Source organism: Balaenoptera physalus (assembly GCF_965194825.1).
Source record: "Balaenoptera physalus genome assembly, chromosome: 6".
In the NCBI taxonomy this organism is placed as follows: Eukaryota; Metazoa; Chordata; class Mammalia; order Artiodactyla; family Balaenopteridae; genus Balaenoptera; species Balaenoptera physalus.
The window spans coordinates 135410392-135545270 of NC_138885.1; the positions used below are offsets into that span (position 1 = coordinate 135410392).

Consider the following 134879-nt stretch of genomic DNA (forward strand, 5'->3'; position numbering starts at 1 on the left):
CAAGAAAAATCTCAAATAAACAACCTAACCTTACACCTAAAGCAATTAGAGAAAGAAGAACAAAAGAACCCGAAAGTCAGCAGAAGGAAAGAAATCATAAACATCAGAGCAGAAATAAATGAAAAAGAAATGAAGGAAGCAATAACAAACATCAATAAAACTAAAAGCTTGTTCTTTGAGAAGGTAAACAAAATTGATAAACCATTAGCCAGACTCATCAAGAAAAAAAGGGAGAAGACTCAAATCAATAGAATTGAAATTCATTTCTAATAGAAATGAAAAAGGAGAAGTAACAACTGACACAGCAGAAATACAAAGGATCATGAGAGATTACTACAAGCAACTAAATGCCAATAAGATGGACAACCTGGAAGAAATGGACAAATTCTTAGAAAAGCACAACGTTCTGAGACTGAACTAGGAAGAAATAGAAAATATAAACAGACCAATCACAAGCACTGAAATTGAAACTGTGATTTAAAATCTTCCAACAAACAAAAACCCAGGACCAGATGGCTTCACAGGCAAATTCTATCAAACATTTAGAGAAGAGCTAACACCTATCCTTCTCAAACTCTTCCAAAATATAGCAGAGGGAGGAACACACCCAAACTCATTCTACGAAGCCACCATCACCCTGATACCAGACAAAGATGTCTCAAAAAAAGTAAACTACTGGCCAATATCGCTGATGAACATAGATGAAAACTCGTCAACAAAATACTAACAAACAGAATCCAACAGCACATTAAAAGGATCATACACCATGATCAAGTGGGGTTTATCCCAGGAATGCAAGAATTCTTCAATATATGCAAATCAATCAATGTGATAAACCATATTAACAAACTGAAGGAGAAAAACCATATGATCATCTCAATAGATGCAGAAAAAGATTTCAACAAAATTCAACACCCATTTATGAAAAAACCCTCCAGAAAGTAGGCATAGAGGGAACTTACCTCAGCATAATAAAGGCCTTATATGACAAACCCACAGCCAACATTTTTCTCAGTGGTGAAAAACTGAAACCATTTCCTCTATGATCAGGAATGAGACAAGGTTGTCCACTCTCACCACTATTATTCAACATAGTTTTGGAAGTTTTAGCCACAGCAATCAGATAAGAAAAAGAAATAAAAGGAATCCAAATTGGAAAAGAAGAAATAAAGCTGTCACTGTTTGCAGATGATATGCTACTATACATAGAGAATCCTAAAGATGCTACCAGAAAATGACTAGAACTAATCAATGAATTTGGTAAAGTAGCAGGATATAAAATTAATGCACAGAAATCTCTCACATTCCTATACACTAATGATGAAAAATCTGAAAGAGAAATTAAGGAAACACTCCCATTTACCACTGCAACAAAAAGAATAAAATACCTAGGAATAAACCTACCTAAGGAGAAAAAAGACCTGTATGCAGAAAACTATAAGACACTGATGAAACAAATTAAAGACGATACAAACAGATGGAGAGATATACCATGTTCTTGGATTGGAAGAATCAGCATTGTGAAAATGACTATACTACCCAAAGCAATCTACAGATTCAATGCAATCCCTATCAAACTACCAGTGGCATTTTTCACAGAACTAGAACAAAAAATTTCACAATTTGTATTGAAACACAAAAGATCCTGAATAGCCAAAGCAATCTTGAGAAAGAAAAACAGAGCTGGAGGAATCAGGCTCCCTGACTTCAGACTATACTACAAAGCTACAGTAATCAAGACAGTATGGTATGGTATGGTACTGGCACAAAAACAGAAATATAGATCAATGGAACAGGATAGAAAGCCCAGAGATAAACCCACACACATATGGTCACCTTATCTTTGATAAAGGAGGCAAGAACATACAATGGAGAAAAGACAACCTCTTCAGTAAGTGGTGCTGGGAAAACTGGACAGCTACATGTAAAAGAATGAAATTAGAACACTCCCTAACACCATACCCAAACATAAACTCAAAATGGATTAAAGACCTAAATGTAAGACCAGACACTATCAAACCCTTAGAGGAAAACATAGGCAGAACACCCTTTGACATAAATCACAGCAAGATCCTTTTTGACCCACCTCCTAGAGAAATGGAAATAAAAACAAAAATAAACAAATGGGACCTAATGAAACTTAAAAGCTTTTGCACAGCAAAGGAAACCATAAACAAGACGAAAAGACAACCCTCAGAATGGGAGAAAATATTTGTAAATGAAGTAACTGACAAAGGGTTAATCTCCAAAATGTATAAGCACCTCATGCAGCTCAATATCAAAAAAACAAACAATCGAATCCAAAAATGGGCAGAAGACCTAAATAGACATTTCTCCAAAGAAGATATACAGATGGCCAACAGACACATGAAAGGATGCTCAGCATCACTAATCATTAGAGAAATGCAAATCAAAACTACAATGAGATAACACCTCACACTGGTCAGAATGGCCATCATCAAAAAATCTACAAACAATAAATCCTGGAGAGGGTGTGGAGAAAAGGGAACCCTCTTGCACTCTTGGTGGGAATTTAAATTGATACAGCCACTATGGAGAACAGTATGAAGGTTCCTTAAAAAACTAAAAATAGAACTACCACACTGCCCAGCAATCCCACTACTGGGCATACACCTTGAGAAAACCTTAATTCAAAAAGAGTCATGTACCACAGTGTTCACTGCAGTACTATTTACAATAGCCAGGACATGGAAGCAACCTAAGTGTCCATCAACAGATGAATGGATAAAGAAGATGTGGCGCATATATACAATGTAATATTACTCAGCCATAAAAAGAAACGAAATTGAGTTATTTGTAATGAGGTGGATGGACCTAGAGTCTGTCATACAGAGTGAAGTTAAGTCAGAAAGAGAAAAACAAATACCGTACGCTAACACATATATATGGAATCTAAAGAAAAAAAAATGATTCTGAAGAACCTAGGGGCAGGACAGGAATAAAGACATAGACGTAGAGAATGGACTTGAGGACATGGGGAGGGGGAAGGGTAAGCTGGGACGAAGTGAGAGAGTGGCATGGACATATATACACTACCAAATGTAAAATAGATAGCTAGTGGGAAGCAGCCGCATAGCACAGGGAGATCAGCTTGGTGCTTTGTGACCACCTAGAGGGGTGGGATAGGGAGGGTGGGAGGGAGACGCAAGAGGGAGGGGATATGGGGATATATGTATATGTATAGCTGATTCACTTTGTTAAAAAGCAGAAACTAACACACCATTGTAAAGCAATTATACTCCAATAAAGATGTTTAAAAAATAACTTGTTTGAACTAATAACTAAATAAATAAATAGACTTTTTTTTCCCCTCGAATATATAGAGGCTCCACCCGTTTTTTCGTATTGTCTCACTATTTCTTTGTCTAACCTCTCCTGGAAAATTTGTGCAGATACTGGAACTTCGGCATTCCTCTTGAATTCAAACATGCTTGGCTGGTTCTCTCTGCAGCTCCCCGAATCCCTTCCACTAGATGACTTTTTGTACCAGTAGCCTGAAGGTTTTCATAGACACCTCTGATTTAAGGCAGGAAAATCCTATGTACTTTCCAGGTTGAGTCTTACTTGGAAACTGTCACCCTTATGCACAGAGACCCTTCCTTCTTTGTTTCCCATTACCCTCTACCAGGTGTCTTTGGGCTGAAACAACTGGATTTTTAAACACTCCTTCTTCAGTGTTTCACTCTCGGGAAATTTTATGCCCGCCACGTGAGTCGCAGAATCAGGAATAGTGTGAAAAGGGATCTCTGAACTGGTTCATGCTGGGCCTCAGGACCTCTGGAGGACTGTCCAGCTCTGAAGTCCTGACTCCAAACAAACAGGAAGACCCCCTGGGAATCCGATGGCACTAAGAATAGCACTTCAGCACCAGGGAGAGACAGGAGGCACACGCAGCATCAAGGGTCAGAACCCTGAACTAAAATCGGAGAAGGAGCAGACCCCTGGGCAGCCCCTGGACCGGGGCCTAGCAGCTCAGCACCATCAGCAGACCCCAATTTCTCTGGAAGCCACACCCAGAAGGCTGGACTCCGAGAACCTGACCAACAGCCAGGTCCAGCTGGAAATCTGACAGTGAGGGAAATTTGGCAGCGAAATCTGAACCATTCCCTAAAAATGAATCACCGTGGGGGAGAAATATCAAACTGATCTTGAGGGTTCAGGATATTGGCTTCCTATAGAAAGACTGGTGCCCATTCACGCTCCTTATGATTTTTTTTTAATTATGTAGAAAGTTGTAAAGGGGGTGGGGGCGGGGGGGAGGAGTAGAAAGCACTTATATTCACAAATCCAGCAAAGCTGATGAAAGGATCGAAATGTGCTAATAGTACAGTCCAAACAGATGTCTCAATGACCTGGCCTCGGAGAACCAGGCACAAGCCCAGAATGGCTAGTTTTTCTAAGTCCTCCCCTGAGCAGCTCCGGATAATGAAAAAGAGATGGGAAAACTGTCGTTAAAGGAAAAGGAAAGGAGAGAGGGACTTTCTGCCCGCTGAGAGTTTCAGAAGGTCTTAGAAATGGGCTGGGTAGGGCATGCTTTGTGCTGCAAGAAGATACGGAGCTTGAGATTAGATCCAACTTCCAGGGAAACAGCCCCTGGGGAACGACAGTGAGGGTCCCGCAGGAACCAGTACACATTTGGGAGCTCAGGGAGAGCTTCTGGGTCATGGTGACTTTCTCAGACACAGCCTCCATTAGGTTGTAACTGGGTGAACTGGACCACTCTGACCCTCTGTTTCATCATCTAAAGAACTAGTATAGTGACCGCTACCAGACAGCACTGCCTGAGATAATGTGGGTGAAGCAGCTAGTACAGTGCCTGACACACAACTGCTACTGGGTAGAGGTAAATTGTGTTAAGACTCCACCATCTTCTAGAACAGCCCAAAACCTCAGTGCATTACCCCAGTGGAAGTTTAGTTCTTGCTCACAAAATTCAAAACAGGTGTTCTTTTCTGGCAAGCTACTTCCATGCACACAGCCAGGCTGGAAGCTGTCCAAGGTTGCCCCATAAAGCACCGGGTGGACCCTCGGGTCAGGGGCATGCCACAGCACAGGCAAGGACGTGGAGACAGTGGCATCGTCTGACAAAGAACAGGTCTCAGAAAGAGGTCCACAGCTGTCTCAGGTCAGGAATGCAGCTCAGACCACGCTTTGCTGAACACAAAGTCAGGACAGATGACCTAACATCTGTTTGGTTCTAGTTCCTTTGTGGAAATAATGTGTAAAAAACTGTACACAGACGTTACATCAATTCTTGCACATTTTAGACCAAAAGGTACCCAGAGTCCACACTTCATTTCCTCTGCTGTTGCTCTGGTCTTGGTCACCATCGCCTGAATTTCTTCCATGGCCTCACCACCGATGTCACCACCCCATCACTGGTGTCACCGCCTCATTGCTCTGAGATCTTGTCCACACAGAGCAGCTAGTGGATCCTGTAGAGTTCAAGGACGTTCCTGTCGGTCCCTTGATGGAGCTGCTGAACGATGGCTCCATGTCACTGAGTAAAAGCCGGTAGATCGACCCGGGCCACCAATGGCCCCTGGGTCCCCGCTCTCACTTGACAGAACCCAGCCCATGGCCTTCTTCTCCATCTGATGAACACTCTTTGCTGTAGGGGTCCCATCTGCCCCGAGCTCTCTCCTCAGTTACCCCCTTGGCTCCTCCCTCACCATCTTCAGGTGTTTTTCAAAGTCTCCTTCTCAGCGAGGCCCACGGTGATCGTGCTACTGAAACATGGTCGCTGCCCCAGCACAGCACTGCCTGCCCCCTACCCCGCCTCCCCTGCCCCACCTTCCCTACCCCACCTTCCCTGCCCCAGAGCCTCGCTGCCTCCTGCAAAAGCACGTCCACCATTTGCTGCTTCTTCACGGTCCTTGCATTCTCTCTGTCTCCCACCAGCAGAATGTAAGCCCCTCGGGGGTAGGGATCCTGTATGGTTTGTTCAACACTTTATCCTAAAGGCCCAGAGGAACACATACAATGTGTTCAGGTGTCAAATGAATTAGTGTAACCAATTGTGTCCACTGAACAAGGCAGAATTATGTGGAAATGGGATCTTAGTGTGAGATGCAAAATCAGCCTGATTTTCCAGGGGTGGAATGAACCCATTAATGACTCCTCCACTCTAGTTTATAACTAACATTGGGGTAAAATGCAACTTCAAGATTAGGGTCTAGACACTGGCAAGGGAAAGTGCTGTAGCTGGGTAGGGGACATGTCTGGTGGCCAAATGGGGTTTCTAGGACCACAGCCCTCCCTCCAGTGGTGTTTGATTCAGCACACCTGAGCATCCCTGGGTGTGGATGTAAGCTGTGGCCACAGGTGACGTGTGTGCCCTCAAGCTCTCCTAAAGTCCACGTTTTCTCTTCCTGGGGACCAGCACATGCTAACTGCACAAGGGCAGGGTAAGAAACCGAGGGAATTGGAAAGGCGGCTGCGGTTATTTTTCTCCTCAGCTCTCCCCACGTTTTCATGCTTTATAGATGCTTTTGTGTTGTCTGGTTCCCCCAGTAGGTCAGTTCCAGCAGAACTGCATTTCCGGAGCCCAGACCTGGATCTAGCACATGACACATGTTCAGTAAACACTTTTGTGGAACAAAGGAAGGAAGGAAGGAAGGATGAGTGGTTAAGTGCATCCACACGACACAGATTATAAAACAATTAAAATTTATGAATAGTGCAATTCGTATATAAAAATATCTTCAAGTTGAAAATAACTGTTTGATAAGGGTAACACACGGGTTTATTTTAGAAAACAAATTTAAGTGTAGGAACATTTAAAGAACGTTTAAATCACCACGCCAGAAACAACCACTGCTTAAATTTTGTTGTATTTGCTTTTGTTATTTTCCTTCACAAAAGGGAAATATATGTGTGTGCATGTGCACATATACATGAAACTATCATATTAAATATACAGATTTGTGTCTTTTTAACATCATATCATATATATCAACTGATTAATGGCATCGACCATTTACCAGCATTATGATGTATTTTTTAATTAAATTTTATTAGAGTATAATTGCTTTACAATTTTGTGTTAGTTTCTGCTGTACAATAAAGTGAATCAGCTATCTGTATACATATATCCCCTCTTTTTTAGTTTTCCTTCCCATTTAGGTCACCACAGAGCACTGAGCAGAGTTCCCTGTGCTATACAGTAGGTTCTCATTAGTTATCTATTTTATACATAGTAGTGTATATATATATCAATCACATTAGTGGCTATGTTTTTCTTTTGTTGGTGAAGCAGGATATATGTAAGCATCCTTTTCTTGTTGGCCATTCTGATGATCTCGAATTCATTTTTGTCATTGCAAATAAAGCCATATCCTTAAACATAAATTTTTGTGCATCTCCGATTGTTTCCTTAGGATACATTTACTGGGAGAAAAGTCATGATAACTTTAAATGTTGTTCATTTGCACACACTGCTGGTTGGGGTTATGGGAATGATGACCATCATGAGTGTGGTGAGGGTTCTGTGCGTGTATTCATTTGTCAAAACTCATCAAGCAGCACACAGAAGTGGATGCATTTTATTGTACGTAAAGTTTAAATGTGATGGGGTGAACCGACCCCACGTGAACAGTGCAGGAAGCAAGATGCCCACCATTCCGCCCTCTCTCGGGCTTTGGTATTCCCAGTCGAAGTGCCCCCACCGAGGGGAAGACCTGAAAACTGCTGCAAGGATGGAGGGAATTTTAAGCAGCAGGGAGAAGGAAGAGGAGGGGAGACTTGAGGTTGCTGTTGGGGGAGAGGAACTTTGGGGCTGAGACAGCTTGTTAAAGGGTGTGTGTATGAAGTCAAACCATGGACATGTGATGAGCCTTCTCCCCCATCCCCTCAAGGAGCCTTCAGTCACTAACGTGTGGTGAGGCAGACTCACACACACTAGTGGGGTGCCTTGGGGTGCCGAGGCTCACTTCTAGGAAATCGAGGGGCAGGAGGAAAAGCAGTGTTCAGCCTGCACTAGAGATCTGGGGCTCAGAGCTGTCACTCATCAAGTTCCTACACGAGGCTGGTGGCGGGTGCCTGGTGGGTCCTGTTTTCCCAGAGTTGACGGCCAAGGGCCCCAGCTTAGAGCACAGTAACCAGCCACTAATGAGGTAGAACAGGGCCAAGGGAGAGGTTGCCGGGGCCTTTTGAGAGCAACGAAGTGCTTATGAAGAGACCACGCTCTTCCCTCACCTCCTGGCGGGAGTGGGGAGGAAGGGATTCACTCCCTGCGGCGTCAGGAAGGGGCGTCCACTGGACCCTGTCCCTGAAGACAAAGAAACACTCAAGAGTTGGAGATGATGGTCTGAATCATTCCTTCCCACCACCACCAAGTCAGGGGCTGGAGACCAGCTCTCAGCTGACCATGTTCCTGACACCTGAACCCGCAGGACCCCTGACCCCTGGTTGAGTGGAAAGAGGGATGTGACAGTTGATGTGGCAAGGTCATGAGCGTTTCCTATGGATTAAGTGACCCGAGAAGGTGGCTGGACTTAGCCAACTGGCTTACACTGCTCTCCAAGAGGATGCTCTCCTGCGCAAAGACACCAGCCCCGAGGGTCTGCGAGGAGGACGACCCCCAGTAGGGGACTGTGAGGGGAGGAAGAGGTGCACAGAACTGCCAGGCTCGGGCCCCCCAGGTTCCGCCAGAGAACCGACATACACCCCGAGAGAGTCAGCATGGGACCCTGCCACGGAAAGGAGTCAAGGAGAGAACAGAAGCCAACAGAAAGTCAGCTCCAAGTTCACCTCTGGAGCCTGGAAAGAAGCTCCAGCCCAGAACTCCACAGGCTTGGGGAGTAAAAAGGAAGGTGGGAGGGAACAAGCCATGGGTTTCTCCACTCTAATCATCCAGTACCTGTGCTGGTCTCCAGGGAAAAGGCTCTGCACAGCATCTGGGATTTAAGTTTTGAAATGAATAGGACCCAGCCTGAAGATCCAGTAGTGATGGTTTCAATAACCAATGCCGACGAGGAAGTGACAACATTCAGTTGAAATCTCTTAACTACAGCTGCTACCTTGCTGTTAACAGTGGATCGACAGATCAGAGTTTGGAACTGGTATTGGAAACCCTAAGACTGTGTTATGGGTTGAATTGTGTCCCCCCCAAAAAGATATGCTGAAGTCTTCACCTCCAGGACCTCAGGATGTGACCTTATTTGGAAATAGGGTCATTGCAGATATAGTTAGATAACATGAGGTTATACCAGAGCAGGGTGGGTCCCTAATCCAGTTTGACTGGTGTCCTTATAAGAAGATGACCATGTGAAGACAGGCAGAGATTGGACTCACTTGCCTACAAGTCAAGGAATCACGAGAAAGTAGGAAGAAGCAAGGAAGGATTGCCCTACGGGTTTCCGAGGCAGCATGGCACTGCCAACACCTTGATTTTGGACTTCCAGCCTCCTGAGCTGTGAGAGAATAAATTTCTATTGTTTTAAGCCACCTGGATTGTGGCACTTGGTTATGGCAGCCCCAGGACAAATGCACACAGACTGTCCCATCCACTACACCAGTGAAGCCGCCTTTCCTAATCCCCCTGCAAATGTTTCTCTGCTCCAGTGGGATGGGATGCACTTGGCTTGACCACCCACAGCCTGAGGGGAGGCACACGGGCCTGTTTCTGTGGAAGGGGGCTGTTCCTGTGGGGCTGGAGGGAAAAATTTCTAAGAAAGTCACAGAAGGCACATTTCCCGCCCAGGCTGAGCACCTGTTTGAAAGGAATTCATGGCCATCACGGGGCTCGTGGTAGTTCCATTGGCTTGGCCTCATGCTAAAAAGGGGGCCTTTCAAAGGTGGGGAGGCAGTCAGCATGACCTAGAGGGCAGACGTGGTCCAGGAGCCCCCTGACTGTGAGAGCTTCTCAGGAGTCCCCAAAGCCATGCAATCTACCCCGGGCTGCCCTGATATTCAACCAGGCTCTCTCCATCCCGACAAGGTGCTGGTAAACTCAAATCCCCAACGTCTTGGATTGTGAAGTGCTGAGTCTTCCCCCAGATTCCTGCAGATTCCAGCAGAGGGGTCCTCTGCCCACAGCATCTTCCTTCCATCTCTGTCTTTGGCTACATTCTCTGACACACCGACTCAGGGACAAAGCTCAGTTCTTCCTCCAATTGCTATGCAGATGTGCTCGCTTTGAGCGCATTTGTGAATTTAGAAATTGCACCCAAAGATCTGGGTGGAAATCACAAGGAGTGGTCTCTGTGACTACCCAGCCTCTCCCCACCCATCTCCATGGCTCTACACACCCTCTCCCTCCTCCTCCCTCCCTTGATCAATAGATTAACTGACAGATCCTTCCCCATCTTACATAAAACAGTTCTGTCCATGCCCAAGGTCCCTAGAGCTCGGCCAGAAGCACTTGTCAGAGTAGATGTGTTTTATCAAACAAATTCAGTTTCCTTCCCAAGTGGAATTCAGGTACCACCTAAATATGTATTTATTTGTTTCTTGTGTTATTTCTGAAGACAGGAGCAAAAGGGTCTTTAAAGAAAAAAGAAACTTTATGCTTCATCTTTGAGACTCCAGAAAGGGGACTGGGGAGTCCTGGGCCAATGACATCCCACCTCTCAGCCACTGTGGGCAGGAGCAAAGGGAACCCCCAGGAAACAATTATCTTAAAGAGGCAGGGAAGGAGGCCACATCTCTGGGACACAGCTAGAAGTTAAAGGAGAGCATGAAAGCCAGCCTGGTTCTTAAGACTAGGAAGACTCCAGGGGCCCTAAGCAAGGCACGTGACCCACCCGGCCATGGAGAGCTGGATCCACCGGGTTTCCCACTGTCGATAGAGCGCCCTTGCCCCTTCACTGGAAATCAAAGGGTGGTACCCAAGACTGTGGGCCTGAACGACTCCAATTCCCCTCTCCTGGGGTGATTCTGACAACAGGTGCTAGGGAAACAACACAGCCAAGAACACCAAACCCACAACACTTTCAATATACTTTATTAAAAAGTTTCTTTGTATAAATTTCCTAAAAATTTTAAAATTAAAATTAACCCCCCCCCAAAAAAAACAACACAGACACAACATTAGAGGAATGCCAAAAAAATCTTCTCTATTGTGACTTTCTTTTCATTCTTTAATTAAGGCATTGGTCCCACAACAGTGCACAAAGATTAGGGGATTTTGCTTCCTTCTAACTAGATTGTTTGTTAGAAGCTCTAGAAAAAGGAAATTAGCTCAAAATCTAATCCAGGAAATTGGGGGGGGAATGGAAAAGTTAGACTCTTGTTTTTTCTCCATACATAGGCTTTCCATCTAAAGTCATGCTTAATTAAGAGGGGAAAAAAATGAACCAAGCAGAAGTATATAGAGTAGCTGTGAAATCGGGGGTTATTTTCTAGATCTTACACTTGCCTGTAACAGGCATAACATGAAACTCCAGAGGGAATTTGAATTTATAGGAATGTTCACATAAACACCAGCAGTGGATAACTATTACACAACGTTCAAAGTATACGATGTAATTGCCCGGAGACAGAGGGTTGACTCCACAGACACATTTAGCACCATATTGATAGGTCATGCAGCAGACGTTTCCTCCCAAGTTCGAGTGTAAATCAAAGCATGAAATGGTACAGTGCAAGGGAATCTATACCCAGAGCTTCTACAAAGATGACTGGCGATGGCTGACTCCTTCTTCTTCAAGAGGTATGTGTCACTGGTCGGCCACGCTTAGGTCCCAATCGCAGCAATGACTCCGGGCTTGATAAGCACTGGGAGGCGGGTGAGGGTGGAAAGGAAGAGGAGGGGGAAAGTCACATTACTGACCCAAAAGGACACTGTATTTCTCATGAAAATACCCATGGCCTCTGGCTTCCATCACCAATCTCACTTTTCAGTTCATTTCCTTCAATGGCTCCCCTGGAGCTTCTTGGCCTGGGGTTTGGGGCTCTCTGTGCCATCTGAGCCCTTTCTCTCCCCTGGCATCACCTGCCTGGCCTTTAAGCAAACCCAGGGCTCCCATTCTGCACTGGCCCCAGACTCTCTGTATAGCTGTTCTGATTTTATTACCAATCATGTTGCCCAGCATAATGGAGTTATCGCATGGCCTGGCGGTCAACATTATTATTTAGAGGAAGCAAGATTATTTAAAGATGAATAGACCATATAGCAGTTATTATTAATTGTTCATTATATTATTTTCCTAATAACCATGTCTGTTACAATATTTTATGAATAACAGAAACTTAGTAATATTTCCGAAGGGTGAGGAGTGGTCCACCATATGTTTCCTCATTGGCAAAAATACAAGTATACAAGTATGTTTTTAGGAAACCATAATAACTCAGAAAATTAACCCCACGTGTTTTATTTATACACCTTCCTCATCTGAAAATCCAATTTATCTTCTTTTTCAAATCTATCATCATCATTATCATTCAAATATCTTTAAAAGGTGAATTATTGGCCTGGATCCCTTACCTGCAAAAACCACCAACACAAAAGAAGAATCACTTACCAGGAGGGCAAACCTTTTCACATTCATCCTGCGAATCAAATCTGTTTTCATTTCCACCACAACCTCCGTACCAGAATCTGGCGCAGCTTTCAGTAACGGAATCATAGTACCATTTTAATATAAAGTCCCTGCAAGTTCCTTCTTCTTTTGGCAACTTACATATATCTTGAAAAACAAGATGGGGAAAGAGGGTTAATGAGAACGTGTAAGTTACTGTGCTCCCAGCGTGAGGGGCTGAAGGTCTCATCACAGTGCTGTCAGAGAGAGAAAACAGAAGAGTTTCCAGGAGGAAAACTTCCTTTACCTCCCCAAGCTTCAGTTTCCTTACTGTCAAATGGACATAATAATCACCTACAGATCTGAGAGCAATAAATACAATCTGATCGATGAAAGGACTTCATAAACTACACTTGGAATCCCAAATGTTGGCAATTATTATTGGATGATTTCAGATTAAATGAACTGTGTTTTCCCCTTTCCAATCACTGGGTCACTTAGTCTCCAGTTCTTTCAATGCTCAACCCCCGGAGAAGAAACCTAATTTTAAAACCTTGGAGTTTTCTACTCCTTGGCAAAATAGCAATTAAGTTCTGTCAGAATGTCATTCAAAAACAAGACTCTCCATTTCACTACAAGCCAGGTAGATTAAAAACAAAAGTCAAAGTGCAAAAAGAAAATCCTTTATGAATATGTGTGTAGGGACTTCCCTGGAGGCACAGTGGTCAAGAATCCACCTGCCAATGCAGGAGACACGGGTTCGAGCCCTGGTCTGGGAAGATCCCACATGCTGTGAAGCAACTAAGCCCGTGCGCCACAACTACTGAGCCTGCGCTCTAGAGCCCGCGAGCCACAACTACTGAGCCCACGTGCCACAACTACTGAAGCCCGAGTGCCTAGAGCCCGCGCACCACAGTGAAGAGTAGCCCCCGCTTGTCACAACTAGAGAAAGCCCGCACACAGCAACGAAGACCCAATGCAGCCAAAAATAAATAAATAAATAAATTTTTTAAAATGTGTGTATATGCACACATGTGTTGTGTCTGTGTGTGTGTAGCTACTACCTTTGTGGCCAGTCAAATTTAACAAGCCAAAAGAAATGCTAACACTGATGCAAAATTCACAGAAGCAAAAATGTCACATAGCAAAGCTATTTTGAAGACAGAGAAGCATTATTTTTCCAGTTAAGGAAGTTTATGTTTTAAATGCATGCTTCTGATGCAGCCCAGCTGCAGAGGAAAAACTACGTTCTCCACCACGCCTGGAAAGAAAGAAAAGTTTACAGTTCACACACAGTAAAACTTCTGTTTACAGTGTTTTCTGGCAAACTTTAGATCTGGCTGGAAAAGAGAAACATTAATATCAACTGTTATCTGAAAGTTTGAAAAACGTAAAACAAACCCCTGGAGTGGACAATGTTACATGTCTACGTGCGTAACTAACACCCGTGAATCACCGGCCCTCCCCACACAGGGCTGACATTTCCTGGGGCCTTTCCCCCAGCTCCATGGATGGCAGGGGTGGTAGGCATCTTCAGGGATGGTTGGTACCAAGAAGTAAAAGGAAAATCTAGGTCTTCAGGTCGAAAACCAAAGCTCAGGTCAACCATAATGGACCAGACTTCCAGGCACAGGACTGAGGTTCAGAATTTGTCTAAGACGCTACCTGGTGGCTCTGGGGAGGCTGTCACCCCCGCCTCCAGGAGGAAGGTGACCCCACACCTACAGCATCTCCGAGTTGCAGACACTTTCAGAGGCCCAGAAGGCCAGCAGTGCTACCAAGAGCTTTTGAAGACCCAAATGAGGCCAGGATAAAATGATGACAACTTACAAAAACAACTTTCTTCCTCTCAGATGTGCCAACGCTAGAGGAGAAGGCCTGGTTTGAAGGAATGAGGGGACTGAGCAAGGCAAGATCATTCAGGCACCAACACACATCCCTTGTTTACCGGTGGGTCCCCTGTTAGCACGGGAACTTGGCCAAATGGTCGCCTCATCCCCTCCCCTTTCTTCCCCAGAGCATCCCACAGTGGCCCAGGTTGCTTCCACTTTGTTCCAAGTGCACCCAGTCCTGGCCATCTGTGTTTAGCACTTTGGGTCCTACTCCCCTGTGCTCTTCTGAAGCAACAGAAGTCTCCCCAGACCCAAGGGCACCCAGCCTGGAGGCAGCCCAGCAGCAGGACACTGCTCCCTGACCAACTGGCTTTTCCAACTTCCCTTGACTTTCACCTTCAGCCTCCGGCACCAAACTACAGCTCTTGCATTCTACCTCCTTTATTCCAGCAGGAGTCACTGCCAAGACCTTTAAGGTTTACTAATGCAATATAAGGACGCTACTACTCTGGACACGTAAATTCTTGGAGAACCAAGAGAAATATGTTAATGTGGGCCTCAACTTTATGCAAAGACAAAAGCCTGGGGGTCTCCATTTTTTTTTATTTTATTTTATTTATTTATTTATTTATTTATTTATTTACGGCTGTATTGGGTCTTCGTTTCTGTGCAAGGGCTTTCTCCAGTTGCGGCAAGCGGGAGCCACTCTTCATCGCGGTGCGCGGGCCTCTCACTATCGCGGCCTCTCTTGTTGCGGAGCACAGGCTCCAGACGCGCAGGCTCAGTAGTTGTGGCTCACGGGCCCAGTTGCTCCGTGGCATGTGGGATCCTCCCAGACCAGGGCTCGAACCTGCGTCGCCTGCATTGGCAGGCAGACTCTCAACCACTGCGCCACCAGGGAAGCCCCTCCATTTTTAAAGCATCAAAATGGGAGGTTTTATGTTCTTAAGAAGAGAAAGTTTTAAACTCCCATCGTTTGATTTCTGAGACCCATGCAGGCTGGGCTCACCCAAGCTATGTCTACATATGCTAAAACAACGGTTTCAAAGTCTACGCAATTAAAATGTTCTATAGTCCGAAGAAGGATGGTTGGATCTCATTGAGTTTTTCCCTAGAACAAGTCTTTGGACATGACAGCTATTTATGTTTCCCTCCAGAAAGAGTTTTCCCCTTGGGGCCCAGCCCTGGGGGAGCCTGGGGTCCTTGATCCAAGAGAAGTGTCTAGCTACACATTCATTGATTTTCTCCTCCTCATACTGAGAACCCAACCAGAGCCTAAGAGACCATGGGGAGTGAAAATTATCACCAACCTTTCCTGGTTCACTTTTGCCTAGAATAACAATGTAAATAAGTTTCATTTTATTTATTTTTTATTTTTTTATTTTTTAAATAAGTTTCAGTTTAGGGCTTCCCTGGTGGCACAGTGGTTAAGAACCTGCCTGCCAACGCAGGGGACACTGGTTCGAGCCCTGGTCCAGGGAGATCCCATATGCCGCGGAGCAACTAAGCCGGTGCGCCACAACTACTGAGCCTGCGCCCTAGAGCCCGCGAGCCACAACTACTGAAGCCCGCGTTCCTAGAGCCAGTGCTCCAAAACAACAGAAGCCACTGCAATGAGAAGCCCGCACACTGCAACAAAGAGTAGCCCCCGCTCGCTGCAACTAGAGAAAGCCCGCGTGCAGCAACGAAGACCCAACGCAGCCAAAAATAAATAAATAAATTTATAAAAAATAATAATAATAATAAGTTTCATTTTAAAAGAGAGACTTGAAAGGCTGCCTGATTCAGATCCCCATCTGGTGAAACTTCCTGGTGAAATAGTCAACGGTTACTGGTCTTCAGTGAGCTTCCAAATATGAGAGGAAACTGATGTAAGCGTGATGTCTGGAAAAGCCCTGTCCAAGGAATCCCATGTTCACAGAAACCACAGGAGCCAACCTACATTCTGGAACAACAGCCATGGGGTGGAAGGCACCCAAAGAAACACAGCCTACTTTTGTAATAAAGACGTGTGTGTGTGCACATGTAATATTCATGGGAAAAAAAACAGGAAAGATATGCATTGGATCATTAATGGCGGTCATAAATGGCCATCAATACTTTGATTATGGGAATCATATTTTTCTTACATTTTTCTGTATGTTCTGAATTCTTCACAATGAATATCTATGATTTTATTACTAGAAAAAGTGTTTGAAACCAAAAACATGTTGAATTGGAAAATCTTGCCTTTTTTATCAGTTGAGATTTGTATAGTGTCTAAAAGCAGCATATTTTTTTTTAGTTCTGTGATTCTAAAATTATCATTCATTATTTATTTCTTTAAACTTCTTTTTTTAATTGGGGTATAGTAGTTTTACAATGTTGTGTTAGTTTCTACTGTACAGCGAAGTGAAGTAGAGTTCCCTGTGCTATGTAGTAGTTTCTCATTGTTATCTATTTTACACATATTAGTTAGTGTATATATGCCAATCCCAATCTCCCAGTTCATCCCACCCCCCCCCGCTTTCCCCCCTTGGTGTCCATACGTTTATTCTCTATGTCTGTGTCTCTATTTCAAAGCAGCATTTTTAAAGGCATCAATTTGACATTTTCCAAACCAGCAAGTTATCAGTATTTAAGTTCTTTCTTAAGCAAAATCGTGGGAGCTGAGAGGAGGGGAAAGGGTTTAGGCTGCAGTTGTGAATATGTGTAAATATGTTCCTCATTAGTTTAATGGTTTCAAAACAAGAAGAAGGTTTAATTGCCTTAGGATCAGACATTGTTGACATGATATAAAGTGCTTCCAAACCTCTGAAGCAGATACAATTGGCAGGAATGAATAAAACTTTCCTGTGTCTACATTTTGCATGTGGATTGGCTCAAAAGGTACCAAAGAAACTTTTTTTGTACTTTTAACTTTATTTTAAATGTAGCTGTAGTTGCATTTTAAATGTAGTTTCAGGTCTTGACCAATAGAGTTTTATTTCATAAGACTTTTATACTTCACAATAAAAAAATACCAAATGCCCTTGGAGACCCGTCATAACCCAAACATGGTAGCTGACTTAGCTACATTCTCATGCAGCAATAAACACACAGCCTTGAAGATGGCTATGTCTCTTCAAAGTAGAGAAAATATTTGTAGCCATTTAATGTACCTCAACTTGTGGGGTTAAGTTAGTTCTTTAAATTATTATCAACATAAAGTCATATATTTGCCCCATCACATCATTTTGTGGCAGCCAATGCTGTATATTCATGGTGGAACACAGCCAAGCAAATACTGGATTTCATCAAATCTAAGATATCTTAATTTTATAGTGTACTATTGTTTTATAATCCACTAAGTAAGAGAAAATGCTGCCAATAAGCCATGACATGTCATCAACTTCAAGTCACATTTCAATTTCAGAGGTACTACAATGGGGAAAATTGTACATCTTAGAATCGATAAAGTAAGTAAAACATTGGTGAACTTATTTCCTTCCGAGCTGTGTAACTGACCCAGGAATGCCTGATCAGACAAAATATGGTCATTTCTACAGATTGCTAATTTCTAGGGTAAGTAAAAAAGAATGTTACATGTTGTGTTAGTTATTTTCATTCTCTTCTGCACTGAAACATTTCTTCACACATGGGTGGGCCAATAATTTAGGATTCATTCTTTAATATTGTAAAAAGTAAATTTTCTGAGTTAGATTTTTTTTTTTTTTTTTTTTTTGCTGTTTAGAAACTTCAGAGTCTTAGCTTTACTAATCATATGCATGTAAAATATTCATTCAAGTCTTCTTTGGCCAAAAATGAGAAGGAGGACGAGAGAGATGGTAACAAAAACCTAAAACCAACATTAGCAACAACACAGCATCCTCAAAACTAGCAGTCACAAAACATACTGCAAAAATGCCTAGCACAGTCAATGCTTTTTTAAGACTGTGATAAGCACTGAAAGATTTGTTTAATTGCTGCTAACTGCCATTTTCAGGCAGCAAATGTATCTCAGAAAAGTGGGTGTGACTCCCTTAGGTGCTGAGGAAAGCAAAAAGTGGGGTGGGATTTTTCTTTTTGCAGGGCTTGTTTTGTTGAGGAAAATACAAGTATTAACCATTTAAAATGGAATCATGTAGTATTTCAAAGTCTGGAATCCTGAATGGTTAGTAATGATGCTATTGGTTTGCTGTTGTAATCAACCTTCATCTCAAGCTGAGGCCTTACTGCCACACCTCACACTCCGTGTGACACAGGGCCAGGCCTCAGCTGGGGGACAAAGAATCCCCTCACTAGGCTATCCTCCCATTACATGCCTGTGTCAAGTTTCTGGTAAAGAAGTACCTATTAAATGTGAATTTCAAAAGGGGCAAATATTAACATATGAAAACTCAAATATTAGTACTGCTCAATCTTCTCCCCCCTCATTGGATGCCATGAACCAAAGACCTTTTCATTTCACAGGACTTTTGCCCACAAATTCCTGCATAGATTCAAACACTGGTCACCATGTTTCCTAAACCCCAAGTGGTAAACTATGACAAAATTCAGTTCCTAAAGACAGAATCAAAACCCAGTAAATCTTTTATTCATAGAGGTAAAAAAGCAAAGAGAAGTGTCTAGGGAATTCCCTGGTGGTCCAGTGGTTAGGACTCGGCACTTTCACTGCTGTGGGCCCAGGTTCAATCCCTGGTTGGGGAACTAAGATCCCACAAGCCGCGTGCCGAGGCCAAAAAGCAAAAATAGTATCTAGCATTTAAAACTAAGAAAGGAACACATCTCTGTAAGCACAAACCGTGTAATGAACTGGTGCTGGAATTAAACTGCATTCACGTCCACATATAAAAGCTAGTTTTAAAACTTATTTTTGCCTGAATTGTCTAGAAAATACATCTTTGGAGAAATAATGCATATTGTGGCAATTGATATTTAGATGTGAAATATACATGAAACGACTGAGGAATAATATAGTTAGTATATTTTTTAAAGTTTCATATAAACAATGATTTGTTGTTACTCCTTTTTCTATCTGCAAAAATATGACTATATTAAAATGTTTCACCCCCTGGAAAAAATTTCTAAGATGCCTTGATTATATGGGGGAGGGGTTGGGTGGGAGGAGGGGAAACAAGCTTCCATCTCCTAATTCTGTTTACCCATTTTCAATTTATACATTTTAAAGTAAATATCCAATTAATTTCATTCAAGAAGAGCTTGCAAAATGGTGTGTGTGTGTACACCTACATATGTTCATTTAGCAAATGTTTATAAAGTGACTTCTCTAGGCAAAGTGCTGGGTTTCTCTTTTTTTCAAAGCGCTGTTTTGTTATTTGAAGGCTAGAGATGAATTATGCAGAAACTTGTTCTTAAGAAGAGCAAGTAAGGGACTTCCCTGGTGGTCCAGTGGTTAAGAATCCACCTTCCACAGGTTTGATCCCTGGTCGGGGAACTAAGATCCCACATGCCGCCACAATTACTGAGCCCACACGCCTCAACTAGAGAGAAGCCCGCGTGCCACAACTAAGACCCAACGCAGCCAAAAATAAAAATAAATTAAATAAACAAAAATTTTAAAAAAAAGAAGAGCAAGTAATTTATATTTTCAGGCTGACTTGAATCACTAGGGGGGAAATACACACACGTGTGTGCACACACACAGGTGAAAGGGTGAAAGAACATTCAAGTCCTGGGTTTGAGGGCTCTGTACTGATCAGAAGGAAGGAGAAAGGTTTTGGACTCATTTGTATCTAACTACCACCCATCGCCTTGAAGGACACAAAAACCCCAGTCTCAAAATCTCTTTTCTGTCTGTCACATGAAGAGAGGAGACCTAAGTGTTGAAGGTCTAGATTGAAAACACCTTCATACGTCTGAATCTGTGACTCAGTCTTAAAAAACAAGACAGCCCAGCCAGATTCTTGTTTAAAGATTGTGTTGTTTATATTAACTCAACACTGTTTATATATTCTTATCCCCTCTGGACCATACATAAGAGAACCAAAAACATCCCCAAATCTCACTGTGTAATTTATTCCTAATCATTTTCTCTCAGTGAAGCACTGAATTTGCTAGAAGTTTTACTTTTCCCACACTCTGTGAGGGGTGAAGTTACCAACAAGTGGCAAATAATATGCACAGATTTCAGGGACTTCGAAGTCAGAATGTCATCTGTCCTGACCCATATCTTTGGTGGACCTAGTAGGTCCATTGTGGCTTCTCTGAGCTCAAGCATCATGTTGGGAGGTGACTCAGGAAGGTAGCTGGGGTGTGCTAGGGCCTGCAGGGAACCCCCAGTGCAGGGGACAAAGGCTTATCCATTGCCCCTTGATTATGAGCAGAAATCAAAGGAGTTGAGAAAACTCTAATTAGAAAAGATACATGCACCCATGTTCATAGCAGCACTATTTACAATAGCCAAGACATGGAAGCAACCTAAGTGTCCATCAACAGATGAATAGATAAGGAAGACGTGGTACATATATATAATGGAATACTACTCAGCCATAAAAAAGAATGAAATAATGCCATGTGCAGCAACATGGATGGACCTGGAGATTATCGTACTAAGTGAAGTAAGTCAGAGAAATACAAATACCCTATGATATCACTTATATGTGGAATCTAAAATATGACACAAATGAACTTATTTACAAAACAGAAACAGACTCACTGACAGACATAGAAAACAAACCTACGGGTACCAAAGGGGAAAACGGGCAGGGGAGGGATAAATTAGGATTTGGGGATTAGCAGATACAAACTACTATATACAAAATAGATAAACAGCAAAGTCCTTCTGTATAGCACAGGGAACTATATTCAATATCCTGTAATAACCCATAATGGAAAAGAATATGAAAATATATATATATATATGTATAACTGAGTCACTTTGCTGTACACCAGAAACTAACACAACATTGTAAATTGACTATACTTCAATTAAAATAAAAAGAAATCAAAGGGGTTGAGACTTGTTTTCTTCTCCATCCCAAACCACCATGCCACATCCTTACTGCCATTTTTTTAGCTTGAGTTAAAAATCATAGCATTAAAAGTTTTTATAAAATCTTTTTATACAACTCTTAACTTAAAACTTAATTACCCAATCTACCACGAATTCTTGAATTGTTCCCATAAATTTATGTCAAGAGGAGAGAATTTCTTGTTTTTCTGTCAATCTTTCCATTGGAAAGGCAAAAGGAGTCTGAAAAACACATGGCTGTCTCTAACAAAGACCAATTCCTAAACTTGTTTCTAAAAGTAAACTATTTTAAAACATTTTGCAGCTCTATAGGTAGTTGGTTTTCTGACCCTTATCACACATCTGTGTACGTAATAGTTTCATAATTCCTGCACTGACTCATCATCTTCTTTCTAGTAACTCCTGGTGCCACATGTCAGTATGGGTTGTGGATGAATTAAGAGATGATAGATAGATAGATAGATAAATGTAGATGTACAGATATAGATATACCATGTATACATGGACACAGGGAAAGTCCATCAATGGAACAAAATACTATTCCAGACACTATGGAGAACAGTATGGAGGTTCCTTAAAAAACTAAAAATAGAACTACCAGATGACCCAGCAATCCCACTACTGGGCATATACCCTGAGAAAACCATAATTCAAAAAGAGTCATGTACCACAATGTTCATTGCAACACTATTCACAATAGCCAGGACATGGAAGCAACCTAAGTGTCCATCAACAGATGAATGGATAAGGAAGATGTGGCACATATAATACAATGGAATATTACTCAGCCATAAAAAGAAACGAAATTGAGTTATTTGTAGTGAGGTGGATGGACCTAGAGACTGTCATATAGAGTGAAGTAAGTCAGAAAGAGAAAAACAAATATCATATGCTAACACATATATATGGAATCTAAAAAAAAAAATTGTCCTGATGAACCTAGGGGCTGGACAGGAATACAGACGCAGATATAGGGAATGGACTTGAGGACATGGGGAGGGGGAAGGGTAAGCTGGAACGAAGTGAGAGAGTGCCACTGACACATACACACTACCAAATGTAAAATAGCTAGCTAGTTGGAAGCAGCAGCATAGCACAGGGAGATCAGCTTGGTGCTTTGTGACCACCTAGAGGGATGGGATAAGGAGGGTGGGAGGGAGACGCAAGAGGGAGGGGATATGGGGATATATGTATATGTATAGTTGATTCACTTTGCTACACAGCAGCAACTAACACAACATTGTAAAGCAATTATACTCCAATAAAGATGTTTAAAAAAAAATACTATTCTAGTAATAGAGAAGATTCCCTCTAGAAACAACTAAAAGAATCAAGAGCCCTGTATTTCCAAGTGGCCCCAAAGAGATGGGTGTGTGGAGTCGGAAACCACCCAATTTCATTTAAACACAGGTGAGATACGATGCAAACTCTACAAAAAGGATGAGGTGGAGAAACAAGGGTCACTTTAAAACTTAAACTGGAAAGAGTAAAACAGGGAATCCTTGCCAACAGCTCAAAAAATAACTTGTTGCTGCTTCTGACGATGCAGGGCATATTGAGAAAGCACAGCTGCTTTTAAATCTAGCACTGTAGGAAAGCAGCTGGGCACTCGATATATGGCTTTCATCATAATCCGTTACAGAAATTAGCAACGTAAAGAGATACGCCTTCCTTCTCCTGACTGTGGCCAATATATCAAAAACTAATGAACTGTCCCTATAATTAGTGGAAACCCTTTGCTTTGGGGTCTGTGAACCAATAAGACATCTAAATACCCTTGACTGTGGAATTAGTACCAATATCTTTTGCAGAATTCCTCTTAAGCAAAGCATATCGGCTATTTCAATAACCAGTTTCCCACAGATGAACAATCATAGCACATGTTCCCCTGAAGGAGAGGTTACGGGTCCCCCAGAGTTCCACCGTCCAGGACAAAAGCAAGTCACAGCTGTCACTTCCAGAAACACGTCTAACTCATCCTGGATTTCACATAAAATGTGCACATGCTTGGGCTCAGACACATAGAGAATGGCAGGCTAGACTAAGCCAGGGTGTGTGCTTAGGAAATTGGGACCAGAACATTGATCCCATGGGTCACTTCCAAACCCATTTATTTCATGGATTCCAGTCTGAATTGTCTTGTATTCTTCTAAGCAGTTTTTTTATTAGATTAAATCACCAAGTGGATGAAATCCTATGCTTCGTTGCATCACAGACCACAAATCAACTCGAGTCCCAAGATGAGGCACCAGGGAAATGACTAAGGGACACATGAGTTCCTGGCTACGGCCCCCAAAGCAGCCCTCATTCAACTTTTTCTAAGATCCTGGGGACAGGAAACTTGGAATGTGCAGAATAAGCCCAGGAGGGGCCACACAGAGCCACTTTGAAACTTTCTGCATACAAGTCACTCCTGGTCTGAGAATTAGAACCCCAGCAGATTAAACTGTTCGGAAGAATGCTTTCTTAGTGCTGCAGTGGACCTGATAGTTTCACAGCTCACCTGTTTTACTCCCAGCCAGCCGTTCTGCGCTCACCACTAGATTGATGGTTGAACTAGAAGCTGACCTCGCCGTTTGTGGAAGTGGAGGCTGAATTTTCTCTGTAAAAGAAAAAGATACACCACTAATAGGTAACTCAGAAAATGAAAGGCTTAGGAACCCTATGGGACTGAGGCAGGCTTGCCGTTCTGGGTCATGTCTTATGTAAGGAGGGGCCACTGAAACGTAGAGACCCAAGAGGTCTCTACACACACTGCTTATGTCTGTTGTCTGCACGTTTGATTCATCTCAACAAGCACACAGAGGAAATTTCTGAACCTGGAAGAGATCCCCTCATTTTTCCACGTAACATCTTCTGCTTCCTTCCAAGGAAGTAGAGCCCTGGGGTTGAAGGGTCTTTGGACTCAAATCTTCATGGGTTGTATGGTAACTGATGGGAATTGCCTTTCCTCAATCATAGTTCCTGGATGTGAATAACTCTGGCCCAAGAGAAAAGAATAGGAGCCTCCCCTCCATGTCCCAGGAACAGCAGGGGTCGAGAAGAGTCAGGGGTGGGGGTGAGGGTCCAGGAGAACTTGGGGAGGGGGCTGGGAAATCATGCAGGCCAGGCCTTGGGACAGCAAAGGAGCCACAGGGCCGACACAGCAGAGTGCAGAGCCTGAGCACGGTGAGACCAGGGGAGGGAAACGCTGGTGTCCTTTCTACAGCGCCTGTGGACATCCCGTGGCCCCTGGGATGAGACTCCCTAAGGAGCCATGATTCAGTGGTGTTTTCTGTTCACTGAGCATGGAAACATGCTTCCGACACGGGACATGGTGGGCAGCCGAGACCCCGCCAGCTTCCGTGGCCATATTTCTTCCTCCCTGGGAAGGGGCTGCACTCAGGCCACATGGGTCTGGTTTCCTGAATCAAGTAGCCCAGGACCCCCAAGGCAGGACAACAGTTCGCAAGGAACCCATTTTCCATTGTGTTAAGTTATCAAGTTGGGTGCAACCAAAACACACAGGATTTCGTTTTAACCTCGTTGCTGTTTCAGAAAAAGGTCAGTGAATAAGCATGGTTCCCTTCATGGCCCCGTTGGATATCCCACGCAGAGATAGGTACCAACTTTTCTTAAACCAAAAGTGCACTTACTTGTGCTGAAACTGCCTTGGTAGATGGCTCTGACCTGAGACCTTAGGTAACAGATCACCGTGACATGGTACGTCTGCCCAGGAAGCAGGCCCCCGATGACGTGCTCCGTGACCGTGAGGTTCTGCTTCAGAACCAGGGACTGATCGTGGGCCGAGGTGATGGTGAGGTTGTATAAATAAGGGCTGGGGGGCTCGGGCCTCTCCCAGTAGAGTTTGGCGCTGTTCCCTGTGATTTCAGATGCGTGGACCTCTCGGGCTGCCTTAACTGCAAGATAGAGTGCTGAGAGCATGAGACAAAAAATAAAACCCTAAATGACTGTAACACACAGGCCAGAGATGAACTCTAAAAGAGATGTACCAGTAGACGGTCGATCTGAAATTTAGGTGAGGCAGACAACTAGTTTCTCTTTCAAGCTCCTGAGAAATATTGATCTTGTAACCTACCAGCATATGTGAAACGTGAAATTCACAGTAATCAAAAATCTCATTGTTCATCGGCCAGGTACACAACTACCTTTTTTTTCTGTTGAAAATCTCTCTTATTAAGGAAATACTTTGAAAACGTGTGGTCCAGCGTGCTTAATTTGAAGCGTTCAAGACAGAATGAGGCCCCTAATTTAAAATATATTAAATATACATCATGGAACTTTAGGGTATGACATGAAATTCTTTCAAGGAATCCCTGCTTCTCTCTCTTCATAAAATGAAGACAATCTCTATTTTTTCAGGAGCACATACATCCTGCCTTCACTTTTCTATACAGTTTGTGACTCTATAGGAACTTCTAGCATCTTCTTTGCAGGAAAAATAAAATAACACAGTCTGAGTCCCATTAAGCCCACCAACCCCCCACCCGTATCTAATCCAGCCTGGAATGCATTCTTCCCAGGGGCAGTACCAGCACGTAGTTCAGTCTGTGGGGACAGAACAATCGTCTGGGCTCTAACTTTTCAATTTGCTAAACGAAACGCTCCAGGGTTGCCACAGCACGAGGCTTGGGCCTCTCCTCTATGGGTACATGCTTCACAGCGGGGACAAGACTTGCAATTACAAAGCTCCATCCAGATCTTCGGGAGTCATATTCTAAGGGAGGCAGGTCTGGCTCCAGAACTAAAGCACAGAAATATAAGCTTCACCATTTAAGAGCTGACAACAGGCTTTTTCTCTCTCTCTCTCACTCCCTCGATGGGGTCTAAAACCCTACGTCTACTTAGAACTCATCCCTTTAACTGAAGGCAACTGCATTTCCAGGAGAGCTGGGTGGTGGCCGCCCATGGACATCCCTGAGAGAATGTGCCGCTCCCATGCTCGCCCCAATGGGGGTTCGGGGCTGGAGCGGGGAGTGGGAAAACGGGCAGCAGAGGCGGCGGAGGGGTGGGTATTTCACCTGCTCTTTGCTTGGAACTCACCAGCCTCACGGGGGGGAAGAGAAAGATTGCTTTCTAATATAGAAAAAAAGGGATGTTTTGGTAAGTCCATGCTCAAACCAGCACCTTTCAAAATACATCGTCTAGATGTCAGATTGCAGATCAAGGACCGTGTCTGGATTGCTTTGTAAACAGGCTTCAAGGGACAGGACCTGGACACAGTAAATGAGACATCCCAGGTAGATGGCTTTCTTACCCATGGGCTTAGCAGTGGCTGGCCTGGTGGCGGCCAGTTTGGCTGCCTGGGGCCTGGGGGCCTCGGGCTTTGCGGCCATGGGTTTGGCAGCAGCAGGGGGTCTGGCAGGGGCCGGCTTTGCTGCTGCGGGCCTCGCAGCCACTGCGGGTCTAACTGTGGCCGTCTTCGAAACCTCAGGCTTGGTGGCGTCAGGCTTGGTGGCCATGGGCTTCACAACTTCAGGTTTGGTGGCCTCGGGCTTGGTGGGCACGAGCTTGGTGGTCACAGGCTTGACAACCTCGGGCTTGGTGGCCACAGGCTTGGCCAAGGGCTTGGCGGCCTTGGGCTTGGTGGCCTCAGGCTTGGTGGCCATGGACTTGGCAGCCTCAGGCTTGGTGGCCATGGACTTGGCAGCCTCAGGCTTGGTGGCCATGGGTCTCCCAGCCACGGGTGTCTCGGCCACAGGTCTCATGGCAGCTGGCTTTGAGGCCGGCAGGTTTACCACTGTTATTGGTTTGGTGGTGTTGGTCACTGGCTTTGCTGTGGTCACTGGCTTTGCTGTGGTCACTGGTTTAGATGTAGGACTTGAAGTAACATTATTCGGAACATTTCTGTTAAAACATATTAAATATTATTTCAACTCATACGTATTTTCTCCTGCTATCTAAAATAGACAAAGACATAACTCCATGCTCTATGCAAAATTTGCTATCTCACCAAAATGCACGCAGTAGCTTTTATATATTACATATAGCATTGCATATACTAAATTCCTTCCTTTTAGGATCTGTGCCACAGAAAAGACATTGAGCAGCATATAAAAAACAGAATTATTAAAAAGGAAGCCTCTATTGTACTGTAAATACACCTGAAATCTTATTTTCAATTTATAAAAGCTGGAAGAGGGTAAAGAAACAGAAATAAATATTGTCATAATAATAATACTTATTGTTAATAATAAATAGTAAAAATAAAATATTTACATAATGCTCTAATTATAAAAATTGACCAACTGAAACACATACACCAAAAACTAAGATCAGTTAATAGCTACGCTCGTTATAAGAAAGTAGCCACTCAACAAGATGCTGTGTTAAATGAAGCTATCTACGAAATAGACAGACACAGAGAACAGACTTGTGGTTGCCCCCGGGGTGGGGGCGGGGGGCGGTTGGGGGAGGGATGGAGTGGGAGGTTGGGGGTTATCAGATGTAAGCTGTCATATACAGGATGGATACATAACAAGGTCCTACTGTATAGCACAGAGAACCATATTCAATAACCTGTGATAAACCATAATGGAAAAGAATATTAAAAAAAGAATGTATATATGTATAACTGAATCACTTTACTGTACAGCAGAAATTAACACAACATTGTAAATTAACTATACTTCCATTAAAAAGTTTAAATAAAAAAATAAGCAAGATGTTGTGTTGAGCTGGAAGATGATCAAGTCGGCATATGCTTTCATTCCTAGGGCATACTGTGTATTTTTGTTTGTATTAATTTTTGTGTATGTGGTTGTTTTTCTCACAATTTCTTGATTTATTATGAATCTCTAAAGAGAACAGCAACATAACCATCAGACATGGTAGCACAGACCCAATTTTGTTCATTACTTGCCCTGAGATGAACATTCATTATTTTATAGAAATGTCATGCTATATGGCATAGGCAGTATATTTTCAAGTTGCTATCATAAAACTTCAGATACTAGGTTGCTTTGTTCATTCTGTTTTCCTAAAGATAAAGTTGAGCCAACTTGACGGAATGTTAGAGGGAAATTATACAGATAATACAAGGCTAGAAAAACAGAACCTGTGAACCTAGATCAAGCAGAATGAGCATGATAGCACTGGAGAAGGGTCACCGCTGCCTCGGGAATGATTTTCAACTTACTAGGCTGAAATGTTAAGCGTTTCCTCTGAGGACAAAGGCAAAAGCTGAAGGAGTTAAGGGGTATAGGGAGAAGTATGGGCAGTTGGAAGAGGTCACCCTGGGGCTCAGCCAAGAGTAAGGCAGGTAGTCACTTTACAAGGATAATTCGAATCTGCATCTCGTCTGGATGCAACAGACAAAACCTCCCCTTCTCCCAAAGCATGATCCTCTGTGGCCTTCTCTTGAGGGGCACAAATTGCTGGTACAGTGCCTGACCTCAGTTCCTGCCACCATGTCCCCCTTGCCCAGCCCTCTGTCACACAGCCACAGTGCCCTCCTCTCTACTCCTGCAGTTGGCACCAACGATGGCGCTGGACATAAGGCCATGGAGCATGTGCCGAGCAGCCAGCATTACCATGGGCACTGCAGCCCCACCCACCTCCCAACCATCTCATCGGTCTTCCTAGGAGACCTTGCGTGTCACCTCCCTTTGCTGACACCACCACCTGTGTCATTAGAGCATTAATCATTTTGAGAGACGGGGAGTCCATTTTTTGCTTAATGTATCCAATCTTTCTGTATGAAATCATTGCACACCAGTTATAGTAGACTGTTGGGACATATGGCCCCAGTGGCCCATTTTCTCTGTACCCATGCCCTTTGCAATGTGATGTGGCAGGTCCCCCCCAACAAGCCCAGCTCCTCACTCTTGAATCTAGAGAGGCCAGCTTTGGACACGCTTTGGCCAGTAGGATAGGGCACAGGTAACAGTGTGCCAGCTCTAGCCTAGACCTCAGGAGGCCTTGCTCACCTCCACCTTCTCTCACGGAACCCTCCCAGTCTCCTTGTGCACAAACCCAGGCTTGCCACATGGAGCCCAGATGAGCCACCCACATGAGACCACCCTAGACCACCAGTCCACAGCTGACCAGCAGCTGACCACAAACATGAAAATGAGCTCCGTAGAGGCCAGAAGAACTGCCCAGCTGAGCCCAAGCAAAACCCACCAGCCCACAGAATCTCAAACTACATAAACAGTTGTTACTGTAAGCCACTAAGTTTCAGGTAATTTGTTACACAGCAAAAGCTAACGGGTACAACAGACTCTTCCCCTGAAAGACATTTGGGAAGTCACGTTTTCTGGATTTCAACATCCTCACCCCATAAAGTTAGGTGTTGGCTGAAGGACCTCTGCATTCCCTCTAGCGCTCTAATTTCTGAGGCAGTTATTATAATCACTTACATTTGTTTGTAACCAAACTGCACAAGATTCTTTGCTGGTTGGTCCCCTTGGAACCAATCACACTGTTTCCTGATATCCGGGGACAGGTAAAAAGCATTTTTACCTAGAGAAAAAGAGAGAAAGAAATATTTAAGGGCATGTGAACCACATGCAAATTAAAATCAATCTGCTAAGGAGTTAAATGGATCACGTATAGGTAGTCCGTGAATATTTGTTGAATTAATTCATTCTTCCAGACAATCTAAGTCCAGTGATTTGAAACATGAAGCATAATGGTACTTGATCCATAAAACATCTTAAGCCTGTATCTCCTATTTGGCAATATTTGGGTGATTAGGTTAAAGGTAACATTTACTCAATGTGAGGGAAGACAGGAATAGAAGAAAAATCAAGTGCAGAATTTACCAAGTTCCAAGCTCTTGAACATCACATTATAATAGAATTACTTTGAGCATTTTCTCAATGCTGTTTAACAAAACTTCTGTTTTAATTTTCTGAAGACGGTAGTAGTGGCTCCTGGGTGAACTTGCTGGCCTACCCTTGCTTCACATTTTTCCCTAAAACTTTAGGGGGACAGGTCATACTTTATAAATCTCCCTCATTTGTTAGATGCTTTCCTGCGCCTGACTCCATCAAGGCAGTGATGGATGATACGCCTCCTCCAGGATGTGCATTCTACTGGGACCACATACCCATAAATGAATGACCAACGGGCCAGGTAATAGATGCGGTAAGTACAACATCCAGATTAACAATGCCCAAGCCTTGGGAGTGGGGACCATCGCAGTGAGCAGGGTGTCTGGAGATAATTTTTGAAGACGAATGCAGGTTTGTTGCTGAAGCAAGGGTGGAGATCATTTAGCGGAGGGAGAGCCATATCGGGTAAAGGCTCAGAGGTATCCAAGTGTAGAGTTGGGGGCTAAGCCCAGATCAATGCTGCTCCTTCTATAGAAGCTTCCCTGATCCCCATCAGGGCACACTCAATGTGACATAACAGCGTATTATGTCATGCTTAATAAATGTGCACTTGACCCTTTAACCAACCTAGACTATAAACTCCCAGGGACACAGTCCATGGCTGGGAGGGGTCTAGTCAAGTCTGGTTGAATAAACGAGTGAACAAGGGCAGGATTCCCATCTGTGTCAACTGCCAACCCCAGCTCCTAACAGTGTGTCTGGGATGTGGTAGGTGCCAGTATATACTTGTTGAATGAATGGACGGGTCAACACGGGCACACTAGCTATCATTCCCATGCCCACGGCCCCATCCCTGGGAGCCAAGCGTGCACAGGACTTACTGCTGATGAAGGATGGCAACAGCCTCCCAAAGCGCATCAGAGGCTCTTCGTTGAGCTCAGTAGACTTGTCCATGAGTTTGAAGAAGACGTCGTTTGGTTCACTGGCAAAGCTGTACAGCTCCCTGACGTTCACCTTCCTACCAATGCCCAGGATCACGAAGAAGTAACCCTTGCATTTGGCCTGCAGGATGGCTCTCTGGGCCTCCTCCAGCTGCTGGTTCTGCACCTCTCCCGTCAGCATCAGGACCACGAGCTTCAGGTCCCGTGGGTTGGGTGCACTTTCAAAGATGTTCTCGATGGTATAGTCGATGGCACTGCCCAAAGCCCTGGTCCCCTGGAGCTGTGTCATCCTGCTGCCGAGGAAGGCCAGGAGCTTCTCCTTGGAGCCGTAGTCAGTCAGGGAGAATTCCACCTTCACGGGCGGCACGCTGGCGTTGCCCACGTACTCATAGGGTGCGTGCTGCATGACCGCCACTCTGGCGAAGTGCTGGGAGGCCTTGGGGTCCGGGCTCACGTCCAGCTGTTGGACCAGGTACTCTATGTACTTCCTCATCTCGTTGAACTGGAACAGAGTGGTGGACTCGGAGCTATCTAAGATGAAAGCCATGTCGATATCCACGTCACTGCCCGCTGCTCTCCGGTCCCTGAAGGAAGGCCTCCAGCTGCCGAATCCACAGGATGGGTCGATGTTGCAGATGTCTAGAAAGAAGCATGGCAGCACGTTTACTCTGTGACTCTCCTGGCGAGATACTGCACATCAGTCTGCAGGGAGTCTGGGGTCATTAGAATTGTCACATAATGTAGAAACCTATGTATACCTTGCTGACAATATCGTGGCCAGATTTCAGTTTTCATCACCTAGCACTTACTAGAGGAAACAAATCAAGCTGAAATCCTTGTTAATAGACTATGGCATTGGCATAATGAAAGAAAAGAAAAGAAAAGAAAACTACCTTACTTCTTTGCCACTCCTTGAAGAAATGTGTTCCAGAAACACATTACCAGAAAATAAAACAAAACCAGGTAATAAAATTCTGGACTCCAAGGTCAAAATATAAGCAGAGCCCACTTCCTCCTTTGTTACCTACAGAACTAATCATTCTCTTACCAAAGAGAGGCTCTGTTTGGGGGCAGTCAGCTTTAAGCATGGAAACTACTTATGCAGCATACACACTGGTAAATACAAGGCTATGTGAATCTTCATTTAACTCAAGTTCTCTGTACAGATGATGATTATTCACTCAAATGTCCCTCTGTGGATAGTATGTTTCGCAATTGCAGCCGGACAGATTTTTTCTCTTAGAGAAGCACCTTACCCAAGCAAACGTGACAAGTCAGGACGTTCTTCAAGAAGTCCGTGAGGTCTCCGCTAGCTGGTAGGACAAGGGCATGACCCACCGCTGTGTTATTGATCTGGTTTAAACAAAAGGAAATCCTTAGTAGGAGTACACAGGATAAGTTCCCATTTGAAAATGTAGCCGAAGAATACATTAGAGTCACATCAATTAAATAAACCCCCCAATAGATCAATATCTTCTCTTTCTTGGGAAGTGGGGTTAGGAAGGAAGGCACTGATTATGACAGGAAAACATAGGTTTTCTTCCAATGAGATGAACCGGAGCTCAGATCCCACTCCTGCACTTTCTGCTGGACCTGAAGCACAATTATTTAACTTCTCTGGAATTCAGTTTCCTTAGCTGCAAAGTGGAGATTATGGTAAATTCCCATGAAGTTATTTGGAAGATTAAATTGGATAATGTATGTAAAGTACCTGGTATAGCCTCTACCAGACAGCAGGGACCTAAATGTCATTGTTATCTAGCAATAATAATAGCAACTAACAAATATTCACTCCGTCCCTCTCCCATGGGCCCAGGTCTAGAAAGGGATTTAACAACAAAGCAAGTTATGAAATCACTTCCAGAAGACTCAGAATGTCCTGCCCATCACAGCCCCTGGCACATCATCATTAAATTGAATAAATGAATGAATATTTGACTTTTTGAACTTGCTGAAACTATGCTTTTTAGGAAACGTGCGTGGTTCTGGATCACTCAGCCCTCACAAGGGGAGATGTATACATGATCCCCTAATAGGAACGTAAGGCTGGTAGCCCAAGCTGGAGTTGAAAGCCCAATACTGTGTTCTCAAATTGGCCTGGAGTTTGGCAGAATAAACCCTAAGAGATGGTGCCAGTGACCCAATTGTCTCTTGCTGACGTGGCAGTGATAAAACCATAGAATATCCAGATTGGAAAGGAAGACGTTAGGGACCATCTCATCCACCAGCCTCTGTTACAGGTGAGAAATCTGAGACACAGAGAGGGTAAGTGACAGAGCCATGTTACTTTCGGTGACTTAAAGCTAGAAGGTGATCGTACTAACACTAGAGGCAAGGCCTCCTCACTCCTGGTCCCGCTGTGGCCCTTCCTGCCCATCATCCACCCATCCTGGACTGCAAAACCAGAATCAGCATTGAGTAAATATTAATTGACTAATTAACCTTTTTATATATATATACATTATTAGTATGACAATTATACAAGTCATTCAAGCAAAGAATAAGGAAACACTTAGCTGCTTCATAGGCTAAAGCTAATGCTTCCTTGTCCTATGCTTAAACGACTTGTTTAATTGTTAGATGCCAGCCTGGCTGAGAAATGTTTGAACAGGGATGCAGCTTGGGTGTTGGGCTCGCTGATGGCTGGAGAACCTCGCTAGGAGACTGTAGGCCTCCAGGATCAGCCTGGGAGAGTCTCCTCCAAGAAGCGAAGAGGGACCTGGTGGGAATAAGTCATGGGCATTTGGATGTCCATCTAGTGCCAGAGCCATCAGGCTGTTCTGGAAGTCTCACAAGTGAGACCAGCCTCATCTAGAAGCTATGGGGTGCAAACCCATCAGGGAGGGTACAGTTGCACCCGAGCACCTTCTCAGAGTCAGAGATGCCCAGAGCACAGACCTGCAGGGCGTTGACCAGCTGCCGGTCCTCCTGGCTCGTGAGGAACAACGGTGTGATCCCAGCATCCGAGAGCTTGAGCACGGCCTCCCTGAGCTGCGGGGACTCCCTCGTGGGTTTATTGCTGAAGAAAACAGCTACCTTCCTCATCAGGAATCCATTCCGCACCCGCTTAAACGTGTTTCTGGCCACGAAGGACATGGCAGTTTCCAGGCTCTGTTGCTTGGACGTCAGAGCCACCTGGAGGTTCTTGATCTTGTCCTGGAGAACGGACTTCTTCTTGGAGTCAGCAAAGCGGATCTCCGTGGTGACCTCATTGTTGTAGGTGACCACGGCCACGCGGGCCCCCCGCGGGCAGTTGCTCTCGGCGATGGTCAGGTCGTGCACAACCTTCAGGACCACATCCCTCATCCGGCTGAAGGTGTCCTGGGTGACCCCCTCGGAGGTGTCCAAGGCGAAAGCCAGCTCCGTCGGGAAGACGGGGCATTCCAGGGGCCCTGTGGGAAGGGGGAGGGTTTTCACAGACAAACTACTTCCTGGAAAAGGGGTCTTCTGCTTTCCTCGGAAGGAAGTCCAATTACTGAAATGACTTACCGTAGCAGCAAGCTAGAAGAGAACAGAGAGGAGAGTGAAAGCCTGGTCCACCGGGTGCAAATTTCACACATAAGGATAAAAATGAGGCACAGACGGCAGAAAATCGTGTACTTACGACATTTATCTTTGATGCTCTGGACCAGGGCACATTGCTGGAAAAGGAAAGAAGATGTAAGAGAAGAGACAGAGAAAGCTCACAGGGCAAGGGCTCGCGAGGCACACATGCAACTTACGTCCATCGAGTCACCTCTGCTGCCTTTGTAACCCTGCAAAACAAAGACGGGGGCTAAGACCTCGCAGACGTGAGGGCTGTGGAGCTTCCCGCCAAGGAACAGCCTGGGGCCCACAGACGCATGACAGAGGGAACAAGGTGGGCCCTGGCTGACCTTGATCATTTACAGGCTCTCCTTATAAATTTGATTTAACTGCTCGAAGAGCAAAGGAGAGACTTTGAGGACAGAAGTGTTTCCCCTGTAAGATAAATAGCTCCATGCCCTGGAATCCAGGATCCTCATTGCAAATCAACGTAAATCACACATTTGAACTTGAGTCTAAATGCTGCTTCTCCCGAGAGAAGAGCTGCCTTTCCCTTGCTGGCTTCCTACATCCTGTCGCAGGAGGGACACCCAGAAGTCACTTAGCTACCCTGAGGCTCCAGGTCTAAGCATCCCGGGATTCCACCCCAGGGATACGTTCATGGCTGCCCTTGGCATCTCATCCCAGTGTGTGGCCACCGAGGGTCAAGCTGTCACCTCGTGGGCTAGCCAACGTCTTTCCATCCAGCTGCTTCTGTTCGTCCGTCCCCCGCTGCAACTGGACTAACCATCTCCTGTTAAAAGCTCCTCTCCAGATTAAACACCTGACTCTACCATCTTCTCCTGGGTTCAACCAATCCAACCATCTAACCTTTCTTTCTAAGGATGGTTTTTCCAATTCCTGAGTTATCTTTTCCATTCTTCTGTGAACCTCATCTATTTCAATGTCAGGAGACAGTACAGGAAGAAATTCAAGCAAGGAAACAAAGACATTCATGATGAAGGATATGGAAGGGCTGGAGAAAGGTGCCCTCCTGGCTCTAGGTCACTAGTGGGGTTTCAACCACTAATCAATAGCTCCCTTGGGGATTTTATAGACCAAAGAGAATCTTCCCCAAACCAAGGTCTATACTATACTCCTTCCACAAGATGCAATCAAGAGGTATTCAAATGTGTTCTCTTTAGTTTGTCCTCAACACAAACCTCAAACAAACCTACACCAGGAAATTGTAAAGGCAAATCACGATACACCCTAGATTATAGAGTTCCACTTGCTTTAAAATTTTCTTGGTACTCTAAAACTCAAAAGCTCTTTTCTCCACTGTGGTATCAGAAGGGAAGTGGTTAAAAAACAAACAAACAAACCACAACAACAAAAATTCAGACAGGTCTTTTGTGAGGAAAAGAGATAGTGGAAAGTTTTCAAGGAGGACCATGTGTAAGGCATCCAGTCCTCGGGCAGCTTGATTGGAAATGGGTAGGTACTTACAGATGGTCCTGGGTAACCAGGGTCTCCCTTCTGGCCAGCTATCCCTGGAGGTCCTGAATTTCCCTAGAAGCAGAACAAACATTGCTCAATTGTGGCAGAAGATGGAGCATTCTCAGCTTCTGCAGCTGGAAGGGGTGGTGGAGGTGATCTCGTCTAATGTCCCCCATCACCACAAGGAATCTCTCACTTTAAGAGACCTTAAGTGTCTCCAAAATTCAGGTATAGGGACAAGTGGCCCTAACAAAACTGATGTGCATCTCCCACAACTCTGTTCTCTGGCAGGTCAAGGTGAGAGAGATGCTTGCCTGAGAACCTTTAATAAGACCACTATGGATGCATAAGAAAGCAGTAACTGACAATTAATTAGCTCACTTTTCGATGCAGATAACCAATCCAATGTTTTAAAACTCTACCGTGAGTAATAAATGATCTAGTTTGAATGTCCTCACTGAGAGAATTAACAGGATAATTACAATGAATTTCACTATATTTTAAGCTAAAAATAACTGTTAGAAGCCTTTACCCAATTCTAGGGCACAAGTTGCTAATTCAAGACTCAGGGTAATCTTAAAAAGATAAGTAAACATCCACTACGGAGGATAATCCAGAATGAAAAGTAGCTTAAGAAAGAGGAGTCTTTTCATGGTGGGGAGGCGAGAGAATACATGGTCTCAGCCTGGCTCGCCCCTGAACTTGGAACCCTGGTAAGCACTTCGTGCAGCTCATGAAATCCTGTCTCCGCACCATCTGGTGGGCATGGCCAAATATGTCTGCGCAGACTTCTGATGTCATTCATTGTGAGACTTGAGTCCCCCGGCACCAGGAGAGGAGTGGACCATAGGCTAGTGACCTTTGAGACGTATTAGACGAGGGGGCCCTCCAGACCTCCCTATAAAGGGAGCGTGACCAAAGGAAGACAGCACAGACACAACTGCAGGGTGTCTTGAGTACATCCGTCTAAGGCTTAGGATTCCTGTACTCCCACCCCGTATGATCTCTGGCCAGGTTGCAAGTGAAGAAGGGTAACTTTCAAAGAAGCAGTGGAGTCTTCAGTGTTCAGACCCGCTACCAGGAAGGTGCAGGCAAACTTACCCTTCGGCCTCTGATGCCTTTGGGTCCCAGTGCTCCGTCTGTCCCCGGCTCACCAGGATTGCCCTGGGAAGAGAGCCAGGAAGCAGCACATTAAGCTCGGAGAGGCAGGTCTAGCTGAGGGTCCCTGGGGGCCTCTGGACCACACTTCCCAGAGCAGCCAAATGGCTAATTTTGACGGATTTTCCACCAAGTTACCGGCACGGCTGTGGCATTTGCAGACTCAGTCTAAGCTTACTGAACTTGGACTTAGAACTTACACTGATGATAACATCATACAGATTATACTGGCATCTTAAGGTTTATAAAGTATTTTATTGCAGTGCCACTTCATTTAATTCTCACGAGCACCATGACAAAGGCATATTGTCATCTCCATGTGACTGATGAGGGAGTGTCTTGGAGAGGGTGGGCCTTTCCCAAGGTCACTTGATTAGTAAGTGTCTGACTGAAGACTAGACCCAAGATATGGCGACCTTCAGTCCATGGTCACATCAGACTCACCCTAAAACAATGCTGCTGTTTACCCCCTAGGGGAATATTTACCTTTGGTCCTGGGTATCCGGGGAATCCTCTTTCTCCCTATAAAAAATAAATGACTCAATGTTTGGTCCCAACTTAAAGTCATCTAACATAAATTATTTTCGAGCAGAAAAAATATATCCGTAGTGTCACCAAGAGAAAAAATTCACTACATTACAATTCAATTTTGAGAGATAATTCTTTAAAAATACAGCATGTCAGAAGTTCAAGAATCCTTGGCAGACACATACTTTTTTGCCTCTGCGTCCTTCACTGCCAACTCCATCTCGTCCGTCATCTCCCTAAGAGTGGAAAGACAGCGTTACTGCAGGTGCCCCTGTCAGGCACACCATGACCTTCTTTTTCTAAAGCCCTGAGCAGTGGGTCTTTGCATCCCTGGAATGTTCCCAGATCAAGGTACAGCTCAAGGAAGAGTCCCTAGTCCTATCCCACCTTACAGTGCAAACAAGACCGTGTCTGTACTAAAGAACTACTACGAGCTATTGGTAGAGATGCTGTTTGGATGTAGAATCAAAGACGCATGGAACCAGGGAATCGTAGAGTTGATAGGACTCTTGAAGGCCACCGTGGTCTATGCATATATGAGTCTTTGATTCTACTTCAAAGCAAGAATGCAGGACTCAGTCTTACACCCTCCTGAGTCTTCTGTGCTCAGCCCTTACTCCCCTCTCCCCGGTGCCCCTTCCCTTCCTTCCAGGTCATGCCTCTAGACTGCCTTCCTTCCCCAAACCCACTTCCCTGTACTTGGAGATCTGTCCCTACCACTCTCTCCTGGGGGCTTTCCGAACTGGACACTGTTGATTATTTCAAAAGAATCAAAAGAATTTTCATGAAATATACATTAATATCTCTAAAACATGCACAGAACATGCTCCTTAGTTAATTTACAGTTTTAAACAGCTAAAGAGCTGTGGCCCCAAATTTATTGAAACAGAATCAGGAAGAGATTTCATTCAATGGTTTGAGTAGATTTTAAAGTCTGATTTTTTTTCCCCTCTGCTTCTGAGACAGTAATAGCAATGGATTTTTAAATTTCAGTTAGCTGTAGAGAAATTACAAACACAAGAAAAGTATTTTCAAGCTTTGGGATTGTGAATCAGATCCACCTGGTCCACATATGTAGTTTTTAGGTGTAATGACTCATTTTACAGAAAAATTCCCAATGTACTGGAGATTTCCTTTTCCTGGATAGAAACGTATGTTACAACATTATTGCAAGAGAGCAGTTAGGGTATTTTTAAATAACTTTTTTTAAATGAATTCTCAAAGTTAGAATTTCCGTTGCTGGGATGTCTCATTCAAAACAAACCGTTTCAATCAGAATTGAGATCTTATCAAAGCCCATTCCATTTTAAACCAAGGACATTTATTTCTTTGCAGAAAAACTCCATCTAGTTGAGCTCCAAAAGCATTTGCAAGACCTGAAATGAAGGTGGTTCAAGGGTCAGTAAACCCCCACATTCACTTCTCAGAAAGAAATCAAGAAAAAATGTCTCTATTCACTCCCCCTCCAGTGAAATAAAAATTATTTTGAAACTTATAAGCAGCAGGTTTCACTATGTTCAATCACATCCCCAGTAATATAAGAAGCAGCTATCAAGCTGTCTCTTTGTGGAACCAACCCAAGTTGCAATGACAAAGGCCAGCCCAGCACAGGCCACATCTCCCTGCTTCCTGAGCACCTCAGCGGAGTCAGCGGCAGCCTGGGCCCCGTGCACGTGTTGATCTTACCGTCTCCCCACGAGGGCCCCGGTTCCCGATGCTTCCCTTGGGTCCTGGATCTCCGGGCTCGCCCTAGACATAAGAAACAGGGCTGAGACACCTGTGGGTCTGGGACGATTTAAAATGCGATTCCAAGCCCTGCCCTTGTTCTGGGTGACATCATCGGTAGGGTTGCCACAAGCTGCTAACTTCACCTTTTAGATGTTGATGTTAATGATTTTTTAAATTGCAACGTCCACGTGCGGACTCCTGGAAGAGAATCCAGGAAGGCTTGTGTTTGTTCTTTTCATCATCATGGCACGGGGACGTGCCGACGGGGAGGAGAGAGAGACGGGAAAGAGGAAGGCGTGGAGTCAGCAGTGAAAGCCAGTGGCCCCACGAGGGGCAGAGAGGCAAGGCTGGAGTCACATGAACACACGGCTTTCCCCGAGAAAATGCTGCCTCTCAGACCGGTTATGACGAATAGTCGCTGTTCTCAAGGCTCATAGAAAGGCAGCCTGCACAGAGCAAGCTGCTGTTATCCAAAGCAGCCGGGCTCTGGGACCCTTGGATTAGCTGCACGTGGCCAGCGGGGCTGCTGTGCACAGTCAATATCCGGAGAATATTCAGCGCAATACGGAAGTGGTCCTAGTGCCGCTCGTGTGTTCCAAGGGCCCTGAGGATGCTGAACTGTCCTCACAAGCCTGGGAGCGAAAAGATACGGCAGTTCAGCAGCAGCTGGCAGTGCTGGTTATGAGAACGCAGCCAACCCACTGCACACAGCCCATGGGTGCCCTCAAGGCGGGGAGAGTGATCCCACTGGCCCAGCCACTGTCAACGGGGGAGGCCTGGTGGAAAAGACCAGAGGGGAGGAGAAGGGATGTGCAAACCAAGCAGCTGGACAGACTGACAAACGAGGGAGCGGTGACATGGTGTCTGGCCAGGCCCCGGCCTGGGGAAACACGAGCTCCAGACAAACCTTTCTTCCCAGGGGCCCGGTTCTGCCACGTTCTCCAGGAGCACCTGCGGTCCCCCCGCTTCCCTGGAGCACGAGGAGAGGAGAGAGTCAGTGAAACATTCGCCCTCCAACCCAAGGCATCCGAAGCCCGCCTCCCACAAGCCCCACCCCACCCCCTGCTGCCCCTGTGTGGAGGTCAGATCCTGCAGCTCTCTGCCACTCTCAGCCCTGGAGACCCCAGTGCAAACGTACATGGAGATGGCTTGTGCTAACCTAAAATATGAGTGTGACCAGTTTTCACAGGTGTGCACACATCTCAGTAATTAACGTTCACCTCCTAAGTTACCGACTAGGGGACAAACACCTGGATGTATATGGCTTTACCTCCTCTCCCATTCCACACCTCCACAACGAGCACCTGACTTTACAGGTGTGGAAACCTATACACACTTTCTCATCGAGTGAGTGAATAAGTCAACAAAGGAACATAGCTCTTAAAATGCAGTGCAGCCTACAGAGCCCAGAAATGACCCTGACAGATGCGGCAAATCCAGATGGTGGCAGCTGTTTGTACTGTTAACTATTTGAAGAGCTTCAACTCACCCCTGCACCATCTTAAATTCTTGACTAATCAGAGCTTAAATAAATATTTAAAACAAAATAGGTATTTATCAGATTTCAAACTTGGGAAGGACTTTCCAAGCAAATAGGGGCTCTCACAAAGTTCCTACTTCCCCTATAAAACATTTTTGTGCATTTATGTAGCCTCAGGCCAGTTCATTGCCAGTTTATTAGTCATTACTAATTTCTGTAACAAGTTATAAGATCGCTCCCTGTCCCTGGCAGACCCAAGGGACACCAGAGTATGGGCACCCGGTCCTAGCTCAGCTACACCATGTTTCTGCTCATCATCGATAACAGCCAAGATAGATGTTGATGTTTGCAGTGACAGCGAGTTTAAGGAACATCTTCCATGTCGAACTTGAGGATGGGGAACTCCTTACACAAATACCAAACCACAGGGGCAATTTCCAGGGGCCAAATATGAAATAATACAGAGTAATCTGAGAATATTGGTCGATTCATCTGATTTCCTGCAGACCCACCCTAAGATTTCTGCAATGAGGCCCCTCCTTCCTTTGCTCACCTCCCAGGTGGCCTATGTTTGGAAGGGGCAGCATTGGGACTTAGCCCCTGGAGCATCAAGAAAAACGCCCTCTAACTTCCTCAGGGTGAACGAGCCAGTTGCTCTGAGGACTGAGGTTGGCCCCAGGTCTGTGCTGCCAAAGAGTCGGGCTGAGGGGTCCGTCTCCTGTCACCCTTCACGAAACATGGAACTCTCAGCCTGCTAGGGCAACATGCTATCCATTTAGCTAAAGAGAGGGGTGGGATCAAGACAGACTTACCCGAGGTCCAGGAATGCCTTGTTCACCGATCAGGCCTGGAGGACCGGTGAGACCAGGAGGACCCTGAAAAAGTCAAATGCCAACGTAAGTGCTGTGTGGAGGTGACACACCATGACCGCCATAATATCCACACAACGGAATATTATTCCACCATGGAAAGGAACAAAACACTGACACCGGCTACAGCATAGATAAACCTCAGAAACATGGTGCTAAGTGAAAAAGCCAGACACAAAACCTATTAAATGATTCCATTCATATGAAAGGTCCAGAATATGCAAATCCACAAAGACAGAAAGGAAATTAGTTGGTTGTCAGGAGCTGGGGGGAGGGGGCATGACTGCTTAATGGGTACAGGGTCTCCTTTGGGGGACGATGAAAATGTTTTGAAACTAGATAGAGATGATAGTCGTGCAACATTGGGGATGTACTAAACGCCACCTTAAAAGATTAATTTTGTGTTCAATTTTGTAAAAGCAATGGTCACCTCAATTTTTAAAAAATGGTAGGGCATCTGGGAACATGTCACAAGGCACGCAACCACACTGGGGATACTGACCTGTGCACCTCTGGTCCCCTGCTCTCCCACAGAGCCCTGCTGGCCGGGACCGCCCTTGTTGCCCTTTGAAACAAGAGAAGATGTAGGGAAGGGTCAGCCCTCTGTTCTACAGTCACATCTGCACAAGGGTGCAGGGAGACAGCCACAGCTGTACCAGGGGTCAGAAGTGAGAGCACCATAACTCCAGGGAGAGACATTCAATACTTGGAGCCACTTTTCACTCTTAGGATCGATTCTCACTCTTCCCTCACCTTTTCCTCACGATGACTTCATGACATGAAGCTATCTTGGACCCAAACCTGTCTTGCACAGGTGAGAGGACAGAGCCACCAAGACACGTGATTTGCTGATGACCAGGTAAGTGGGCATGTCACGGGCAAGAGGTCCCCAGGACGCTGCCTCCCCAGTCATCTCCCTTCCCTTCTCCCCTCCCCACTGTCACTTTCATTTTGATAATCGTTTCCACCGCCATCATCGTTTTTGCAAGTCTTATAGAAGAGGCTAAATTTAAGGAGATGGTAGAAAAGATGGGAGCTACAAGTTTTGATGGCGAAGGAGAGAGTAATTTTTAATTTGTGGGTGGGGTGGGGACCATCTCCCGAGAGCACACAGTGACTGACATTGTGATGACAGCAAAGAGATGGTGACTTTGAGGCTTACCTTAGCTCCTGCCGGTCCCCTTCGGCCAAAACCCCCCTGAGGAAGAAATCACACAAACGGTGAAAGGGAGGCGGGGAGGCTGGGGGAGGCCAGGCTCCCTGGGACTTAACACCCACCTTCACGACACCCACTGGGCCCCAGACACTGTGCCTACCCAGCCCAGAGGAAACTCTCATGAAGGGACACCTTTTCTCCTGCCCTCCCCTCGCCAAAATTTTTCTTCCATGTTGCCCTTGTCAGTCATCCACATGGAAGTTTTGAGGATGACTTCAGACCTGCCAACCAAAATAAGGACCCCTCGGGCTGCACGGCCCCAGACAGTTCCAAGTAAGGAATGTGAAACAGGAATGTCGATCTGTCTATTTTTCTTCCATTTTCCTAACTGGAGGGAGAGGTAAGACGTGAATTATAATGGAAGGGAGTCCCAGACTCTCCACACTGTCCCGGCCAAATATAACACACACTTGATTAAGTAAAGTATTCAGCGTGGGCGTACGTGAACCTAAAAGCCCGGCTGTACTTGGTTTGGGCTCATGACTTGGCAACGTCTTCCCCGATGCTCCAGAAGTGAACCTCAGTTCAAATAAACGTGGGCTCGCTCTTAAGTAATCCATTAGTTCCCACCTCAAGATGGTTTCCTCTTCAGTGGAAAGGTTTAGGGTGGGAAACCATCCTGGATATATCTTTGCAAGGTTAGGGGTTGAATTCTGGAGCCTGTGACACACCAGCCTGTTACAGGCTTGGCCTATCTTCTGCATCCACCCAAGAACCACCTTCTCTGCTCCCAGTGAACAAGCCCCATGATCTTCTGGGGCCACCATTCTGCCCTGATTCACTATAATGGCAGCTTCTTTAATGGAAGACCTTGGCCTCCTTCCAGGGATGACATATGGACAAGTGGGGGAGGGGCGTGGCCAGGCCAGTCTCCACAGAGTAGCAATCTGCCGGCCCCTTCCAAAGGGGACCTCACAGAGTATGACCAGAGGCCACCTGTGCTCAGGCCACATGAGGAGTGAGGTAGCCCAGGGGAAGGATGCCTTTCATCTGGGCGTGAGCCTGGCTTAGTGATGCCCTAAGGGAAGACAGCCCTAACTTGACCCCACTGATTTCAAACCCAAATTGATACCCTGTGCATAGAATTAACACGAACTGTATGCTTGACTGTATTTCAAGTCTCTTCATGGAAACAAGCTTTGGCTCTACTCACGAACTAAGTTGTTCAGCACATTATAACAATGGAGTGTTTTCCTCATGTTTTTTTTCATTGTAGAAATCAACAGCATTATTCAAAAATAATACTCAAAAGCTTTTAAGATAGCATTTTCAAAATTTAAGTTTTCTTCTGAATTTTAAAAGCAAGGTTATGGCCATAGTGTATCATTTGCCGAGGGGCGAGAGTGTTTCTTTTAAAAGCCCTTGTCAGCACACACCCTCTGATCGTCAACTACGGATCCCTAACCATGTGACTGCCACGGGGGAAAGGGCTGAGGGGGCCCCGATCTGGCCCCCATCCCCAGCCAGATGCTGAGCAGAGACACCTGTCTCAGGCACCCACCAGAGCCCTGAACTAGCTCTGAACTAGCCCTGAGAATTTACAGACGTCCAGACACATCTTCTCCCAGCTAGGAGGTCTGAACTCTGTGTAACCCTGGGCCCTGGAAGCATTCAAACAGCTTCCCAAAGATCATTCATGTCCCTTTGGCTTCAGCAATTCTTCAACAAGACTCAAAGATGAGGCACGCACTGAGCGGTCTACAGCAGGCATTTCTGAAACGTCTTGAAAAAGCAATTGCGAGATGCAATTCACTAGAAAATTGACTCTGGTGTCACTGCTGGAGTTGCAGCAGTACCAGAAAAACAACTATCACACAAAACAAATATACACCTCATCAGCCTCCCCGCCCTTTATCCCCTCACTCCCTCTGTATTTGTGTTTCTGTTTAGATTTTTTTAAACATTCAGTGGGATAAAGCCAGGCCAAATATTTGAAAGCAGCAAAGATATTACTTTTAAAGGTGTCTATTCAGTATGTTCTGGAAGGGGAGGGAAGCAGGCTGGGGGAGCCCAGAGTGAATGATAAGAATGAAAGGTCTGCAGAAGCAGCAACACGTGGGGGACAAGGGTTTCCGAAATCACCTTAAATTCCCTAAATAAAAAGTTGCTGAGCAGCTCTGCCCCAAACAGTGTCTAGCAGAGTTAAGTAAATATCACCACAGAGCCCCCGCAAACCCCAAGAGGTACTCACGCTTTTCCCAGGTTCTCCAGGCCCTCCAGACACCCCATCTGCCCCAGGGAGACCCTGTCATGGGAAAGAAAATTAACATTAAGATTTTCGTCTGCAAAGAAGAACTTGTAACTCAAATATCGCACAAGACGCTGGGGAAAAGGAATGGATACACACAGGGCCAGTCGCACACTCTGGGGGTGCCTTAGACCCAGGTGCACTCTGCCCCCCACAAGGCTTAGGCTTGATGAGCACTTTCTGGAAATATCTATGGGCACAACTCTGCCGAGAGGAAGCCCCTCTTGGGAGGGACCGTTTCTGTCCCTCTCGGAGACCCCTTTGCGAGCGTGCACGCTGGCTTCCCGTGGCTTGCTGCTCCCAACCTCAGCCTTGTACATCCACAGCCTTAAAGACCACGTCGCGGCCTCCGGGGCTGGCAGTGAACCAGCTTGAGTTTAGTTTCTCGGGCTCTCGGCACAGGGCAGTCTAGGTACACAGAGTGCTGTACCATGGGGCCGATGTCTCCGGTTTCTCCTTTGGGTCCTCTCTGCTGGCTGTCCTGTCCTGAGTTACCCTGAAAAGACAACAGGCCCGGGAATAAGCCACGTGTGCAGGGAAAGCCGCTGCTGCTGGATCAGTGACCAGGAAAATATTCGTGATGGTTTGAATGCCAGTCGCTTTGGCCACATCCGATCCAGATAACGCCCATCCCACCCTGACAGAGCCTGCCGTGGGGTCAGCAATCACTCTGAGCCCCAGACAGGGGGGAGCTGGCTCTTGCTCCCCCAGGAGGATGGTGGCCAGGCTGACTCTCGCCTTGTCCTGGTCTGGACCAGAAGAGGCTGTCCCAGCGATGGTCACTTGTTGACAGGTTTTATAGACCCATAGAGCAAGAAAAGCTGCAAACTCTTCTCTTTTCCTAAAGCAAACTTAAAGCGTCCTGAGACCACATTTTAGGGAAACTTCTCGGGTCTTCACGTAAGAGGCTTTGCAAAGACTTATCTTTGCAGCGAGAGAGCAAAGACATCTCCAGCCACCCCAAAATTCTAAGAAAAGGGCAAACCACATACTTTGCCAACATGTTTTAAAGCAATTTCAAGAGTAAAATTCTTCCTTTCAACCCACTTCTCCCCACAAACCCCTTCCCCGGACTCAAGTCTCAAATCGGTGACAAGGATTTCCCCTTACCGGGTCACCTCTGATCCCAACATCTCCTCTTTCTCCTTTGCCTCCTTTGGGTCCTTTGTCACCCTAAATAAAAACCACAAGCAGAGACTGAGAATTAGATGAGTTTCACATATTTATCTCACCCTCAAAATTGTGTTCTTCCAATCACAAATCTTAAAAAGAACAGTGTTTCAGCATTTACCATTTATTCATTTGCCATGAAGGTAAAATTATTTCCAGATACTTCAGGCAACCCACAAGTATTTATTGGGGACCCACTCTGTGCCAGGCGCTGGGGATTTATTTCAACAAAACACACTCAGTCCTTGCCCAATGGGACATACTCTCCAAACAAGAAAATATAATGTAACTATGTCACAGCTGACAAGGGACATAGGAGATGCCAAGGATGCACCCCAGGAGGTCAGGGAAGGCTGCCTGGAGGAAGCGGTCTTAACATACACAAGTAAAAGAAATAATCCCTAAGTGAAATGTTCATAGTTTTTCCATGACAGTAACACTGCAGAAATATACTTACCCTTCTTCCTGGATTCCCTTTCTCTCCAGAAATACCAGGCAATCCTTTGTCTCCCTGCCAAAGACAATGATAAAATGTCATTCCTGGCACAACTTCTACCACAGACTGAGGTGTTAGTCACTGGAATCTTCAGGACCAAAAGCAATTTGCACTTAGAGTGTAAAATCACTTACATCTTCACCATCAAGACCATCCAGACCAATTTCTCCTAGTTCACCCTGTGAGGGGACAAGACACACAGGTGAGTGTAAAATATGGCAAAACATTGGGAAAGTTTTAAATATAAAAAGAAGAGCAAGCTTAAGTACCTTCTCTCCTGGGAATCCACGAGAGCCCTAAAAGGGAAGGGAAAGAGGAAACATTAGCTCCTTCCCGGAGGCTGAATAGAATAGGCTAGAATAGGCTAAGGGCTTCCCCCTCCCCGTCCCCAACTTAAAAATCAGTGTCTGGGGCTTCCCTCTGGCTCACTGGTTAAGAATCCACCTGCCAATGCAGGGGACACGGGTTCGATCCCTGGTCCAGGAAGATCCCATGTGCCGCAGAGCAACTAAGTCCGTGCACCACAACTACTGAGCCTGAGCTCTAGAGCCTGCGAGCCACAACTACTGAGCCCGTGTGCCGCAACTACTGAAGCATGAGCGCCTAGAGCCCGTGCTCTGCAACAAGAGAAGCCACCGCAGTGAGAAGCCCGCGCACCGCATCGAAGAGTAGCCCCACAAACCACAACAAGAGAAAAGCCCGCGCACAGCAGCAAAAACCCAACGCAGCCAAAAATAAAATCAATAAAATAAATTTATATTAAAAAAAAGTCAGTGTCTGAAAATTCACTCACTGTTAGAGATTCGTCTGTTTGGCTAGCTCTCTCTCTCTATCACGAGGGGATCATAAAACTAACTGGCCTGGACCTGAGCACTTGGGGAGTGTTGGCTCTCCGGGCAGGAGGGCAGGGCCCTGAAGGCCAGGGACAGGGGCTCCAAGGAGGCCCCTTTATAACATTGCAGTGGCCTGTCTCTCAAACTGCAGCAAATTGAGGAGAAAGTTCATCAGCCCTTGACTCCAAGTATTTCACACACAGAACCTTCCAGCACATGAGTTCTTTCCCTCTGTCTCCACCCCCCTCCACTTCCCTCACTCCTCCCAGGTCCAGGGGCTGAAGCTGCCGGGCACTGGCCTTCTCTCTGCCCTGGCCCACATTCTGTCTGTCCTCATCAGCGTGTCCTGACTGCTTCACATTGCCATACGAAACTGTTTCTCCAACCTCAGGCTCCCTTCTCGGCATGGTGTGCGCTCCTGAACCTGCCACACCCTGGGCTGCCTCTGTGCGAGGCCACTGGCTGCCAGCGCTGAGCAGAGAAGCCGGGGCAGGCATCTTGCTTCCCCAGGAGGTACTGGAGAAAGTGTCCCCCTTCTGCACGCGCCACCGACCGCCCTCTCCCCACTGGGGCCTGGTGCCATGGTCCCCTCCCCACACATGGGGGTCACCACACTGTACCTTTATGCCTCTCTGCCCGGGGCAGCCCTGGAAACCTTGCGTGCCGTTCACACCAGGCGGGCCGCGCTCACCCTGTCAGGAGAAATAGAGGCATTTTGCAAGTTGGAGCTTCTTGTCACGTGTCTCCACTGAGTAGGGAGCCCTGTGAAAGGCGTGCGTTAGGAAGAGGTCCACTGGCTGGCGGGCTGATGTGCCAGGCGGGGCCTCCAGCATCCCCGCCCGCGGCCCCAGCAGGCCGAACTCTGCACAGGGCCTTGAACCTGCAGTTCCCTCCCCTGGAGGGGGTGGGGTCTGGGAGTGTCTGCAGCACAGAGGGCACTTCCTGGTGGGCGGAGGATAAGCAGGCCTCAGGGTACTGGGTCTGGGTGGAGGCTGGGCCCCGTGGAGAAGCCTCAGGCTGGCTCTCCTCCATATGGTCCGGGGCTCCCAGCTCTCCAGTGGGGTCCGGGCCCAGCCCTGACACCCGGCACTGCTGGACGGGACCCTGGTGGCTTCAACTCCTCCCGCTGGGGCCCTCTCTCCCCATCCCAGGGCTGGCCATGGTCCTGGGCTCCCAGCTCTTCTATGGGGTCCAGGCTCAGCCCTGATACCTGGCACTGCCAGATGGGACCTTGGGGGCTTCAACTCCTCCTGCTGGGGCCCTCTCTCCCCATCCCAGGGCTGCCCATGGTCCTGGGCTCCCAGCTCTTCTATGGGGTCCAGGCTCAGCCCTGACACCCGGCACTGCCAGATAGGACCTTGGGGGCTTCAACTCCTCCCCCTGGGGCCCTCTCTCCCCATCCCAGGGCTGGGCCTTGTTCTAGTGTCTCAAAAGTTCTCAAACCACTTCTGGGCAGGATTCTGCTTCCCGAAGGCCCTGCTTCAGGCTCTACCCACCCCCAAACGGACCCCTTGGTGACTGATAACCCACACCGGCAACCGCCCTCTGGGAGGCTCCCCTCAAAGGGCATCACGGCTAAAATCCTGACTGGGTTTCCCCTGCACCCCCGGCTCCAGCGGCCTCTCATCTCTGCCTGGATGTCTGAATTTGGTAGACGCTGGGTTTGCCATCCTCAGTGGCCCTCTGTCTCAGAAGCCATTTAGTCCCTCCCTCTGAGATGGAACACATAAAAACCTGCACTTCCTACCCACGTTTGTCATCCTCAGACTAGTTTCCGTAGTGTAGAAATCTGAGTCAAGTTGTTACGAAAGTTAGAAAGTAATTTTTTTCTGGTGGAAAAGACTGGAAACAGAACAGATGAAGAGTCCCACAATTCAATCCCAACGTGTAAAGAACAAGGAGGGAACAAAGATTTAAGGAATAAAACAACTTTTACTTACAGGTCCACCCTCGTCACCAGGGTAACCTCGGTAGCCATCTTCTCCAGGAATACCCTAGAAGAAAGTAAATCGTTTCCTTGGTTAAATGCTGTGACTTTCTCTGTTTCCTACTTAAGCATCTCTTCACCCCCCCTGCATTTGGTAGAGCGGTGCTTTCGGTGTCCCTGGAACGTGACGGTTTCCTACTCATTATTTCAGTGCAATTGTTCTATCAGGATCTTTAAGGCTCTTGATCTACCAAGAAATCCTGTGCATTTCCTATAACTTAGAGGCAAATGTGAAGAATCCCTGCTGGCCATCCTAGAGAGGCTGCCAGTCAATGATGCCAGTGGTCTTAACATAATTTTATAAAATGAAGAACCAATGCATAAAAGAACCCAGTGGAAAGGGAGGAGGGAGCAGACACAGGGACAGGGTCTGCCCCTCAGATCTGTCCTACAGCACAGCTAGTTCCTTCTCCTCTCTTTTCCATCTCCCCACCATCATAGCAGAGAAATTCCCCAGCCAAAATAATGATGGCTCTGAAATCTAGTCTCAGGCGTAAGAAAAGGGTAAAACCACCATACCTTTGGCCCAATGCTGCCAATGGGCCCTCGGTCTCCTCTTTGTCCAGAGCATTTGCAGGGAACCCCACAGCAGGCTTTCTCAGCAATGTTGTCCTACCAAGACAAAAAACGAAGTTCAGATCTCAATAAATGTCTAGAAAAAAGGCATAAATGTGCCGTCTGAGGACTGTGGCATCCACAGCGAGAGATAAAGTCACCTCCTACGGCACTCCCTTGAAGGCTTAGCCATTGGTGGGTACTAGAGTGTCACAAACGGACTCTAAGAGCCACCAAAGATAATGCATTTTATTCACAATGTCACCTCAGGCTGGGCCTTATTTCTAGAAGTTTCCAACATAGATATTCAAGCTTCAGATGTTAAGTATAGCTTAAATATTTTTAAGTTTCAGAAGGGAAAACCTGACAAACCATTGCAGATGGCCAGGATGGAAGGTGGTTTCAGAGCAGAGACCATATGCCCTTCCCCAGAACCCTGGTCAGAGTCACGGAACACGGTGCCAGCCTGGAGAAGGCCTGGGAGCAGCTGTGGGGCGGGATCCCTGCCTCTGAGCCACAAGCACCGCACCGCCCGTCACCAATGACTCCAGCGCCCATCAGACACCCTGGACATTCCCTCCCATCCCAGCCCCTGGCCTTATACGGGAAAGCACACACCCAAAGTACATTTCCACCTGCTAAACTCATGATGGTTAATGCCTTTTCTTGCTGTGAATTTCCTAGAGTTTTCACTTTCTCCCATGTCCTAGGTTTGTCAATTAACTCAACTTCCTTACACTCAATAAAAAAATCAGAATTGCAGCCCTAGGAAGAAGGTCGGAGGGCAGGAAGGAGTCAGCTTGTCCCATAGGGCACCGCTGCCTCCGCCAAAGAACCTCTGAGTTGAACACTCAGCCCCCTCATGTCCCCAAAGCCCCCAGCCTCACCCCCAAACCCAGGCATTAACCCCACCTGCTGAGAGGCTGAATCCAAGAGGATTAGGAAGCCTCATGGGGTGCCCTCATTTGCTCCAAAGGAAACTAGAAGAGAAGGCAATGGAAGCCCATTTCCACCCAGAAATAGTCTTTCGTTTCCTGCATATTCTTGTTTTCCCTGTTTCCTGTTTACAGAGGGAAGGGTCAATCTCAATGTTATGGCTTCTCAACAGTCTTATAAATGAAAAGAAGTCTCATTAAAGGGAGCAGAGGAAACTCTAAGGCGACAGCTACCTCGACACCCATGCCCGGGTGGCCGTCTTTCCAGTTCTCAGATAGCTCTGTTTCCATGACTCATGTTATGGCAACAAAGTAGGTCCCAAGTAAATTACATGAATTAAATTGCCCACCCAGCGGTCTCTCCTCCATTTGCCTGGTGATAGCGGACTGCGTTATCCTGAGATGCCCAATATTGCGCTATCTAAACCAGTTTGTGTGTAGATACATAAAACACTCACAAGTTGCTCCGCTAGTTCATAGTCTAGGTCCAGCAAGTTCAGTCTCAGGGGCCGGTTGTACATGAATCCTCGCCCAAACTCCAGTTGCATCAGCTGCTCCAAGTTGGCGACACGTTCAAGGCCCACCAAGATCAGAGCTCGGACGCCTGGGGGCACAGGTACACTTAAGAAGCCTCACCTAGGCATTCAAGAGCCACAGCACTTTTCCTCCTGACTCTCTTTTATTTTTTAAAGAAAACTTCAGTATAAAATTTGACCTTTAACTGAAACATGCTTAATCACACTAATTAGCTGCTCCGAAGAGTTGGAATACTGGAACTCTGGACTCCTATGAGCAATTGTTTCTGATCTGTCAGTAAGTAAATGGATTAATGTAACTCTAAGAAACGACACCATGAAGTTTATTCATACATAAATTCTCAAGCTCTGGTCTTACGTAACACAGGTATCCTGTAGGAAGAATTGAAATCCCACATCTCCAAAATCAGATGATAGCAGGTCTCATCTCCATTGCTCTGGAAAAGCAAGCTAATAAATACAACATTCCTATGATAAATTATGCTTCAACAAATTCTTCTTAAACCTCTAGTGTTGGCATCCACTTTTTTGATAGCCAGTGCTACCAAATTCCAAAGCAGTTGAACAGTCAAATAGTACATCTGATAACAGGTATCCTTGCAAACCAGTCACCTTAAATTTCCAAATTTTATGTGAAAGTGTATCTTTTCTTAACATTGGAGTATTTTTGAGCTGTGATAACAGCAAACGGAAAATACAGCAAGTTTTTTGCTATAAAATTAATTCCTAGTTTATATAATACAGCCCAATGAATCAAAACTTCACATTCTTTTACAAAAGCATCATGCTTTCTAGATGTTCTACCACAGGAATGAGCCTGAGACCCCATGGGGTCTGTGCCAGGACTTGGTAATAGAGCTGTCTGTGTAAGTATGGGATCCTTGCTGCCCCATCCTGTAGCCCCAGGCAGGCGACAGAGGACCAAAATGCTGGGATGAGGTATCCTCCAAGAGAAGCCGCTCTCCCAGAGGGTCCCTTAGTGGAGTCGTTTCTCTCCAGCCCAGCAGTGCGCCTGCCTCCCCCAGGTTTACTTCTCCCATAGAAAGCCCCAGAACCCACCTTCTTGTCGGAGTTCCTCTGACGCTCTTTGTAAATCAGCCAGATCTCCATCCACCCCATCAGTAAAATGAATGACCACCTGAAGATAAAAGATACGTCAAGCGCCAGCCAAAAGTAAAAGAAATATCACAGACCCTTGAGAGAAGGATTAGCCAGTCCAAAGCGTCCACCTTACAGCAGAGGAAACTGGGGGCCAAGGTTGAGAAACAATCACCCCATGTTCACAGTTCCTTGATACTGTGCAATAAATGAGGTATAAAATAAATGGGTGTAGGGTAGGACTTGATTTATTAAAAAGCACAATCAACAATGGAAATAAAAAGTTTATCTCATTCTCTTATTTAGGGGATGTAGTTTCTAGAAATCACGTGTATGTGTATGCGTGTGCATGCGTGCGTGTGTGTTTGTGTGCCCGTGCTATAGGCTCCAAAATTCATATTTTGAAGTCCTAACCCTCAGTGCCTCAGAGTGTGACCATGTTTGGCAACAGGACTTTTAAAGAGGCAATTAAGTTAACTGAGGTCATTAGAGTGGGCCCTCATCCAATACGACTGGTGTCCTTCTAGGATGAGGTGATTAGGACACAGACACACACAGAGGGAAAACCACATGCAGACAGAAGGAGAAGACGCCATTTCCAAGCCAAGTTGAGAGACCTCCAAAAAAACAACCCTGACGCCACTCTGATCTCAGACTTCCAGCCTCCAGGACTGTGAGAGAATAAATTCCTGTTGTTTAAGCCACCCAACCTGTGGAACTTTGTTATGGCAGCCCTAGCAAACTGATTGTGTGTGTGTGTGTGTGTGTGTGTGTGTGTGTGTGTGTGTGTGTGTGTGTGTGTGTGTATGAACCAATACAGAGAAAGAGAGAGAGAAAAGTAAATACAAATAGAGAACATAATGCATTTAATGGGCAGAACTATGATTAAACATGAATTACTCACAAATTCAATGCATTCAAGCTTAATTACTGATTTCCAAGATTTTTTTTAGAGCTTTAATAAAACTAGAAGACGATATCCCATTTCAGCCCAGTTGATAATAAAGGACTCTTACATATAGGCACCACCAACCCCATCAAACATGAAGAGCATCTATAGGAGAACAGTTTGGGGAGGGGGCTTCCAGGCATCAAGGTTTGCCCCTGCCCAGTAAAACCCAGAGATGGCACAGGAAGCGGAAACGAGGCAGCCGTCCTCACCTTCACACTGTCTGGCGAGGCCTGCCGGAACTTGTTCTGGTAGAGCTTCAGCGTGTCCGCAGTGAGGACGTAGGGGTGCTCGGTGCGCATGTTCTGGAACTTCTCAAACAGCTCTGGCTGGTACTCAGCGAAGTCAAAGGCCTCCACGGGGCCTGAGGGCGTGTTGGCCACCACGGACACCCGCACCGTGGGCAGCTGGCTGCCGCTGCAGCTGATTCTTTGCATCTGGCTGATTCTATTCAGGATGGTGTCCATCTTGGACTCAAAGCCCCTCTGAGCCACAAATACGTTCTGATCTCTTGAACCATCAAAGCCCAGAATCACATCCAGGTTACAGACTGTAAAGGGAAAAGCAGGCCATGAGCTCGAAGTCGAGCTGCCAAGATGTGTTCAACCTACAGGCACAGCTCGGGACGTGGACCAGGACACCACACTCAAGTGCAAAATGGGACCTTCTGTGTATGAGCGCTGAGAAGCAATTACATCTGCCTCTCTCACTGGGAAAACTCATGCTGACTCTTAGGAGCCAAAATTGTTGGCCATTCAGTATGTTTGTTTTGCTGATATTCATCAACTTTGGCATGGTATACAGTCAGTGTCTATCTAAATGCATCCCGAGTTTGTGCTTTAGACTAAACACACTTGAGAACGCAAACACTCTGATCTCAAATAATTGATCTAATAAACCTACAAACAGAAACAGGCATCAATCAGTCTGAATTATTTAGGGGATTAAAGAGTAGGGGGTGGGGAGTAAATGTGGTAAGAGCAAGAAAAGAGAGACATCCACTCCTATCCTGGAACCACATCCGATCACAGTGGTAGGTGACAACCAGGACCCAACCCACGTGGATGTCAGTCAATGCCTGACACACCAGATGCTATAGGAGCCCAGAGGCCAGCGCTGGGGATCTGGTAACCAGGTAACTCACCAACATCGACAGGACATGGTTGAAAATATGCACCTAAAGGGCATTACCTTTGGAAACATCAGGCACACCAGGACATAAGGTTTCATGCATCGCGTCATGCAGAGTTTCCAAAACCTGCTCGCTCAATTCCGACAGCTCCTGGACGTTCCCCACTCGGAACGCCGTGGCACTGTTGGACGCGACCTTCCCAACCTCCTCTGAGTCGATGTTCCTCACGCCCACCGCGAACACTTTGACGCCTCTCTGGGTGAGTGCCAGGCTCGCGTCCTGGGCATCCTCCACCGACCTTCCTCCGGTGATCACAAAAGCGATCTGCGGGACTCTCTGATCCAGGCGGCTGCCTGCCTCTGGCACGAAGTGATTCAGCCGCAGGTGCTCCAGGCCCACCTTGGTGTTTGCGTGCCTCCCCCCTTTGTAGACCACCTTGTTGATGGCATCGATAATCTGCTCCTTGGTGGAAAAGTCCTTCAGGAAGAATTCGTCAGTGGGGTCAGAGTTGTACTGGACCAGCCCCACTTGGATGGAATCTCCCCCTTCATAAACCGTGTCCACAATTTCAGACACGAAACGGAGCACTTCCTGGAAACTGTCCCTCCGGAAATTGATGGAACCATCCAACAGGAACACGATGTCTGCTTTCTTTTTCTCTAAAGATGATTACAATGAAAAAAAAAAAGAGAAATTTGGTTTTTATATCCAGAACAAAAACACAAAATGTAAAATGATTAAAATAAGGCATTCCTGTAATTCATTCACAGTGGACACCTTGGGCTCTATTCCATGCCTCTAGAGTTCCTGAATTCACAGTCCTCAAAACATGTTTAGGTGATAAATGATAAATCACCTAAACAAAAGGAAAGGAGATGTGAAAACTCAGCAGAACTGAGTCCCAGTTGTCCCATGCAAAATGAGATTATGCTATGGATTCAACAGTCCGTGATATCAAGGGTTTTAGGAAATGCCACTACACACTTTCCTCCTGGTCAAAAATAAATGATAGTGTCTGGAAGGAGTTGGGGGAGGTGTGCTAGAGGCGGGGAAAGGGAGGGCTGGGAGAAACAGATTGGAAAATGGGAAGCAGACTCCGTGCACCTTTGGAGGATCACCAGCCAGCATGCCGAGAGCTTTGTTGGAGCCTGTGAAACTCAATGACATTGGAGATAATTCCCTAATTCCAATCAAGGGATCAAGACTGGAGCAGAGAGAAGGGGAATCCGGAGCAGTGTGAGATGTTCCACCACCAGCACAGAAGGAAGACGTGAAAGAGCTAAGTGGAGTGCAGGTGCCCCATGGAAAACCAACCCTAATCATTTGCTCCAGATGTCTGAGGGGCTATCACCTGGGGTAGGAGCGAAGAAAGACGTGGACTGGTGGAGGGACTCAGTTTGCTCTTGGCAGCCCCAAAGGTCAGACCCAGGAGCATGAGGTCAAAGCTACAGGCGGACAGCTCTAAATTCCCGGCGATACCAGTCCAAAGAAAGAGGGTTGACTGGACCATGACCCCACCTAGGAGAGAGGCTGACTTCCAGTCATGTTCGGAGGGGTGTGGATTGAACAACTTCAAAGATGCCATTTTATTCTGAGAGCCAATGAGTCTGTGGCTAACCCTCAATGCACTTTTATAGAACCTTTCAATGGGGCTACGATTAGCCTCATGGAAACTCATGGAAGAATCAATGACCATATGCTTTCTGAGATGCGTTTCCTTCTATTCCTCCTACAATTTCAACTGAATTATTTTTCCCGTATTTAGTTTCTAATCGTATGGCAGCCACAACCCTGAGAGAAGAAAACTATTAAAATGAATGCTAATTGCTCTTTTTCAATTAAAAAAAATAATTGGTGTCCCGCTCTGTAGTCATGGGTCCCACAGCTCATACCTGGCCGTGAGGGAGAGGGCGTGTCCACTCCTGGAGGTGCAGGGGTGACCTTGGAGGGTCCAAAGGAGTTCATGACCCTTTCTTCTATGTTGGGGAGCTCTCTGAACTCCCGAACCGTGAAGACTAGTCTGGAGTCGTTGGTGATGGTCTGCAGCTCCATTCTGTCAATGTTTCGGTCTCCTATCCCTAAACTCACAATCCCCGAGGAGCTTATCACCTGGGAATACCTGGTAACATCGTCCTGGGATTTGCCACCCAGAAACAGAACCAGGTGTTGGGGCACCCCGTCTTCTATCCGGCTCCCGGCAGACTTGACAAAGAAATTCCTTGCCACGAATTCCAGAGCTTTGCCAGTGTTCAGCGGAGACCCCCCTTTGAACCTCAGGCGACGTATGGCATCCAGCACACTGGCCTGGGATTTATAGGTCTTCAGGTAAAACTCTGGGAAGACATCATTGCTGAACTGCACGACCCCAATTCTCACTTTATTAGGGCCAATGTTAAGTCTCCGCACGATCCTGCTAACAAAGTCCCGGATGTGTGCAATGCCGTCCGGCTTCACGCTGTCAGAGCTGTCGATTAGGAAGACGATGTCTGCAGCATCACTCTCCACAGCTGTGGATGAAAGGGAAAAAAGAAAACTCAGTACAAGACTGGCACTCATCTGGTTTCGTTTCTGAATTTTGCTCTATGTTGCACCATAACATCAATTAACATGAAAATTATAAGCCAATGTGCATGTGTTTATCTCTTGGGCGTTTTTTAATCAATCATTACAAATTGGGCCTTTTCCATCAAAACAATTTCTGCTTCTTGAAATATTTTAAGTTCTCCAAAACTTTCTCTTTCTGAGTTTATTCGATTTTAATTTTGGCTTTGGGGTCTGGGTTACAACTCATTTCAAAAATATAAACAGCACTTAGAAACGAATCCTGGGTTACCAAAAATCTATGAATCGTGAACTGTTACTACCAGAAGGGATTGAGATCACCAGGATCAACATCTTTGTTGTGCAAGAAAAGAGAGATAGCTGAGGACAAAGGCCCTCACTTCATCCAAGGCCACCACTTAGCTAGTGACAGCCCGGAGAATCCCAACTCGCTCCAGCAGGCCACACCATCGTTCCTGGTGTTTGATTCATAGTATTTCTTTTTCTCACATATCTCTAGCATTTATACAAAGTTTTTATTTTCACTATTATGCCCCTATTTTCTTTGCATGAATCCATTTTTAACTATAAAATTAATCAAAACTCCTAGGAAAGATGAACCATGGCTTCCTATTAATTAGAATTCTAGGTACTTCTTGGATGCCATTTATTAAATAGCTCATATCTTGCCACTCAACAAATTCAACATTTGCCTCATAAATCACTGGCTACTTATCGTGGAAACATAGCACAGCAAAAGCTGAGCAGGTCATGGAATTGAACCATTTATCTTGAGAAAGAGAAAAGCTGGCCAGGCACACACAGCCAGGACTTGGATTCTCCAGTGGCACATAAAAGATTTCACAGAACATCAGTATCAGAGACAGCCACGCCCTGATCATATCTGAACACTGACAAGAAGGAAACAAAAATCACCAGACACTCCTCATCCTGGATCATAGACGTGACCACTGCTTCTGTATCAATTTCAGCTTTAGCCGTGAGATTTGGTAAGATATCCAATCATAAAATTACTCCTTCTCGACAGCATTCGATCCGGGGCAAAGTCCCATTTCCTCAAGCCTTCCACAAAATCATCTATGATGAGTTCAAATCCTATCATAAGCCCTTCCTAACACCCTCTGGCTGAGATGCCCTGTGGTTCACCAGCATGTGTGTCCTTCCTCCCTGCCACAAGCAATAGACCAAACTTGTTCAGTCTCAGGTGTCCCGTTATTTTAATTTTACCTGTGAGCACCATGGCCTTAGAGCCTGTCATTTTTTATATTTTTTTGAGAAGACACAACAAAGAACAAGAAACGCCCAGTCTTACCTGGAGGAGGGTAGCGCGTGCTGGCCAGGAGCTGCTGAACCTGCTCGGAGGTTAGGGTTGTGATGGGTGTCAGCAGTTTCTGCTCCAGGCTGGGCAGCTCCCGGAAGGTACTCACTGAGAACACGTATTCAGGGCTCAGGGAGATCTTCACCAACTGCTCCTGGTCTGCGCTCCTTGCGATTATAAGTGGCGCCACGCCAAACTGCTTGAGCTCTGCTGCCGATTCATCTACCTCATCATCAGACTTCCCGGAAGAAATGAGGACCAAGAACTGAGGGACACCCTCTTCAATCCGGCTCCCCAGAGGCCTCTTGAAGATATTCCTTGACACGTACTCCAGGGCGCCCCCAATGTTGATCTGCCTCCCGCCTTTGGGCCGCAGCCGCCTCACCGCGTTCTGCACCTCGTCCTTGCTGGAGTGGGCGTTCAGCAGGAACTCCACCCTGGGGTCCTCGCTGAACTGGATGACCGCCACCCGGGTCATGTCGAAGCCCACATCCAGGTAGTCAACCAGCCTCTCGATGAGGGTACGGATGTACTGAAACTCGGGACTGGCGCTTTGGGACCCATCGATGAGAAAGACCACATCCCTCTTGCCGCCGACACCTGTGAATCAAACGTTATCATAGGGCTTCAGCTTCATGGACACCAAATTCTTAGTGTTAATGAACAGCCTCCCAATTTGTCACAGAATTGCCACCTGACCGGTAAGGTATCCTAATTCAGACTATTTGAGTTAGAATACCAGTCCCAGGAGAGAGTCCTGGGCATTTCAGTGATTACAAGTCAGAGAGAAGAGGAGGAACCAGCAAAGGGCAAGGAAAAGTAAGTCAGCAGGAGGAAGAACCTAGACACACAGGAGCCAGGTCTAGACCGAGTGGGGATGGGGTTTCGGGAAGGAGGGGATCGAACCTGTGACAGATGACACTCATAGGTCAAGTGGGACAGTGCCCGACAGCTGACTACTGGGATTTGCCAGATGGAGGGACCTTGACCAGAGCACTTTCTGTGGAGCAGGGAGAGCAAACAACAGGTTAGGGTGTGTTCAGAGAAGAATTATAGACAGCAACACTTTATAAAGGAGCCTGGAGCACTCCTGCAGGGGGGAGCAGGGCATCCAGGGAGAGTTTTTACGAGAAAAGAAAAAGCATTGCGTTTGTATCGTGAAAGGAATCACCCAGTACGTCAGAGAACTGATGATGCAGGAGAGAGAAGGAGAGTTGCAGGTGACACCCTTGAGTAGGGAAGCGGTGAGGCTGCCCAGGGAAGCAGGGACACTTCATCCAAGTAACGGGAGGGAAGCTGAGACATGGACACTGATGCTGGGACAGACTGAGTATGGCTTCTGGAAGTTCTTTTTCGATTTACTTATATTTTCTCAGTGAAATGGGAATCAAGATCACCAGCTCAGAGTAAGCTGAGGGAGGAGAAGTGTAGAAGAAGCAGGAGAAGGAGAAGGTAGAAAACAGTCATCTTGAAGAGCGGGAGAGCCGATGGACCAGGAGTCGTACTGTTGTAGAAACATAGGCTTGTGTATAAGTAAGCTGCACACACACGATGACAGCATTTCCAAAGTGCCTTCTTGGGAGTACCAATGCACCGTAAAAAAGATGGAGGGGATGAGAGGGGCAAGATGGCGGAAGAGTAAGACACGGAGATCACCTTCCTTCCCACAGATACAGTAGAAATACATCTACACGTGGAACTGCTCCTACAGAACACCCACTGAACGCTGGCAGAAGACGTCAGACCCCCCAAAAGGCAAGAAATTCCCCACGTACCTGGGGAGGGCAAAAGAAAAACGAAACAACAGAGACAAAAGAATAGGGACGGGACCCACACCAGTGGGAGGGAGCCGTGAAGGAAGAAAGGTGTCCACACACTAGGAGCCCCTTCGCGGGCGGAGACTGTGGGTGGCGGAGGGGGGAGCTTCGGAGCCACGGAGGAGAGCGCAGCCACAGGGGTGCGGAGGGCAAAGCGGAGAGACTCCCGCACAGAGGCTCGGCGCCGAGCAGCACTCACCAGCCCGAGAGGCTTGTCTGCTCCCCCGCCGGGGCGGGCGGGGCTGGGAGCTGAGGCTCGGGCTTCGGTCGGATCGCAGGGAGAGGACTGGGGTTGGCGGCGTGAACACAGCCTGAAGGGGCTAGTGCGCCACAGCTAGCCGGGAGGGAGTCCGGGAAAAAGTCTGGAGCTGCCAAAGAGGCAAGAGACCATTGTTTCTGGGTGCGCGGGGAGAGGGGATTCAGAGCACCGCCTAAACGAGCTCCAGAGACGGGCGTGAGCCACGGCCATCAGCGCGGACCCCAGAGACGGGCAGGAGACGCTAAGGCTGCTGCTGCCGCCACCAAGAAGCCTGTGTGCGAGCCCAGGTCACTCTCCACACCGCCCCTCCCGGGAGCTGGTGCAGCCTGCCACGGCCAGGCTCCCGTGATCCGGGGACAACTTCCCCGGGAGAACGCACGGCGTGCCTCGGGCCGCTGCAACGTCACGACGCCTCTGACGCCGCAGGCTCGCCCCGCCTCCTCCGTACCGCTCCCTCCCCCCGCCTGAGTGAGCCAGAGCCCCCGAAGCAGCTGCTCCTTTAACCCCGTCCTGTCTGGGCGGGGAACAGACGCCCTCAGGCGACCTACACGCAGAGGCGGGGCCACATCCAAAGCTGAACCCCAGGAGCTGTGCGAACAAGGAAGAGAAAGGGAAATCTCTCCCAGCAGCCTCAGAAGCAGCGGATTAAAGCTCCACAAACAACTTGATGTACCTGCATCTGTTGAATACCTGAATAGACAATGAATCATCCCAAATTCAAGAGGTGGACTTTGGGAGCAGGATATATTAATTTTTCCCCTTTTTCGTTTCTTGTGAGTGTATATGTGTATGCTTCTGGGTGAGATTTTGTCTGTATAGCTTTGCTTTCACCATTAGTCCTAGGGTTAGGGCCGTCTGGTATTTTTTGTTTTTTTTTTTTTACTTAAAAAAATTTTTTTTCCTAATAAATGTTTTCTTAATAATTTTTTCCTTATTTTCTATTTTTAGAAATTAAAAAAATTTTTAATAAGTTTTTTCATATTTTGTATTTTAAAAAATTAAAAATTTTTTTCTTAATAATTTTTTTTCTTATTTTTTATTATAAAAAATTAATAAATCTCTTTTTAAAAATTAAAAAAAAATTTTTCTGAATACATTTACTCTTAATAATTTTCTTTCTTATTTTTTATTATAATAGCTTTATTTTATTTTATTTTATCCTCTTTCTTTCTTTCTTTCTATTTTTTTCTCCCTTATATTCTGAGCTGTGTGGATGAAAGACTCTTGGTGCTCCAGCCAGGCATCAGGGCTGTGCCTCTGAGGTGGGAGAGCCAACTTCAGGACACTGGTCCACAAGAGACCTCCCAGCTCCACGTAATACCAAACGGCGAAAATCTCTCAGAGATCTCCATCTCAACATCAAGACCCACCTTCACTCAACGACCAGCAAGCTACAGTGCTGGACACCCTATGCCAAACAACTAGCAAGACAGGAACACAGCCCCATCCATTAGCAGAGAGGCTGCCTAAAATCATAATAAGGCCACAGACACCCCAAAACACACCACCAGACGTGGACGTGCCCACCAGAAAGACAAGATCCAACCTCATCCACCAGAACACAGGCACTAGTCCCCTCCACCAGGAAGCCTACACAACCCACTGAACCAACATTAGCCACTGGGGACAGATACCAAAAACAACGGGAACTACGAACCTGCAGCCTGTGAAAAGGAGACCCCAAACACAGTAAGATAAGCAAAATGAGAAGACAAAAAAACACACAGCAGGTGAAGGAGCAGGGTCAAAACACACCAGACCTAACAAATGAAGAGGAAATAGGCAGTCTACCTGAAAAAGAATTCAGAATAATGATAGTAAAGATGATCCAAAATCTTGGAAATAGAATAGACAAAATGCAAGAAACATTTAACAAGGATGTAGAAGAACTAAAGAAGAACCAAGCAACGATGAAAAACACAATAAATGAAATTAAAAATACTCTAGACGGGATCAATAGCAGAATAACTGAGGCAGAAGAACGGATAAGTGACCTGGAAGATAAAATAGTGGAAATAACTACTGCAGAGCAGAATAAAGAAAAAAGAATGAAAAGAATTGAGGACAGTCTCAGAGACCTCTGGGACAACGTTAAACGCACCAACATTCGAATTATAGGGGTCCCAGAGGAAGAAGAGAAAAAGAAAGAAAGGGACTGAGAAAATATTTGAAGAGATTATAGTTGAAAACTTCCCTAATATGGGAAAGGAAATAGTTAATCAAGTCCTGGAAGCACAGAGAGTCCCATACAGGATAAATTCAAGGAGAAACACGCCAAGACACATATTAATCAAACTATCAAAAATTAAATATAAAGAAAACATATTAAAAGCAGCAAGGGAAAAACAACAAATAACACACAAGGGAATCCCCATAAGGTTAACAGCTGATCTTTCAGCAGAAATTCTGCAAGCCAGAAGGGAGTGGCAGGATATACTTAAAGTCATGAAGGAGAAAAACCTAAAACCAAGGTTACTCTACCCAGCAAGGATCTCATTCAGATTTGATGGAGAAATTAAAACCTTTACAGACTAGCAAAAGTGGAGAGAGTTCAGCACCACCAAACCAGCTTTACAACAAATGCTAAAGGAACTTCTCTAGGTAAGAAACACAAGAGAAGGAAAACACCTACAATAACAAACCCAAAACATTTAAGAAAATGGGAATAGGAACATACATATCAATAATTACCTTAAATGTAAATGGATTAAATGCTCCCACCAAAAGACACAGACTGGCTGAATGGATACAAAAACAAGACCCATATATATGCTGTCTGCAAGAGACCCACTTCAGACCTAGAGACACATACAGACTGAAAGTGAGGGGATGGAAAAAGATATTCCATGAAAATGGAAATCAAAAGAAGGCTGGAGTAGCAATTCTCATATCAGACAAAATAGACTTTAAAATAAAGACTATTACAAGAGACAAAGAAGGACACTATATAATGATCAAGGGATCAATCCAAGAGGAAGGTATAACAATTGTAAATATTTATGCACCCAACATAGGAGCACCTCCATACATAAGGCAAATACTAACAGCCATAAAAGGGGAAATCGACAGTAACACAATCATAGTAGGGGACTTTAACACCCCACTTTCACCAATGGACAGATCATCCAAAATGAAAATAAATAAGGAAACACAAGCTTTAAATGATACATTAAACAAGATGGACTTAATTGATATTTATAGGACAGTCCACCCAAAAACAACAGAATATACATTTTTCTCAAGTGCTCATGGAACATTCTCCAGGATAGATCATATCTTGGGTCACAAATCAAGCCTTGGTAAATTTAAGAAAATTGAAATCGTATCAAGTATCTTTTCCGACCACAACGCTATGAGACTAGATATCAATTACAGGAAAAGATCTGTAAAAAATACAAACACATGGAGGCTACACAATACACTACTTAATAACGAAGTGATCACTGAAGAAATCAAAGGGAAAATCAAAAAATACCTAGAAACAAATGACAATGGAGACACGACGACCCAAAACCTATGGGATGCAGCAAAAGCAGTTCTAAGAGGGAAGTTTATAGCAATACAATCCTACATCAAGAAACAGGAAACATCTCGAATAAACAACCTAACCTTGCATCTAAAGCAATTAGAGAAAGAAGAGCAAGAAAAACCCCAAAGCTAGCAGAAGGAAAGAAATCATAAAGATCAGATCAGAAATAAATGAAAAAGAAATGAAGGAAACAATAGCAAAAATCAATGAAACTAAAAGCTGGTTCTTCGAGAAGATAAACAAAATTGATAAACCATTAGCCAGACTCATCAAGAGAAAAAGGGAGAAGACTCAAATCAATAGAATTAGAAATGAAAAAGGAGAAGTAACCACTGACACTGCAGAAATACAAAAGATCATGAGAGATTACTACAAGCAACTCTATGCCAATAAAATGGACAACTTGGAAGAAATGGACAGATTCTTAGAAATGCACAACCTGCCGAGACTGAACCAGGAAGAAATAGAAAATATGAACAGACCAATCACAAGCACTGAAATTGAAACTGTGATTAAAAATCTTCCAACAAACAAAAGCCCAGGACCAGATGGCTTCACAGGCGAATTCTATCAAACATTTAAAAAAGAGCTAACACCTATCCTTCTCAAACTCTTCCAAAATATTGCAGAGGGAGGAACACTCCCCAGCTCATTCTACGAGGCCACCATCGCGCTGATACCAAAACCAGACAAAGATGTCACAAAGAAAGAAAACTACAGGCCAATATCACTGATGAACATAGATGCAAAAATCCTCAACAAAATACTAGCAAACAGAATCCAACAGCACATTAAAAGGATTATACACCATGATCAAGTGGGGTTTATTCCAGGAATGCAAGGATTCTTCAATATACGCAAATCAATCAACGTGATACATCATATTAACAAATTGAAGGAGAAAAACCATATGATCATCTCAATAGATGCAGAGAAAGCTTTCGACAAAATTCAACACCCATTTATGATAAAAGCCCTGCAGAAAGTAGGCATAGAGGGAACTTTCCTCAACATAATAAAGGCCATATATGACAAACCCACAGCCAACATTGTCCTCAATGGTGAAAAACTGAAACCATTTCCACTAAGATCAGGAACAAGACAAGGTTGCCCACTCTCACCACTATTATTCAACATAGTTTTGGAAGTGTTAGCCACAGCAATCAGAGAAGACAAAGAAATAAAAGGAATCCAAATCGGAAAAGAAGAAGTAAGCTGTCACTGTTTGCAGATGACATGATACTATACATAGAGAATCCTAAAACCGCCACCAGAAAACTACTAGAGCTAATCAATGAATCTGGTAAAGTAGCAGGATACAAAATTAATGCACAGAAATCTCTTGCATTCCTATATACTAATGATGAAAAATCTGAAAGTGAAATTAAGAAAACACTCCCATTTACCATTGCAACAAAAAGAATAAAATATCTAGGAATAAACCTACCCAAGGAGACAAAAGACCTGTATGCAGAAAATTATAGGACACTGATGAAAGAAATTAAAGATGATGCAAATAGATGGAGAGATATACCATGTTCTTGGATTGGAAGAATCAACATTGTGAAAATGACTCTACTACCCAAAGCAATCTACAGATTCAATGCAATCCCTATCAAACTACCACAGGCATTTTTCACAGAACTAGAACAAAAAATTTCACAATTTGTATGGAGACACAAAAGACCCCGAATAGGCAAAGCAATCTTGAGAACGAAAAATGGAGCTGGAGGAATCAGGCTCCCTGACTTCAGACTATATTACAAAGCTACAGTAATCAAGACAGTTTGGTACTGGCATAAAAACAGAAATATAGATCAATGGAACAGGATAGAAAGCCCAGAGATAAACCCACACACATATGGTCACCTTATCTTTGATAAAGGAGGCAAGCATATACAGTGGAGAAAAGACAGTCTCTTCAATAAGTGGTGCTGGGAAAATTGGACAGATACATGTAAAAGTATGAAATTAGAACACTCCCTGACACCATGCACAAAAATAAACTCAAAATGGATTAAAGACCTAAGTGTAAGACCAGACAGTATCAAACTCTTAGAGGAAAACATAGGCAGAACAGTCTATGACATAAATCGCAGCAAGATCCTTTTTGACCCAGCTCCTAGAGAAATGGAAATAAAAACACAAATAAACAAATGGGACCTAATGAAACTTAAATGCTTTTGCACAGCAAAGGAAACCATAAACAAGACAAAAAGACAACCCTCAGAATGGGAGAAAATATTTGCAAATGAAGCAACTGACAAAGGATTAATCTCCAAGATTTACAAGCAGCTCATGCAGCTCAATAACAAAAAAACAAACAACCCAATCCAAAAATGGGGAGAAGACCTAAATAGACATTTCTCCAAAGAAGATATACAGATAGCCAACAGACACATGAAAGAATGCTCAACATCCTTAATCATTAGAGAAATGCAAATCAAAACTACAATGAGATATCATCTCACACCGGTCAGAATGGCCATCATCAAAAAATCTAGAAACAATAAATGCTGGAGAGGGTGTGGAGAAAAGGGAACCCTCTTGCACTGTTGGTGGGAATGTAAATTGATACAGCCACTATGGAGAACAGTATGGCGGTTCCTTAAAAAACTAAAAATAGAACTACCATATGACCCAGCAATCCCACTACTGGGCACATACCCTGAGAAAACCATAATTCACAAAGAGTCATGTACCAAAATGTTCATTGCAGCTCTATTTACAATAACCAGGACATGGAAGCAACCAAATTGTCCATCATCGGATGAATGGATAAAGAAGATGTGGCACATATATACAATGGAATATTACTCAGCCATAAAAAGAAATGAAATGGAGGTATTTGTAATGAGATGGATGGAGTTAGAGTCTGTCATACAGAGTGAAGTAAGTCAGAAAGAGAAAAACAAATACAGTATGCTAACACATATATATGGAATCTAAGGGAAAAAAAAAAAAAGGGTCATGAAGAACCTAGTGGCAAGATGGGAATAAAGACACAGACCTACTAAAGAATGGACTTGAGCATATGGGGAGGGGGAGGGGTGAGATGTGACAGGGTGAGAGAGTGTCATGGACATATATACACTACCAAATGTAAAATAGATAGCTAGTGGGAAGCAGCCGCATAGCACAGGGAGATCAGCTCAGTGCTTTGTGACCACCTAGAGGGGTGGGATAGGGAGGGTGGGAGGGAGGGAGATGCAAGAGGGAAGAGACATAGGAACATATGTATATGTATAACTGATTCACTTTGTTTTAAAGCAGAAACTAACACACCATTGTAAAGCAATTATACTTCAATAAAGATGTTAAAAAAAAAGATGGGGGGGGATAAATTGGGAGTTTGGGATTGACATAGACACGCTACTATATTTAAAATAGATAACCAACAAGGACCTACTGTATAGCACAGGGAACTCTACTCAATATTCTGTAATAACCTAAATGGGAAAAGAATTTTAAAAATAATAGATATATGTACATGTATAACTGAATCACTTTGCTGCACACCTGAAACAAACACAACATTGTAAATCAACTAGACTCCAGTATAAAGTAAAAACTAAAAAAAAGAAAAGGAAAGAAAAAGGACTCCTGCAGCCAAACAAGTTTTGGAAATGTTGTGTTCGCTTATTGTACTGGGGATACACAAAACATATCAATTAGGGCAAAACCAAAACCAAAAAGACCCTCACTTCATTTATCCCACTGCCTTCCCAAATTTATTTGATGGCAAGCCCTCTAGAACATTCCAGGGAAGGCTTGCAGGGCGTGCTGCACTCTGCGTGGACATGAGCGAGGGGAAGCAATCCCTCTCTGCAGCACCGTGCCACTCACCCTCCCTCCCTCCCCCTCCCAAACAGCACTGTGTCCTGCATCGACTTTTCTCTCACTTGCTTTTACTCTTCCCTCCCCCTTCCCCACCAGCCCTTCCTATTTTCCCCTCCCCAAGCCTTGATGCGGATGGTTCTGTAGAATGTGAACCACACAGGAGCAAGGATGCATGTGCCTGTTCACCACTGTGCCCTCCCCACCCGAGTGTCCAGGGAGGGCAGGCCCTCTGTGGGCATTTTTGGAAGGGTGGGTCTATCTGAGCCCCCTTCCTTCTGAGCAAGTGAGGTTCCCTCCACATTCCAGTTCATTGTATCAGGCCTAGGAAAGGGGAACAGGAAGGAGGAAATAGAATAAGCCGAGGTCATAACAGCCAGGTGGCCTTCCTGCCAGTTAAGACACTTAACTTCTCTGCACCAAGCAAATTCAAAAGCAATCTTCACACGTTGGCTCTGGAAATAACAATATTTCAGAGACTGTGCTCCAGCTTGATAGACCACCTGTGGTCAAACTCCCTCCTCGATCACAGGAGGCTGCCAGCGGGACCGACCGACCAGGGGAAGCCTGGACCCGGCATTGAACTGGAACTATCAATTAGATGGCCTGTCCCTTCAGTTAGCTATACAGAGCCTTTATGCCGAATTAGGGGTCTGAGCTGAAAGCCAAGCCTACGCCCATCTTTGAGACTTGAATTTGGCCAAAAACATGAACCTTAGCATCTCCCCAAGCCATTTCTGACACTGAGCCCACGTGGTTCCTGATTCTTCGCGTAACTCTGGTTTTCACTCCCTACAGCTGAGGAAACAAAACTGAGAATACTTTGTAACTCACAGTCCAAACAAGTAGCCCCAGATATTTCAAGGAATGAAGAGCCAAAGAATCTGCTCCTTACCCGGGCTCGTTACAGGGACCAGAGATGCCCTCAACCTGCCCAGCTCCTCGCGGCTGAGCTGGGTCACTCTGTCGGAGATGACCTGTTGGACGGTCCCCAGCTGCCGGAAGGTGGGAATGGCCACTGCGAAGTCCGGGATGAGGGAGATGGTCTGCATCTCGGTGATGTCAGCGTTCCCGATGCCGATGCCGATGGGCACGGCCCCTCCCCTCTTCAGGACCACCGAGGGGCCGCTCACATCATCCCCAGACCTGTCGGCCGTGAGGACGATCAGGAGCTGGGGGACGCCTTCCGCTATGCGGCTCCCGGCGGAACCAATCAGGATGTTCCTCAGGACAAAGTCCAGGGCGGCCCCGGTGTTGGGGGTTGGCCCGCCCAGCAGGGTCATCCCGCGGATGGCACCGACGATGCTCTGCTGGTCCATGTAAGAATTCAGGTAGAACTCGGGCCTGGTCCGGTCGCTGTACTGCACCACAGCTACGCGCACCCGGTCCGCACCCACGTCCAGGCTCTCCACCACTCTCTGGACAAACTCTTTCAACAGCGGGAAGCCGCTCCTGACACCCTCGGAGCCGTCAATCAGAAACACCACATCCTTTTCACCTGAAACTAGAAGGAAGACAGCCTCTGTGACTCACACGGGACCCAATAGGGATAATTTCATACCAATTTGTGGTGGACCGAATAACTCCTAAGATATCCAACTCCTAATCCCTGGAATTTATATGGAAGAAAATCTGCAGGTGTGATTAAATTAAGGATTAGAGGGATGGGGAGATTGCCCTGGATTATCCAGGTAGATCCAGTGTAATCAATCATGTGTCCTTATAAAAGGGAGATAAGAGGATTAGAGTTAGAGGGAGAAGAGGTAAGGATGGAAACAAGAGGCCAGAGATACGAGAAGATCTGCTTTGAAGATCTGCTGGCTTTGAAGATGGAGGAGGGGGCCATGGACCAAGGATGCAGGCAGCCCCTAGACACTGGAAAAGATAAGGAAGTGGGTAATCGGCCAGAACCTCCAGAAGGAAAGCAAGCATGTTGACGCCTTGATTTTAGCCCAGTAAAACAGGTTTTGGATTTCTGACCTCTAAAACTTAAGATAGTAAATTCATTTTGCTTTAAGCCACTAAATTTATCATAATTTATTAAAGCAGGATTAGGAAACTGATGCACCAATACATACAGATAGCCCTTTTATTTTAGAACTTTTCCATGTTTGAACAGTATTGTTAACTTTCAACATTGTACTCAAGAAGAAATGTTGGGGGCAGGGAGAGAGACATGGTCGGCGGAGTCTGCACAACTATTAGCACTTTATAGATGAGAGGTTTCGAATGATGTACTGCAAGTCACAGCGGATCAATGGGGGAAAATGTAACCCAGATGTCCAGGTTACAACCCAAAACCAACAGCGAACGTGCTCAATAGTCAATGTAGAGAAGCTCTATATTCTCTATTTTCAATCAAAGGGATTATATGTGAAATTAATTACTCTTTTTGCTGCAGTTTTACCACCAAATGCAAAGTGGTTAAGCATGAAGTCATGGTAACAAAGATTAGTACTGAAAAACTTTAATGCAGCGTTTATAACGGGAACGTGCCTGCCTCTCTTCATGCTTTATGGTTTTCATGAATGCAGAGAATGAACTATGACCAGTGATACCCACTTAAAATAAGAAATCGGGGAAATATATGAAGATGAAGACTGTTTTAGCTCTAATGTAACCGTGTTATATGGCTTTTATTATATATATAGTAAAAACTGTGTTTTTTTTTAAAAAAAAGGATTATTTTTAACCACTGATATAGCTAAATCTTTATAATGTATCTTATTACAAAACATTCTAGTGTCCTTAAAAATAATCACCCTGATTCTCCTGTTTTGCCCTAGAGAGCAGTTAGAGAGTCATCTCGGGGAAAGAAAAGTCATATTCCATTGTTCCTGCAGAAATCACCTATCTTTCTTGGAAACCCAAGGAGGGCTTCTACCCTGAGACTGGGAGCCAGCGGCCTACCATCAACTCAAGCATGGGACAATTGGGCTGCAGAAGCAACCAGAAGTTCTATGCCTTACCTGGTGTTGGCGCCCCATTTTGCACCGATTTTAAGAGGTTTACGATCTGTGGTTGAAGGTCTCCAATCTTGGGAAGTGACTCCGCAGCCAGGATAAAGGCGGGGGATGGTACTATCTGCTCCAACTCGGCAGGGTCTGCGTTCTTGGCCTGGAGGATGAAGGGCACCACCCCAGTCTGTTTCAGGTTGAGAGCTGGCCTGTCCACACGATCGGATGACCTTCCCGCCACCAGCAGCACCAGGAACTGAAGCACTCCATCCTCAACCCGGCTTCCAGTGGACTTCACAAAGATGTACCTCTGCGCGTAGTCCAGGGCGTAGCCCAGGTTGAGGGCTTTGCCCGTCTTGATCTTCATTCTCTTCACGAGATTCAGGATCTCGGGCTTGTTCTGGTGCTCATCAAAACGGGACTCCACCCTGACATCGTCGCTGTACTGAGCCACCGCAATCCGGGTCCTGTCAGTTTTCACATCCAGCTCATCAATGACCTTGTAGAGGAAGTCGCGGACGGCAGGGAACTGGCCCACGAGATTGGCTGAGCCATCAAAGAGGAACAGGATGTCTCGCTTGCTCTCTACAATGGAAGTGAGTTAGGACACAGTGAGGGGCAAGAACACAACAGGCACCAAACTGACCTGAGCCCAGAACCACCAGCTTTTGGTAAGGGGAGTTCACAAAATTCATCTGATGATCACTGCACCAGCAAGGGAAGAGAAAACCCACACCAGGTGCCTTTCAAATGCCCCCTTTCATCTATGCACAGGATTAGGACAACTAGATTGGCCTGCCCAGCCTAACATCACGCTTCCTCAACAAAGCAGGCCAAAGAAAAGCCCAGAGGGTCCTGTTCTTATATCATGTGGCAACCACTCTAGGAGAACAGACAGTGTTTTGAAATTGTTACAAACAGAACTATGGAAAATATGGTCCTGTTGTTCTTCTGCTTAAAAATAGATCTGTCTCTAGTGACAAAGGCTGATAAGGGTTATCCACCTGACACGTAGACATGCTCTAATTAGATTCTCTTTTCATTGAATTTGAGCTTATGGGTTAGAACCCAAAATAGTGTCCATTATCGGTCTGTGGGTCAGGATCTCTGTCAGTGATTTCCAATCTGCTGTGATCAGACAACAGAAAACACGGACATAGGGGGCTACAGCATGTCATGTGAACATTATTTTCGGCACAAACGGTCCTTAGAACTATTTTGATTATGTTTCAGCGGGATCTGTCTTGCTACCCATCTGTGTGATGTCAGCCACTGGTAGAGCTAAGAGTCTGTATCTCATCACCCTAGTAACCTGCTGTCATCATCACCATCCAGACTTCCTTGGGAAGCCATTTTGCCATCACATAAAGATACAGCCTTCATTGGGTTTATGACAATTAACTTTCTAGATACAGCAGATTTGGAACATAAAAATATCATATCAGGAAAATCCTTTCCATTTTTAAATGCTCCCAATGCATACTCATGTATGAAAGAGAATCCATCTCTCTCTCTCTTTCTCTGTTTTTCTCCCATTTCCATCTGGATTTGCTCACCAGAATCTTCAGAGGCATTGGGGCAAAATAAATAAATAAGTAAAGCTTCTGAATCAAGAGTGGGATAACCTGGACAGAACGTAAGCTGGATTTTCTAGACTTTCTTTCATGAACCAACACCCTTTAGACAGAGCATCTAAGCTTGCTGGTACAGTGTCTCAAGCCCCCCTTCAAAATCCTTCAACCAAAGAAAGCCCATCATCTTTCTATAGCTTATTGCCATGCTCTGGAGTTCAGATCGGGCCATCTGCCTGCCAAAGTGGTGTCAGGGGGGAAGAGGGAGCCCGGAGCAGTCGGAGAGCGTTACCTGGCTGGGCGAGTGGCACTTCCTCCACACCTCCACTAACATAAGTGGTTAGGGGCTGAATCAGCTGCTGAGGCAAAGCAGGCAGGGAGCTGAAATCATCCATGAGATACACCAGGCTCGGGTTAAAAGCCATCTGCTCAAGCTCTGCCTTATTGGCCTGGCTAGTGCCCACACAAAAGGTCAGGATGCCTGCGCGTGCTAGGGCGTTGGCAGCTTGCAAATAGGAGTCCTCAGACTGCCCGGCTGTGAGCAGGAGCAGGAGTTGCGGCACCTGGTCCCGGATCCTGCTGCCGCCAGCTTCGGTGAAGTGGTTGTCGTGGACATAGCTTAGGGCTGCGCCCGTGTTCCGGCCCAAACCCCCCTTGAGCTGCAGCTGCCTCACGTGAGCTAGCAAGTCTGACTTGGTCTGGTAGGTGTTTAGAGAGAACTCCGTCACCGGAGTGTCACTAAATTGCACTAAACCGACACGAATATGGTCGCTTCCAACATCAAGGCTGTTAACTACGTTCATGACAAAGTCCCGCACGTAAGGGAAATTGGTCTTTCCAACGTTGAACGATCCATCCAAAAGAAAGATGATATCCCTTTTGTTTACGTGAACTGCAGTGGAGCACAGAAAACAAAGTGAGACATACACAACCGCAGAGGGCTTCCTCATGTGTGCCCACAGCCCAGGCACACATGCCAACATGTAGAACACAGAGAACATCAGTGAGGCCAAGCACGTCCATCTCGTAAAATATGGCAGAAAGCTGCATATTTTCCTCCAGTGGGGGCTGGTGTTTGTGAGGAGTATTGATAGCCGACATTACGAAACCAAGTTGGCTCACAGAGAGATACAGTGCCAAAAGCTAGAATGTTTACAACCAACAAAGGTGATCAGAATCCTTGAAACAGAACATTCCTTCCCTGGAAATGAATTCTGCAAGGGTGTTGCTCCTTTCTGCATCACTCGGCTTATGACCACGGTCAGAGCCAGGTTTACCTGGGCGAGACTGGGTCCCCCTGGGTTTCCCTCTGCACATTTACAGAGAAATTTCCACTTACAGATAGATTAGAAGGGTTAGCCCAAGTTAACCTGAGAACATGAGTTCCCTAAGGCTAAAAAAAAATCAACAAAATTAGGCTGTTCTCATCTTGAAATATTCCTAGGGAGGCCCACTTGTCATTCTCTACTGAGACTCTTCTATAGGAGAGTCACGGCATTGCCAGGCAATAATCCAACAAGTGTCCATGGGGATTCCTCCTGAGTGAGATCACAGGATCATGGAAACACATTAAAATGCAAAGAGACTCTTTGCTATGCTTGGCTGAGGTTGTGCTCATAAAGAATCGAAAGTACAATTCTAAAATCAGAGTGTTTTCCCCAACACATGTCACCAAATTCTTCCCCATCTCTTCCCTGAGGTTTCACTAAAATTGAAGCCTAACAACTACTTATATCCCATGTTCTATCAAATTGAACTTTGGCTCTGAAACTGTGGATTAGAAGTCTTAAGGAACTAAAAGAGAGAGAGAGAGAGGCTTTTAGAAGACCAGAGAGCTTGAGGAGAAAGCATGCATCCATGCACCGTAGGTCATGCACCAAACATTCTTCCAGTGGTGAAGTTTGTGAGGCGGAAAAGCTTGTTTCTGTGATATCCATCTTCTTTAAGGACGGTGAATTGCACTGATTCAATTCGTAAGCTCATTGACCGTTATCCTGTCTTTAAAAATAACTGTTCAGTGATAACCATAATAAATGAGGGGTTTGGAGAACCACTGGGTTTTTATCTGCACACGCATCCCCTCACTATGCTTCCCCATTGAAGGAAATCCCTTAAAGAGAGAGGACAGAGGATGAATGCTCTATGCTGCTCAGGTTTGGACCATTTAGAAGTGGACTGTCTACTTGGGAAAGGAAGAGCCAGGCTTCATCTTGGTGGAGGGGGGAGGGGGCTGGACAGGAGTCACCAGTAGAGACAGAACACTGGGACCTCAAGAGGGATCAGAACAGAGAGATGATCTCCTCTGCCAGAAGCTTCAAAGACAGGTGGTCTCTGGTCCTATAGCCTAAGTCACACGATTCTTATTTTATGACATTTTAAGACATACAGTTGTATCACATGGTGTTTTAAGTCATATATTTCCCAAGTCAGGGTAAAAGGAAACCCGAAATAAATCTTGTTTGCTGCTATGGTTTCCATCATTTAAAAGGTGTCTCTCAGCTGAACACAAATAAAACTTGGGTTTGCTTTTTCCCCAAAGACTCTGCCTGGAGACAGCCCTCTTATATGTCTGACACCCTCCACACCGCACCTTCAGTGGTTCCAGAGAGGGTCCTGAGAGGCGCCAGCAAGCCAGGCAGCACACCCTGCAAAGGGGCGGCTCGGAACTCAGCAGGAATGAACACCAGGGAGGAATCGAAAGCGATCTCTTCCAGCTCAGCCCGGTCGGCCGCCTTGTTCCCGACGGCAAAGGCCATGATGCCGCTTCTCTTCAGCTCCTGGGCAGGCTGGCTGACTTCATCTAAGGACTTACCACCTGTAATCAGCACCAAAAGCTTAGGAACCCCCTCGGCGGCCCGATAGCCGGCCGGCTCCGTGAACAGGTTGTTCCGAACAAAGTCCAGAGCAGAGCCTGTGTACAAGGCCGAGCCATCCATGGGCTTCATTTTCCTCACGGCGGTCATGACCTCCCTCTTGGTGGGGTAGGTATTGAAATAAAACTCCGGCCTCACTGTGTCTGCATACTGAGCCACTGCCACTTGGATATAATCCTGTCCGATCTCCAGCCTCTGGATGACCTTGGCAACGAAGTCGCGGATTGCATTGAAGCTGACCAGTCCCAGGGCAGAAGAGCCATCCACCAGGAAAACTATGTCTCTCTTGTTGATTTCAATGACTGTAGGTAGCAACGTGACAAGGTGAGTAGAATAGCCTTACGCATCACATTCAGTATGACTCTCTACACAGCTAACACCACCCAAGGAGAGTTCCCTTTGCCCTGGCCAATGTCAAGTCCATGGGAGCCCCTGAGGAATTTGTCCTAACACACCCATTAGTTATAGCTGCGTTAGTTATAGCTTCCCTACGGCTGGCAAGTGGCACTCCCCAAACCCCCACCCTCTCTTAGTACTTTTTACAAAACAGTTGCACAAAAATCAATGTAGGTTTATTTGCCACTTATTTACCATATTGTCACTAAAAATGTCAGAAAGCTCTTTTCTACCATAAATCCATAGCTTGGGTTTTAGAGGTAAGAACGAAGCCATAGCTCAAATAATTAAAGAAGCGATCAGTGTCTGCTCAGAGAGCCCTGTGCTTCACAATCCTGACTTCATGAACACCTATTGCCAAGTGCAAAACTTGAAAAAGCATAAGCACCTCTGTTCCTTTTGGTACTCTTGTCCATGCCTTGATTTTTTCAGGCAAGGGGAAAAAAACACCAATTATTTGGCATCATAAACTTATAAAAAGGAAATCGATGTCAAAACTAGCAAGTGGCCCAGAAGTATTTGTATTTAAGAGAGAGGCATTGTGCAGGTCCCACATTACATGTTAAGGTTATGATAATCCAAAGACAAATCACAAAGCAAAAACACCTTAACAAGATCACTGCCTCCAAGTGACTATGAACTTGTGTCCACCTGCTGTATCGACACCCAGGCAGCACACCTGAGTCTCGGGAACCGAGGCTCATATCGGACCACAGCACCCCATCTAGAAAACGGAGAAGGCTTCCAAGACTCGTAAGATCGTAAATGGTTCAAGCAGAGGCAGGAGTGTTTGCAATTTATTAAATGATCATCTGGATATGAGGAGGCCTCATTACTCCCTGCAGTCAGATGGACGGCACGTAACACTTTAGTTCACTTGACGTTTGATTATATTGACAGCATGGGTCCAAACTCTCCTCTTTAAGAGAAAACATGTTAATGTACCATAGATACAAAGCATTCAGGGACAGGCGCGTGGGGACCACTGCTTTGGCATTAAGTCGTGGTGTAAACACTGAATTCCAAGTCCTCCAACTCTCCATCGAGGCCTGCAGACACGTGGATTCTCCCTACACGGGGGTGCTGAGAGACCCTGAGAGCCACACCCCCTGCTTCCTCCCTCTCCCTCTCTCCATATACACCTAAAAGCCATACATACAGCTGTGCAGTTAACCACACGTGTGCTTTCTAGACACATACAAAGACAGCGAGCGCACCTGGAAACACCCACTCTCACACACGCTCCTTCCATACCGTGGATGTAGGAGTTGAAACGATGAATGCAGAGCTTCCTGAATTCAATAAGGTGTATGCAACACATGGATAGATGGAGAGGAAGGCAGATCCCTTTCATCCCCTGGTCACTGGGCTGACTCACCCCCACCTCGTCTCCTCCCTCCCCCTCCAGTAAGAGTCCTCCTCTTCCTGCTGTGAGATGCCAACAGAGCCGTCTCCCCTCTTTCACACGGCTCTGCTGGGGCTGGGTGTGAAACCCCCTTACCAAGGGGACCCTGAAGGTCCTGTAACCAGTCGACTTCAGCCCTCACCTCCCTATTGACCCACAGGATGCCAAGTCCCCTGCAGCCCTGGCAAGCCCAGGTCCGTGGCAGTCCTCTCTCTCTCACGCTCCTGTTGCCACGCAAAATCTCCTCCAACAAATGTCCAGCCCCCATCGCCCTTCCCCGGTGCTGTCCTCCTCTGCACCCTCCTCTTAGGGTGACTCAAGGCTACTCTTAGGTGATTCTTCTCAGTGACTTGGGGACCCTGACCTCCAATAAAGCAGGTCCTCCTGTCCCCCCAGCTTCACTGAAAAACATAGAAGCCACTGGAGGACTTCACCCAAGCTGGTGATGCTCACGCCCTAAACCAGAGGCTTCTCCAGGCTTCCGGGCATCAGTAAGCTCCAGCCCCGCCTCCCCCGACAGTTCTGGGTGCAGCCAGGCTCCCTCGTGCTGCACGACTGACCGCCACGCCTGGTACCTCGTTCCTTCTGCTTCTCGTCTGCTTCTGTCCTGCAGCTCCTCACACCAGCCTTCCCTGGCCACCTGACCTACAGCTCTCTTTCCCCCTTCTTTCCACGACAGCCCCCTTTATCGTCCTCATCTGTCACGCTCTGGGAGTAGTTTTCCGGTCGCTGGTTCACGTTTTTGTGATCTATCTCCCCATTATACTGCAACGAGCCAGCGGCCACATCAGTCTGGTCCACCAGCACTGCGTCCCCAGTGCTTGGCAAGGTGTCCAGCACATACCTGATAGCTAAGAATATCTGTTGAATATTTACAGACGAAGCACAAAGATTAAAGACGGTTTTGTAAGTGAGGAGTGAAAGTTAGCTGGGGAAAGCTGAAATAAGGGCCTGGAATGCCATAGATAAAAATGAACTTGCAACTTCTCCTGGAACAGAAATATCCTTTCATCCTTTGTCATCAATTCAAAAAACTGGAGCCCAGAAAGTCTGTGTGGGCTGCCCAGGATCACACAGCAGGTTAACATAAGACCTAGGACCAAAGGCCCGCTCTTCGGACAGCAGCCGTGGCGCTTCCTGAGTGTTTACAAAACCTATGGAAGTCATTCTTTTGTTTCCAAAAGCATGCAAGCCCAGAGAAACCTTAATATTGATAGATTGTATTCCAATCAGAGGGAAGTCTGGAAATATCAAGAGAATTTTCCGGATGTAATTTTGCGTCAATTCTTAATTTACCCCACCCAGCAATATGCCTAAAAGCATTAATAATAAAATCCCTGACAGATGGGTGAGATCACCAGTGATGTAACCTGGTCCACCTGGATCTGCCAGATTTTTACCTGCCACAGCATCAAGCACCACTGGGTTCTTACTTAAATTTTTAAATACTCTTCCCACCTCCCATGTCCGTGAAATGTATTTTCTTATGTGACTTGATTAGCTTTATCTGTTTTTTTAAAATGACTCCAGTCGGGCTCTTTTGCCAAAGGCCTCCCATCTGAGTGTATAATCTCTCCGTCAACAGAGCTACCCTACAATTCAGTAAACACAGGAAACAAGGTTTTCGTAAACATCCCCCCAAGTGAGTGCTTTGTTATTTCTTACCTCCAGAAATGCCACTCCTGCTTCGCATCACAAAACTGACTTTGGGGAGACAGTTCTCACATGTCAGCACACTCTAATGGGCTGATTTTTAGAGCTCAATGCCATTATCCTGGAGTAACTGTCTCGGAACAGGATCCCCTGAGATCCATTTTTAGGATGATTGCATTATAAGTAGGTCTTTCGACGATGTTTAATGACCTCAACGTACCAGGTTTGTTGAATTAGCCTTAAAAGCACACTTCTTGACAACTCATGCTCTAACAAGAACTTTCCACTCCATCTCAGATCTCTGGGTTTTTTGGAACACTGCAACCGTCACAGACACCACATCCAATAACTAGCTCATCTTGGAAGGACTCAGCTGTGGGTACTTACGGGCTCTCCCGAGGCAAATCATTCTGCAAGGTGCCCCCCTGACTTCTACAGAACCACACACAGACACCCCACTACCACACAGATGGTGAGAAAAGCATACGTACCTTGGGTGACAATGGTTGGCGGTTGCAAGACAATGTGCCTTTGGGCCACGCCAACAATGTACGGCAGTAATTGCTCCTGGACGTCCCCAAAGCTACGGAATTCCGGGACAGTAAACACCAAGTTGTCATTGGTAGCTATGTGCTGAAGCTCTGCCTTGGAGGCGGCCTGGGCTCCGAGGCCAAACGAGAAAACGCTAGCCTGCTTCAGTGCTATGACCGCGTCTCGGATTTCATCACTAGAAGGCCCAGCACTTATGAGGACCAGCACCTGGGGAACCCCTTCCTCCACTCGGCTGCCCCCTGCCCGGGTGAAGTGATTCTCCACCACAAAATCAAGGGCAAGGCCGACATTGGCCAACTCCCCACCGATGAACCCCAGGGCTTGCACTGCGTCCAGAACCTGAGCCTTGGTGGAATAGCTGTTTAAGGAGAACATGGTTCTGGGCTCATCGCTATACTGGACCACCCCCACTTGGATCTGCTGAGTTCCAACTGAGAGTCTCTCAAGGAGATTTACAAGGAAGTCGCGAATGACTGCGAAATTGACACTTCCGGTGTTGTTTGATCCATCAATTAGGAAAATAATGTCAGCAGAGTCTTGTGCTTTAAAAGAGAGAAATGCAAAAAATGTGAAAGCATTAGAACAAGTGACTACATGCACCGTTCAGTGTTCTGACATGTTTCTTGGGAAACCAATAAGAAACACGAAATATGGACAAACAAAACACATGTTGATTAAGGAATGTGAAATTCTCTTTTAGTTCTGCATTCTGAATGGATAAGAGGCAACTTCTTAACAGAAATGATGGTGTTAAGTAGGGGCATTTAATATCAAATTTTCTTCTGTGCCATCTTTGTAGTCAAATTTCAAAACATATTCAACTTCTGGGTATATTCTGAAATTTTCTACTAAATTTGGAGGGAACTGTAGTTGCATGGAAGTATGCATTACCATACCTACAGGAGAAAGTAAAGGAGTATATTAACAAATGTCCAAAGATGATTTCTAATTTGAGGACATTTCTCTTATAATCCTCAAGTCATTATAAGAATTTTCTTTGTCCAAATCCACAGCACAAAACAGAATCCCAGATTTAGGGTTTGGTGATTCATCACCCCAGTATGTTAAACACTTGATTCCTTGAGCAAATGTTGTTCCTTCTTTTTTACTTTAAAAACCAAAATGGCTGTATATCTACCACTTTGGGAATATGAAAAGAACTCACACAACATTTACAGTTTTGATTCAAAAGTACTCTGATCCATTTTGGTTTGATTTTCGTTTCTCAAATGACGTTTAGTTGCGTGAAACTCAAATGCAAGTCTGGGATTCAGCTAAATGTTTTCTTCATTTATTTTTGCCATTGCCTCTATATTCAATCACACAATGCAGAACAATGTTAAGCAGAGTGATACGAAACCAGTCATGACATAATTATCCAACCTTATTTTTATGACATCCTAGACCGAGTGCCTGGCAGGACCATGGGCATCTAGTAAACCCTGAATCAGAATTAGCTCTGGAGTTATACAAATGGACATAAAAAGGCTGACCAAGATCTCTTTTCTCCCCACAATGGCAAACATGACACTTCCATTCTGTTACTGAGAATGGGAGTTTCACAGAAGCACTGAGCAAGGAATGGCAATCAATAAACTACGAACCTGGGTGAAATATTTCAAAGGCTCATCTGCTAGAATGTTTAAATCAGGCTGATTTAAACGATATGAAAAGCAAAATTATTCTAGCAAATATATTTTAATAACTTAAGTGTGTGTTAGGAATAGGAAGAGATTTTATGTGAGCATATATGGTATTTATATTCTGGATTTTAGGAAGCTATGTTTGGAGTATAATTGTAATATTATATGAACAATCATTCATTCTGATATTTTTAATGACAGTGAACATTTTATATGTAAAATTAATTTTTCCTGGTACCGACAAAATTGCTTTTATTTCCACAATGGAAACAGGATACAAATCTTGTCTCATGAAATTAAGGAATTTTGCTATAGTGAAATGATATTCTTACCCAAGCTCTCCCCTTGGGTAATCTGAGCCAAAGATGGCTGCAGTTGGGATTACTGGAATCAGAACTGCCCTCTTTCTCCCCTTACATACATGAAACCCCTAACAACAATTTTGCAGAGGAATTCCTTTCATAGGGAAAGATACTAATGTGAAAATATCTTATAAGGTTTTATAAGATATTAACTTAGCATTTGCTAAGAATTCCAAAGCATTTGCTACTCTTTAACCAAACCATAGGGTTCCTGAAGGATCTTATGGGAGGGTGCGGTGCCAGCAGTGTGAATTATGTTGCAAGCCATAGAAATAGCCCACATGGTGCCGGGAGCTCCAGGCTCAGCAAACCATACCACAAAATTCCTCAACACTTCCCAGGACTAAACCAATGACCCTGAGGGACAAAGGAAGATTTGCCCCTTACTCAGCAAACCGAGACCTTTAAAGGAAGGACTAATTCTGAACCTAAGATCAATAAAAGAAGATCGATCCCTAAATCACAGATGACTCATTCCTTATTAATTTCTTACTTACTTTTTGACTACGGTTCACAATAGAATAAATAAAATAAACAAACACTGAGGGAAAACCCTTGATTATTGCTCTTCTAAAAAGCTGAACCGCAGCAGGTCATAGAAAAATGTTGGATAATTTGTCATCACTGAAAAAACCACGTTGTCCTCTTATGCACACAATGATGGGACACACAAGGGCATGCTGTTATCCAGGAGAGCTGAAGCCTCAGACAGACACAAGAGACACTGGTTCTTGTGTACAGCAAGGCATACCAGGGATCAATATTAACTCTAAGAGGAATCAGATCTTTCTAAAATTTAAAATGTGAAGTTGTCTGGTTTTCTGCTTTTATGGCTCACGTATCACACCATCTGTGGCATTTTCTATGGAAAAGTTTCGAAACATCCATGGAAAAATCATAGGTTCCTTCAACATCGTTGGAAACACTACTTTCCTGAGCACATTGGTGTGGGCACAATGCTTTCCTTAGCTCATGGGATGCTTCCTTTTTTCAAGCAAAATTTAAAAGATCACATTTGTATTTCCTATGCAAACACAAAACTGCAGATAGGTTTTGCGAGTTTTCTAAATCTTTATATTTTGCAAAGAAAAGAAAGCTCAGCCTCACTGATATATAGGTCAACTTTAGCTTTTGCTTTAGTAAAGCTTTTGTATTTTATATCCATTGATAAAAGGGATTTTAAAAAACACAACTTTCAGTGATTACTTGAGTACAGTTCATTTAGAACAGTGGCCCTCATATATATATTCATGGGAAAAAGTTACCTACCTAGTGGGCAGGAAACGGAAAGAAATGGCCCTAACTTATTAGCAAGCTCCATAATGCCTTCCTGACTACCTTTCCCAACAACTATAAGCAGAGAATTTTTATTATTTTATTTTATTTTTTGCTGTGGAACATGCAGTGGGACATGATACTGGCAGAATTGCAGCGTGAAGTTAATTAGAAAAGACAACATAAATGGATTAATATTCCACCCTGGTGCTGCTAGTGGCTTGGACACTAGAAGACAGAGATGCTTTCTTGGCATAAAAACAAAGGTTTTGTCATCTGTGTGGAAACAGACTATGTTGACAGGCTCATTTAGCATTCATATGGTAATCTAATCGTTTATCCATTTATATAAGTGTTAAACATAATGGCAAACTCGTCCACCCTTTTTCCTAAATTGGCCAAAGCACCAATAAGGAGAAGATGTTCCATTTCTCTCTTGATCCCTTTCATTTTGTTGACATGGATGAGTTATTATCCCTATATTCAGAAAGGCAATGATTAGTGAATTATTGATGCTGAGAACATTGTAGCAAATGGAAAAGGTCATTAGAGCTGCCATCTTGTAACGTCCTTGTGAACTGCAGTGCCTGGTTTGGGGTGCTTTCAGGGTCCACCTTCTTCTCCTGTAATTGGCAGGATCGACACTAGTGTCATAAGGCAGAGGTGAGACACATCACTTGAAGTAGGGAATGCTATTCAGGTTTAATGCAAATAATCCAGACTGTGGCTCACCCCTCTCTATTAGAGGTAGAACCACTGGTAAGGTCATGATTCCTCCCACCCCTATCAAAGCTGAAATCACGGATAACCATTGGGGAAACCATTTTATGAACAATCTCCTGAAACACCTTGGGGTTGGTTAGTTCTGAAACCCTTCTCTTAACCATGATCTGCCTGCCCGGCTCCTATCTAATGACATCTACTCATCTTGCTCCCCACTCCTCGTTTTCTGAATCTCTCTTATGAAAAACTGATGTCTAGTACTATTTGCCTAAAAAACACCATTATTCTGATCATAATCCAGAAAGCCTTTCTCTGGACTCCTCCTCAACTGCCTCTAGGTCTCTCCCCCCTCATCCTGGCCCCTGCTCCTCTGGCTTTCCAGAAGTCTCCCAGCCCCTTCCAGCTCTCATCTGCTTCCCCGCCCAGCCAGGTCCCCAGGGCGGGCTATTTCAGGAATTTACTAGCTACCATCTTAGCAATGGTACATTTCCTTCCCAAGAAGATCTTCTTGCCTCTCTACCATCCTCTCTTTGCAAGCTCCAACCTGGTAACTTTTTTCTTCCAAGAGTGCCTGAGATACCTTCAGAACACCAGGGAGCCACGCTCATGGACAAGACCCCAGGCTGTGGTCTCTGACAACAACTGAACATCACTGCAAGTCAGCAGTTGCTTCTTGAACGTTTTGTGATCCTTTCCTCATAGCCCTGTTGCAGCTGTTCAAAAATAACTTCGATACCTCCAAGCTCCCAAGCACCACTGCTTCTCTCCCTCTGTCATCCTCTCTTATTGGATGATTGATGCCAACTCAACCTGAACACTCTCAACCTCTCCCCTTTCCACCTCAATATCTTAGAAATATGATCCCTTTCTCCTCCTTTCCCTTCATCTTGGGGGACACACGTCTCTCCTACTGGAGCTCATCTCTCCCTTGAGGCCCTTGACTCCACCCTAGCTTTCTGCCCATTCTCCTAGAATTCTCTGCTACCCATTGTCAGTTGGCGACATGGACTCATTTTGTGACACAGGGAGGTCCCTCTGTCCTGCCCGTCGCTGATGAGGAAGCCTAGCCCTGGTCAGAATTGCTGTGGTGCAATACATTTGAAATTTACCTGTGGAATTCCTTCCCTATCAGTCTTTAGGCACTTAGCACTGGCAAGAGAGCTAATAGGTGTGACTGGTTAAGTGACTTGCCAGGCAATTAGTTCCATGCACGTCACCATGCACGAACACAGCCATGTAAAGTCGCTGCATCATCAGTACTTCCAGAGTGGCACTGAAAAGGACCATTGGAATCAGAAGCATCTCTATGGGCACAACCATGGTGACAGCGTGGAGGAGAATTGAGAAAACCCACTCCAGAGCCAACATGTAAGGGCCTGTAGCTCTAAAACTCAATTTCTTCAAAATAGATTTGGACTGGATCATCTCTAAGGCTTCTCACAATTCTAATTCCGTCAAATCTCTGAAATAAATTCCATAGAGTCAAAGAGAGGAGCTCTGCATGTTGCTTCACTGGACCCAAAAGTGGAACCCCCCCTTCCCCCTCCACTCAAGCTCTTTCAGCTTTCCTTAAAGGAAACGGGCTCTCTATCCCAGGAACAATGAAGGGATTTTTGTTAGATGCCTGCCCAGCTACGCTGAGTCTGTCTTGTCCAAGGAAGATAGAAGCAACTTCTTGTGGGGTCATAATATCAGGATGTGCTTTTTTAGAGTTAGAATATTAATTGTCTCAAAAGCAAAGAATTCCTCTTGAAGATAGGTGAATTGCTCTGTTTTGGAAGGAGACTACAGAGAATATTCAAACCTTTGTTTTTAGACCTGTGAACAGGCATCTCTTCCCTAATCCGCCCACCATCTTTTAGCCATAATATTGCCTTAACGCCAGCGGTTGCCAAGCTTATCTCCAAAGAAGAGCGAGGCAGGCAGCAGCTTGGCGATGTTGCCATTACCTGTGATGTCTTTAAGGGTCTCTGTGCCTCCAGCCCTTTCTGGAGTCATGGATGAATGCACACAGGCCACTAAGTTTCCTACTATGTCATGAAGTGGGTAAAATTCTCTAGGTTGAAAATATGCATATTGAGCGGTTCACTTGCTATTTCTTTTAACGCTCCTTCATCTGCACCCTCAACTCCAATTGCAAACACTTTAACATCAGCAGATTTAAGTTCCGCTGAAGGCAGAGCAAGGGCATCCTTTGAGTGTCCATCGGTTAACACTACGATAACCTGAGGGACTCCGTCACTGGCCCGGCTTCCAGCAGCCTCAGTGAGGTGATTTTGCATTACGTATTCTAATCCTTTTCTAGTCTGATTGCTTCCCCCAGTATAAGACATGTTGGAAACGTGGCAGAGGACTTCTTGTTTAGAACGATAAGTATTTAACAGGAACTCGGTATGTGGGCTGCCGTTGAACCAGACCAGAGCAAAACGGAAATCATTTTCTCCCACAGCTAAAGATTTTATAACATCATATAGAAACTCTCGAACAAGTTGGAAATGTTCCTTTCCAATGCTCCAAGAGGAATCCACTAGAAATATTATATAGGCAGCAGCGCCATTTTTGACATCTTTTAAAAAAGACATTGGTTTAGATGTTTCTCCTGTTCAAGAAATGACTTCCCATCAGTGCAAAGCCTTCCTCAACTCATTCAGTTTCCACTGTGCTGTTATTAAATAATTTACACCTCATGTGTGAAACAGGCGGGGACGCTGACTTACCTGAGAAACAGGGACCTGGACACATGGACCCAACAGCTGCCGGTGCCCAGTCACTGGGCCAAGTTCCACATGCAATGACTGCCATACATGGACCAGTAGCAGGTTCCACAATGGGGAGAAACAATCCCTGGGGTGTCCTTTAACTCTAGATGATTCTTTGTGGTAGTTTGAACCCCAAGACCCACCTGCTCAGACGGGAAGGATATCCTATCACAGGTAACCAAGCATCATCTTAGAAATTCCTTCCTCAGCTTTGGGTCTGAAACTGGGCCCTGACAAGATAGAATACTGAAATCTACTACTGTTTTACCTGAACTAAATCTACTACTGTTTTACCTCCCATGCTTTGGGTAATTTGCCAGAAAAATAAATGTCATAAATACATCTTAAGTGAAGAAGACGTGTATAACTGTAGGGAAAGGCAAAGTCTCATTTTTTTCAGACTTTTTAGCATGAAGAAAGGTACCCTAACTCGTCATTACATTTTCAGAGCCATCGAAGCCCTCTTAGATGCTGAACAGTATTCATCTCTTTCAAAGATGAATCCAGTTCTCTCTCAAAAGTAGGAGCAGGAGACTCCAAGTGCCAGGCTGTGGGTGGCTGGGAAGTGCCCTTCTGCACTTGGCCAGGCTGGCTGCGCACAGCAGGCCCCTGGACTCTACTCACCTGGGGCTGACCCGATGCCCCAACCCACGCTCCCCTGGCATTGAGGTGGTCCTCACCAGGCCACCATCTAAGAACTACCAGGTCTGGAGGGAGAATCCCCATCAGAAGCTCAGCTCTCCAAGCAAAGGAGAGGGACCCAAGTCAATCCTTCCCAGCTCACAATACATGAACCTTTTCTCATTTTTCTAAAACTCTGTGAGCAAGTTCTTAATAGGATTAGTTGGGATCTATTTTTGGGGGGGGGGATCTATTTTTAAGTAGTTTGGGGAAACTGATATTTTAAAGATTTGATGATTCTAGATGAAAAATGTCTTTTCCTGTCCAGAGTGAGAAAGAAATGGTGACATTTGTGTTTGTTTTTGTCAGGGAAAATTAATTTTTTACTCTCAACCATTGTCTTCTCTGGGTTTTATGTGCTCTAACATCAACCAGTGCGAGAAATGTGGAAAAGCTCTTCAGATGGTAAAATATTTTCGACACAAACTTTCTGCTCACACCCAAGGTAAAAACAAACCACTTGCCAACCACCGCCAAGATATCAAACCCAAGTTTCAGTAAAAAGAATCTCTCTCTCACTGGATAAAGAGGAGCAAAAAGTCTGTAAAATAAATGAACATCCTGTAGTCAATGGCTTGGCTATCTCTTCAAAGCTTATCTAAGCTTATATTCAGCACATGACGTCTAAGATCTAAAATCAGAGAATACTGTTCCTTTTAATGAAATGAAGAGATGTTTCTGGATCTTACCTGCTTGTTGTTGTGCACGAGTAAAGGAAAAGCCTGAGAAAAAAAAGCAAAAGGTGACCACGAAAGGCAAATGCCGATGCTTCCTCATTTTGATTTTGTCTAAGCACCAAGTGAGAACCTACGAGAGAAAATAGGACAAAGGAGAATGATCAGGTCTTGACTCTCCGATTACTAACGAATGAATCAAGGATTTATCCCTTTTATGAAAAATAGTTTTGACTAAACATAGACAGGAGAATCTTTGAATCTAGTGATTGTAGGACTTTGGCCATAGCTAAAAATTGTGCAGTTCAACATTTTTTCCTCTCAAATTGAGGCAGGCAAAAATAGTATATCACGAAACAAATGGCAGAATGAAAAAGGGTCAGGAGAGAAGGTGCTCAGAGGCACAAAGGAGCAGGTTGGTGACGCCCAGCCTAACTGTCAATCGTGTCTAAAGGAATCCCGCAGGGAAGCTTCGTTCAGGGAGGGAACGGGTTTCGTCCAAATCACAACGTGTGCAAAAACAACCATGGCAGCTGGGACCATTTCGAATCTTGCCCTCATTCTCTGTTAATATTTAGCACTTTCCCTCCAACAAAAACCTGCTGTGTGTCCAACTCCAATCGCAGGATGGAGCACACCCTGGGATACTGAATTAACAAGACTGAGGCCAGTCATGAGGGCTGACGGCCACATAGCGTGGTCTCCCATGCAAATTATTTTTTAACATCTTTATTGGAGTATAATTGCTTTACAATGCTGTGTTAGTTTCTGCTTTATAAGAAAGTGAATCAGTTATACATATACATATGTTCCCATATCTCTTCCCTCTTGCGTCTCCCTCCCTCCCACCCTCCCTATCCCACCCCTCTAGGTGGTCACAAAGCACCGAGATGATCTCCCTGTGCTCTGCGGCTGCTTCCCACTAGCTATCTGTTTTACATTTGGTAGTGTATATATGTCCATGCCACTCTCTCACTTTGTCACAGCTTACCCTTCCCCCTCCCCATATCCTCAAGTTCATTCTCTAGTAGGTCTGTGTCTTCCAGCCAGCCTGGCTCAAGTCTGAATGGGCGCAGTAGGCTGTGTCACCATCACTTTTCCCTTCAAGCAAACACCACCTTCTCCCCATGCCACATCTGAAAGCACCCTAACCCACACCAAACCCTCAGGTCAGCATCTTCACCCCCCAATCTCCAGTGAGAGCAGCTTGAGGGTCTGGGCTCTTCCTTATGACCCTCCAGAGAGCCGGCCTAGGTCTTCTCCATCTGAGCTTAGGTCCCCTTGCAGGACATCACCTCTTTTCTCTTCCCCTTGATCCAAGGCTCTGGTTTCCCCCAACTCTTTCTTAGGTCTTGGGTATATGACCTGTGCAGACCCACTAGACCCCATGCTTCATTTAATGATTTGTTGTTGCTGTCTTAAAATTCTTAATAACTTTTGGACAAGGACCCTTCATGTTCATTTTGCATTGAGCCCACAGATTCTGGAGCTGGTCCTGGCTACAGCTGTGCATGTGTATCAATGACTCTTCTTACCCTTACCCAGACTTGGCAGGGGTTCCCTGGTCAGAGCCTTGGGTAACAGCATTAGAGAGGAGGGGCGTGCCGGTCAAAATTATTGGTTAATTTTTCTTGTCCTTAGTTTCAAGAAGTACTATTTGATATTGAAAATTATGTACTATAGACTACAGTCAAGCGAGAAATCCCATTTGGTTTAAGAAACCTAAATATTTTCATCTGCAGAGATTGGGTTACCATCATAATTTACAGTTCATTGTTAGGGTTTGAAGATTAAGAAGGTGGCCTTGGGAATTACAGCATGAAAAAGTAATCATCATCAGTATAAATAAAAATCAAAAACCTCTCTCTCTGGGGCATTTTTTGGTAGAAATAGAAAAACAAATCCTAAAATGCATACGGAATTTCAAAGGACCCAGAAGAGCCAAAGCAAACTTGGGAAAGGAACAATAGAGCTGGAGACCTCATATTCCTGATTTCAAATCATATTACAAAGCTACAGTAATCAAAACAATATGGGACTGGAATAAAGACAAACATGTCAACCAATGGAATAAAATAAAGATCCGAGAAACAAACCCTCAAGTATATGGTCAAATAAGCTTCTATAAGGGTACCAAGGCTACACAATGGGGGCAGGATAGTCTCTTCAACAAATGATGCTGGAAAAACTGTATATCCACATGCAAAAAATGAAGTTGGACCCTTACCTTACACCACTTACAAAGAACTAACTCAAAATGGATTAAAAATGTAAATGTAAGACCTGAAACTATTATACATTTAGAAGAAACTATAGGAGAAAATCTTCATAATATTGGATTTGGTAATGGCTTCTTCCATATGACACCAAAAGCACAGACAACAAAAGCAAGGACAGACAAATGGTACTATATCAAACTTAAAAACTTTTACACAGCAAAGGAAACAATCAACAGAGTGAAGAGGCAACCTACAGAATGGGAGAAAATATTCACAAACCATATATCTGATAAGGGGTTCATATCAGAACACATAAAGAACTCCCACAACTTTACAACAAGATCTGATTTAAAAATATGTAAAGGACTTGAATAGACATTTCTCCAGAGAAGACATACGAATGGCCAATAAGCATATGAAAAAACATTCAGCATCAGAGAAATGAAAATCAAAACCACAATGAGATAATTCAAAAAGAGTCATGTACCACAATGTTCATTGCAGCTCTATTTACAATAGCCAGGACATGGAAGCAACTTAAGTGTCCATCGACAGATGAATAGATAAAGAAGATGTGGCACATATATACAATGGAATATTACTCAGCCATAAAAAGAAACGGAACTGAGTTATTTGTAGTGAGGTGGATGGACCTAGCGTCTGTCATGCAGAGTGAAGTCAGAAAGAGAAAAACAAATACCATATGCTAACACATATATATGGAATCTAAAAAAAAAAATGGTTATGAAGAACGTAGGGGCAGGACAGGAATAAAGATGCAGACGTAGAGAATGGACTTGAGGACACGGGGAAGGGGAAGGGAAAGCTGGGATGAAGTGAGAGTAGCATTGACATATATACACTACCAAATGTAAAATAGATAGCTAGTGGGAAGCAGCCGCATAGCACAGGGAGATCAGCTCGGTGCTCTGTGTCCACCTAGAGGGGTGGGATAGGGAGGGTGGGAGGGAGACACAAGAGGGAGGGAATATGGGGATATATGTATACATATAGCTGATTCACTTTGTTATACAGCAGAAACTAACACACCATTGTAAAACAATTATACTCCAATAAAGATGTTTAAAAAAACAAAAACAAACAAACAAACAAAAACCCACAATGAGATATTGCCTCACATCCACTGAGATGGCCACTATCAAACAAACAGTAAACAAGAAGTGCTAGTGAGGATGTAGAAATATTGGTACTCTTAGGCACTGTTGGTGTGAATGTAAAACACTGCAACCACTTAGAAAACTGTATGGAGGTTCCTCCAAAAATTAAAAATAGAATTACTATATAAGCCAGCAATCCAGCTTCTGGGTATGTATCCAAAAAAATTGAAAACAAGATTTTGAAGATATATATATACACCCAAGTTTAATGCAGCATTATTCATAATAGCCAAGACGTGGAAACAATATAAATGCCCCTCAGTGGATGAATGGATAAAGAAAATGTGGTATATACATACAATGAAATATTATTCAGCCTTAAACAAAAGAAAGACATTCTGTCATAGGCTACAACACGAATGAACCTTGAGGACATCATGATAAGTGAAATGAGCCAGTCGCAAAAAGACACGTACCGCAGGATTCCACTTACGTGGGGGATCTGAAATAGTCAAACTATTAGAAACAGAAAATAGAATGGTGGTTGCTAGAGGGAGGGGGAGGTGGGAAGGAGAGTTAGTGTCCAAAGGGTACAGAGGTTCAGTTCTGCAAGACAAAAAAGTTCTAGAGATCAGTTACACAACAAGGTACATGTAGATAACACTACTGTACTATTCACATAAAAATGATTAAGGGGGCTTCCCTGGTGGCGCAGTGGTTGAGAATCTGCCTGCCAATGTAGGGGACACGGGTTCAAGCCCTGGTCTGGGAAGATCCCACATGCCGCGGAGCGACTAGGCCCGTGAGCCACAACTGCTGAGCCTGCGTGTCTGGAGCCTGTGCTCCGCAACAAGAGAGGCCGCGATAGTGAGAGGCCTGCGTACCGCGATGAAGAGTGGCCCCCACTTGCCACAACTAGAGAAAGCCCTTGCACAGAAACGAAGACCCAACACAGCCATAAATAACAATAGATATAAAAAATGATTAAGATTTGCTCCCTTGCTCTACTCTGGGAATCTTTCAGGCCTTTCCATCCAGTCATACCTTTCTTCCCCACACTCTGCTAGACCTATTCCTGAGTTTGTCCTTTGAAAAAAACAAAAAGCACATGCAATATTTGTGGTCTTTGTAAGTTTTCTTAATTGAGGATATACAGTTTAGAATCATGTAAATTCTATGTCATGTGTGTTTTACTACAATCTTTAAAAAGATAGGAAACGTTACCTGAGATTTTTTAAAGTATGGTTTACTCCGTACACCTAAAATGTAGCCATCAGTTTAACAGGAATGGTATAAATGTGGCATCGTTTTTCTGAGGCATGAGTCTTTAAGAGCTAAAACAGGAAAACAATACAACTGCACATATCTTCTTAAAGCATATGTATGTGCCCCTATAATTAAATAACACAACATTTGTCCTTGCTCCTAAATAATATTTGGAAAGGAAGAAGAAAAGAAGTATTTGGCAGCAAAATATTAAGGTTTGAGGGAGAAGACTTCAGTCCGAGGAAAGTGAAAAAAATCTAACATGAACACTGAGATGTGGTACAAAAGTTATTTCTACCCCAACTAGTGTCATTAGAGCTACGAAATCAGCTCCGCCTAAGGCCTAGGCTTTTGTACCTGCTTGACCTTCCTACCCTGACCTTCCTCTCGCCATAGGCCTTCCACGGGCCTGGTGATTCTATTTGTGGTTGTCCATTGTATATATAATTCAGGAATCCCATTTTCCCCACATTGCTAAGGAAGACAATGTTAAGGGTGGTCTAAGGTTCTCAACCTTGCCATCTAGAGCAACAGAAATAATGACAGCAAAGGAAAATCTGTCTGGCTAATTAGCGACCTGGCCTTGGCCGGGGACTAGTGTCTAGATGGACTTCTTAGCAAGATGCACGGAGGGCCAAGGAGAGCAAAAGGCAGCCCCTTATCGAAGCTGTCACCCAAGGACGTGGATGAAGTGGGCTCAGTCCCATGATTTTTCCTGCCAGAGATCAGGCCCGGAGGGAGGAGCTGGGGTCCAGATCCTGTGGCCCAGCTGTGAGGAACAGCAAGACAACAGAGTGTGGGCCCCAGGCCAGCCCAGTCAGCCAAATTGGTGGGATAGAAAAAGACAAAACCATAAACAAGAGAATGGATTCCAAGACCCACTGTTGCTTTGGATTTTCCAGGGAGGTCAAACCAGAAGTATCACCTGTGATAAAACAAATTTACCCTGTGATTCAAATTCTGAGAGCTTGAAGATACAACCCCAGCACCTAATACAAAACCACCTGTCAATACAACTTTCTCTTGGAAATGTATCAACAGTGAGAAGGAAAGGTTTTTTTGATGATCAGAAGGCCAGTCATCAAGAGAACCTATTTCTTCCTACAATGAAGTGACAGCCAGTGGTGATAATGGTGACATTCCAAAAACACAGCCCAATCTTCTTGGCTTGAAATGGCCAACACGTGTTAGGCACGGATCTGTACGATATAGGAGGGCAGTCCTCAGCTCGCAGTGCTTCGGTTCCACAGCGCCCCCAAGTCCTGGTCAGTGCTCAAGGGAGTTCCCTCAGGCAGTGTAGAAACCCACGCTTGGCTGGTTGGTCTGTTTTCTTCACTGAGAATGAATGCCCAAGCCACCGCCCCAATGTTGCCCCATTGCTCTCTAGAAATCCTGCAAGACCATGCTCTACTCTAGGAATCTTCTAGGCCTTTCCATCCAGTCACACCTTTCTTCCCCACACTCTGCTAGACCTATTCTTGAGTTTGCCTTTTGAAGAAAAAAAAAAAGCACACGCAGTATTTGTGGTCTTTGTTATTTTTCTTAATCGAGGATATACACTTTAGAGTAATGTAAAAGTACATCATACATATGCTATTCTTGATTCTTTCCATTAAAATTGAACATAGGTTTCTTTACCAGCAACAAGCATCCTACTAGAAAACTATTTTGTGGGAAAATTGTCCACCCACATTATTTAAATTTTACTGCATTCTTTCCAGAAATATATACTGTCCTTTCCAAGACAGTCTGTAATATTCTAATTGGTCGAGAACTTTTTTTAAATGTGGGATCCACAGATTTTTTTTTTAATATGGGATCCACAGATTTCAAAGGATCTGTCAACCTCCCCCAAAAGTGTACAACATTGTATCTGTGTATGTGGGAGTCTCTGGGGACAGCATCCAAGTTCACATGTGATTCTAACCACCTCTATTCTAACTCCCCACTAAAGTTCAAGCACCATTCCTTCGAGAAAAAGATTTGATGCAACTCTTCCGGGAGGTCCAGTTCAATTGTTTTAAATATTTGATCCATGCACAAGAGGCAGGATTTAAAGTAGTATTTTTGTTTTGGAATGAGGGCAAAAAAATAGTATAGGACCTCACTGCAAAGCATTGGACAATGTAATCCATGTGGAAGAAATAGGACATGACCACTGTTGAGTGTGGGGTGGGACGAGCTTCAGGCTTCTCTGCAGACAACCTTGACAGAGAACATGGGTGAACTGTGCACTGAGTAGGTTTCACTGGTTTTGGTTTTGGTTTTGTTTTGTTTTTACTATCCCTATACTATCCCTATACTGTCCCTGTACTATCCCTATACTGTCCCTATACTGTCCCTATACTGCCCCTATACTATGCCTATACTAACCCTATACTATCCCTATACTGTCCCTATACTATCCCTATACTATCCCTATACTATCCCTATACTATCCCTATATCCCTGTGTGGGATCTCTATTAACAAATTCCAAAATCTGGTAGTCTTTGGTAGAGCTCAATAAAATCAAAATCATGATAGAACAAAGTCTTAATGTCTTTCTGAGGCATTAAGGAGTTACCTCAATTATTCTCTAAGGAAAATGAATTTTAAATTGGTTGAAAATTATATGTAAAGATTTTTATTTCCAAGATCTTAATCTTATAAAAGAGTAGACCCGTAAATGAATTCTTTCTCATTGGGACACAAAGTAATGAAAAAACATTCAGTGCACTGGAATTATCTTTTCTAAAACCTAACCAGATGTTGAGGAAAGGGAAAGAGGGGAGAGAGGAAGCAGGGGAGGGGAGGAGAAGGCAGAGGAGGGCACAGGAGGGCAGAGGGGAGAAGCTCTTCCGACTCTGAAAGTGAAGGACACAAAATGATGTTTGTTGGATGATGAGTTATCCAGGCTCCACTGATGATTAACGAACTCTCATGTTCAGTTGAGCTGAATTCCCAGGTGGGGAAAAGGCCTTTAGAGCCACACACTTTTCCTGCCACAGGGCTTAGGAGCCAGTCATGCGGCTCAAGCATTCCTAGACCAGCTGGTGAATATTTGTTAATGTTTTTGTTTGCAATTAAATCTCTCCTAGTGTTTACCATGTCATGGCATCCCACTTTTTAAAACTGCAGTTTCTGGCAACAAAGCTTGGAGAATTTTTTTCATTTAGATTTAAAAGATGTCAAATAGCATCTCCTCAAATGATCACCCAGTTTGTCCATTTTAATAAGGGGGAACAAGCCACCCTCCCATTACTCTTCCTTAACTCTCCCTCCCACCCCCAAGAAATAGAGACAAGAGAGCACAAGTCATATTTGCTGGGCTCCTGTCTCGTGGGTGGGATTTCATGCCCTTCTCCCAGTAGCCCAATGGCTGCATTTTCCCCCATCTTATAGCTGGGAAACTGAAAGCAGATGAGGCAAAGTGTTTTGCCCACTGCCACATTAAAAAATTTAAAAAAAAATTTAAAAAATTGAACCAGAATCCTAATGAAAATTTGTGTTTCCAAAGCCCAAGGGAAGAACCTCAGGAAACCCTAAGAGGATGTACCGGATTTGGCCCCAATCTCAAGGAAACTCCCGACATCTTTTGGGGGAAAAATACACTAAATTTCTTTGGTGGTGACAAACCACAGATTCTGCATCAACAGACTCCGTTTGTCTGCGGCTGTTCTTTCAAATACGAAAAAAGTCAAAATTGGCTGCTTGAGACCCTTGTGTTGGGTGGGGTGTCAAGCTGCTTTGTGTCACAGATTCTGTCCTAAAGGCAATAGATTCAACCAGAGAACTTCATTAAATTCTTATCTTTCTATTGAGCATTAGTCATTCCTTTTTTTATTCGGCCTCATTCTGAAAAGAATTTGAGGTGCCTTTTTCCTTTTTGTAGCTGTCCGCTTGAAACTTTAAAAGATGCCTCTTATTATGGAGACTGCTCTACATGGGCCTGCAACTCAAAAGTGTATTCAGGGTCCAGTGACATTCCCCAGCCATTGTGCAATTCCATGAAATTAGTTTTCATTAAGTCTCCTCAGAAGCTTTTTCATTTTCCATGTCTGGAAATCTCTTTTAAGACAGAGACACACACATGCACACAAGGCGATCTTTTTCAAACAAAGACTTAAATACATCCAGAGCTCCCTTTTGAAGTCATTTATTTGGTCTTCTCCAAGCACTGCTTTTTAGAATCAGGCTGGTCCTCCTAACAAGTTCTAGGACTTCTGTTAACTCCTGACTGTCCCATTTTAAGTGGGAGCTGCAGAAATATTGGAAGACCACAGCGACAGAACTATGCCCACCTGCCGTGAAATGAAAAGTCACATTTCAGTAAACCCTAGGGGTCTCTAGCTTGCAGCCACCCTAGTTCTTTCTCTTTTTCTTACCCTTCTTCTCTTTCTTGCCTGAATCCTGGGAAAAGAGCCCCCATTCTTGTCCCCAGAGAGGAAGCTAAGAGAGGACTTATTGTCCTCCGGTTAGCGACGGAGGAGAGTGGAATTTCACATGTTATTGTTACTTGAAAGAGCTTTGGGGGAATCCTCAAAAGCAAACAATCTGGAACAACTCTAAGAAGATTCCTCCAAAGAAATGCATCGGAAGCTGCTTTTTTACAGTTTATTTTACAACTTGAATCTCGCATTTCCATTCTACGAAATTGTGCTAGAGAAGAAAATATCAGCCACGTGTACACATCTGTAAACAATTATCTGCTTGACCCAGGCTCTGAAGGTGTGTTCTGTGATAGCAAAACTTAAGTCTTCTGATCCTGCGTGTCGACTTGGTCTCACCGCCACCTACTGGTATCCTTGTTAGACACTGAGTACTGGACCCAAGATCTTTGGCTCAAGTAAAACAGTGTCTGTTCATGTCTTGGCTATTATAGATAGTGTTGCTATGAACATTGGGTGCGTGTATCTTTTCAAATTAGAGTTTTCATCTTTTCTGGATATATGCCCAGGTGTGGGATTGCTGGGTCATATGGTAGTTCTATTTTTAGTTTTTTAAGGACCTTCCACACTGTTCCCCATAGAGGCTGTACCAATTTATATTCCCACCAACAGTATAGGAGGGGTCCCTTTTCTCCACTCCTTCTCCAGCATTTATTATTTGTAGACTTTTGGTATCCATCAACAGATGAATGAATAAAGAAGTTGTGGTGTATATATGTATACAATGGAATATTACTCAGTCATAAAAAGAATGAAATAATGCCATTTGCAGCAACACAAATGGACCTAGAGATGATCATACTAAGTGAAGTAAGTCAGACAGAGAAAGACAAATATCCTATGATATCACTTATATGTAGAATCTTAAAAAATGATACAAATGAACTTATTTACAAAACAGAAACAGACTCACAGACATAAAAAACAAACTTATGGTTACCAGGGGAAAGGGGATAAATTAGGAGCTTGGGATTAACAGATACACACCACTATATATAAAATAGATAACCAACAAGGATTTACTGTATAGCACAGGGAACTATATTCAATATCTTGTAATAACTTATAACGGAAAAGAATCTGAAAAAGAATATATATATGCATATGTATAACTGAATCACTTTGCTGTACAACTGAAACTAATACAGTATTTTAAATCAACTATACTTCAATTTTTTTTAAGTGTCTATCTTGTTAATAAACAATGTCTGTTCAACAGCTCATGCATTAGAACAGAGCAATCCAGGAGGGGAGGGTTTGGCTGTGCCTTGGCAAGTTAGCCTGCTCCCGGAATGAGGTCACGTGAGGATGTCCCGTGCACCATCCGGGGTTACCTTCCTTCTCCTCATAAAGGCAACTTGAAGAACCTCCAGATTAACTGCCCAGATATTTGGAAATTTATTTAAAGACATATTCCTAGGGTCCAAGATAATAAACATGAAGCAGAAAGTTCCATATCTGCTATAGTTGGAAAAGCTAGACACCACGATGCACATGTAAAAGACATTTTACCCTCTTAAATATAAGGCAGCCAGACAAAGCATTTCCTCCATTTTTCCTGCTAATTATAAACATTAAGCAGAGATTAGTTCAGATTTAATGTTAGGGCAGAGAATGCCTTAGAAGACGCTTCAAAAGGAATTGCACAAACACCCATTCCATTCCTGCCCCGTGACACACACAGTGCCGTCGGCTCCAGGGTAGATCCCAGCGTAATCCTCCCTTCCTGCCTTGGCCATGGACTTTTGGGGCTACTGGCCTCTCCAAAACCATGGTGTTCCATTGTAGAACTGTTCAAACACAGCGGCTAAAATGTCCTCCTATTGTAAGGAAAAACTAAACATTTTGTTTTCTAGTCTGATTCGTGATCAAGTCTAGAAGAGGAAATTATTTAAGAGATTTTTTGTAAAAATTACATTGAAACATCAGATAAAATATCACCCACACTGTATTTAGTGTAATATCTGGGGAAAATTCTACTTAGTTCCTGTCTCTATCAGTAAAGGTCAGTTAATCTCTCCCAGCCTCACTAATTTTATGTGTAAAATGAGGCTGATGGCCTGATGCTCTAACCGGCAGTGATTCTGTGACCGCTTTCTTTCATCTATTACCCTAGGCTCTGACCACCGGTGGGTTTCCTGCTGTCCCCACAAGAAACAGAGAGCGCCGCAGTGCACGGCGGGGCAATCTGTGGGCTTAGCTGAGCTGGCTCTGGGTGCTGAATCAACTGATGAGGTTTCCAGAAGAGAAAAACCAGTTTCCTGGAATGGCTTCTCTTGAGACCTGAGTCATCTCCAGCTGCTGTTCAATTCTTAATTTTGAAATGCAACCAACCCACGAGCTCTTCCATCCAGTGGCCAATTCTCGATGCTCTGGGTCCATGAAAACTGAAGGTATGGGTCAAACCAGAGGCATCTGACAGAAACATTTGCCACTGTACCATTCCCTAGCCATTCCTACCTCGCAAATGTTTCTCTGTACTTCATAAGTCTTAAAATTCAGGAGAACAGCAGGATTACACTATGCAAAATGCAGCCAGACCCCTACAAAAGACTAACAATCTGCCTTTGGGAGAGGGTTTGGCAGAACTTTTCATATTTGTCCTATTTTTCTGCTTTGCTTTCTCTTTCCAGATTTCTTGAAACAACAATTACCTCTCTGCTAAACAAACTTAAAATATGCTACTCTATAAAAGACTGGTCGATGGCAAAGAGTGCCTTTCTTCACATGAAACTCCAAAATATACTCCTGAAGACTTGTACTCCCTTGATATTCCTGGCCTTAGACACCTACCTGGGAGAACACATGAGCATGTACAGGAGCGCCCAGGAAATGCTGATTTTGCTTTCCTTCTAGTACTGGGACCTCAAACTAGCAATTCACCTCCCTGTGTTCCATTTCTTCATCTGAGGTGTCAAGGGTGTGGGGAGAGCATCCACCAAGGTAGTAATTTGGGGATATTTCCAGTAGCCAAACGGAAATCATATATTTGCCAACCAGAGGGCAGGGCCTAAGTCTTAGTCATTTTTTTCCCCTCCCTTGACGCAAAGCTCCATGCCCTGGAGCACAAGGGGGTTTATTAAGCTTAAAGGAATATGAGACACATAGACCAAGGGCAGGTAAGGAAAAGTTTGGGAGTTACTGGATTAGTTCATCTTAACATCTCTTCCAGTTCTAAAATTCAAAACTCCTACAGGGATACAGCATTGCACAAATAGGCAGCCTTGCTCTGGTTCTGAAACACCTTTCTGTTCATTTAATTTAAACTTTTTTCTCAGTAGATATCAGTAAAATGTTTCCTTTAAAAGTCCTCACTTGGTTCATGCCCTTGTCATGAAGGTATTTTAGAAAGCAGAATGCTTCATTGCAAGCAGAAGTTCACCTCAATACATGCATACCTGAGCATAGGGAAAAAATAAAATTCTAAATGTACACTTACTTCAGATATTACAGTCACATTTTTAAAAATTATGTATTGAAACACTCTCCAGGTGAGTCCCAAAGTGACCCACAAGCTCTGCTGAGATGTGTATCAACAGAGTCCCTGCGACCCCGGAAACCCCACCCCAGGGACTCCCTACAATGCACGGAGATTTTTCTGGAGCTCAGAGGGATGCATCTTTCCTCTACACTTTCAGGAAAGACTATACCAGGACGAAGGTGCTACTTCACAATTTCATCTCCTTCCTAAAATAGTCTGATGAGACCAGAAGGTACTAAAATTACGTTGTCAAATTTTAATATAATGAATTCCTGAAAAGAACCCCTCTTTGTAAATCAGGGTGCTGCAGGCGCTCCCTGAGTGTGAGACGGTCATCACCCATGGTTTAGAGGGGACAAGCAGTGTCTTTTCTTGAAAGGACAGGATTATCTCCCAGATTTTTGGAAAGAGGGAATCCATATCTAGAAATGTGGATGAAAAGAACCTTTCCTTGTCTCGCTCAAGGCTGTCTGAAGAAGCAGGAAACTTTTAAAGCTTCCCTACTTGAAAACCTGAATCATTTTGAGCTTTCCTTTCCTCAGTGAGAGCTACTAATAGGATTTTTTAAATGCCAGGTCACTCCTCAAATCGTCAACTATTAATGTAGCAGTGGTGTGGTTTTTACAGCCTGCTTTCCACAGCTAAGACACCAAGAAAAGTTTGCTCCTGTGGGTTTCCGTGGAAAGGCTGCCCGAGACATAAAGTCCCATTCAGATGGGAACCAGCCCACGATTCTTCTCCAAGAGATAACAAATCCTCAGTTTCTTCCAAAAAGAACAGTGACAAGAACTAATTTTCAAATAAAACTTTTGCCTAAAGTGATTAGCATTCCTGCAAGACAGTCTCATGCAACAGAATTCGTGACCTGCCAGTGTATTTTAAATCCTAAATGTGGAATTTCACATAAAAGTGGGTAATGAGGGCTTCCCTGGTGGCGCAGTGGTTAAGAATCCGCCTGCCAATGCAAGGGACACATGTTCGAGCCCTGGTCTGGGAAGATCCCACATGCCGTGGAGCAACTAAGCCCGTGCGCCACAACTACTGAGCCTGCACTCTAGAGCTCACGAGCCACAACTACTGAAGCCCGCGCGCCTAGAGCCCGTGCTCCACAACAAGAGAAGCCACCGCAATGAGAAGCCTGCGCACCGCAAAGAGTAGCCCCCACTCGCCACAACTAGAGAAAGCCTGTGCGCAGCAACGAAGACCCAACGCAGGCAAAAAATTAATTAATTAATTTTTTTTTTTTAAAGTGGGTAATGACAAAGACCCCTGTAACCAGTTGTCTAAATACTCTGAGCAATAGCACAGATGAAGCCTCCAGGGCAAAAGTCTACTAACTTTCAAAAGGGAAGGAGGTCTGATTTCAAGCTGGCTTTAAGCGGCGGCATCTGTAACCACCTAACCTAAAACTAAGGTCCGATGGGGAGCCTCATCTGAGTCACGAACCCATCATCAATCATCAGTTGAAGAGAGGGGTTTCTTCCTACTTTATCATCAGTGTTGTATTAGGTTGTAAGGCACAAAATCACAGAAGGTACTTATGATGACAGAATGAGATGCAGTGAATCCTCAACACTTTGAAAATAGAGGGAGGTGCAGAAATAAAAACAATTCGTATTCAGAAAGATAGGAATTCTTCTTGCCTTACATCAGAAGTATCCTTAAGACCCCAAGTTTGGACATTCACCATACATCCCATCACCTAAGGACCACAAAGCATGGTGGGGTGAGGCACACACCCTCCCAAGTGCTGGAAGAGCCCGGGCCAAGGGCTAACATTCTAGAGACTTCCCCAGCTGCCTCCGAGGAAGGTGGGAGTAGCTACACCCTCCAATTCCCCCACTGGAAAAGGGCAGGGCACCCACACTCACCACCGTGCTATGGGATTCTTCCCCAAGTCCTCCTCTCCGCCAGGTATCTTCTTAATGGTTTCCTCACTGCCGTGAGCGGAGTAAAAAAAAAATAAACCTTATGGTAATGGAAAACCCTTGCCTCCTCAAAGAAGAGATCAAGACCACAAGACCATTCGTATAGCTTGAATTCCTACAAAAACCCTCACCCCCCCCCACCCTTCTGCCTTCACCCTCAGCAAAGCCCACACAAGATTGGGATTGACATATATACACTAATATGTATAAAACAGATAACTAATAAGAAACTGCTGTATAAAAAATGAATTAATTAAATTTAATTTAAAAAAAAAAAGAATGAAGCAAAATGCTGGTGCCGTCCCTCCAGGCCCCCATCCCCAGAGGTGGCCTGGATGAGGGATGCCTGCTCAGCTACTCTGGTCACAAAGCCAGTGTCGGTCCCTGGGCACCAGCTCTCTTCTCTGGCACTCCTTTCCCCGTTAGTTGGTAGAGGCCCCGGGAAGCATAATCCAATTTCCCCATCGCTTTTACTAGAATATGATGGGAGGACGCTGCCTTCTGGGAGGACAAATCAAACAGTATGTTCCAAATCCAGATGTAAATTAGCTCAGGGTCCTCCAGTGCTGGGCCATCTGCTTTCCTGAAATGGTAAAGACTTTACTGCTGTCTGAGCCACCTACTGGTGCTGTGGCCTCAGCAAGTAATTGAGCATCTCAGAGCCCCTGAGCCTTCATCTTTAAAGCCAGGGAACCACACCTCAGTGCCTTCTAACCAAGAATCTCTTCCTTTATCTTTAGCCCAGCAAAGAACTCAGAAGTTTCAATAATGTCCAACAGCCAACTGGTGGTTTTCAACATCATTTTGCTTAGGAACAAAAAATACCTGATTTTAAAGCCACTTCAGTTTTTTGAAGTATTAGGAATGGGTCCCCTGGGAAGTTGGGGGACCCCGGTGTGAGAATAGTCTATCTGCATGAGCTCTGACCACCCCTGCAGCTCAAGGACCCTACGGTTCTCGTGGAGGCAGCTGTGTGGAGGCTGCCATGGGCCAGCTCCTCTGAGTCCCCACTCGGGGGGGACACTCCCCTCCGTCTACAGCGGTTTGCTCTTGGGGTCCAGACCAGCCTTTCAATTCGCTCCTTGGGCTGGCTGTGAAATGCCAGTTTCTGTTTACACCCCCCAGTACTCCTCTGGGGCCTCCTAGGAACCCCACCCCTGCTTCAGTCCTAATTTTCCAACACGGTAGCCCCTGAAACAGGTCCCCAGAGTAGACTGGCAACTGTCAGAGGACACTTTCCATCCTGGGCGAGGGGGCCGGAGCCCCACCCTCCTGGCTGGGGAACGGGCTCCCGGCCTCCGGGCTCGGTACTTGCTCCACTTCTGGGCAACACAGGCCAGCCCGTGGCCCTAGGGGCCCTGCCCTAGCCACTGGGCATGCTGCCCAAACACCAAATTCCTTCTCCTCCTCTGACCCCTGCAGCTCCTTTAAGCAGCCCCAGAGGACTAAGTCTCCAGCAGTAACTTCAGATTCCTGAAAAGATGGAGCCCTGATGGTAATAGCTGAGTAACTCTTGACTTGGCCCCGTTCCTGGACACCAAAGTCACCACGATCCCCCGGAGGTGACAGATACACCCAACCAGCCCACGCCCCAGGGACGTGGGAGAACTCAGGGTCTCCCCAAGGTAGCTCTCGAATCCTCGGAAAGACACTTCTGCGAACAAAGCAGATTCTCAGATTCCAGCTGAGCTTCAGTTTATTTATGTCAAATAAATAAACCGTGAGCCGAAAAGCACCGCAGTCAGGAGATCAGAGGGTGATGGGTGGGGGGGAGGTAGCGGGGGGCACGGCACGACTCATGGGCAAGCAGGGCCTCGGCCCAGCTAAGGAAACCCAGATGGCACAAACTGAGAGAGAAAAATCGGCTGGGTCTTCCAGAGACCAGCAGCGTGTACAGAAAACAGACTCTATGGGAGCGAACCTGAGAGCCATCGAGAAATGGTCAGCGGGGTTTAAAGCCTTTCCCTCTGGCCACAAACCCAACACAGGGGGAACAGGGGCGAAGTGGCACTTACCCTGAGCAAACCTGGAGAAGTGTGTGTCCCTGGGCTTCGCTATTCAATTATGTGCGAATCTGACACATGTTTTTCCCACTGGCTGCGTCTCCTTTTCCTTCTGCAGGACAGGGGACCCCGAGCAGGCAGAAAACTCCCCCTGTGGTCCTTGCGGGGGGCTGGTGAGCGGGAGAGCTGAGCGGCCTTCGGTGGAGGACTGAGCTCCAAACTGGACCGTGTCCAGGGATACAGCCAAGGCTCCCTCCAGCTCCTCCCTCCTCCCACCCCTCCTCCGACGCCTCCTCTCCCCCTCCCCACTCGGGCCTGCCCCACACTGTAAATGAAAACCAGACTCTCACTCTGTTGCTTCTGGCCCAGCCACAGGCTGATGTCACCTCGGAAGGCTGTCTTCACCCTACGAGCCCGTAGCTGGACGCCTGCAAACCTCAACTCTTAAAAAAAAAAATCCACCCCTTCTACTCATCACCTTTGGGGCTGGGTCCCTGGCCGCAAAGAGAATGAATTTTGGAATGTTCCCGTGGGTCTCCATGGTTTTGCTGCAGTGTTTTCCAACACCATCTGAAAGGAAAACAGGAAATGCAGTCTCCCGCCTCCCCCCTCACCACGCCCTCCCATTTCTTCTTGAAGTTTCTGAATTGAGACTTCTCCTAATAACCTCCCCTTTCAAATATAAAAAACCAGCCGTTAAAATCGCCTTGGCGTTCTGCTAACCAAAGTTCTGTTTGCCGGTGAGAAGACAAGGAAAAAAGACTAGATTTTTTTTTGTTTTTTTTTTTTTTTGTGGTAATTCTGTATATAATGATTCTGATCATGAAGCTAATGGTCCCAATTCCAGGACACATGCAAGGGGAACAAGAATGGTTATCGTGCTCAGATTTACAGGAAAACTCTTGAGAAAGAATTTGTGTTTTGGCAAAGCTTTGTACCTTTCACAGCACTTTGATATGCATTATCTCTTGCACCAAGAACATCTCCACCTGTCAAAGAGATATGTGTCGTGTTTTCTTAAGTGAGATTATGGTCTCATTTTACATATGAGAAGAATCTGGGTTCGTAGCAGAGCTCAGATCAGAACCCTGACCGTGGACACCCCCAAACTGCTCACTGCTCACCCATCACGTGGCCCCCCCCCTTGAAAATTCCATTCATGCGAGATATCAAGAGACATCTGAAGAAACAAACTTATGGTTACCAGGGGGTAAGGGGGAGGGAGGGATACATTGGGAGATTGGGACTGACCTACACACATTACTATATATAAAATAGACGACTAACAGGGAACTACTGTATAGCACAGGGAACTCTTCCCAATACTCTATAATGATCTATATGGGAAAAGAATCTAAGAAAGAGTGGATATATGTGTATGTATAACTGATTCACTTTGGTGTGCAGCAGAAACTAACACAACGTTGTAAATCAACTAGACTCCAATAGAAATTTTACAAAAGAGAGAGACATCTGAAGGATACTTTTGACTTGGAGATCCTTCCAAAGCCAAGTCTGAGGAGTAAAGGTATCATTCACTCCTTTGCACAGACGATGTCCTTCCGGTTTAGGGAGGAAGGGGAGATGGTACAGGAGAGACAGTGCCTGCTCCCCTCCTGCAGCTCCAGGGCCCCCTTACTCATCCACAGGAAGACTCACCCCCTCTCTACACCCTGGGGGTTCAGCTCGAGGAATGTCAGAATGGGGATGGAGACCTGGATTGAGGGTTTCTCTGTCCATCACCTGTAGAGGAAGAAGAAATGAGCAGAGGCTCTGAGAAGGAGCCACATTGCCTGTGTGACGTGTGGGAAGACAATGTTCTCACGCAGGGCAGCTCGTCTCCCACCAGAGTCCCTGCTCCAGGCGGCAGGCGTGGACTTGGACCCGAGGAGCTGGGACACGTGCTGCCACTTCATCGGTTGGCATCTGCAAGTTCAGCTCTGGAGAGAACCGTTTCTCCGAGGCACATCGCCTGCTGAAAATTAAGGCAACGATTGATTACAACTTTCTGTTCCAAGCAGCTCCGCTCAGAGAGATTAATGGAACAAGCGTGGCCTATGTACTCCCATTCCGTGGTTCTTTTTCCCAAATACCAATACAACTATTGCTTTTCAAAATAGCTAGGAATACACATTCCTTGGTATTAGGAATTTCTACTATTTCAATGGCAAGGGTGATGCATCGTTTAGAACAAGACTTAAAGAAATAAAAACCCCTGCTCAAGCAGGAACGGTTCTCTGTAATATTTAACTGTAACTAATCATTGACAATCTAGACCCTCGCCAACACTGTCTGTGGCCTCAGAAACTTCTGGAAGCTGGCAGCCGTTGGTGGAAAACCTCCCACATCCTCCCTTGAACTCACCAGAGAGAGCATTATGGCTCCTATGGTTTTCTCACTTAATCACTGGGATTTGGGATTCTCGGTGAAATGACCAGTTCCTCCTGCCGTCTGGTCCCAAGAGGAAACCATCTCAAAGGTGAGAACTGACCTCAACATCAAGGGTCCTGGGTCTGGGCCTGGCCACCCAAGGGACCTTACAGAATCTCTCAGTCCAGTTTCTTCTTAAATGTTGTGTTGAACCTGGGTACCTCTTCCCATTTCCTTCTGCACAAGTTAGAAAGTTACAAACCCCACTTCCCAGGCCCCGCTGTAGTTAGGGCTTCCCTATGCACCGCTGTGATATATAGGAAGGTGGGGAGAGGCATGGAGATTTCTCTACTACTTTAGCTGGTCTTTTCCCTCCTGGCAAGTATAGTGTGGAGGTCCTAAGGGAGCCCCTCCCAGACCCCTTCCAAGGCTGGAACACAGCACCCTTTTTGGAGGACTGCTCTTTCCTGCTGGAAGCTGCCTCTTCTGGAGAGGCTGGGATGTGTGTGGTAGGTCTAAGGGAGACGCCAGCTTCCCAGGTGCTGAGGGTGAGTTGAAGGGAATTTGTGAAGGCAGTAGCGGCAGTCAGACCCCTCAGCCCAGCATCCGGGTGGTGGCTGGGGAATGCCCCTCCCCCATCTTCCTTCTCTTACCCCTGGATTGCCGCTGTGATCCTAAACTCAGGCTCTGCAGTGCAGCCCCATGCTTCCCTCCCTCCCAGAACGGGCCAGAGGATCAAGCTGGGATGCCCTGGAAATTACTACTGGAGGCCCCGCCTCAAACCCACTCCTCTTGCCCTTCCTGATAATTCCTAGTGACGAATTCCTTTCTGCTCACAGTAGCAAAAGCGGTTTCTGTTTCCTGCCTGGAACCCCGACTGGAACAGATGTATTACATCAGCTCTAAAGCTTCTTTCAGTTCCAACAGCCTGTGCTTATATATTTTATATGACAGAACAAAACGAAAATAGCACTATGCCCAAATGGGATTGTAGATGTAATATTGTATTAATTAGTCTCTGGCTCAGTCATACATAGATTATTCTGTAACTGGTGGCCTCTCTGCCTTTGGTCTCTTCCTTAGAAGACAGCCTTTAGGGACTTCCCTGGCGGTCCAGTGGTTAAGACATCAGGCTTCCATTACACGGGGTGCGGGTTTGATCCCTGGTCAGGGAACTAAGATCCTGCATGCCGCATGGCGTGGCCAAAAAAAAAACATAGGAAACCAAAAAAAGAAGATGGCCTTTATTGTTCTTCTTGTACTTCTCTCTTGGCACTACTGATAAATTCTCTCTGCCATTTGCAGACTTCATCACACTAACAAACACACGGAGTCAGCCCGCACGGATACAGACTCTTACAATGAATTGCCATGCCTCAGCTATACTATCGTACATGTGGAAGTCTACACTTAAATGGAATTTTAGTACATTTTTAGAAGAAATGTGAAATGACTTCTCCTCAAGTGCCATCTCTTTCTTTTAATTCAACATAATAAGTCCATGCTGACGGAGAGGAGAATGTACATACCACGACTCGCATGACCCTGAAATTGTAACTTGGATCTCCATTGAGAAGGACCCCCAGGGAGCTCATGAGAATCTTAAGAAATTTCCCTGGCAGATGCCTTGGGAGGAAGGGGTTGAATGACTCACAACCAGCTCACCGGAGTGAGCTTCTAGAAGTGCATGTGAGCTGAGCCCTTTTCCACTTTACATCTTTAATAACCCCCCTCAGATCAGTTCCCTACTGCCACCCCCAACCCCCATTGTCATAACAACCAGCCTCCCATAATAGACACTGGTAGCCCTAACAGAGTTGACGGGAGCCGGAAGTCCGCCATTGTGACTTTGGTCTCCAGTTCAGAGATATGTGATCTGGGGGCCTGGTCCTCTGAGCTCATGGTCCCTTGACAAGTCGGGAGGTGCCTCGATGGCTTCCACACTGGAAAGGCCTGTTCTAGGTCACAGCCAGCATCCCCGACTCCTCAGCCCCCAGGATGCTGCTCGAGACCAAAAAGCTCTTCCCAACAGGCAACCACAGCTTTGGCAAATAACAAGCAGACATGGAGACTACAGCACTGTGGGAAAAGAAGCATCCCAATTCTGCATAATTACGTCCCAATCTTAAAAGATCGTACGAATCCTAAACTAAAAGGAAAAGCACATTTTCACCAACCGCACATTAATTTTCACAGAGGCATTACTATTTCAAGAGAAGAAGGATTGTGAGTCCAACCAACGGGGAGGCTTTGAGGTTTCCACTCACCCTGCAGCTGGAGGGCGGCTGGGATTCCTCATTCCATCCCCATGCCGGTTTTCAGCCTCCATAAGCAGCACCGTGGAAAGTGGGCCGCCCGGCTAGGAATGAGGCCCTAGTCCTTCTCTGCCACTAATGAACTGCAGGTCTTGGGCAGGGCGGCTCAACTTCCTCATCTGTAGACCAAGGGCAGCTGTGCACCAAGGTGTCCGGGACGGTCCAGCATCAGCCCCTGGGGAGTTGGGGCTAGATCATCACATTTGCCTCGGCCTGATTTCCAGCCTCTACTTCCTCCCTGGCCCCGGGCTGCAAACTCAGACTCTCCACCTCCAGATTGAGCCCCATCCAACCCCAGTCTCAGGGGCAAGGATAAAAAACATGGTGGGCTCGCTGCCCCTTCTCCCTGCTCCCCGTGCACTTGGTACACATGCCCTGATGCAATCCTCCCATAACTCTGGTCTACTGTTCAAATAATGCTGTTGCAGCAATTTTTGAGTCTAAAGTTAAATGACATCTCACCTCCAATTACTAAAATACAGCAGGCTACCTAAAGAAGATGTGGTACATATATACTTACTCAGCCATAAAAAAGAACAAAATAATGCCATTTGCAGCAACATGGATGGACCTAGAGATTGTCATACTGAGTGAAGTAAGTCAGGCACAGAAAGACAAATATCATATGATATTGCTTATATGTGGAATCTAAAAATGGTACAAATGAACTTATTTACAAAACAGAAGTAGAGTCAGATGTAGAAAACAAACTTATGGTTACCAGGTAATAAGGGAGAGGGGAGTGGGGAAGGATAAATTGGGAGATTGGGACTGACATATACACACTATTATATATAAAATAGATAACTAATAAGGAACTACTGTATAGCACAGGGAACACAATACTCTGTAATGGCCTATATGGGAAAAGAATCTAAAAAAAAGAGTGGATATATGTATATGTATAACTGATTCACTTTGCTGTACACTTGAAACTAATACAACATTGTAAATCAACTATACTCCAATAAAATTTTTTTTAAATAAAAAATATAAAAATAAATAAAGTATAGCAGGCTACAAAGGAAAATATCTGCGGGTCGTGGAGGGACATCTGTTACATCATTTGTCTAGACCAGCACTTCCCTTATTGTGGGAAAGGCCCTTCCCCTGCTTTCATCATGTGCTTCAACAGGGAGCCACCATCTTCCTGCCGAACCTGCCAGCACCACCTCCTCTGGTTGATGCAGGGATGGGCATGTGACACAAGTGGTCCAAACAGCCCTTCCCCGGGGTTTCCAGCTCGCGCCTAGAGCCGGCCCATCTCGGGATCCCAGAAGCTGCCGCATTTCCTGCCGTGGGGAGGAAGGCAGCCAGAGGGAAGGAAGCAGAGAGGAGAGAAGGAGAATGAGTACCATCAGCTTCCTGGTTCCAGATGTCCCAAGACTGAGCCTACCCCCTTGTTTGGTCTCATCCTACACATCTCAACTCTCCCTTTGATTATGTGAGCCAAAACTTATTCATTTTTACCCTAATTCGAGTTAGGATCTCAAGACTTGCAACCAAAAGAGTCTTGCCTGATGCACTAATAAAAATTGTTCACAGGGCAACCTTCTAATTTATGTCCTAGGCTAGCAGATCAGTCAGACCGTTGCAATAATGACCATGGCAAGTCTATGATTACGTCTGCTGCAATAAAAATGTACCCCGTCTTTATTTTCCTTGATTTTTTTTTAGATTAAAGTATAGCCGATTTACAATGTTCTGTTAGTTTCAGGTTTACAACAACATGATTCAGATATATATCTGAATATATAAATATTCTTTTTCAGATTCTTTTCCATTAATTCTTTGCTTTTTCTTGAAGCCATTTTTCTAATCAAACAGACAGAAAGTGTTGTCACTGAGTATCACATAGACTCAAAAGCCTGCCATGGAAACTAGAGATTCAGTGGATTCTCCAAAGTCTCCACCCAGCAAGACATGGGGGAGGGCTTTGCATCCTAAAGAGAGTTTTCAACTTTAAGTGCACGGGAAACACCTCGTAACAATACACGTTGTTGCAAAGAATTGCCTAACAAGAGGAATTTTATACTTACCTTGAATAAGTAACTTTGGGGGAACATGTTAACCCACTCCGTTTGGGGGAATAAGAAGATGCACTGAGTAGAGGTAATCTGCCAGCACTGAGCTGGCTCTAGGAAAATCTGTGTAAAATTTCCCAGTTAAAATTATAGCATTCTTCCTAGAACTTCGTGAGCTATAAACCATGCTCAGCTGATTCATTTTAAGGATGGCAAACCCAACTGTGAGAGTGGCCAAGAAAGTTTTTGCAGTTGATTGGAATTCAAAAATTCTAGCAAGGAGATGTTTGGTCTTATAATTATCAGACGACACCAATTTTGGCTCATTTTTCAAGCTTTGAGATATAAATTTCCATTCATAAAGAATGGGTGGATTGGTTCTTTCTTTAACAATCTTAGCCTTAGTCATAAAGTCAAATGTCTCCTCATTTTAGCTTCAGGCCATCTCCATTCCTTCATTCATTCAGCAGACATGTACTGAGGGGCCTTTGTGTAGAAAAGCACTTTGCTGGGAGGCAGAGGTGAGCTGGGATGCATCCGACAGGAAGTCTTCCCTCCAGGATCTTATGGTCCAAGTGAGACCTAAAGGGAGCCCAGAGAAAATGCTTGGGGAGGCCAGGAGAGGGCGCCCTCGTCTCCATCTGGGAAGGTTCAGGGATTCCTAGAAGCTGTGACCTCTGGCCGCGGGACTTGAGAACGGGACATTGGTGTGCAGAGGCAGGTCCTTCAGGAACAGGAGGTTCCAGTTACTTTTCAAGAGTGAGTTGAGGCTACTTGGGAGTCTGGTGAGGAGGACACAGCCCCAGATCCCTGCCCCCTGAGACTCACGCCTTCCTCACCCCAAGAGGAACCGGAAGTTTAATTCCAAGAGCAATGAACTCCAGGTCCAGGGACACCGGGCACAGAATAGGGCAAGGGCGAGACCCTGAACTAGCATGAGGGGACGTGGTAAGTAAAGTTAAAACAATAGAGATTTATTCTCCCTCAGTTCTAGAGGCTGGAAGTGCAAAATCCAGTTGTCAGCAGGGCCATGGTCCCTCCAAAGCCCCTAGGAGAGGATCCCCCCTTTTTTCCTCCAGCTGCTGGTGCCCAGGCATTTCTCCATCCAATTTCTGTCTCTGCCATCACACAGCTTCTCCCTGTGTGCTTCTGTCTTCTTATAAGGACACCAGTCAAATTGGATGAGTCCCCCTTCTCCACTGTGATCTCATCTTAACTAATGACATCTGCAACAACCCTGTTTCCAAATAAGGTGACATTGTGAAGCAGTGGGGGTTAGGACTTGGACATCCCTTTTTTGGGAAACACAGTTCAACCCATTACACCCTCCCAACAGAAAACCGGAAAGTTCCTCCATAACTAAATTCACTGGACCAAGAAAAAAAGCTGAGAAGATAGGCAGGTCTTCACCCCACTGTGGAACCCATTATTCAACAAGCCCCTTACCTGAACACAGATAAATTAATTAAACTTATAGGAAACAAAGACAATGTAGGGAGCAGAGAAAAGTTTTCTACAGAGTAATGGTGAGCATTCATAGAAATCCAAGAAAAGATATTGCATCCATGAAACAAGAAAAGGATGCTACTTTTTAAATGAGAATATTTAATATTTACTGGCTAAGAAAGCGTTTAGTAGTTAAAAATACCATAGCAAATTTCACTTATATGTGGATTCTAAAAAAGTTGACTCACAGAAGCAGAGAGTAGAATGGTGATTTCCAGAGACTGGGTGTTGGGAGAAATGGGGAGATGTTGGAGAGATATTGGTACAAATTCAGTTATAAGTCGAATAAGTTCTGAGGATCAGAACAGCATGGTGATAATAGTTAACAAAACCATATTGGATACTTGAAATTTGTTGAGAGAACAGATCTTAGGTGTTCTCAGTACATACACAAAAAAATGGTAATGATGTGAGGTGATGGATGTGTTAATTAGCTTCATTGTGGTAATATGCAAAATAATATCATAGCAAAACTAAAAAATTCGATAGAAGTTCTGGGACAATTAACAAGAGGGAATCCCTCAGCTAGTATGACAAAAATCAAAGAGAGAGAAAATAAAACAGGAAAGACAAGAGAATTACAGGCCCATCCAGGAGGCCCAAAATCTAAGAAATAGAAATACAGAATGAAAGAACAGAAAACAACAGGGAGGAAATTATCAAATAAATAATATGAAAAAAAAATCCCAGAATTGGAGGGTCTGAGTTTCTGGACAATGAATGAAACAATGAATGAAGAAAGATCCTTGCCAAGGCACATCCTTGCCACATTTCACAAAACACTGACCATCAAGAGAAGATCCTGAAAACTTATAGAAAGTCAAAAAGGAAAAAAGATTGGGGGTTTACACAAAGGATTAGGAATCAGAAGACCTATCAGACATTCTCAAAAATAATACCAGAAAGAAGGACACAATGGAGAAATGCCTTCAAAAGTCTGGAAAAGGACTTCCCTGGTGGCGCAGTGGTTAAGACTCCGCCTGCCAATGCAGGGAACACAGGTTCAAGCCCTGGTCTGGGAAGATCCCACATGCCACAGAGCTACTAAGCCCATGCGCCACAAGTACTGAGCCTGAGCTCTAGAGCCCACGAGCCACAACTACTGAGCCCACGTGCCACAACTACTGAAGCCCGTGCGCCTAGAGCCCATGCTCCGCAACAAGAGAAGCCACCGCAATGAGAAGCCCACGCACCGCAACAAAGAGTAGCCCCTGCTCGCCGCAACTAGAGAAAGCCCACGCGCAGCAACAAAGACCCAACTCAGCCATAATTAATTAATTAATTAATTAATTTTAAAATTTAAAAATTAAAAAAAAAAAGTCTGGAAAAAAATATTTCCATCCTAAAATGCCACACCCAACTAATCAAAGGTAAGAGCAAAGACACCATTAGGTGAGATTTCAGAAAATTATTTTCCAGTACCTTTTCTCAGGAGTCTACTAAAGGATGTGCTCCACCAAAATGAGAAAGAAAACCAGGAAGAGGGAAACAAGGGCTCTGGGAGAGAGGGATCTAACAGAAAAGGCAGGAAAGGGGCATTTCCAGGTAGTTGGTGTAAAACAAGAGCTTGTACAGCCAGCTTGGAAGTTAGCGGGCCAGGACCAGAACAAAAGGTGGGGTCCAAAAGGGAGGCCCCCAGGAACTTAGGAAACAGATAGATTCGTGTTGTGTTGGGTGATTATCGAAAGGAGTTTGGGGAAGAAATACTCATAGGTATGGAGACTAGCACAACAAAGAAGAGGTCACTAGTAACTCTCCTAAAAACATAAACACAGAAGAACTGTTTAAGCAAAACACATGATAAAATTATCAATAGGGCGGGGGAATGGTGGACATAAGAAAGCTGAGTACTCATTTCCACGGAAGGAAGTCAGAAGATACCTGCGACTGAAAAAGCTGAGAAGAACAGTACAAGTATTACACGTAGATGGAGACAAATATCAGAAGAAAGAAAAAAAGAGTTAAAATGGTTTCAGGAAGGGTAGGACAAAGGGTTGCTGGGTTTAGTTTGTTAAAAAAAATTTTTTCTCTCCCCTTTTTAAAAAAGAGAGAAAAACAAAATCAGGAAGAAAATCAAATAACTTAGCTCTAGGTTTAATACTTGGTTTCCAAAATTTCTGAAGATGATTAAAGGGTAGAAAATTCTGAGCAGGATCCCTAACAACAGCATCAAGTTTATATGTCCCAAAGTACTACTTTTTGATTTGGAGGAATGGATTTTTTGGCGTAAAGTTCAAAACTTCGGGGCATAAATTTATATACACATTTCCATCATTTAAAAAAAGAAGTGTTGACACACTTTCTTAAAATCCAAAACTCAACACCCTTCATAAACAGCCTTAGCAGGTAATTATGAGTAATAACCTGAACATAATCAAGGATGCTTCATTGTGTCTGAGGTGTCACCTTCAAGGATTTGCCCTACAGGAGGCTGAAGCAAGGAGAACCTCCATCTAAAATGCTTTTCTCTCATCTCTTCTTCTGCAACTGAGTCTCTGTCATGATTAAAACATTGTGTTTTGTGAAACAGAGTCCAACCTCATCACAAGCCAATAGCAAACCTCCTCCCTGGTGATCTGAAGCGAGTGTTCATGGCGTAGCGTGGGATACTGCATACGGAGCATGGCGGCATGCCAAAGAGAGCAGGGCTGTTTACAACTCACGTCTGATATTTACATGGACTGAGACGTTTTAGCTGTGCCATGCCATTTTGTCTCCAAAAAGTGTCTTTAATCACTCTTCTAAGACAAAAGGCTTATTCAGGGAAGGGTTCCAAACCCTTCTAAACATTGCTATAAATATCTGGTTTTCATTAATTCTAAATGAACTGCCATTTCTGTGTTCCAAGGAATTTTCCTTGCTTAGAAAAGAAGGTCAAAATGTAATCTTGAGAGCTGCTCCCCGAATGTACCTTGTTTTATCATTGAAATTCACTGCAGCTTCTGTGTTTCAAAATATTTGAAACAACACACGTAAAACAGCTACTAGTGATTTTCTCGAGTACATCTGTATTGTGTCATTATTTAACTCAACAAACCGCTTAGTAAGCAGTAGGTACTGCATTAAATGTAAGGGTTCCATCTAATGAACATCCCACTCCACCATTTAAAGTCTATCTGAAATTCCCAGTATTCTCTCTTTTTCCCTTGTTTACAAGAAAGAGAGGAAAATATGCTGGGTGTGGTAGAGTATATAATTGTCCCCCTAGTATTCATCCTCTTTCCCAGTAGAAGAGTATGCGTTCCCTCCAATGGTCATTGATTTACAGCATCTACCTTCCTGCAGATTATAATTCTCATCCCATTGTCAAGCTAGACCACATGACTAGCTTGGGCCAGTGGATTGTGTGAGGACATGATATAGAAGAAATGCCTCACAGATTTCTGCAGCCCTCTAACTCTTTTTTCATCGGCTACAAAACCAGTGTGTCCAAGACAGGAGCTGCTTCTCCAAGCTAGAGGACGCATGGAATAGAGCTGCTACAGCCAACCCACAGCCACTTTTATGCAACATGACAAAAAAATTAAACATTCAATGTTGAAACGCCTAAGATTTAGGGATTGTTTGTTATCACAGCAGAGCTGACTATTAGACTAGGATAGTAGTATGACTGCAACAGGTATGTACTCCAAAGATGGTGGAAGATAGTCTGTGCTTTCTCTTTTCCTTAAATATGTACAGTTTTGTGTCCCTGAGTCATCAGCATATGCTGAGCTCTCTGGGTCGCTGTTGGGGGATCCAGTCTCTGAACAGTGGGGCTTGAGGTCAGGAAGCCTCATCTGCTATAGGGTCTGAGAGATCTGTGGGGATGTCTGCACCCTCAGGTGATAATGACCATCATTGAACAGACCCAACTCCAAGGGCATCACATGCTTTGCCTCCTCCAACCTTATGACAACCCCATAAGATACCACTGTCATAACTGGCATCTACCGATGAAGAAACTGAGGCTTGGAGCAGTTAAGACATTTGCCCAAGTTCACCCTTCTTATAAATAGTAGGGCACAAATTTGTACCCAAGCAGTTGGCCCCTATACGTTCTTCCAAGGGGGGAGATGAAGAAAGACATCAACTGGATCCAGAGTTTAGTCCTAAGGGTGCTTGGGAATCAGACAGACAGAGTCCCACAGCCCCAGCCCCTCATTGTGCTTTCTTCCTCCATTCATAACTTTTTCTCAAAACTCCTCCCTTCTCCCTCCTCTTAAAATATCCTGATGTCTGCTGAGATTAGTTCTGGAATAGAGCTGGAAGAAAATCAAGCTTCCTCAATTCCTGGTGTGCAAACGAATGCCTTGCCAAACAAAACCTCTTCTCCTCGCAATTTAATTGGATGCTGTCAGTCAGCAAAGGAGACAAATGCTTACACTCAACTTGCTCTTCAGTCTAGTCCCATGAGTCTGTTCAAACCACTGGTGCAACAGAAAAAGGAAAACCTCACCTCACGTCAAAACGTGTCAATCCATAGCATTAGGGGATTTGAGAATTGAAGGTCTCCTGAAAGAGCATCTAACACAAATTCTTCATTGTACAGGTGAGGAAACCGAGGCCAGAAAAGACTCATCAGGCCACAGGAAGATCTGGCTGCAGAGCCAGCTCTGGAACTCAGGCTCCAGGCTCCCCAGCCCTGCAGGTCACAGGGTTCCTCTTTTTGACTTTCTCATTTTTCTGCAGTTCTCCCTGTGGGCTGATACATTCTCTCACCCTTAACTACAAACTGCCTGAAAAGAACATGGAGTTTTTCTCTATCCTGCCTACTTTCAGCCTCCAAATGTAGACAGCTTTTCACTATTTAAATCTTCATCAGAAGATACACTGTGATGAGATTTTTCTTTCACAGAACAACTCAACCCTGGTTTTTCCCTCATGTCATCTGCAACACCTAAGTGGCTCTGAGTCACATCCCTGCAATGCTCCTGGGAAAAGAAATGAGTTTTTTTGCCTTTCCTTGCTAGCTTTCTAGCCCTGGGTTCATATCCAAGAGTAAGACATTTGAAGTTTTGATGCAGCTTTTAAGAAGATCGTTTGGGGTCACAAGTCTCCCAGGTAATGAACATGTAGGTAGCCCAAGTCGAATGTACGAAAATTAAAGTCAGAATAAGTATAGAGTTGGGAGCAAAATTATTCTCTTCCATTAGCCCCAAAATAAGCATGAGTTTGTCCCAAACTTGGCAAGAACTTTTAGCAAAGGCTGCTGAACAGCCCCATAGGACTCTGGGGGTTGTCAGTACCCCGAATTCACCCACATCCCAGGAGGGAAGCACCCAACAAAGCAAACTTGGCCCCATGGCCCCACTGGAGCCCATAACCTCAGACTGCTGTGCTCCATCACCTCTAGCTCTTGCTCCCCATTCCTCTGTCTCCATAGTACCTGGCTTTCTTAATGTTCTTCCAGTACGAGCCAGAGATTATCCCTTGGGCTTAATAAGGCCAGGATATCAACAACTTGTTTATTCATAAAGGAAGGAAGAGTGTCAGAGAAAGAACAAATGTAAGTAAAACAAAATATTTTATCTTTCTTATTCTTAATGGATATAATAGATAACTGCTCAAAGTAATAATTGAAACAATATATTAGGTGGTTATAGCATATGGATGTGAAATAAATAACAGCAATGTTATAAGGGACAGGTGGGAGGAAATGGAAATACTCTGTTATAAGATACCTGCACTGCCTGTGAAACAGTATAGTGTTATTTGAAAGTGGACTCAGATTATTTGTAAATGTGTACAGTGAACTCTAGAAGAACCAGTAAGTCTTTTTAAAAAGATGTGTAACTGATATCCTGAAGCAAGAAAGTAAATTAAATTATATAAAATTCTTAATTAAAACCAGAGAAGGCATAAAAATGGCCGGGGATGGGGGTGGGGAGGAGAAATAGAGAACAAGTGCAATAAATAGGAAACAGTTACAAACATGGTAGATATTAATCCAGCTATATCAATAAATGGGAATAGTCAAATGTGCCAAGTAAAGATAAAGATTGTCAGAGTGTATTTTTAAAAAAGACCCAACTGTATATTTTCTATAAGAACCCCAACTTAAATATAAAAACAGGTAAATTGACAGTAATAGGTTAGAGAAAGATACACCACGCTAACATTTATCAAAAGAAAGTTGGGTTAGCTATATTAATTTCAGGCAAAGCAGACTTTAGAACAAGAAATATTATTAGGAATAAAGAGAGGCATTACATAATGATAAAGGAGTCATTTCTCCAGGAAGAGATAACAATCCGTAGCATGTATGTACCTAACAATAGTGCATCAAAATACACTAAGCAAAAACTGATAGAACTGCAGGGAGAAATAGACAAATCCCCTACTATAGTTGGAGACTTCAATTCCCCTCTTTCAGTAATTAATTAATCAATCAAATAGGTGAAGATACAGGTAACCTGAATGTCACTATCAATAAACTTGATCTAATTAACATTTATAACATGCTCTATCAAACAACAGCAGAATAAACATTTTTCCCAAACTCACATGGAATATTCACAGAGATAGACTCTGGGCCATAAAACACACCTTAGCAAATTTAAGAGAATAGAAATCATACAAAGTATAAAATTAAACTATAAATCAGTAACAGAAAAATAGCTAGAAAATCTCCAAATATTTAGAGATTATACACACTTCTAAATAACACGAGTCAAAGAAGTATCAAGAGGAATTAAAAACATTTTAAACTAAATAAAAATGAAAGTATAATTTATAAAAAGCTGTGCAATGCAGTGAAAAGCAGTGCTTAGAGGAAGATTTGTAGCACTAAGTGCATATATTAAGAAAGAAGAAAGATCCAAAATCAATAATCTAAATTTCCACCTTGGAAAAATAGAGAAAGAAAAGCAATTTAATTTTCTTCTTAAGTAGAAAGGAAATAATAAAAATTAGAGAAGAAATTGATGAAATTGAAAACAGGAAAAAAATAGAGAAAATCAACACAAAACCTAGTTCTTTGAAAAGATCAATAAAATTGATAAACTTCTAGCCAGCTAGAAGCTGAAAACCAGGAAAAAAGAGAGAATACACAAATTACCACTATCAGAAATGAAAGAGGTATCATCAGTACTGATCCCATGGACATTAAAAGAATAATGAAAGAATACTTTGAACAACTTCATGTCCACAAATTTGGTAACCTGGATGAAATGGACCAATTGCTTGAAAAACACAAACTACCAAAACTTACACAAGGAGAAACAGATCATCTGAATAGGCCTATATCTATTAAGGAAATGAAATCAATAGCTAATTACTTAACAAAAAAAGAAAGCACCAGTCCCAAATGCTTTTACTGGTGAATTCTACCAAACATTTAAGGAGAAATGATTCCAATTCTCCACAATCTCTTCCAGAAAATAGAAGCAGAGAGAATACTTCAGAACTAATTCTATTAAGTCAATTCTATGGATCCTATTACCAAAACTAGATAAAAACATTATAGGGAAAACTAGAGACCAATGTCTCTCATGAACATACATGCAAAAGTCCCCAACAAAATATTAGCAAATTTAATCCAACAGACTGAGTGAACTGATGAGGATGATTATAATTTTTGTGACTTTCTGTTTGAATTTAAAAAAAAAATCCCACAAGGACTCAGAGGCAAAAAATATACAAATCAATTTTCACTGCAAAGTAAAGGAGCTGTTACAGTGGAGGATTACTGTACTGAATGTCAATATTATGACATAGTATGAGTGTGTTTTGTGTTTGGTAATTGCAATCATTGTTGCTTTTGTTGTGGTCATCCATTTACAATGCTTGGTGTCAGTCTATTTATCTCTTGTAAAAATAAAATACAGTGTATGTGTGTGAAAAAAAATAAATAAAATAAAATAAGACAAATGGTTCTGCATAAAAAAAAAATATTTAATGCAACAATATATAAAAAGAGTTATACACTATAACCAAGTGAGATTTCTTTCAAGAATGCAAGTCTGTTCAACATTTGAAAATCCATAGGCTAAAGAAGAAAAATAATATGATCATACCAACTGATGCAGAAAAAGCATTCAATAAAATCCAACACTTATTCATGAAAAAAAAGACAAAAAAAACTCCCAGCAAATTTGGAATAGAGGGAAACTACAGAAAATCTACTGCTATCATAATCAGTGATGAAAAACTGGACATTTTGCCCCTATGATCAGGAACAATACAAGGATATCTTCCCTTGCCATTCCTAACAACATCACACTGGAAGTCATAGTTAATATAATAAGACAAGAAAAGGAAATAAAAGATACACAGATTGAGCTGGAAGAAATAAAACTGTCTTTGTTCACAGATGACATGATTATCTAAGCAGATAATCCCAAGCAATCAACCATAGCATCAACAAGAATAAAATACTTAGAAATAAATTTAACAAAAGGAGTACAAAATTTACACTCTGAAAACTACAAAATATTATTGAAAGAAATTAAGGAAGAATTAAATAAATGGAAAGATATCCCACATTCATGGATTGGAAGACTCAATACTATTGAGGTGGCGCTAGTCTCCAAACCAACCTAGTGCAATCCCTATCAGAATCCCGGCTGACTTCTTCGAAGCAATTAACAAGCTCATTCCAAAATTCATAGAAATTTGCAAGGGACCCAGAACAGCCAAAACCATCTTGAAAACGTAGTACAAAGCTGGATGACTCACTCTTTCTGATTTTAAAACTTAGTACAAAGCAACAGTAATCAAGATGGTATGGGACATGCATAAAGATAGACATATAGATTAATGGAATAGAACAGGGTACAGAAATAAACCCTTAACATTTATGTTCAATTGATTTTTAACAAAGGTGCCAAAACAATTCCAAGGGAAAAGAATAGTCTTTTCAATCTTCAGTATTAGGACAACTGGGTATCCACATTCAAAAGAATTAAATTTGACCCCTATCTCATATCATATACATCATACACAAAAATTAACTCAAAATTAATCTAAGAGCTAAAACTATAAAAACTCTTAGAGAAAGACTAGGGGTAAGTCTTCACAAACTTGGATTAGGTAGTGGTTCCTTAGATATGACCAAAAGAACAAGCAATAAAAGAAAAAAACAGATAAATAGGACTCATCAAATTTTTTAATTACTGTGCTTCAAAAGACATCTTCAAGAAAGTGAAAAGACATCCCACAGAATGGGAGAAAATATTTGCAAATCATAAGGAATGATGAGGAATTTGTATCTAGAATATATAATGAACTCTTAAATTCAATAACAAAAAGACAATCTAAATTTTGAAATGGGAAAAGTATCTAAACAGGCATTTCTCCAAGGAAGATATACAAATAGCCAATAAGTATATAAAATGATACCCAGCATCACAGCCTTCAGGGAAATGCAAGTCAAAACCACAGTGAGGACTTCCCTGGTGGAGCAGTGGTTAGGAATCCGCCTGCCAATTCAGGGGACACGGGTTCGTGCCCCGGTCCGGGAGGATCTCACATGCCGCGGAGCGGCTGGGCCCATGAGCCACAACTACTGAGCCTGCGCGTCTGGAGCCTGTGCTCCGCAATGGGAGAGGCCGCGACAGTGAGGGGCCCGCACACCGCGATGAAGAGTGGCCCCTGCTCGCCGCAACTGGAGAAAGCCCTTGCACAGAAACGAAGACCCAACACAGCCATAAATAAATAAATAAATAAATAAATTTATTTTAAAAAAAAAAGAATTGCTCCTTGGAGCATTTCACCTTCTTTAAAAAAAAAAAAAACCACAATGAGATACCACTTCACATCCACTGGGATAGCTTAGATGATGATGGTTAGAATATGGAGACAGTGGAACCCTCATACACTACTGATAAGAATGTAAAAATCACCAATTTATTGAACACTTGGGAAAACAGCCTGGCAGTTCCTGAAAAGGTTAAACATAGAGTTACCATATGAGCCAGAATTCCATTCCTACAAAAGACCACATATTGTATGATTCCATTTATATACGTTGTCCAAATAGGCAAATCTATAGAAACAAGAATATTAGTGGTTGCTTAGAGCTGGGGGGAGGTGTGGGAGGAGAGGAGAATAGAATAGAATAGAATAGAATAGAATAGAATAGAATAGAATAGAATAGAATAGAATAGAATAGAATAGAACAGAACAGAATAACACAGATCCTGTGCATCAAGCAAGCAATCAGTAAGTGCGGGGCAGAGCGCAGGGCAGTGGCACCACCTCTGGCTTGAATAAGGGGGCTTGGATGGTAGACGTAGCTCTTCACTGTCTGGCCATGGGACTTTGAGCCAGTTACCCCATCTGAGCTCCAGTTTTCTCTCTGGTAAAATGAGAGTAATTGTCCCATCTTTCTGGTCTCACAGGGTTATCGTGGGGGGTGGTGGAGAGGGGTAAATGAAAGAGTTTCCAAGGCCCCAGGATGTCGTAGCAGATGTAACAGGTAACGAGCTTTGCCATTTCACAGCCCCTCATACTGTCCTCTCTGCCTTTGATGGTCACTTCCTCTGGGCAGCCATCCTTGCACCCCCAGAACACCCCGCCCCTAACCGGGGGCTGCCAGTGGGTCTGTGCTCAACTCCCAGCGTTGTCACTTCTGTGCCCTGGGCACGGGCTCTCCCCTCTCTGCACCCAGCACCCTGCTGACAGACAGCACTGAGAGCGGGGAGTGCCAGGCACCCTTTAGGGGAAGGCTGGAGAGAGATGGGAGACCACGGGGAGGAAGGTGGGCTCCCCGCCCCTGCAGAGGCTGTCGCAGGACCAGGAGACCGTCAGCAGGTGGGTGGGGACACCGGAAGGTGACTGGGCAGTGAGTAAGGGTGGAAGCAAGCAAAGGAGAGCCAGCTCACCTCCCACCCGCCCACCGCAGCCACAGACCGGGAGGGGCCGAGTGCCGGGTTGGGGTCGATGAAGCATCTGGAGCGGAACAGACAGACAGACAGCCGTTCACCAGAACTGGCACAGGCACACCGTTTCAGTGCCCCCTCAGCCCTCCCTCCAGGGCAGAATGAATGGGCTACTCACTGAGGAAGGCTTTGGCCAGAACGGCCACTGATTCATGGTTTACAGGCAACGGTGAAATCCTTTTTCCACTGGCTGCTACAGCCTAGATACTGTCAACAGTCACTGTGACCGTGCCCGCGGGTCCCCACCGCGCCCTCTCCTCACCTCATGCCTCCAGCCCAGAGCTGAGACGATGCAAAAGCTGCCCCGCCACTCCTCACCCGCACAGCAGCCCTGCCTCCTAAGGAAACACACAGGGAACACTTGAAAAGATACACGGACGTACACGGGATTTGCCAGCCGAGTTCTGAGAGGGGGGTGGGTGGGCTGCAGTCCTGCCCAGAAAGACTGAGAAGGGGCAGAAATCAAGACCTTCCCCCCCAGCAGCAGCACGGCCAGACCTGATGGCAACAAGCCTGGAGGCGTTGCTTCATTCACTCATTCGTTCACTCATACAAGCAAGCTGTTCCTGAGGGCTTGCCTGTGCCAGGACCTGCCAGGGCTAGAGACACTAAACATAGACAAGGCGGTCCTCAGCACAGAGCAAGGGCTTGAAAAGTCTCAGGACATCCTTTCATCACCTTCTAATTCCCTCCAGGTAGCAGTAGAGAGATGCCTGGTGATCAGATCTATTGTTGGCTGCCACAGTCAAGATGCTGGAGCCCAGGAAAAACCCCAGAAGCGCTCCCCTCTCAAGAACTGCGCCGGCCAGGCTTGGACCTGTTGGGATGGGTGACACTTCTTTGCAGTGCTCAGGGATAAGGGCTCTTACAGCCACACCTTGGGCTCCCTGCCCAGCCTCTGGGGTCCCTGTGTCGGGTTGCGGAAGCCCATCTCCCAGCGGCTGCAGGTGTGGCTGAGGAAAGTTCTCTCTCACCTGCACCTCTCTCTGTCCCTGATTAATGGGAGCCACCTCCCCAGAAGTGCCGGGAAGTTGTGCCCCTCCACCCCACTCCTGAGGGGAGGTCCAAAGCCAAAGACCGACGGAGGCAGGGGTGCAAAGTGATACAGGACAGATTCGACGGTGAAAGCCCGCGTGGCTGCACGTCCCTGAACCCAACGAGGCTTCCCTTCCTCCCCTGTCCCCTGCTTCCATCCTCCCACCCTCACATGTGTCCCCTGGGCCTCCCCTTGATCAGTCATTTGCAGGAGAATCCATCTCAGTCTCTGTTTCCAGGAAGCCAGCCCTAAACCAGCTGTGAGCCCGAATGTCTGTATCAAATCCCAGCTGCACCAAGCCACATGGGGCCAGGTCTTGACCCCCCCCAAGTCTGTTTCCTCCTCTGTAAAGTAGGGATGGGGAATACTTGTCCACATGGGTGTCGCACAGATTATGTGTGTGCGTTAACACACCCGAAGGTTGGGACACCCCCTGCCCGAAGAAAGCCCTTGTGGTGCCCATTGATGTCCACTCTGTCATGTAGGCGGCCTGCTCTGAGCCATGTGGCAGACACCAAATGTCCATCCATTCACCTCCTAGAGACCATCACAGTCAAACCAGCTAGGTACCGATTTTTCATGTCCAGAATTTTCATTTGGGGGTGTCTTATCCAGTATCTGAGGTTGAAATTTCGTTTCCAGGGAGAAAGTTTGAAGAACTGATTAGGTCTACCCAAAAAATAAGTATATAAATGCGAATGGCCTTTGCGGGCAACTTTGAGCAGGGCAGTGATTATAAACCTGGCTGTACCTCGGAATCACCTGAGAACTTATTAAAAAGGCTAGCTCCCCTCAAGTGCCACCCGCCACCCCTAATTCAGTCATTTCTGGGACCTGCATCCTTGACAAGCCCCCAGGGGGGTGGGGTCATAAAAGCTTTCCTGGAGAAGATACCCGAACCGGGTCTGGAAGGATGTGTAGGAGTTTTCTAAAGGGGGAGGCAGTGTGGAGAAGGGCATCCCAGGCGGAGGGGACAGTGCGAGCAGACAGGGGCCCTGGAGCTGCACGGTGGGTGCAGAGGTCTATGAGCATTTCTGCACGGCAGGGACGTGAGAGCGGTGGCAGGTCCTGGGATGAGCTGGACCTGGAATAAGTGGCTCATGGCGCCCAGGATGGCCGCGCTTCAGTACCGGCCACACTTGGAAGCTCTCACAGCCCCTGGGGATGCTCCCGTCCTGCCAGCTGTCCCTCATCCTTGTGTCTTCTTCTGTCCCCACATCACCCAGGAGATAACGAATGAAGCCCTGCAGGGGGACCAGGCCTCACGAGTCGTCTCCATCAGGCCACTGGAACCTAACAGTGACTCCAAAGACCTCGGGTGTCTTCTAGAAACTTCCCTCCCTGCCCTCCCTCATCCCATTAGGAGCCTGAGGGGCTGTGTCTGCCGGACAAAGGTGGAGGCTGCTTCCCTCAAGAAAGCAGGCCTCACATCCCAAGGCGGGCATGTCCTGCCCTCCCCAGTCCCTCAGAAGGAGTGCGGAGAGCTGGCACCTTCTCCAGACACCACAGCTGCTGAGATCATTCGCAGGAGGGATCCTTGAGAGGAGGGGCCCAGGCAGGTGCATCAGAACGATGTGTCATGAATCCTTAAGTATTTACCAGACATTTGCTATCTGCCAGTGGCGGCTCGGAGCTGATGACACGGCCCCAGCCCCGGCAGAACTTAAAATATAATAAAACACAAGAATAGACCCAAAAAAGTGAGTCTGTAATTTGGGTTATTTTTGTCATACATCTCTGTTTTAAGTTAGTAGTGTCAAAATGATTGGAATTGATCTGCATAACGGAATGCTATGGGCATGTAATGGTGTTATTTAAATAAAAATACTACAGCACCCATAGGGGACGGAGGGAAGGAAAGAGGGAGGAAGAGCAAGGAAGAACAGCCTTTATCCAGGGAGAGCCCTTCTGTGCCCCCAGACCAGGGTTGCCCATTGCCTTTGGCCAGAGAGGAGCCGAATGTGCCAGCAGAAACAAGAACTTTCAAACTTCGAATCACTTTCAGCGTCAGCGGTTCTGCTGATTAGATTTCCTCATCACAGCCTCCATGGTACAGAGAGCTTTCCTCCTGAAAAGCTCACAGCTCTTCTTTCGTGGAACGATCCATCCTCCTGACAATCCTGTTAGGAAATGCGTCAGAAAGAGGTATGGAACCAAAACTGAACGAGGCCGATGGTGAAACCTTAACGTATGTTATTCCATTAACTCTGCCATGAGTTATGGCAAAGTGCGATGAAATGTACAGGTTTTTAAAAATCACTTTCACTATCCCAACCTGATAAAAGGAATTTACAGTGGCACGATAAGCTATCCCCTCTTGTGATTCTTCAAGCCACCTGATGAGATCAGACGATTTCAGAGGCACCTTCTGAGGGGTGACAGAACTTGTGGCTCTTCAGTCTGGAAGCCCACCTTCACCTCACCCCAAGGGACAGAAAGCCACCTTCCTGGACTCCATCAGCCTGACCCCACCAAGAGCCTTCTTTACCATGCCCTCAGCAGCTTCAGGGCCCAGCTGCAAAAAGGCGTCACTAAGACCCTTTGCTACAGACTGACACTTCAAGAATTTTGTCTCAGAAGCCATGTGATTAGTTCCTTCTATAACTAATTTTCAAAAAAAATTACCTCTCTTGGTCTTTATCTTGTAACCCTTTTTTCCTGCTGATCTCGCCTTTTCTCTTATTTTAAATGCTTTCTGTAAAAGGATATGTGTGTGCACACTAAGGAACCTCAATTGCTTTAGGAAAAAAGTCAGGATATAAATGATCAATTATTATATTATTATATATTATACATAATAACATATAATACAATACATATACAATATAACTTTATACTATATATTATACAATTATAAGTGTTAAATATATATTATTATATTAATCGGTTTATTGTTTAATTAAATATAGTAAGTAGTTTCTCAGAAAGCAGTTCTGTACAATCCTTACTGGGATGTTTCCTCTCTGGAAGTGCTGGTCGAGGTATCCATAGCCTGCTGGAGCCCTGAAGGATTTCAGGCCAAGGCCCAGCTGCTGCGGGCTGGCCTTGTCCTTCCTTCCCCACAGGTTCCATCGGGCACACCAGGGGGGTTAAGGAGATCATCCTCAGCTCTTCTCACCCAGGGGGTCCACACAGCTGAGCCCCGGTTCCCAGGCAGGCTCCAGATATACCAGTTATACCTGCAGGATAGATAGATAGATAGATAGATAGATAGATAGATAGATAGATAGATAGGTAGATAGGCACACACATAGACAAACATGAATACACATATATGCTTGTGCATCCGTATGAACGTCCACGTGCAGTACAAACCTCTCATGGACAAGTCTGGGGTTCCTAGATGCTGGCCTCCCTCTCTCTGGCGCCACCCCTCTCCAGAATGCTCTCCCACAGCCCGGTTCTACAGTTCCACGTGGTTAAGGCAAGGTGGGAACCAGGGGACCAAAGGAGACCATCCCACTGCCTTGCACGGGTGCCAGCCCCACGCGGCCAGAACTTCTAGGTCTTCAGGAGAAGCTGGAGGTCTCACTCTGTGTGACATCTGGATTTTTAAAGCTTGGGGCACATTTTCCTTGAAAGGAAACACGTGCTTCTTCAGGCCTCCGGTTGTGACCTCTGTCGCAGAAGGGGGACGGCTGGGATCCTGAGACCTGAGGCTGGGTCTCAGTTCTGTCAGCAGTCCTCAGCGTGGGGCCCCCTTCTCGGCTCCTCACCAGCAACGCGGTGGGGCCGGGGCCGGGGCAGTGGTCTTCCAGTGTCCCTTCAGCTCCACGTTAATGAGTCTTCCACTCCTTCCACCCCCCAAAAAAATTTTTTTCTGACAAATTTTATAACTGCCTCACGGTGTAATTTATTTGAGCATCAACTAAAGTATAAATGTGTCTATTCAAACAGGGCCTGGCCAGTGAAATTTTAACCAACAACCAGATTTCCAACTGTTTTCCATTGACCCATATATTAAAATAGTAGAAGCCGTTGGTCTCATGAGGTTTCTGGACAAGCTTGAATCCAGAAGGAATGACGCCCCAGTTGTGGAATTTCACTAAGCAACAGGCCCCAAACAGAAAATGTCAGCACTTCTGAGGAATAATGCAGTGTTTCTGCTCCACTCTCCCCCACCCCTTTTCTTTATCCTGTTTCTGCTCTTTTATTTCTACCATTCCTTTTAAGTGTTCACATGTGTTTTTATTGCTATAATTTAAGGAGTACTTACTTCCCTAAAAGGACCCTTTTTGACTGACTACATGGCCTAAACTTATCGTGCTGGCCCCTTCTCTTGAGGAAGGCTCTGCTCTGTTGAAATGTCCACCTTGGAAGGGCAATGAACCCATGCTTCCTCACTGGGATCTGGGTGTTCAACGAGTGACCCATGGGGATATCAAGGCATTGCTTGATGGCCAGACAACTGGTCAACCCCAGAGGATGGCCAGCCCAGGAGGGAGAAAAGCCAATGTCAAGGTCCAGCCACAGGTCTGCAAGCCTGGAGAAGGATTCAGGCACCAGCATCACCCAAAGGGAGCCATAGAAGTATATCCAGGAGAAGCTGGTCTGCCACTGTACCCACTCTGTGCCACACAGAATGTAAATACCTGCTGAATGAATAAAAGTTGAAAGATGCCCCTCTTTCACACAGTTTATTATGCCTCCTTGTAGTGTCACAGAGCAGAGTGGCCCCCTGGAGATGCAACAAGTGGCTGTGTCCCTTGCCTTCCTCTGTAAGACTCTGCAGAGAACTCACTCTCCAGGGATTTAGGCTGGAAAAGGGGATGTGTTGGAAGTTTAGGGAGTATACTGGGTTGAATGGTGTTTCCCCCAAAAGATATGTCCATGTCCTGACCCCCCGGACCTCAGAATGTGACCTTATTTGGAAAAAGGCCTTTGCAGATGTTACTAAGGATTTTGAGAGGAAAACGTCCTGGATTCCCTGCGTGGGCCCTAAATGCGATGATCAGTGCCCTTATAAGAGACTGACGAGAGACACAGGGAGAAGGAGGAGAAAAATGGAGGCAGAGACCAGAGTGATGTGGCCACAAACAAAGGAGCACCTGGTGCCACCAGAAGCAGTGGAAGTGAGGAAGTCTCCTCCCCTACAGCCTCTGGAAGGAAATCCCTGCTGACGCCTGGATTTCAGTCTTCTAGCCTCTAGAACTGCAAGAAAGTTAATTTCTGTTGTTTTAAAACCACCAAGTGTGTGACAATTTGTCACAGCAGCATCAGGAAACCAATAGAGAGAGCTGCCCTTGGAAGGGGTTTCATGGGCCCCCTTGTCCAGTTAGGGCGTGAGCCCGTTTGGGGAGTGGGAAGGTCAGCTGCAGAAACAGATGGGGGGGCTGGTCTCTAACCAACACACTGCTGACCTCCAGGTCACCCATACACAGGGACCTTCCACCAGCATCCCGAGGCCCCAAATTTAAATATGTGCCTGCACGAAAGTCAAAGACCAAGGAAAATCAACAAAGGTAGAAAAAAAGGAAACAATAAAGAGAGAAGAATTAATCTTTAGAGAAACCATATTTGAAACCTCTGAGAAATAAGACAAAATAACGTATTCTTAAAATGAGACTTTTCAAAATGAGACAGAGAGATAATGGTACCCTACAGGCAGTTCCCTCCCAGAGGGAGAAAGATGGGCTGCCCGGCCCAGTGACCCTCCCAAATTTACTGGTCAGGAGAGTCACTACAGCAAAGAGAGGAGGACGCTGGGAAGCAGGAGGCCACAGTGGCCGGTCCATCAGGAGCAGAAAGTGCTGCCCCCTAGGGGTCTCTGAAACTGCCCATCAGGCGACGTACCTACGAGACTGATCCTTTGTGGATCTTCTCCCCAAATCCCTGTTTCTTGTCTTTTGCACTATTTTCCAGGACATTTCTTCTAATTCTAACACTTGAATTAAATGCTTTCCTATATTTTAAATCTTGCAGCACTCTCTTGCTGTGACTGTTCTCTTCTCATAGCCCTGTGCTCCTGTTTCATGGATGCATTATCTGTTTTGTAAAAAATTCATTGAAAACACTAATGAATCTGAGTTTGGGTTTGAGTTTTTGTTTTATTTCTTTTTACTTGTTTTGTTCTCACTGTTGTGTTGTGTGTTTTTTCTTTGATTGTGTCAATTGGATCATCTGCAAAGCAGAGGAAGATGGAGTTAGAAGGTACTGAGACTTGTTGGCAGTAAAGCCTGTGATGACGAACTCAAGGGATGCAGAAGCATTTCCATCTTGCCTCCAGATGCCAACCCACCCATCTGTGAAGCTGGGGCTTCTCCCTGCTCCTCCAGCAGGTCACATGGCCGGAGATGCCCACGGGGCTTGGCACTGGTCTATGTGGTGGGTGCTCCGGACACCTGCTCACACCACTTACTCATGCCCTCTGGTCCCACTCACGCTCCATCCCAGCTGTACCATCTCCACGTTAAAAAGGACCACGCTCGATACACCCAGCTTCACGACTCGGTGGGTCATAAACAGATATGAGTGGGACCACCGACCCTGTGTTCTTAAAATTTTCAAGGGCAGCACTGATCATGCCAACCTACATGCCTTCCACAATGTGATACTAATTTTTCTTGTTTTGTTTTGTCTTTTTTTTTAACATAACAAAACAACCATTTTATTTGCTCGTAATTCTGTGGTCAGGAATTTAGGCTGGACTCAGATGGGCAACTCTTCTGCTGGTCTCACATGAATGCGACACTGTTTTTGGTTCACACTCTTGGCTGAAGTGGAGGAAGGGGTAGCTTCTGAGGTTTCTACTTGGTCTTCTCTTTTCTCTACACTCCGAGGACCCAGCACATTGGTTATACCACCACCAAACAGATGGGTCTCAGTGACATGTTGGGGGAGGAGTGTAGTAGTGAATGCAAGGCAGTCATAACCAGCCATTTCCTTTGTCCTCATGTGCGCAGTTGCCTCCCTGTTTCCAACAGACTGGATCATCACACTAGTCAGGGCATCCCCTCACGGAAACATTCTCCAAAGTCACCACCATTGAAATTGTTGGCATCTGGGCCACCACCTGTGCCAGGGACTATCCACAGCCCACATACAACTTGGGATGGGGTCTCCCTTGCCGGCCAGGTTGTGAGTGATCTAGTCCCAATTCTTGGATCCTCTGCAAAGCAGAAGCAAAGGCAGACAAGAGATTTATTGGGCATCACACCTGCGAAAAACAAGAGGGAGAGGGAACGGGAGGAAGCAGGGGTGCCTTCAGATGGTGATGCAGGTCTGGCTCTTGTGAAAGGAGAAGCGGAAGAGAAGAAGACAGGGTAGGAGAAGCCCAAGACCACCACGCGGCTCTGAGGACATCTCATCCAGCCCATCAGGGAGCTCGGGGGCAGACATCGTCTGGTATCCCACACTGGCCAGAAGAGGTGAGCTTTGCACCACCGCTGTTCTTCACCAGCTGCAGGTGCCAGTGAGGCACAGAGCATCAGCTTGAAGGTGGCGCAGGGCCTGAAGACTCCCAGCCAGAGTTGTCGGCGAGCTGCCATCTTTCTGGGAGGGGCATCAGAGTGGCACCCCTCTATGGCTGCCACGTCCGTCTCTGAATACTCTTTTCTTCTGCATTTTTTTTTAAATTTATTTATTTATGGCTGTGTTGGGTCTTCGTTTCTGTGCGAGGGCTTTCTCTAGTTGCGGCGAGCGGGGGCCACTCTTCATCGCGGTGCGTGGGCCTCTCACTATCGCGGCCTCTCTTATTGCGGAGCACAGGCTCCAGACGCGCAGGCTCAGTAGTTGTGGCTCACGGGCCTAGTTGCTCCGCGGCATGTGGGATCTTCCCAGACCAGGGCTCGAACCCATGTCCCCTGCATTGGCAGGCAGATTCTCAACCACTGTGCCACCAGGGAAGCCCCTCTTCTGCATTTGTTTATGAGTGTTTTTCTTTGTTCCGCTTCTTCATGTTGCCAGCTTTCCTTAAATTACTGGCTTGTGTGTTCATTTATAGGAACAGGGTGATAGTCGCTGCTTGGGAAAGGGGCTGGCAGCTGGCAGACTTCACAATGGGTGATCAAGTTGGGGCAAACGCTCCCTCAGGACCTCGGGAACGGGGTCCGGAGGAGGGATCAGTAAATGTCACATTGCCAGGGCTTGGCTCTGGGGTACCCAGCAGAGGCCATGCCAACTTCAGTTCTCCCAAAACAACTCATTAAATTTCTTTAGAGCAGAACCCATGGTGGATGGGTTGGTTGGTTGGTTGAATTTGCAGGGGGAGGTGGGCTGGTCTGGGAGGGGAGCAGTGTCAAATGTCAGGTATTCCAAGGAGGGGGGATTAGAGGTGCACTTCCATTTAACCCCCCTGTTTCAGGGCCGCGGTCTTCTCCATACGGGCACCCTGAGTCCCGGGCGTCTCCAGGCTCCATGGGGCTGACACCCCCTCCTTGGCTCTGCCCCATGCACCAGACACCTCCCCCCTCTCCACCATCCCCAAGTGTGTTGAAATCTCTCATCCTCTGAAGGCTCCCCTCCCGTTCTCTTTTTCTTTGTGAGTTTATAACTTTTAGCCATCCCTTTACTATTGTTTAGTGGAGCTGTAGGCTGGAGACGAGACAAAGGCGTGTGGTCCTCCATCATCTCGACCTGGAAGGCTTGAACTAGCTTGGTTATCATAGGTCATCGCAGATCTTGTTCTGGAAATAGACAAGTCATACGATTTCTATTTCTTCGCCTGCAATGGTGAAGCTTTCAAACCTTTCTCTCTTCTCGCTGCTTCCTGCCTCTTCCCTCTTGACCCTGAGCTCCCATCCTCACAATCAGCCGTCCTCCTTCTGATTCTAAAGCAGGATTGGAGCCTCATGCACACAGTTCCACGCACAGTCTCATCCAAAGAAAGGCCCCAGCCGCCAAGACGTTCCTGGAAGCAGCAGTGACAGTCACCTCTGTGTCTCTCCAAACCGCTCAGCTCCCACGGAACTCCCTGCAACAGTTGCTCAGGCTGGCCTAGGACAGACCCTGGCCACCCTAGGGTCTCCTGGACACAGTGTCTCCAGCAGGCTCCCTCTGCACCACTACCACCTCGGGGCTTGCCTCCGGCTGGGCCATCACCCCTCCCAGCTCAGCAGCTGGCCATCCACTGACCAAGCGGAGACACCGAAACCAGCATCTTCCCGCTTATCCCCGAAAGGCAGCTTGGCTGGGGCACCTCGGGGACACCAGACATGGCAGAACCATTCTGACCCCTACAGCTCTCCAGCCAGAGGCGTCCAGTGAGGAGAAAAGTGACCAGTGTCCAGAGGAGAGGGCTGTGCCAGTGGAGGAGGGGACAGTGTCCAGGAGAAGCCTCAATACGCACTTGGAGGCCGAGCCTGGGAGAACAGACCAAAGGGGCCAGGGACACCCATACTTGGCACTGTCCCCATCCTACGTGTCCCTCCCCCATGGTCAGTCCAGGCAGAGATAAGATTCACACACATTAAAAGTTCAGCGCATTAGACTTTTTCATGCCAGCACTGAAGGGGGTTTCGGCCCGATACTTTCCTAAGCTCCAAAATTTGCATTTAATTATATGCCTAATTATACAGCATACAGTTCATTCCATCACAGGAAATGAGACTTCAGTGAACATTTGAGCAGCGCCATCAGATCCATAATGCAGGCATTCGAGAGGAAAGGGGCTCATAAAGCCACTGCTGGCTTGGTTCTGGACCATCGGTTTCTTCACCCTCCCCACTGCCCCTACCTTTCACACGCCAGCACCTGCTGCCGGGGCTTCCCTTTCTTCTCAGAGAGAAGTCTGTGTTGTTGCGTGGGAGTGGCTGAGGCCCCCTCAGGGGAGAGGACGTCTCAGCCCCAGGAGACAGGGCGCCCTGCATTGGACACAGTAGCCACCCAGGACGGGGCGCTTCCGTTTGGGGCTTTGGTGTCATCGCCAGGGGAGCGTGATGTCTGTGTGGGGTGACCTACAGCTGGAAAGAGGTCAGGGGGCAGGGTGGGCAGATCCTGGCCCAGCCCTCCAGCACCTGCCCTTGCCCAGGCCTCAGCGCAGTTGATGGACTGAGCCCCGTGTGGATTGAATTCCTCGGAGAGGAAACACACTGCATTTTTTCCACACATTGAGCAACACCCAGTCCGGATTCTCCAACTAAGATTTCCACACACATTCATTTGGGCTGGGCTGTTACAATGTTGCAAAGGCAGCTGAAATGGAACAAAGGTATTCAGGGGATGGGTAGAGGCTGGTGACCCTACCAAGAAAGCAAAATACAAATCACAGGGAGGCAAGCTTGGCCAGGACCCTGTTTCCTGCTAGGAGAGAGAGGGAGGGAGGGAAAACACTCTGTCAGGGTGTCAGCTTGACAATAAGATGAAACATGCAAACAGCCTTGAGCAAACTTGGAAATCGATAGGGGTCAGATGTTTCCAACCAACGGTGGTGGTCGTTTTTATGTTCTTGCCATGACGCACTTTTTAAATATTCATATTTTATCCTAACAGGCTCTGTTGGTCCAATCCTTTCAAGAAGCTGAGGCCAAGAAGAGATTACATGTGTAGGAGTCACTGGGGGACACTGTGGATGAGGACAAGGGGAGGGGGCAGCGGGAGGTGGGGCCCCTGCAGGCTGGGATGCTGGTCTGAC

General features: G+C 45.2%; 1 protein-coding gene and 1 long non-coding RNA gene across 4 annotated transcripts; one reads left to right on the forward strand and one right to left on the reverse strand.

The window, feature by feature from the left end:
• Nucleotides 1–10949: 10949 nt before the first annotated feature.
• On the reverse strand, nucleotides 10950–104498 carry COL6A3 (collagen type VI alpha 3 chain). 3 transcript variants are annotated; one of them, XM_082465550.1, is made up of 43 exons: nucleotides 87768–87885; nucleotides 85588–85626; nucleotides 79575–80177; nucleotides 75347–75931; nucleotides 73049–73648; nucleotides 71198–71770; nucleotides 69124–69732; nucleotides 58781–59386; nucleotides 56799–57413; nucleotides 54966–55565; nucleotides 53987–54324; nucleotides 52787–52865; nucleotides 51650–51795; nucleotides 50221–50313; nucleotides 49655–49708; nucleotides 48335–48406; nucleotides 47151–47177; nucleotides 47016–47060; nucleotides 46843–46896; nucleotides 46326–46388; nucleotides 45646–45711; nucleotides 45159–45212; nucleotides 42914–42949; nucleotides 42254–42316; nucleotides 41695–41757; nucleotides 40310–40372; nucleotides 39361–39423; nucleotides 37860–37910; nucleotides 37633–37668; nucleotides 37090–37152; nucleotides 35998–36060; nucleotides 34707–34739; nucleotides 34589–34625; nucleotides 34474–34485; nucleotides 33883–34376; nucleotides 32241–32337; nucleotides 30925–31623; nucleotides 29627–29729; nucleotides 26524–27113; nucleotides 24902–25165; nucleotides 23770–23868; nucleotides 12486–12650; nucleotides 10950–11739 (listed from the first exon to the last, which is right to left on the reverse strand). In XM_082465550.1, exons 1-43 carry the CDS (start codon nucleotides 87853–87855, stop codon nucleotides 11699–11701), a joined length of 9144 nt encoding a protein of 3047 aa, XP_082321676.1. In that variant the 5' UTR covers nucleotides 87856–87885; the 3' UTR covers nucleotides 10950–11698. The 3 variants fall into 3 exon arrangements, 1 of the variants encoding a protein (XP_082321676.1); XR_014264828.1 differs by lacking the exons at nucleotides 34474–34485; nucleotides 85588–85626 and adding an exon at nucleotides 104209–104434 and having other exon boundaries at nucleotides 34585–34625; XR_014264827.1 differs by lacking the exons at nucleotides 34474–34485; nucleotides 79575–80177; nucleotides 85588–85626 and adding an exon at nucleotides 104209–104498 and having other exon boundaries at nucleotides 34585–34625.
• Nucleotides 15848–97957, forward strand: LOC309662650. The gene is made up of 2 exons (XR_014264871.1): nucleotides 15848–22467; nucleotides 90986–97957. It is a non-coding gene; the product is annotated as an uncharacterized lncRNA (long non-coding RNA).
• Nucleotides 104499–134879: the final 30381 nt, after the last annotated feature.

Coding starts and splice junctions, on each gene's coding strand:
- COL6A3 (XM_082465550.1), bottom strand. CDS start 87,855: ATGAGGAAGCATCGGCATTTGCCTTTCGTGGTCACCTTTTGCTTTTTT. Junction 47,178..48,334: donor CCGGGCAGAGAGGCATAAAG/GTACAGTGTGGT, acceptor CTTCCCTTTTAG/GGCTCTCGTGGATTCCCAGG. Junction 31,624..32,240: donor GACTTGTCACGTTTGCTTGG/GTAAGGTGCTTC, acceptor GCTTCTTTCTAG/ACATCTGCAACATCGACCCA.